The sequence below is a fragment of the Cucurbita pepo genome, chromosome 10, assembly GCF_057944985.1.
Source record: "Cucurbita pepo subsp. pepo isolate OVF chromosome 10, ASM5794498v1, whole genome shotgun sequence".
Lineage (NCBI taxonomy): Eukaryota > Viridiplantae > Streptophyta > Magnoliopsida > Cucurbitales > Cucurbitaceae > Cucurbita > Cucurbita pepo.
This window is the reverse complement of record NC_141807.1, coordinates 4,257,341-4,372,240: the sequence shown is the minus strand read 5'-3', so window position 1 is coordinate 4,372,240 and position 114,900 is coordinate 4,257,341. Positions and strand designations below refer to the sequence as shown.

The window sequence follows — 114,900 nt, the reverse complement described above, 5'->3', positions numbered from 1 at the left end:
CATATAGAATAATAATAATAATTTATCAAACAAAAGTAAAGATTAAGAGATTATTATTATTTAAAAGTATATATAGAAATATGTTAAATGAAAGATTCAAATCTGTAAAAAAGAAGTATATATGGAAATATTTTAAATGAGAGATTCAATATATCTCTTTAAAAGTAAAACTCATCAATTAGTGTGATTTTATTCCAAAGGTTAAATTCGGAATATCAATATATATATTATTTATTTATTTATTTATTTATTTATTTTACATGCTCGGAAGAACAATACGCACGTTTCCCATCTCAAGGAATCAACCGATCAGAAATTGTAGAATAATAATAATAATAATAATAATAACAATAATAATAATAAAATTTAAAAAAAAAAAAAAAAAATCAAAAAATCAAAAGAGCTTGCTGGCGAATTCATCCACGCAAATCCCTTCTGTTCTAGCGGCGGTGGATTTGGAAGCCAATTGTCTGAGCTGAGCTAAGCTTCTTCCCAATTTCAAAGCCACCTTCCTTTCAAACACTTCCCCGTTTTCCCTCTTCTCCCAATCTGTCTCCTCCAGCGTCCCTCTAACGGATTCTTCCATCAGCCACAACAACCCCGCCACGCTTCTATACATCTCAAACACCATCCCAATTTGCCCACCGTGCTCTAACGCATTCACGGCGGCAGCCAAAGAACCGGCCGCCGCCGCCACCACCATCCCCCCGGATGACCAATCACCCACAAAAGCAGAGCCCAAAGCCGCAATGCCGGTGAGAAGAGGGCCCGAGATTGCCAAACTCTTATGAACCTTCAATACTAAATTCCCAAGTCTGGCGTAGTCTTGAGCGTCTTTTGTCTTTATGACTTCAACAACCTCTCTCATTTCCGCCTCAAGTTCATCGCTCCATCCATTGGAATCTTGTCGTTGGTTTCCATCAAATTGGGCGTTTTCGTTCTCTGTCTTGGATTCGTAAGAATGAGAAGAATTGGGCCACCATGAAGCCGGCTCGAGCGTTTTGGGGAATTTTTCAAGCATGCCACCAAGTAAAGGAAGTGGGTATGCTTTATCAAGCGCCAATACCTTTTCCATGGCGGAATCGACGTCCCTTTGAGTGGGAGCTCCAACCGTAATCAAGGTCTCGATTTGGGATTGGAGCTGCTTGAACAATCTAGCTGCACTTCGCTGCTCCTCAGCCAGCTGTGAGGGTTGGATTTTGTTAACCACAACCAACATCCCTGTTGCGGCAGAGAAGAGCAGAGTCGAGGACAATTTCAAACCCAAAAGAGGAGCTCCAAGGGCTCCGACAGCGGGCGCGGCGGCGGCCATAGCGGAGGCGGTGAGAGTGATCATGTTGATGGAATTGAGGAGAAGGGAATTCCAGTTGTCTCGCTGTAGGTGGAGATCGTTGTGCATCTCTACCCTGTCTGCTACGGCGTCTAAGATGTGGTGAAGGTGTGATGTGAAGGGGGATTGGACATTAATGGGTTGGTTTAAACAAAGTTGTTCAATGACGTTAAGGGAGGGAGTGGAAGTGTTTGGGAGCGTGGGAACTGAGATACGGAGATTGGGAAGCTTGGGGTCGTGAATGGCAGCTGGGGCAATTGTTCTTCTTGAAGAACAAGAGGAAGAAGGGAGGAGAAATGAAGATTGTAAGGAAGCCATTGTTGGAACAAGCTTGAAGGGTTTAGAACTGGAGTGGGAGGACATGGAATGGTGGGTGAGTTTTATAGAGGAAATTAATAAAGAGAGGAGAGATAAATCACAAGTAACAAAGCAAAATCCAAACTTTTATGTGGGGGGAAAGAAATTAAGCTTAGTCATCGTAAATGATTAATTACCATTTATTTTCTGTTTCCTATTTCCCATTCACTATAAGACTAACTTGCTTTTTAACAACTTTCCATTTGGGGATTGGAAATGAGTTCACTTGTTACGTGTATTGTTGAAACAAAACAATGGGTCTCTCGCTCATGCCATCACTGCCTCAACACCTTCTTTATGGATGCCTTTTACACTCAATATTAAAAAAAGCCCCGGATCTTTCAACCAAAAAGTCAAATGTGAGATTCGTGGAGAGGTAAATGAATGGAACGAGTCCTCTTCAGCACTTTACTTTCACATCCACAGCTAGTAGATATTGTTTTCTTTCGACTTTTCCTATCGAGCTTCCGATCAAAGCTTTAAATTAGCAGAAAGTTTCCATCCTCTTATAAATGGTGGTTTGTTCTCTTCCCCAATTAATGTCAATGTGCGACATCACAATCCACCCTTTTAAAGCCTTCATAAGAGTGTGGAAATTTTCTCCTTGCATTTTAAAGCCTTCGAGGGAAGTGGGAAAGGGATGGGTGAAATTGAATTTTTTTTTTTAATAAAAAGAAATTAAAAAAAAAAAAAAGAAAAATTAAAAAAAAAAAAGAATAGGAATATGAAGGAGAAGTGAAGTGAGCTAGAACGTGGGAAGGCCACGCCTTTTGTGTCTTTCCTTTGTAAAATCCATAATTTATTTAATTAATGCTTCGGCTGTCGTAAGGGGTTCGTTGGTGCTCAGCGATTACGCCCACCTTCCCTCCTCCATTGCTTCCTTCCATAACGCAACACATCTCATGATATTTGGCCATCATTTTTGACACCTTCCATCCCATCACTCTTCCCTCTCACGCCAAGATCCAAAATCTGCAAATCAATCCCAATTTTATTTCTCCAAATGATTCAGCTATTGTTCACGCTGATTGCATCGGAGATGCTTCTCATACTGCTTTTCTCCTTCAAGACCCCTCTCAGGAAGCTTGTCATCTTGGCCGTCGATCGGATGAAGCGCGGACGCGGTCCCATTATGGTGAAAACCGTCGCCGGAACTGTTCTTATAGTTCTCCTTTCCAGTCTCAACAGTATGGTTACGATCCAGAAACGTTGGGTTGATGACGGTGCCGTCACCCCCACCGATCAGGTTCTCATGGTCAGGCACCTTCTCGAGGCCACGCTCATGGGTAAACCCAACCTTTTCATTTTCTTCCGTGTTTCGATTCAAGATTTCCGACCTATCCATGTCTTTTCCCCTCATTGGTTTCCCCGTCTCTGAATTTGGCCTTGCCTTTTAGAATGTGGATTAGTTCTGGGAATGATTTGTCTGAAATCGTTGAGGAATTGCGTCCAAATTTAGAATGCGCTCGATTCGATTTATTTTGATTAAGCGGATTTCAATTGCGTATTTAGTTTCAAATGAATTTGGTGCTGTGGTATTCTGAGCTCATCAATTCAATCTTGCTTCACTGTTTCATTAGAGTGACATTAGCTCGTTAAATCATACGCATTCTTAATCGATCTGCTTTGGCTATCCTTGTGCATTAATTTAGAGCGTTTTTGTACAGAAGGATTGAGCATCTTGCCTTCACTTTATTACATAATTAAATAGATAGTTGATGGCTCTCTTCTTAGGTTATGAAAGCTTGTTGTTTCTTTCAAGAACCCTTTAGTTTTGAATGGTGAAGGAGCTTGAAGTAGGTGGACAATTTGGTTGCAGGTGGGTCTCTATTCCTGGCACTTATGATTGATAGATTACATCATTACATGAGAGAGTTGCATATACGAAGAAAAGGCATGGAAGTCATAAAAAAGCAGAGCAGAGCGATGGAGGAAGGGAAAGTTAGCAAGTCAGAGGAGATGAAAGCATTGGAAGAAGAGAGAACCAGCCTGCAGACCAAACTCAAACACTTGGAATTGGAACTTGAGTCGAAGGCAAAAGATGTAAGTGCTTCAGAAGCCAATGTAGTTGCTCTAAGGAAGCAATCTGAAGGATTATTGCTGGAGTATGACCGTTTAGTTGAAGAAAACCAGAACCTTCGTAGCCAATTGCAATCCGTGGATCGCAGATTGTCTCGATCGGGCAGCAAGAAGAACTCTTAAGGAACTGAATCTCACTTCTTCAAGTACAAAGGTAAAGCACTGAAACAAGAATGGATTCTCACTCAAAACTGAAAAGAATTGTGATAAATTTCATGTTTATTATAGAGAATATCTTCGCTTCTGTCATTCCTCTGTCTGTAGCTGCTTCTTTTTTCATTATATAAATATACCATGAAGAATTTGGCCTCTCAAAAACATAAGAATACATATTCGAAGGCATACTCTAGTCTCCAGACAAGATATTCAGCTCAAATAAACAGAGATTCATCAACATCTTCACATTTTCATGATAAATCCAAATGTTTTCAATATATCTTAAGAATGTAACACGAATTGAACCCCCACTGGCTAGAAACACAAGAAACAAAGAACTGATAATACATAGTTTGTGATTATTAGAGAAACTATTAGTGTTCAATGATACAATTTGGTTGGAAACAGAGGACATAGCAGGCAAGTCCCTCTTCTTAGCCTTACTGCTTTCTCTACTAATACTAACATCAATATAATTCTGATCACCAACTCCATTTTTGGTTGCCATTTTGATGGACTGAGAGAAACAGGGCAATTCCAATACAGAGACGAACTCGTTTTGTTCTGTGTCTTCCTCTTCCATGGTAATGCTTTTCACTGTTACCCAGTCTTTGTCGCAATCCCAATTGGGTATTCTTGATGACTGAATTTTGGATATTTCGCTCAGTTGCTGTATCCTCTGCAATGGCGTTCTGTAAAGTTTTGGCATGATCGGACTTTGAACCGTTTCCGAATTGTTCATCGTGTACCATGATTCTTGTTCCAAAATACTCGTTGGTGTTCTTGAATTCTGTTTGGGTGGAGATTTCTGCTCGTGAACAAAAGGGTGCTTCAAAAGCTCACTGACAGACCACCTTTCTCCTGGGTCTCTGATCAGACACCGCCGCAAAAAGTCCTTGCCCTGCTCGGACATGAACCTTGGAACCTCCGGCAAATCATCGCCGGACCCAATTTTGTAAATGGCGGCCACCGGATCAGACACATTCACCCATGGAGCTCGGCCGGTCACCATCTGGATCACCGCGCAACCCACTGCCCAAACATCAGCTGCAAACCCCTGTTTTTCTCCACGCGCCACTTCCGGCGCCATAAACATCGGCGTTCCGACCAAGTTTCTACTGGAATCCTCCTCTACCTGCCGCGCGCAACCAAAATCCGCAATCTTAATCCCATCTTCACCAACCAAAATATTGCAACACTTAATGTCGCAATGCACCACACCATTGGAATGAACATACTCGAGCCCACTTAAAATTTCTCGAGTATAAAATTGGGCCGTCGCCTCATCTAATCGGCCACCAGCCGCCTCCATCACATCCAAAATCGACCCACCAGGCGCAAACTCCATCAAAAGATTACACATCAATTCCCCATTTTCCAACGTAACATCAAACCCCTTATAAGCTATAACACGTGGACAATTGAATCGAGAAAGAATCCTCTGTTCCCTCTTGAGAAAATCCGAGTGAGTGAACTCAACAGACTTAACCGCCAGAACTTGACCAGAGCAAAGATCGGTGGCTACGGAGACCGCAGCAGAGGAGCCACGGCCTATGGTCGGACCTCTCGTCCAGCCCATTGAGAAAACAGAGGTGCGCATGGATGGATGAGAAGAGAAAAAGAGGGAGCCTTTCATAGCTTAGACATACAGCGTTTGAAATGATTCCAAAATTGTTCGATGCGTAAAATTGAGTTGGCAAATTGGTAAGTTTCTTACTTTGGAAAAATTAATGAGAACAAATTAGAGGACCACAGCAAATAATTGAAGGCCTTTGTGTTTAAATAACACAACCTCACTAATTGGTGTTATTATTATATGAAGTTCCACTAATTACAGACATTACAGAAATAACATATACATATTCTTTCTTTCTTTCTTACTTAGTTATGAACTTCATTACATATGTATACATATTCTTCAAGCAGCCTCGGCAAATCCGACTCTCAATTTGCCAAAATCAAAGACTGTGTGATAACGTCCCATGAAAACGTCTCCGAGGATCCTGCATCGAGCGAGCGCAACGTTTTTTAAACCAAAGACAAGAATCATCAGACATCAAGAAGACAAAAAATGGAAATACCAGAGGGGTCCACGAGGTGGAGGAATGTCCAAAGGTATGAATCCACTGATGCATTGAGCTGCAGATCCCTCACCCACCTTGAGAATATACTGTTCACAACAATGAACAAAAGCAGTGGGGTTAGATGCACTAGTTTGCGTCCAAACCACGGAACTTGATTGGCATCATATGACAACAAAAAGATGCCAAAGTGACAAACAAATTCAGGAGCAGTAAAGAAGGATTTGGGGAAAATTATACATCTTCTGCGTTAAGCTCAAAAACTTTGTCCCCAATGGTGAACGACACCGTTGGCATTTGAGAGATCCGTCCACAGTCGACCAACGTTTCTCCTTGGTTCGAATCACGATCACATAGCTGCAGAAACATGAAACACAAGTCAGCTGAAGACAATCATCAGGAGATGAGTTAGATGGTAACAGAAGTGGTGTACCTTATTCACATAATCAATGACATGTTCTTGAGTTTTGTTCTGCTTCAGCTCATCGTTCATCCAGGAAACCGCCATCTCACAAGCTGAGCACATGGCATCTGAGAACCCACCAGATGATCTACCATCTTTCTCATTCGCCACACTCTCAATTTTCATACTGTTTTCCATTACCAACCGTGAGTTAATAAAAACTGATCCTTTATGCAACTCAAATCAAAAGCATGCCACTAACCTAACACCATGGGTTCCATCAAAGGCGCACACCCCAATTTTGGAACATATCTTCTCTGGTTGTACCTGTCAATAGAATGTAAAAACAACACTTGAACCTGGCTGTTAAAGCTCATTACATTGCCAACAAAGTAAATGGTATGATTTACCTTGGCTAAAAGCAAATCCATAATAGACTTCCCATGTTGTGAAACAACTGCCTTGCACTCTGGACGACCAATTCCAGCTGCCCCAATGGCTCTATTAATTAATGTCACTATAGTCTGCAAAGGACAACCATTTTTCTTTAATGAAATGCTTAACATCCTGAAGGATTGTTTGCTTTGGCCCATAACGTATCGCCGTCAGCATCACGGTTTTAAAACGCGTCTGTTAGGGAGAGGTTTCCACATCCTTATAAGGAATGTTTTAGTTCTCCTCTCCAACTGATGTGGGAACTTACAAAGAACCTCTTATAAGCTAAGTTAATAAAGGGAACCTTCAGTTACAAGTTACATGAAGTAAAGGTTGGTATTGGAGTAGAAGTTTAAAAGTCCCAAATGAACCTAGTTCTCAACTTCATGTTGGTTTTTATCGATCCGACCCTCATGTAGATAAAAGAGAGATTTAGTAGCTAAATTGATAATATATGTTACATACAGATGGGCCAGCCAACAAAGAAGTTCCAGAATCTGCAATCGCCGAGCAACCACGAGCACAATATTCTGTACATCGTGTTCCTTAAGTTAGAATCATGTTATACAAATGTGATAATCATGCTCGATATCGAGATAAGTAAATGGAACATACCAGTTGGTTCACCACCAATAAGAATATCGCCAATGTTGAACTATAAGAAAAAAAACATTTGAACAATGTGAGGGGCAAAAGATGAAATTGAAAGAAATGCTCAATGTGGGAAGGATTTCAAGAGCCAACCTGCCAATACCCTTTGGTTGTCACAGGCACGTATGTATGTTGGCCTTTGAAGTGCTTAGGATCAACCCCTCCAAACACAATTTCACCTCCTTCTTCCTCCTTGGCGTTGCGATTGAGCCAAAACGAGAAAACTGGCTCCTTCACCAATTTTTGGTTAACCATGTTATACCTAAGGGACATCCAAGAGCCTGATTAAAATTCCTTAAAGAACATCATCAGCAAGAAGCAACTAATATTATGGTTGCATTTAGCATACCATACTGGAACAGCGTCACCAGTCGAGATCTCTTGAAATCCAAGTCCCAGTATACCATCAAATTTGGCAGCAATGAATGTCATACTAGACATGCTTGTTGTCTCAATGAATTGCTGAAATTAGTCGATGTTATAATACAATTAGTCGGCCTCTTAAACTACTTTGTTAAACCCAAAAAAGAAACGGGGTAGGATTACCTGATCACGAACAACGACATCACCGACTTGAACGTTGTCATAACTAAAGAAGCCAGAAATAGCTCCTGTACCATACTGAATAGCAGCAGATGTTCCTGTGTGATGTAAGTACACAACTTTCAGGCAATGGATGTAAACAAGTGAGCTCAAAGCTATTTCAAAGGATTGTGTGATTATCAAATGATTGATCTTGCTGAAGGGCTAAGTCTTATCTATACGAAAATAAGGTGAAAGCCACACTCGACCGCAACTGACTAGCCCTTACGAGCAAGAACGAAATAGAATACGATAATCGACTTCAGGAAAGGCAATTACTCGTTCCAAACACCATCGTTCTATACTCGACTTAACCAATATACGGATAAATGAAAGAAGATAGATTCGAACTCATTATAATGAAGTGAACAAGATTTAGTTTTTGAAGACTATTGCAGGTAAAGAGAAGAAAAGCAGACCATTTCTTCTGTATGTACTCGACCGCCCTGATTGATACCTAGCATGGAAAAAGCAAGCAATCTGCATATGAAGGAAAGATAAGCATATTACTAGTCATAAACCAATCATCATTCTTCTTGTTTCCTGATTAGAGTTAAGTAATCCTCACCGAAAAAACACATTTGGAAGATGGCACCCACAAATTTGAGCTTCCAGTATCAAAAATTACAGTGAACTTTTGAGGTGGAGTGCCAATGCCAATCTCCCCATAATATTGAGCATCCATGTAGTTCTTTAATGCTACGATATCAGAATTCTTAGATTCTCCAACATCATTAACCCATTGATCATGTTTTGATCCTAAAAATTTTACTTTCTTTGACTCAACCAATGCTTTCAGCAGAATGTTTTTATTAACTTTGATCTTTTTCAGTCCAATCCTCATCAACCCTTCATTAGAAGCAGAGGACGCAGTAGAGGAATATAATATCAAAAGCAACAGGGAAACCAAGAGGGGCTTAAGGCTGTTTCTCATTGTAACCTGCAAGCACAAAAGGAAGGCTTCAAAGCTCATAAACAGAAAAGACGAAATGGGAACTCCTTAGTTTTTCCTCATTGGAAATCAAGCCAAAGTAATCAAATATACTTGAATTGCATTGGTTTCCAAACCTAAAACAGAACCACACACTCAAACAGTTCATTGATCATCCAGAAATATGATAAACAGAAAAATCATACTCAGAGAAACCAGAAACATAAGCGAAGTTGAATGCAATAGAGACCCAAAAGTAATACAGAAGAGAAGAGCAAGAATGACCCACCAAATGAAACAGATTTCTGAAAGAGAGGTAAGGAGAAAGGGTTGAAGGTAAAGTAGGAGGCGAAAGGAGCTTAAATAGAAGAGCTGTCACTTCAGTCCATTCATTCCTTAGAACAAAAGGGACCCACTTACCAAGAGGGCCCCAAACGTAGAAATTCCCGTTCTTGGTAGGTTATGCAATGGCTTCATTCCAGGGATTCCCGGTTGGAGGTATCGATCAGATTCAGAAGCATCAGTTTACTCGTTTCATAAAGTTGTATGCGGCACGGCAGTCTCGTTTCTGGACACTAAATCGGTTAAAAAGGTATACAGATAAAATGGAATCCATCATTTCTCACACTTCCACACACAAGATAAGCAAAGGCATCACGAAAAACATACCATTTTATGCTTCATTCACAAAATATATTTTAACTTTCAATTCACCTTTTTTTTATTTATTTATACACTTCAACCACTTATAAACTTGCTATTTAACCTTTGTTTGAGAGTTCAAATCATATCTACTCTGTTAACAAAATAATTAGATTGAGTTTGATTACCATGTAAGCCAAACAATCTACATATGGTTCAGAAAAAGAAATGGGTAAGTAATAGTTTGAGTAAATAACAAAAGTTAATGTCTTTTTAAAGATGCCTTTATTGAAGAAAGTAGTATTTTTGAAAGAAATTAAGGAGGGAATAAAAGATTTAAGTGTGAGATGTAATGGATTAGGAGGAATAAAATAGGAAAATGGAGAGAGTAGTAGGTTGCTTATAAGCAATTGTATGCTAAAAGATGGTTGATGGGTGCACGTTATAGGTAGCTTCTACTAAGGACCAAATAGTGCTCATAACATCTCCTTTTCATTTTATACTTCATTTAATTACACATTTAAACATGTTTACATCACTTTTTTTTTTTTTTTTTTGACATATATATCTCTATATCTATTCTCGTGAAAAATAATCAAAATTTAACCCCAATTTTTGATTTAGCATGCTTCTTGAATTTAATAAATTCCATTTATATAGTTTGGTTCGGGTATTTTTTTTTCATGTCAATTCAATTCTTAAATAAAATACAATTGAAATATATCGTATGCTTGTTGTCATAACCATATTATGAATAGAATAGGTTGTGACTCTCGTGTTGCTGCAAGCAAAGTGGTAATGCTTAAGTGATGCCTATCCAGCCACGCGAGGGCCTAGATGAGTGTCATGACGCAATCAAGGAGGATAGTGCATCATTTAACTCACTACACAAAATGGAGTATTGAAGAGAGAACGAGGCATAAGCAAGATAGGGGCAAGCGAGTAGACAAGAGTATAAAAAATGGGCTTGTTGAAGGGCTAGGTAGGGCCTTGGGCTTGAACTTCAAAAGTTGAGGTTCCGAAACGAGTTTGGACATGCGGCTCTTCTGTTAAATCCGTCCATATGAAAGATGGAAGCTCGCTAAATTTGGTGTCAATCAGACACTGAACGGGGCGCTCCACAAGATCATGTGTCCGTTCACCAAAATCATGTTTACGCGCCCCCCATATTGGAAATGCCTCAAAATGTATTGGAACGAGGCATGATGTCAGCTTTTCGTCACCCCTAGCCCCTATGGCCTAGACAAGTTACCCTATAGCACATACATGTGTCAAAATGAGGGCGAGCATGTGACTTTCTTTCAAATGGGCTTCGACAGTGTCGAACGACACGAGGGTACCAACATTGCACCTATCCCATATGTCAGAGGTTGGATCGTACACCCGTTACCCAGTACATAGTTCATAAATGCTATAACATGGACACACGAGGGTCCAATACCTCGATAGAATATGAATAGATGATGTTCGGAATGTCCCGATATTATGAAATATACGTGGGTCCGTTCAATGACATGACCGAATGAGTTGTAATGGACGATGAAATTTTGTGATGTTAGGGCATGTGAACCATGTTAATTGTGAACCAAATTTAAGATGCCACGTTGCACAGGAGAGACTTTGGCGTATACTTTTAATCGGTTCATAAAATTTAAAATATTATATGAAAATAAAATAAAAACATTAATAAATAGACAATATTTTAAACACAAAATTAATTAATAAGAATTTATATTTTATATAATATTTAATGGGTGACTATTGATAATTTTGTGATTTATTAATATAATATAAAATTACATATTGAACACGGCTGTTTGAATGAAATCGTAATTATATTCATCTAGAAAATATAATTCTATTTTCAATAAAGTTTTTATTAATTTCATATTTTTATTTTCAGATTGGAGCAAAAAAAAAAAAAAAAAGCAAGGCCCGACTGTTTATACCTAGCGATCCAGTGGGCCCGTGTATTGACAACAATTAATTAAGAGTGAATTGGGCCGAGCTGTGGAAATCCGCGGCCCAATACGAAAGGAAATATATGTGCGTGAGATACAATTATCTTTACGGAAGTACAAGCAAATATGCTGCGAATAAAAAATAAATAAAAAGACATTATGAATTTTCCAATATAGATAAAATTTTATATAAAATATTTTTAGGCAGAAATGTAATAATATTTTGATACAATTTTCATAATTTTTAGTGTAATTTATAAAGCTGTGGAGATTTAGAATTAGAAATTAATTAACAAAATCTATTAGCTTAGGTATTAATAAAAACAATAAAGTAGGTTTAGTTAGATAAATTAATTAGATTACTAAATTGAACAAAATGAAAGGAATATAGGCTTTTACCAATAAATGGGTTGGTTGTAGCTGGGTAGATTTGATCCATAAATGGACATATGTTACTAAAATCTAATTCAAAAAACTTATTACTTTATGTTATTAAGCTCAAGTGATTAATGTTACACGATCAAAGTCTCACATCGGCTAATTTAGGGAATTATCATGAATTTATAATCAAATAATACTCTCGCCATTAGTGCGAGACCTTTTGGGGAAGCCCAAAGCAAAGTCACGAGAGCTTATGCTCAAAGTGGACAATATCATATCATCAGAAAGTTTTTGATATGAACCAACAATCATATGGATGTCTCTTGGTTCATATCCGTTTTAGTTTTTTATTAGGGTGTACATGGGTCGGGTTGGTTGGATTGGCAACCCAACCCTAAGCTTTTCACAACCCAACCCCCTATTTTAGGTTGGATTTTATCCCCAATTTATAATTATTCAGATACCCAAAACATTTCACAATGGTATTTTACTATTGGGCTTTATCCCAATTTATAATTATTCGAATACCCAAACTTTTCACAACCCAACCCTCTATTTTCGGATTAGTTTTTATCAACAATTTATAATTATTATGATACAATCTTAGATAAAATGTATTAAGAGTGGTCCGGTTTTATCCACAATTTATAATTATTGGGATAGATTAGAAGTGGTTGGATTATCCCAGTTTATAATTATTCTAATACAATCTTAAATAAAATATATTAAAAGTTAATAAATATTTAGCCTTAGTATCACTCTCACAAATCCATTAATACAAAACAATTCTTAATATATTTTATATATTTTTATTTGTCTCGGGTCAATTCGAAGGTTTTGCCCATAAACCCAAACCGAACTGTTCGGGTTTAAAAAAATGAACCCAACTCTTATAGTTTGGATCAGATTGGTCTAGATTGTCGGGTTGAATGTACACCCTCCTTCTTTATGGTTTAAAATAGGGAGGATTTGAAGTATGTGGGAATATATATTACGAAAGACAAAGGACAAATCCATTGACTCTAACAAACGCCCATCCATCCATATCATTCATTTGTCTCTCACCATATACTTACACCAAACTTTTATTCATTTATTTATTTTTACTACTTTCTTTAATATTTATTTATTTATTACTCTCCACGCAAACTTCAAACACTCACATACAAAACAAAATACTAAAAACTCCAACTTCAGTTGAGTAACTCAATCGCTAACCCATTCAATCATTAATTTCCTTTTAGATATTATTTGAGAAGCTGATTCTATAATTAATTAAGTAATTATGTGGATTAAATCATTAATAATATGTGATTAAAAATGGAGAAATGATTGTACGGAAACGAAACTTGTGGTATTTTTGTTACAAAGCACACAGAAAACAGAGTAAAGACAGATTAAAAGAAAAGAGGGGAGCGGTGTCGACAACCCAAAGCGGTTTTACAGAACACTCAATAATTACGTAGAAACAGTACAATAAATTGAAGAAGACATGGAAAAAGAAAATGAATATTATTAGAAATAAAGAAATAAAAATAAAATTAGGAATTGAGATTCACATGGGTGCATGTGCATTGAAACAAGTACAAAAAGTGTGGTGGATAAGCTAATTGTATCCATTTTGACATTAATTCAGTACATGTTTTTAAGGTTGCAAATTTTGTTAGGAATTACAAATTATTTTTACGTGTGGAAATCGGGTTGGCCGATTTTCTTGACTAACAAACAAGACTTGCTTCAGCTTTCTTGTTCAAACTCTTTGAAATTCATATCAAATACTTTTTTTTTTTTTTTTTTTTTTTTTTTTTTAATATTTCGCTTTCCCTATATATAATTTTATTCATAACGAAACAATTGGAAAGAATAATAATGCCGTGTTCTAAGTTTTTCCCCCAATTTTTTTTATTTATTTTTTTTTCTCTATAAAAAAAGAAAACAGAAAAAGTATGGACATGTTTGAAGAAAAGGAAAAAAAAATTAAAGAGACAAAAAATACCGACCCCCACTAGGGAATCAGGACAAATGAAAGAAGAAACGTAACTCAATTTCCAGGGAAACTGCTAATTTTGCTATTGTTGTCTCCGTTGTTGTTGTTGTTGTTTGTTGTGGTATTGGTGGTGGTGGTGCTATTAGTATTCGAATGTGCTCCGCCGATGATGGAGGAGATAGCGGCTGCGAGAGCGGCGGTGAAATTCGGATCAGCGGTGATAGCGGCGGTGGCGGCACTCAACGTATCGGCAAAAGAAGCACCTCCAGACTGGGTTGTGGGCGCCGGTTGTGCAATTTGGGGGTGACCCAAATGAGGGGAATTGGCCCCCATCTCATGAGATAGCTGTAGCCCTGAGAATTTTGAAAGATTGTACAACGGTTGCCCCAAAACTTGGGCGGGGGGTAACGGTGGTTGTCCGCCGGGGAATGGCAGGTGGAAGGGTGCTGCCGCGGGTCTTTGGAATTGCAATGGGTTTGGGGTCTGAGTGAGGTCTAACGTGATGGTTGGAAATGGAGCCGAGGCTGAAATTGTAGCCATGCTTGAGGAACATGGAAGTATGGCTCGAGCCAATAAATTGGGGTTCATTAGATTATGGTCCGCACTTGACATGGACCCTGATAACAACATGGTAGCTGCCGCCGTCGTGGTTGACGCCATCGCCATCGCCGCGGGAGGAAGTGGATGGTTGTGGTTGCCTTCGTAAGTTGTTATCAATATAGTCCTGTCTTCCGCACAACGTTGCACCTACAAATTCCGTATGGGAAAAGAAAATTAAATAAGATAAGAACGTTCCAAACTTTAATTATTTATATGGATGAAAAATAGAAATACATACTTGTTTGCGAACAGGGCAACCCACAGCCATTGTGCATCGATAATAAGCCCGTGGACATGGGTTTCCTTTGGCCATTTTTTGCCCATATTTTCGCCATTGACACCCATCAGAAATCTGCATGGATTATCTGATTAAAACAAACTTGCAAGAAAAATTAAAAAGTTTTAAAAAAATTGTATTAGTATATACTCACCATAGGAGCTTCTGATCGAGCACGGACTGAGACGCGGGCTTTTCTCATGGTGGCTTCGGTGGATTGCTCGAGGGGTTTAGTAGAAGAGTTGAATCGAGGGGCTTTATTAGGCCCCCAACCGTGAGACTCTGATTCAGAGCTTTCTTCTCTGGGGATGGATCGTTTGGCATCTCTGGCATTAGAATTCCCCTGCTCGGAAGGGGCGGCGATTTCGAGATGATCTCTTGCACTGCTCTTTTTGGAGGCGGATTCCGAGTTGTTGTTGTTGTTGTTGTTCAACGGAGACCCAGAACGAGTTCTTTCATCCGATGATGAATTAGATAATTCATCCATTTCGGCTGTGTTCCCACTCGGTCCTAGATCCATAAATTGCCTCGGAACCACCGCCCTTCCCACTTCTTGTTTCAATTCCCTCGATTTCTTCTCCCCAATCTTCAATTTCAAAAAAGTCGTTTTGTTATTTGTTTATTCACTACAAATTTTGATTTAATTTCAATTCGGAGAGTATGATCAAAATTGGAAAATTTACCTCTGCTTCATGACCGGGTTGGGAGGCCTGATTCTGTTGCAATAAGGTAAAGAAATGCATTTGTAGGGTACTGTAGTTGTTGCTCACATGGCTTAGCATGTCCCTAAGCTTGTGATTCTCAGCTTTCATACGCTGGAGCTCCATTTGAAGCTGCGCTAACTGCACCAAATTAAAATTCTCAACAATCGGATCATGACATCAAAGAACAGATCAAAATTCTTGTTGTTGTGTTTTGGGTATTTTAATTTACCTCGTTTTTGGCTCGTTTATCATCACCATCCGATGAAACTCCATCATCCACTGTCGAGGATTGATCGCTTCCGGTGTTAGCAGTTAACAAATGCAACCCAGTCTAAATAAAAATAAATAAATCAGCTACCGGAATTGTTCTGCATATCGTTAAGGAAGTTATAATAAGCTTACATTGACAAAGGCAGTTCCGGTAGCAGTGGAAACGTTGTCGTTTTTATTGACAAGAACGGTGGCGAGAATATTAGCGGAAGGTTTTGCGTCTTGATCCTCCTGATTATCAACCACCCTTTTGTTATCGGAGAAAAAGTCGACCTCGTTAACGACGAAGCGATTGTCGTCGGGCGGCGGTGGAGGCGCATCGTTGTCGTCAGTCCGGGAAAGTTTCACCGGAAAATCTGTAGCACGAAACATTGTATGAAAGGAATTGAGAGTAAGCGGCGATGGGTTGTGTGAAAGGAACCCAATTGAGTGATCAGAATCACGAACGGTTAGACCCCATCCTTTGTCCATAAATCAAACAGAGAATGGCAGGAGGTAAAATAAAGGGGAGGGAGAAGTAAGAGATGATAGTGAAGCTGAATAGAAAATGAAGGAGAAAGGAGAAAAGAAAAGAGGGAAATGTAAAGAGTCTGTGAAGTCTTTTACCGGTGCAATGCGTTCGGCTATAAAAAGGGTTGGACGAACACCAAAATGGATTTGGGATTTTTCTACGAAATAGGTCAGATTTTTGTTTAATTACATCAGATACTGCGTCACTCTGCCAGCTGGCACTCTCTGGCCCCACTCTTTTTTTCATGTTCATACAGATCCATAACCCCAACCCGGTTTGCTAAAGCCGACCCGTGGGAAAGCGTGATTTTTTTAATTGATTTTTTTGTTTTTGCCTAAACGGACTCATTTTGACCGGTTCATTAAATCCCGAGAGAGAAGAAACCGATCCACCGCCCCGAATCCAGCGGCGCCTTCCACGTGAGAAAAAAAGGCAAATAAAAAGGTCGAAGGTCGAAGGTCGAAGGTCGAAGGTCCCGTAAAGAGCCAAGTCAACGAATTTGACGGCCCGGCTCTCTCTGAAGCCGGCCCGGTCTCTCAAGGGGCCCACGTTCCCCCCTACCCTTTACACGACACCACGTCTCAGATCTGTACCCGCGGGATCTATGTTGACTGTCCACCCGTGGGACCGAGTCATTTGCTTTGACTTTTTTTTTTTTAATTTTCTTTTCTGATTGGTTTCCATTTAAAAATAAACGATTAGTTGCCTAATTTAAATTTAATTAATTTCTTCAAATAAACATCCACAGTTTATAACCATATTAATGTAAACCGGATTAGGGTTAAAGGATGTTAATTTGGCATTTGTGACACACCAATCATTTTCTTCAACCATCAAATTATGATATTACATATATACTCCGCAAGTCTTTGTTTAATCATTCATTTAATATACATTTTTCGGTTTATAAATCACTTTCATTCTTTCTTCTTTCAAACACCCCAAAATTAATTAAGGAGAAAATAAAATAGAGTTGTACATGCAAGGTAGATATCATAATGCCTAAATTGTCCTTCCCTCCTAGCTGCACTCAATAGTAGGATAAATAATTTAAGCATCTAACATTAACACCCTCCTTTTTTTTCTTTTTTTTTTTTTTGCCCATATAAATTAATGCTCTATTAATTACACTACCAACAATCTTAAAAAACAAATTTTTTTAGAACATGTTGACACATAATATAAAATCCTACTCATTTTTCATGACTCATCATGTTCTTAAATATATTTTATTGATTTTTTTGTTTTGTTTAATTGACATGAAGAGTAAGATTGACCTTCATCTCTTTTTTCAGCGATCATATTTTAAAAAAAATAAGAATTATAATGTGACATTACAAAAAAATGGGTATATCCTAAGATGTATACAAATATTTTTTCTTGTATAATGATGGGAAATTACAGAGTAATTTCTTAAAGAAATAAGAATGGAAAAAAATGTTTTAAAGTAAAGAAAAGTCAGGATTTTCCAACTTTCTTTCTGTCTACCTTTGACTATGTTGCATTGCTGCTACAAATTTCCGACTGCAAACCATGTCCGACTTGATATTTAAAGCATTATTCAACAAAGAGAGAAGAAAAATATGGCCCAAAAATTGACCCTTACAAACTTTACCCATTAAATTTAACCACCTTTTCTCTTTATTTCAAAGCTTGGTGTAAACTTATTTCAAAATTATCATCGATATTTCATAAATAATTCAAAATTACGAGTCGAGTTGTCTAAAAGGGTGAATTTAGATTGGAATTTTCGAAACGTTTATGAAAATGGTGGAAAATTTGTGTACTTCTCTTGTTTCCCATGCATGCAATGTGGTGGCGACCGGCTGGCGGCTGGTCGTGAAGTTCGGCAAGGAAAGGGAGAAAGCATAAATAAAAAGGCGAAAAAGGGACCGATTTGGCATCAGATTCCTTTCATAATACAAAAGGTAAATTTTAGAATTGAAAACGTGTTCAAAATCTTTCATTCTTAACTATTAATGAATTCTCTTCATTATTCTTTGTATTATGGATCATGGCTTTTGCTTTCCAACCCACTTTTTAAAAGTTGCATCACTTCGATCCATAAATAATATTTAAAATATAGTTGTAAAAGCATAGTCTAAGTTTGTATTATTTACGTCAATAAGTATAATTAATTCAGATCAAAGATATTGAACTAAATCTCACTTTTTCCTCTTATTCCTACTTTCATAACAAAAATATTTATTTTTTCAACTCAATTCCAACTTAAATTAATTAACAAAAATCAAATGAATGCATCCAATATTAGAAGATGAGATTAGGGAATAATGTTTCAGAACAGGACACCCAAAAAATAAGATGTCTAAGTTTATGACTACAGGGTACACATGAAGTTCCTCGTCTAAAGTACCCTTTTAAATTAATCAACATTTTTTTTTATATAAAATTAAAAAAGAAGAGAAAAGGAAAGACCTATTAATTTATTATGAGAGGAAGAAAAATCCAAGAAGAGAATAAATAAAATTAAGAAAAGGGTGGAAATAGGTGATGTAGCATTAATTATAATTTAATCACCACGGTTGAAAAATTAGGGTTATGGAAATTAATCCCAATTAGATTAGGTTTGAGAGGGTGATGGGGCGCGTATAACAAACTTAATTTTTATTTTTTTAAAAATATTTAATTGAAAATTAAAAAAAAAAAAAATGAAAGGTTTGGATTTATCACTATCTAACGTGATCGATAACGTTGAGGATAATTATTGGATAAAAGTCCAAATCACCGTTGGATTTTAAATATTTTTTTAAAGAAAGATTAGTCAACAATAGCAGTCAGCAGAAGTTCTCATTCATAAATAAATAAATAAATAAATAAAATTTAAAAAAGATTTTTCTATTTATTCCCTCCTTTCAGTTCACATTTGTAGCTATTTTTCTCACTTTTATTATTATTCCATTTTAAATTAATATTTTCTTCTTACATTTAATTCTGAGCACGCTGGTTACAAATTATTATTTTTTTTTAAAAAAAAGGAAAAATCATCATTTTAGGTAAAGACAAAAAAATCAAATTAAATCTTAAACTTTAATAAATGCAGTAATAGAGTTTCAATTTCGCACGTTGAGAGTGAGTCCCACATTGGTTAATTTACGGAATGATCATGGATTTATAAGTAAAGAAATACATCTTCATTGGTACGAGGTATTTGAGGAAGTCCAAAACAAAGACACGAGAGCTTATGTACTTTCATTCGGAAAAATGTGATAATTTATTTATTTTATTGAAATAATGGTTGGACCCTATTTTAACATCTTAAGAAGGAAAAAAATATTAAAGAAAGGTGTAGGACGTAAGCGTAGGCAATAAAGAAGTAATTTTAATTTCAAAGCAAAGAGAAAAGGACAGAAGTTGACTGGGATTTACGTTGACCATTGGATACTTCCCACGTGGCTTACTTCATTGACGTAGAAAATTTGCCCCGGTTAGGTTTGGACAGCCAGGATTCAAACCAAAGCCGCTACGGTGAACGGCTTCGATTGCGTATTTTGGCACGTAAGTTTAGTAATTAAAATCTTGTTTTTGATTAAGATACTAAACTTGTTTAGCTTAGCGTGTAATTATTTTAAATAGGGCTGAAACAAATTTGTCTGGTAATTCAAACCCCTAAGGAGGACCGACAAAATAAATAATTTAAAAAAAAAAAAAAAAATGAAAATGAAAACCAATCATTGTCAATCAAAACAGCTAGCAAACCCCATTTGATTTGATTTGATTTGATTATTATTAATTATTTTTAGTTTACCTAGGGTTTCATTCCTTCTGCTGCCAGCTTTTTGGTCATCTTTTTCTTCCACATATACTAATTTATTAGCTTCCTTCCTTTCTCAGCTAATTCACACAATAATTCTCATTTTCACATTTTAACTCTTTTTGGGAATTATAATATAGATATATAATATGGGTGGGTTTGAATTTGATTAGATTTGACATTATGATTATGCATTTAAATTTGTTCCAAGATTTGGGCAGATATGTGTAGCGATCAGAACGTGAACTTTGAACACTCGTCTACTCCTTTTAGTCAAAAACAAGTTAAAGCCTATACTCTACTTTGATTTCAAATCCATGCCTTTTTATGCGGATACGATGGGCCCTTCCCCCTCTTATCATCAGGTCTGGGTTCTAAACCGTATGCTCAGATCGCGGTTTCAGCAAGTTTCTTTTCTGGGTTTGTTCACCAAAACTGGAGACCGGCTAGTTGTACCCTATTGATCTCAGCTCCTCTGGACGGCATGTAGCTTTTTCTCTCTCGGCTTGCCCTTTGCCTAACCTCCGACATGTAGTCCTGTGTTTTGTTTTTCTGTAGGGCATGTCCATGTCGTGCCGTCAAGCATGGGAACGGGCTCTATCACATAATGGAAATGGACCAATTTTAGTCGGATTTTGGGCTTTTGTGGGCCACCTTATATAAAATATAAGGCAAGGAATTTCGACGTCTCTTCGGTATTGAGTGTGAATGGATACACCAAAGCATTAATAACAATAATCATAATCATGGATAGAGTTTAACCAAGAGAGGAAGGAGAATCAAATCAACTATGAAATTCAAGGATAATAAGAGATTCCTTCAGTTGTTCATTGGCTTCTTTTACTTCTTTCGACCTATTTCGATTGTGGGTCATATCTAACATGGTATCAGAGTCATACTTTTTACTTAGTTATGTTAGTAGAATCTTCAAGTATCATGACAAAAAAGTTGTCAGTCTCGAAGGTGTAGTTAAAAGTGACTCAAGTGTCGAACGAATGATGTACTTTGTTCTAGGGTTTTGGAGTAAGGAGTCAAGCCTAGATTAAGCGGAGACTGTTTGAGGGCTACATACACCTCATGGGAGGCTATATGACGTACTCTATTGGAGTGGAGGGTTGTTAAGAATTGTTGGGAGAGTCTCATATTGACTAATTAAGGGAAATTGAACAAGTAAGAAAATTTATGGTTGAGTTAGCCAAAGACTTTTCAATGTTGGTAACGAAAAGTTAATTGTGCTTGGGGTTTCTTTTTTTAAAAACTGCGCATGCATCATGCTTCAACAAGTTTTGCCCTTCTTCCTTTCTGCAACTCCATTTTGCTGTGGAGTGTGTTTTGTAAGCAGCTAAACGATTGATCATGCGTTTATAAGTAAGGAATATTATATCCATTAATGTGAAAGCATTTTGAAGAAACAAAAAACAAAACTACTGGAGTTTATACTTACCATGAACAATATTATATTACTATGGAACTCCTTTGTTACAATAGTGAATATTTGAACACCGAAAACAACATAAAGTTGGTGGGAATTAAAAAAATGTGATCATATCTCATAATTGGAAGTGTATAAATCAACAAGCTTTACCAACAACACAACTCAAAGCGCCAGCGGTATCAGTCAAAAGAGGAGCCAAAGAGCCATGAGCCACAGGAAAAGCTTGATCTCGAGTGTAGATAGGCGTACAAGACCCCCACCCAGATGGGATAAAATAAGCCCCATTCACAAACACATCATTTGAAGACCTCCATTTCCACTTCTTCCATCCATTCACATAAACCTCTCTCTTTGTAACCTACAACATACATTTAACCCCCACAAATCCGATCTCGTTATCATAATCGTAATCGTAATCGTCGTCGAGAGATCAAAACTGTATTCAATCATACTAATTAATTTACCTGCTTTGAGGATGAATCATCAGGAGCATCAAAGTAGTTTCCTTGGCTGAAGATTTTTGGATCTGCACTGCCACCCACAGCGTACATTTCCCACTTATGGTACCAATTATTGGCCACGTGGGCATACCCAAATCTCACCCTTCAAATTTATCAGAGAATGGTGGTCCCACATTAACTAATTTAGAGAATAATCATAAATTTATAAATAAAAGAATACGTCTCTCCAAAGCAAAGTCATGAGAACTTATGTTGGAAGTGGACAATATCATACTATTGAGATTCTTTCTTTTGATTCTTTTGATTTAATTACCTTGGCATTCTTTGAACAAGCCCATCGCCGAAACGATTGAAGGCTACGGTCACTCTCATAATTCGATCAGCGGTAAATTCATCGTTGTGTCCGAGAAGGATCACCTAACCACAACATTAATTAATTATTTAGTTCTAAATCAAAAAAAAAATTTAGGGTATAATTAAAATAATTAATTTTGAGGAGCCTACTTTATCATGTTGAGAGAAGTAATTATTGGAGATGGTGACGGCAGTGGAAGCGTGGATGACGTCAATGAGGCCGTCAGTGCAGCTAGCCAAGGAGCAATGGTCGATCCAAATATGGGAAGAACTGAATACAGAAATGGCGTCACCATCGGACTGTTGGCGGTCTCCACAATGGGTGAGTGAGCTCCTCACGCGCCCAGGCTTGGCCGGCTTACAGTCACGGATGGTGATGCCGTGGATTATGACATGGCTCACGTTTTGGATGGTAATGCATGGCCCATTGCCAATTTCCACTTTAGCCCCTCGCCCGTCAATGGTCTTGAAGCTGTTCACCATCAGCTCTCTTTCCAGAGTAATCACCATATCTCTTGCGAATACAATCCATAATGGCTCCTCTTGGATCACCCCAAAACGCAGCGTTCCGGGCTTCGGGTATTCCGGGTCGTCCGACGGGTCTATGACCACGTAGATTGACCCGAATTTGCCTCCCAATGCGTCAGTGCCAAACCCGACGGCGCAGTCTGCCAGGGCGCGGCGGTTGGCCGCCCAGTTGGGGTTGGTCCTCCAGCATGCGTCAATGGGATTGAGGGCTAGTTTGGTGTAGCTGTTGGAGTAGGCCGTGGACGGTGAAGGGAGGCGGAGAATTGTGGCGAGGAAGAAGAGGGATAACAATGGGGAAGCCATGGATGGGAGTTTTGTTGCAGAAATGGGAGTGAATTATAGGGAAAGTTGGTGAGTTTAATTTGTGGAACACACGATATTGATGTTGATATTGATATTGAGGTATTAGCCCAGAGATTTTGGTAGCGATTTGGGTGTGTTTTATGGTGAAACGTGGTTACACTTTCACCACCTTGTTGCTTATACAATTGAAACGTGCTTGCACGAGATAATTTGATTGTTTTTTTTTTTTTTTTTAAATATTAATTCAGAGGGTTTTGATAAATAATACTCAAATGATCAAGTGGAATTATGTTTATATATTATCTATACATCATTTTTATGTTCTTGGGAGTTCTTGTGATTCACACGTCATCAAATCATATTATTAATTTATATCATAGATTCTATATTAATATTATAATTTCTTATTTTATTTTATTTTATTTTGTGTATGATAATATATTTTGAATGTGTTATTATATTTTGAACTTCAATTTAGCATGAGAATAGTTCTCCTCGAAATTATTTTCTTCGTTACCCATCTTTGCTTCCTAAAAATTTTGAGTTTATAACAAGTCTCTCAAAGTTGATATCCATGAATCTGTTAGAAATCTAGATTCTCTACGAGTATGATATTATCCACCTTGAGTATAAGTTCTGTGGCTTTGCTTTGGACTTACCTAAAAGGCCTCGTCCCAATGGAGATAATATTCCTCATTTATAAACTCACGGTCTTCCACTAAATTAACAAATGTGGGATAGACTCCCAATAATCCTCCCCTCGAACAAAGTATACTATAAGCCTCCCTTGAGGCTTATGGAGCTCTCGAATAGCCTCCTCTTAATCGAGGCTCGACTACTTTCTCTGAAGCCATCGAACAAAGTACACCATTTGTTTGACACTTTAGTTACTTTTGACTACATCTTCGAGGCCCACAATTCTTTGTTCGATATTTGAGGATTCAATTGACATGATTAAGTTTAGGGCATGACTCTGATACCATGTTAGGAATCATGACTCTCCACAATGGTATGATATTGTCCCAAATAGGACAATATCTGCTAGCGGTGGATCTAGGTCGTTACAAATAGTATCAGAGCCAGACACCAGATGATGTGTCAGCCTTCTCGCTGTTCTCCGAAGGGGGGTAGACATGAGGCGGTGTGCCAGTAAGGACGCTGGGCCCCAAAGAGGGGTGGATTTGGGGGCGGCCCCACATCAATTGGAGGAAGGAAAGAGTGTCAGCGAGGACGCTGGTCCCAAAGGGGGTGGATTGTGATGTCCCACATTGGTTGGGGAGGAGAACAAACCACCATTTATAAGGGTGTGGAAACCTTCCCCTAGTAGACGCGTTTTAAAGCCTTGAGGGGAAGCCCGAAAGGAAAAGCTCAAAGAGGATAATATCTGCTAGCGGTGGATCTGGGTCGTTACAGAATCACGATAAGTTGCAAGTTCATATATGATTTACCAACGCAACATTTCCATTTTAAACAAATTATTTAGTACTAAAATCACTTGCAAACATGTATTTAAACGATAATAGTAACTTACCTTATCATTCGATTGTTTGTGATACTCGAGCATTATAAGCAACATATAGAGTCGAAAAGTGGGTATTATGAAGTATGAGTTAGCGGATTTAAAAATGAAAAGAAATCAAATAAATGTGTGCATGTATAAAGAAAAACATCAGAAAAATTGGGTGGATGGAGACTGAAACATTGATATGGAACACCTTTTCTTTACGACCAAAATGAAAATGTGGAGTAAAGTAAAAGGCATGGAATGAAGAAAAAATAAAATAAAATAAAAAAGGGAAAAAAGCAAACCTTGTAATGTTAACATCTCTTAGGCAGCTTATGTGGAACTGCTACCAAAAAAGGAACCCTAAAAGAACAAAAATATATTATTCATATGTTCATTTCAGATCATCGATTCCCATTGTTCCCTAAAATATGAAAAACCTGCTTCTACCTCTCAAAGAAAAGCACATATTCTCTGCTGCAAAATCATGATTAAAAAAAAAAAAAAAAAAAAAAAAAAGATTTTATGAGAGCATTATTTAATCAAAAGTTATTCCAAATTTGGCGTGTAATTCTTTACCAAATTAAATCAATCACAAACTTGATTAATAAAGTATACGTTATAGGAATCACGACTCTTCACAATGGTATAATATTGTCCACTTTAAACATAAGCTGTCGTGACTTTGCTTTGTGCTTTCCAAAAGGCATCATATGAATGAAGATGTATTCATTTACTTATAAACCCATGATAGAGTAGGTAAGACTCAGCCCATAGGGGCTCCTGCCAATTTCTGTTTGAGTTTGTAGCTTTATTTAACCAACTTTGGTTTGGGTGCATATGAGAAAGAGAGAGAAAGAAGCTTGAGAATGGGTTCTCGTTTCCAGTTCTTCCTAATTCTGAGCCTAGTTTTTGCTCTCTCTGATTCCACGGCGGCGCAACAGGGAAACACCACCTCCGGCCACCACACCCCAGATACCAAAGTAACATCAGCACCAAAAATATGGAAGAGCCCTGGTTTGGGATACTCCACTCTTTTAAGACACGTAAGAATTCAACCATTTTTCTTCTTCTTTTAATTAAGGTAATAATTAAAAAAAAAAAAAAAAAAAAAAAACTAATGGTGAGAGAAGACAGGTTCACGGGGTTCTGAATATCATTGGATGGGGAACTTTGATACCCATTGGGATTGTAATTGCTAGATACTTCAGGGAGGAATTCCCATTGAAATGCGACCGATGGTATTCCGCTCATGCTGTGTGCCAAACATGCGGTTACATTATGGGCACTGTCGGATGGGGCTTCGGCGTGTCGCTCATTAACTCTTCAAACCGGTCTCACGTCCCATTCCTAGTCCTCGGCATTCTAGTCATCCTCCTCACAGCCATCCAAGTTAGTTTCCCTACAAACTCTAAATTGGATTATAAACTCATAATTGTTTATTAACACTGTCCGGAAGAGTTGGCAGATTTGTGGGATATGCGTGCAACAGAAGAAGGAGAGCGGAAGGCGGGGGAGGTGGGAAATGTGGCACCGTGGCATGGGGTATGTGATATTGGCACTCATAATAGCGGACATATTTGAAGGTATCAATGCCCAGCGCCACCCAAAGAAGTGGCGATGGACTTACGTTGGAATACTATTGGCTCTTGGCGTTGTGGCGGCTGGTTTGGAGGTTTACAGATACATCAAGCTTAAACGCTTCAAACAGGCCATGAAATTAAATGCCAATATGTATTCTCCCACTACTTGATTAAGCTCCTCCTCCTCCTCCTCCTCCTCCTCCTCCTCCTCCTCCTCCTCCTCCTCCTCCTCCTCCTCCTCCTCCTCCTCCTCCTCCTCCTCCTCCTCCTCCTCCTCCTCCTCCTCCTCCTCCTCCTCCTCCTCTCCCCCCTCCACTACAACAAATTAACTGTTTCCTTTTATTTATTTGTTTAATGGTTTTCTTTAAATCCAAGAACATGCCTTCCCTTATGGCTTAAATCAACAAATTAGTGTGTTCTACTATTTATTATAGAAGGCTTCCGCTTCTATCGGACCAACGCAACATGAGAGACTCCTTTCAAAGATAAGGGCACCGTTTGATTCAAATTCTAAAAGCTCTTATCCGGAAGAATTTCATCTAACATAGAATAGTCTGATAGAGTATAGAGTTTAGAGGGTACGGTTGCCCACTACTAACAGATATTGTTAGTTATAGTAATTCAAGTTCATGCTAACGGATATTGTCCAATTTGGCCCGTTAAGCATTGATGTTAGTCTTAGGTTTTAAAACGCGTCTGTTAAAAAGAGGTTTCCACACCCATATAAAAAATGTTTCGTTTTTTCTCTCTAACCACTGATGTAAAATCTCACTATAGATACGTTTTAAAATTGCGAGGGTAATGATGATAAGTGATGAGACCATATTTGCTAGTGATGACTTTTAAATATATTGCAGTAATTTTCAAACAAATGAAAAAATTCTAAATATATATTTTTATTTTTTTCTAATTAAGTATATTTATTTAATTTTAAATTATGAAAAATGAAAGATATGAGAATTGTGGATAGCGATGGGATTGAGGAAGGAATCTTTGCGACGACGTCGTTTGGCGGCGTTGCCTTCTAGTCTCGATTTTTCGACTGGAACGCCCGATAACTCGAAGCTTCCCCATTTGGTACTCTTCGAGTAAAGAACAATCTGGAGCAGGAAGATTCTGGTGTGGACATGGCCTCCTGTGCCGCTATGGACTGCCCCGCGTCGGCGGCGCTCAGGTCCGTGCTTGAGCGAGTACAGCAAGCCGCCGAACGGTCCGGTCGTGGGCCTCAGCATATCCGAGTCGTAGCTGTTAGCAAGACCAAGCCGGTGTCCGTCATTCGTCAGGTTTACGATGCTGGCCACCGATGCTTTGGCGAGAATTACGTTCAGGAAATCGTTGAAAAAGCTCCTCAGGTCTCTCTCTCTCTCTCTCTCTCTCTCTCTCTCTCTCTCTCTCGTCACTCTCCTCCGGATTCCATATTTGGCTATCGAGTTTCGGCTTTTAATTCTGTTAGAATTAGTGGAATTTTGGAAACATTTCAATATCGATGATTCGGACTTGAACTAATTAACTCTGACGATCATTGAAATTGCAGCTTCCGGAGGATATCGAATGGCATTTCATAGGGAATTTGCAGAGCAACAAAGTGAAGCCACTTCTGAGTACGATCAAATTTCTTTTTCTAGCAATTATTTTTCGTGCAGTCTGGAGGCAATCTTTTTAGAAACTTCTTTACATAAACTTGCTCATGATACGAATATACGATTCAACTTACTCTATAATCTCACAAGAATATTGTGTTGTGGTCATATCAGTAAATCAGTGAAGCTATCTAAATACATGTCAGCCTGACTATAAACTAAGCAGCTGAATGAAACCAATTAACCAACACAGCAAATTAATGCTGGGCTGGACAAATGATGCTGGTAGCTCCAATAAGCTTGCAAAATTGTTAATTTCGGCTACTTCATGCTAGCCATTATAGAGGCCAATAGAAAGAATATCAAGCATCAGACTTGCTTCAACAATCAAAATTGAAAATCTGAGAAAATCTGCATCAGGCCTTCAGTGGAATCCTATGCTATAGAATGAGTGGTCTTTTGGGATGGTGGGGGGAATTAGAAATGATGTCGTTGAGGAAATGAAATTTTTCATAATTATAGAAGAAGGGAGGAGAGCCTCAACCCATGCTATTGAAATTGCAAAAGGAATTTTCCAAGTACAAAGACTTGATAAGTCATAGTTACATAAAGGTTAGAACAAACTGTACCAAGTTGAGGCTTCGAAAAGATAATCACAGAAAAGATAAAACAATTTTTCTTCCTTTCCAAAATTCTCACGTCCACAAAAATCTTGGATGAAACTGAACCATACATTTTAGGTTCAGCTTCAAGAGGATGTGCTGCAAACAAAGATGGTGGTTTTTGGTGTTGTTTAGTGGTTTTGCACATAATTCATTAACTATGAAATACACAGCTAATGAGGTTTTTCTTTTATGAACTTCATAACTAGTTTGTACATCTTGAGTACTATTTCACCTTTCTTGGATAAGAGCCCCTTCTAAATCGACTAAAAAGGTCCTGGTCAAGAACATGGGAGTTATTGAAGACATCCTTCGATTTCAGTTTACAAGTAAACTACATGTGTGGTTGCCAAGCCAAAGGCGCTTATCTTGTTCAGAACTAGGGCAGATATTTGTAGCAGATACATGATGTAAATCTATTCTGGGGCTTCCATGTCACTTAGATTCCTCCTGCAGTCAAGATCCATTAGGGAAATCAACATTGCAAATTTGACTCAAGGAGAACCTTTTACTGTTGAATATAACATGAAGAAGAGGTTCTAATTTTTCACCTTGAAGAATATAGGTAAGCCCAAATCAAGACATTTAGAGAGGTGTGCTAAGATAATCCACTACTAAAGTCATAAGTACAGTTCTGAGGGCATTGTTTGTAATACTCCTTGAGGCTGTTCTTTTTCTCTTGGGTTGTCCATTCTCAATCAAATATCGAGAGGCTTCATGACATGCTCTTTTAGGAGTTAACTTCTATTGTTCTGTTATTTTTTAATTTTTTTAAAATTCTTTTACGTTCTACATCTTTGTTATTCACCACATTGAAGAAATTTGTGTTTTCATCCCCTCACTAAAGCTACTTAGACCTGCACATTTGGCCCCAAGAACTCTTATTTAAGAGTGCATCATGGAACTGATGTTCAAGGAAGCTTCCAAGTCTTCCGAGTCATCTAAAGATTGAATCTCAGCAATGACAATAGCTTACCAAAGCAATGATCAATGGCTAGCCTAAGAGGATGATTTCAAGGCATAACTTATATCCATGTGCTTCATATTCACATGGTCCGGAAATGAATGCATTTTCGTATTATTAACTATAAAAGGAGGGGTGGATCTATGAATAGGAGATGTTGTGTGAGTATCTACCGGACTCAAATGATCAAATAGGCTTTTCAAGGATGTTGAAAATTCAGCCGAGAGTCGCTCCATTGGGCCAAACTCTTGAGTCCATTTCATAAGGGAAGCTTTGGAAGATTTGTGGATAAAATTTCATTTCACTTAGATTCCAATAGCAGAATAGTTTCAACTTTCCACGGAAGGGAGGGATCCATATGAAATTAGCAGGCACTAGCCTCTGCAGCCTAGCTACCCTAGAGCTTTATACTTAGAAATCCAATCTTGAGAAGCTAAGAATGTAATTGCAGCCAGTAGATTGTTTATTGGATGCTACCACGGTGCACAGCATTGGAGAAGTGTTCACGCAGCCATGATTATTGTACTCGTGTGTAGGTCCTAAATCATTTTTGAAAACTTAAACCATGAAAATTTTGCTAAAAACAAAACTAGTAGTTGAACATAGAAATCCAAACTTTTATACAACTGATAGTGGGGCCTATTGCTATTTTCTTTATTTTGTCAAGCTCGAGCTGTTCAATTTGCTGTAGATGAAGTGCAGTTTGACTAAGTTTATTTAATTATAGCCTGTTTTGGTGTAAATAAAGCATTGACTTCTCCTATGGACTAGACCTTGAATTGGCTATTTCATAGACAACCAAATTGTACTCAGAACCTAAGCTCGATGGTGTATACACAGCCAAATTGTACTCAAAATTTATAAAATGTGACGTTGAGTTTGGTCATTTTCTTACCTCATGGAGAATTAAATTGGATAATTGGTTAACTAGAAATTTTTATATTGTGGCATTTCATCTAAGCAGCAGATGGCTTCTTTAAGACCTTTTTAATTGCTTCTTTTCATATGCTTTTGTTCCTTCGTTTCTAACCGTTACTTTTGCAATAACCAAACAGCTGGCGTCCCAAACCTCGCAGTTGTAGAAAGTGTGGATGATGAGAAGGTACTCTTCTTATAGTTATCTGGAGTTCTTTGAATAGAAGCTCATCTTCACCTCAAAGTTAAATTGGAAGTTCTTAAAATCAATTTCCAATATTTTATTTTAGTTATGCGGTGATTATTTCTCTTTCATTGGGTTCAGCAGCATTCTTTATAAGGGTGTGGAAACCTCTCCCATAGAGACGCTCTTTAAAAACCTTGAGGGAAAACCCGAAAGGGAAAGCCCAAAGAGGACAATATCTGCTAGTGGTGGGCTTGGGCTGTTACAAATGATATCAGAGCCAAACACCGGGCAATGTGCCAGCGATGAGGTTGAGCCCCGAAGGGCTGTGGACACAAGGCGGTGTGCTGGGCTCTGAAGGGGGTAGATTGGGGGGTCCCACATCGATTGGAGAAGGGAACGAGTGCCAGCGAGGACGCTGGTCCCGAAGGGGGTGGATTGTGAGATCCCATATTGGTTGGGGAGAACGAAACATTCTTTATAAGGGTGTGGAAATCTTTCCATAGCAGACGCGTTTTCAAAACTTTGAGGGGAAGCCAAGAAGAAAAAGTCCAAAGAGGACAATATATGCTAGCGGTGGACTTAGGCTTAGGCTTGGGCTGTTACATGAAGAATTTGTCATTGAGTGGTAATTGAACTCGGTGATTCTGCTTTACTAACTGAAACAACTAACATGGGGGCCATACTCCAGAAGTCTTAAATCTGTATTTTTTTTAATGATTATTTTCCATCAGTTTTGGATTCCCGTCTGCCTTCTCTTGTCTCATTGGATCATTATGCCTAACACTATGCTTTCCTTTTATTTTTTTATATATATATTCAAATGGTTAACTTTATTATTTTATGCTGCACTATAACTTTCTTTTCAATTTGCTTAAACTCTTTTCTCAGATTGCAAACCGCTTGGATCGGATGGTTGCTAGTATCGAGAGAAAGCCTCTTAAGGTGTTCATTCAAGTGAATACAAGTGGAGAAGAATGTATGTTATTATTACTTTTAACGATTGCGAGTTTCTCCATCTTAAAGTGATCGCCACCACTTAACTGCAGTTTAATGATACAATTTTAGAGATCTGATTTGCAAGATTTTGGTGCAAACTTTTTTCGCAAACAAAAGTGTCTTTGATCTACAGGATTAGGCAACAGTGTTCTAATTGTTTGCATGAAGCATGCTCTAATTTATCTTTTTAAGTACTTTATTCATTAAAAGTAATTTGTTAAAAATGCCAGCGCTTCTGGACACCTAGAGTCCAGCTGCCCTGTTCTCCTAGTCATGAAATTTTTTTTGCAGTATGATTATATTGCTTTTTGAACCCCCACTTCTCGGTATAAATTCCCTATAATCCTACCTCAAGCGTTTAAGCCGTGCAATACAGACAATTATGTTCCTCAGTTTCTTTATGCTATCTGATTTCAACATACATTTATTTAAACATAAAGATTCCTTTACAGCAGATCTTTAACCTTCTTTTTTCTAGAATTTTCAAGATCAGAATTCAAAATGGTGAAGGTTGTCCAGTTTTGTATACTGTTAATCGTATGATTGAAGTTTTTTCATCAGATATTGAGACGTTTTTTTTGAAGTTAGGTTGATTAATAGTGCGTCTTTAAGGTGACTGGTGATGTTATCGATTATGCGTTAGTTCTTTTTTTTTTTTTTTTTTTTTTTCTTTTCTGAACTAAGCATAGAATGTTGCCGTCCTTCGAATAATGTTTTTCCTGTATTGAAGTGCAGCAAAATCAGGTGTTGAGCCCTCTGGTTGTGTGGAGCTTGCTAAACACGTTAGCTTGAACTGCCCAAATCTTCAGTTTTCTGGGCTAATGACGATTGGAATGTTGGATTATACATCCACACCGGAAAATTTCAAGGTGATAAAACCCTTCACCCCAAAGTTCAATCTCTCCTTGCCCACCATTCCTCTGTTACGAGAAACTTATCAAGTTTGTTGGCACCTTATGTTCTTACCAATTGGTATATATTGGTTGCAGTTATTGGCTCACTGCAGGACTGAGGTTTGCAAAGCACTTGAAATATCAGAAGAACAATGTGAGCTATCAATGGGCATGTCAGCAGACTTCGAACAAGCTGTAAGAATGTTCATCATTATAATGCTCCTTAAGAGGATACCTATAAACTTGGCCTAAAGTAAACTTAAGAAAGTTGGTTGCTCTCTTTAAATGAACAAAATGCTTCTCAATTTTTTAAACAGAACAAGAGAACTTGTATAGGCAGGACACTTTATAGAACGATCACACAATCTAACTCTTATCCTTCATGTTTTGCAGGTTGAAATGGGGAGTACAAATGTGAGGGTCGGATCTACAATATTTGGGGCTAGGGAATATCCCAAGAAAAACTGAATTTTGCATGCCAGAGATCTCTGAGCTTGCCTCGGTAATCATTTTGATGAAATAATCTGTCTTAACATATACCGATCTTTAAATAAAATATCACTGAAGAAAGCATCCAACTCCTGTTATTAGTAGCTTCCCGAATACTGTAAAGTGATGGCTGTATGTTCAGGTTGACACACTTTTGTGCCATCAGATGACAAATGAAGGTTTGCGCTTACTGAAATTTTGGATTAACTGTAAACGGTTTTTTTATTAATGATTTTAAAATAATTTTCTGTATGCTTTTACTGGCAAATTACCACGCATTGATCGCTGTCAACTTTATTATTTATTTATTTATTTTCGAGTTTGCTGTCACTATTTTATTATACGTAAGCTTCATTCCTCCCATAATTTTTTTTAATTAAGTAATTTTTTTTTTTTTTAATAAAATATGACGAACGCTTTAAAAAGGGTATGTTCTTTTAAAATTTATTTCTACTACAGAAAAATATGTATATATTTTGTCCGTTGATGGATCAAGCTGGGCTTACCCATCCAACGTCGAGATCGTCCATCCTATCCCCTTCACTAAAATAATATTAACCCGCCCAGCCAATCATATGTTGACAAATAGAACCCAGAAAATCCAAACTTTTTAAATTGATTTGTTCTCCACATTATTCTTTTGAAGATAAAGCTTGGTGACCTACGAGGATTTGAACCACTGGATGACATTAACCTCCACATAAAGGCATGGTTTGAGGAAGTTGCTTAACAGCTGCAATATTAACAAGGGAAGAATATCAGTAGATAGGTCCAATTAATATCACATTCTTTTTGCTGATACAAACAATAATGTCCGCATAGAAGTCCTTAAAATAAATAAACAACACGTTGAGTCTATATTACATCAGCATCAAAATCATAAGTATTGGTAACCATCTTTTTGACATGTACAAGGCAGCTCTGCAGAAGCCTCTTCTCAAAGGACTGACAATGCGGACGCACCATGAACAGAGTGGCTTCCTTGAACGATCAATTTTTTCATTTGAAGACACAGTTGATGAAAACATGAACCAACAATGTTAAGTTAGATGAACAAATATAGGTGCCGTGAAATATGATTGAACTATCAAACCTGGTTTTCTTTTTACTCATTTCAGGAGAGCAAGAATATCTAACCCATGCACGCCTCCACTGATTTTACTAATTTCAGGAGACATCACAGTTAGAAACTTCCTAGAATATTTAATATCTTAACTGCTTGACTACGATGAATGATAGTTCAATTTAGTTGAACTTTTTGATCTATAATAATGCTTAGGCATCAAAGTCACTCGCAACACCCTCACTTAATAATCGCATAGCAGCTCCCTGAGAAAATTTTCTGGCAAATAGAAAACAAGGAACAAAAGTTGAATTATTTCGACACCATTCCGTCCTGAATTCGGTCTCATAGTAGACATGGTTGATTCCCTGTCAAAATAATACACGTCAACCAACATAGTACACACTAGATAATGAATAATTTCAGAAAAGGAACCCAGAGCAACAAATTTATGCCACAAATATACCAATACACTAATTACTCAAATATGGTTGATAATGACATAGAATAGACACCAATTCTCATTGAATCATTATAAGCCAAGCAGTCCAACAAACAATGTAAAAATAAAATAAAAAATAAAAAAAGCTTGATTGCATTAAATAAAAACTAGAGCATTTAATTTTGCAAGAAACCACATTTATCCGCCCGCCCTCCCACCCTCTTAAATAAACAAACACAAACACGAAGACAAAAAGAGAAATAATGCAATATAATCAAACCTTTATTTCCTCGATCTGCCTTGGTCCAGCCTTAGCATAGTTAAAGGTAATAGGATGCCACCCCTTGTTCTCCATATTATTGGTTGACTGATTCCATAGAGTGTAAGTTAATGTTCTTCGTTCAAGTTCACCTTCAAGTTCATTTAACTACAGAGTAAACACAAGAAAAGAATGTTACAATGTAAATTATCTGTAAACTAAACTATTTCAGACAACAATTTACAGTAACTGCCTGGAAAGGGTTATATAAACTCATCTCCCAAGATGGAGAGAGAGAGAGAGAGAGAGAGAGAGAGAGAGAGAGAGAGAGAGAGAGATCCATAGCGATGGATAAGATATCATGGCCTCAGAAGACAAATATGTACTCACAGCAAGCAATGTCTGGACATAGTGTTCATCTGGAATACAGTTGTGCTGCTTTTGAAGTTTCTACAATCAGAATTTAGGCCAGGTTATTGATGCATTTTTTATTAAGGAAGATTGATTTCTAGTGGGAAAGATTTGATATTGATAGCAGCACCAACAATCTTAGAAGATAACATCCAGAATAATGAATAAACTATTTCGTAATAACATTCATATTGTTGAACTGAATATCTTCATATACTCAAATGATCACTTACAATGTTCATAGCTCCTTTGCTGGCATCCACAGGTGGCCTTCGCTGTAGTTTAGAATAAATATAAACTTTATAAGCGATACCAGAAAGAGTGAATGTTGTTTCATAAAAATCTTAAGAATGTGCTGAGGGAAGTGGATTCCAGTATGCCATTCAATTTAAAGATAATACATTTGGGGAAAATGTGACCAATATATTGTGTTCATGTGTAATGTGTGTCAGTGTGTGAACGAATGATAGTGTCTCCACACAGAAGAAATAGTTAACTGCACTTGGATCATAGTTGACAAATGAAAAAGGAATTTTCTGCAAAAGACATACCTTGCAGAATAATCCAAAGACTGGGAATATAATATCATCATCCACAATTACTTCTGCGTGACTACGAATCAAACTGATCCACTGCAATTTAACCACAAAGCAATTATAATTGCACACATCACCATTGTTTAAAATTCAACTAACAAACATCTACACCCACGACAGCGAAAACAATATTGCCTAGTACCTCTAAAATAATTTATCAAGCAATAAATAAGGCATACTTCTTTCCTTTGGGTATGTGAAAGAACATAACAGCTAGGGATGAAAATACCGACTAGTGAAACACAAAACATGGACACAAATCCTATGTCTCATGGTTGAATCTGGATAACTAAGAAAAGAAACCAAAAAATAAACGAAGCAAAAGATCCAAGAAAAAACTATTGTGATGGATGACCTGGGACCCTTTCCTCCATTTGCCCTTAGTTATAGCAGGTGACATTTTTGGGTTATAGCGACCCTCCTTTGCATCAAGAAAGCTACAAGAAAAAATGAGAATATATATTTCAATACAGAGAAATTTAACTCCGGAAGCTATAAAAATTTGGCAAATATCTAAATTTTGGCAGCAAATGGCCAACAAAGAATCAGTGCTTGGCACCTCAGAATCAAAGCCCTCCATCTACCTGTCCACAAAACTCCTGGGAGAGGCCATGAGATAGCTATATATATAGCTAAAGTTGTATAGTGGAACGCAACTGCAGCATGAGAAGACAAATCTTAAGGGAAGTTGTACACCTCAACTTCATAGATTAAAATGTTCAGAGAGCAACGGAAAGTGGCAGTGGTGATCCCAAAACACCTGTCCGATAGAAGAACAAATCTCTGATTTGCAGTGTCCTCAAGAGCTGCTTCAAGTAACAACCTCTCTGCAGCAATCATACTCGACTTTCCCCAGTCCACCTGCAACATAACGTCACTTCAATGCAACCAATTACCAAAAATCAAAACTTGAAAAATTATCCAAAACATTACATGCCTCAACATGAATTCAACCCCACTATTTAAAAACAGAGAGTAAATGATAATTTCATCATGATTATAGTATCTACCTATTGAGAACAATAGTCCTAGGACATTGTCAAGTTTTGACTAGCTAGGGTGAAGTATTTACATAAGTTGTTCTCTCACCTTGATAAAGGTTAGACTTGTTGGAGCACTAAGGCTTCTACACATTGGAGAGTAGCCTACTACGCTCCTCAATTTAATACAACGGGAACATCCCACTTTGAAGACTTCATCCCTCATACTTCTAAGTAATTCCACACACACACACACACGCACAAAAGGGTAAAGAACAAGCCAAAAGGCATCTATTTTCCATTATTCTCCAGTTTGATGGTAAGCATTGGTACGGAAAAACATAAAAACTTCATTTCACAAGAACACATCATGTTACCTGAATGCTATTCTCCAATTGCCGTCCAAAAAAGAAATGCGACCTTGTCGTCGATTCATCGAACACAAATCCGGGCGCCGAGTGAATGTAAATCGAGAAGTTCGCAACGTCGCCATTCTGGAATAGAAAATTGCAAATTATTTTCCCAACTCACAGACAATGCCTAATCGAAGATAGTTTTAGCGAGAGTGGAATCTTTTAAACACCTGGAAGAAGCTTCCCCAAAGAAAATCAAGAGGGAGGTTTCGACGAGTGAGAAACAAGAAGGCAATCTTAGGGCGGCCCAAAAATGAACCAGGAGGGGGGCGCAATCTACGGGATAATGAGGCAGAGGCGAGGTTGGTCCGAGAAGACGAATGAAGCCTAATAAGAGCGAAAACGCAAAGTGCAAGAGAGAAGGTGATGACAAGCTTCCAGCTGAACCAGATAAGGTTGCGCCCTGGCGTTAGAGGACCTTTCTTCTTCATTGTTCTTCCTGCAAATGAACAAAAGAAGTTTCATGCAATGGATCGGAAAGGAATACCAGACCAAAACAAGAGAGAGAAAGGAATACATGGAACAGGTGGCGGTTTCGCCGGGGAGCTGATTAATAAACAAAAACTCATGAGAAAAGGGGAGGGGATGGCGGTGGCGAAATGTGAACGGAACTTGGAGTGTTTTGGAAGACATCTCGGGAATTTCATGAAACAACAACGGCAAAACGGCGTCGTACGGTTGAGTTTGTTCAATGGGCCATCTGGGCTACTATCTGGCCGTGCCAGCACAGGGCGGGTGGCGGGAAGCGCGTAGCTAAGCTACCAGGCCTTGTGGGCCCCTTGAAATTTTCTGTTGCAAAATATCATTTCGGTCGAGTCCATCAATTTTGAAGAATCCAATTTTAGTATCCATATTTAATAACTAGTTACTTTATTTTCAATATATGTATATATTATATATACATGACATGTATGTATACATACATGTATATATACATATGTAACATATACATGTAACATATATATATATATATATATATATATATATATATACATACATATACATATGGATGTAAGTCACAATTATAAATTAGTATTTTTTTTATCTTAGAACACAAAGGACATTCTTAACTTAGAACATCATCCCAAAAGACATTCTTAACTTAGAACACGAGAATGATAAAAGAAACAACTAACTGATGAATCTTTTCATTAATTCAAGATAGACTCGCTATAATGATATGATATTGTCTACTTTGGACATAAGTTCTCGTAACTATTACTTTTGGTTTCTCTAAAAGGTCTCATATTAATAAAAATAATATACTTTGTAAACTCATGATCTTCCTCTTAATTAGTCAACGTGGGACTACTCTCAATAATCCTCGATTCACGATGAATTTTTCATATACACAACAAAAAAAGAATGGTATTTTCGTTAAATGGCATCCCCATATAGGGTATAATTACCCTACTACATGGGTATGCCATCCTTATTTCAATGAATGACAGTCTACTGATCGCTGTATCAACAAATTTCTTCATAACAAACTGAAAAAAACTGATGGAACAGTGAGAATGTCGATACAGAACCTCAAATGCCGTTGCCACAATGTCTTGAATAGCTGCAGATTTACTGTTTTGATGATCAAGACTTCTGATGGCTGCAACTTTTCTTTTTCCATCCACTAAGCCGAATCATTCTGATTAATGCACAACATTACATTGAAAATCTGTTGTATTCGTCCGTCGCTTTGTATCTTTTGGAAAAGATTTCTGTCACTGAAACAAGTTTAAAATTATCAGCGGGACACTTTGGAGCTTTGACGATCCAATATTACATTCAAGATCTTGCCAGGAACGAAGATTCGTTTCTTGATTGACTGCCCTGTTAAATATTTGGAGAGTTTTTCATCCTGCTCTGCTATCTGGAAAGCATCCTCCTCCGTACATGTTTCCTCAACCTGGATGGTACCCCTAGTTTTACCATTGATCTGAACTGGTAGGACAATAGTGGAGTCCTTCAGGTAAATAGGGTTGGCCTGTAATGGAGAAAAAAGTTACGAGATTCAGCAAGTATACTTTGCCACGAAGACTGATATTTCTGAATCTGATTGTTCAGTGAAGCTCCAATATGGTGTTCTAAATACCCCACCACTTCATCACCCTCCGATCAACATATTTCTTAAATACAATATGGTGTTCTAAGCTCTCTCAAGTCGTCAGCCTTAAATGCAATCACATATGACACGTTCCATCTACTGTTTGTATCATTTCCTGACGTAATTATGAAGCATTATTGCTCTCCTATCTGTAGGTGAATTATAATTCTATTCTAATTTTGCTTTATTTTGAAGTGAAAGCAAAACGAACCTATGAAATCCCGATATCTTAATTTGCTCTCAAATTGAAAGGCGATTCTTCAGGAAATAGGTAGAGTCTAGATTTCTAGATTGTAAATGGTGGTGAGGTATTTCATTTTTCCTAGTGAGAATATCATCCAATACCATGTTGAGGATTCATTGACAGTCATCCACAAGCTGACAGAGACATGGAAGCTATTTGTCTTGATGACAAAACACGGGAGTTGTTTCCCTTCTACCATTTTGAACATTATTTCTTCCAGCAGAAACAATTTAACATACCAACAAGACCAAACTGAAAGTATATAGATCCTACTTGTGAATCGTCATTTAACCCAAAACCACTAAAAAAAAACATAATGTGAAGTTTAATCCAAAGATTCACCAAGACAGGGATTTACATTATAGGTCGATATTATTCGTCACAAGGACTCAAGTGGCTAATACACCCAGTGCATACCTTCTAAATGCAATAAGGTACCAGATAATCATAAAGCCACAACCATATAGACAAAATATGCAAGTATTTAAAGGAGGGAAGAAAGATAAGAAGTCCAAACCTTGGGGAAGGGCTCGTAAGCCAACGATTCTGAATGTCCTAACCGAGACCATAGTTCCTCAGCCAAGTGAGGTGCATACGGTGATAGCAACAAAGTGAATGCTTCAACGATATACCTTGGGTATCTATCCCACTGAAAATAGGAAAATGAGAAAAGACAGAAAAGACCAACATGAATTTAATTAGCTAGTAAATGGCATCGTGCTTTTCGGAAGAAGTGACGTGGCAAATAAATAATGTAAATTGACTAAGAACATATGCTAAACCATTAGCAAGATATCAAGATTTTAATCTCTAGGTATCTCATTCTCTAATTAGAGATTTAAATAGGATCAACTAGGGAGTTCATTTTCCCCACCCCATCCCCACTGAGGCACGAGAGAGAGCGAGGAGAAAGTTTTCTCCATTGACTAAACAAGGGCGGAGAACCAATTCCCGGTTCCCCACCCCGATTATTATTATTATTTTAATATATACATTTGAACTTTTTGAGACTTAATATCTAAATTTAAACTTTTAAGAATCATAGTTGAACATTTTTAAATATGGATAATGCTTACTAAATATTATTTGTTTTTTATTAAAATGTTCAAGATTTTTCTCTTTAAATGAGACTTCATCATTAGAAATTAACTATTTAAATAGAGATTTTCCACAAAAAAAAACATGTAATTTATTGATTTTTTCCCCTAACAATAGTAAATGGGGAATGGAGACAGGGAAGCCATCTCCGCCCCTGCCCTGTGAACATCCTAGGATCAAAATGGCTTTTCAAGGATTACTTAAGTTTTGTATTAGATAATAAAGTGACATTCAAGATTAAGAAATAAATGGAAAAATAAAGATCATATCTATTGGAGGGAAGGATCCTCCAAAATGTATATAGCCTGCAAGAAAAGCTTAATAGTATTGACTGGCTGGCTTTAAGTTTCATTACTTATATATATGTACGCATGTATATGTATATGTATATGTATATGTATATGTATATATGTATGTATGAATATGTATAGATGCAAATCAGAGCCTAATAGTATCGATTGGCCGATTTTAAGTTTCATTAGTATGAAACAAATACAACGCCATGCCCTTCAACCTAAACAGCATGAAAGTCAGACAAGGACCAATTGATTAAGCAAAAAAGATAATGTGACGAAAGATAATGCACATTTTCCAACCTTATATGCCACGTTAACAAACTCCATCATAGCTGAGATTCCTGTGTTGAATCGTGTCCCTTCAACTTCTTCAGTTACCTGGAAATTGAATCATCATTTAGTGAAGGGAGATACTGTATCTGCAAAACACAACTTCAGTATGACATTTATACTATCTAATATAACCCATCAAATGGGATACTTATGTGGAATCAGAATCTATCTACCCAGCAATCCGAAGGTGAACTTTAATGATCATGATATTATAGTTTTGTTGATATTTCTTTCCATTTTTCAGATGGCAGGTAAGCTAAGCAACATTTTGAATAACACGTAGCGGAAAGAGAGCAAAACAAAGCTTAAATAATATATGACCTTCATAATGCACTTATGGAGTGAACGAAGTTGTTCAAGAGTGGGTTCCTCATCAGTTACCACAGTTCCATCATTAAATGTACCATCAGCTGAAGGTGGTCCAACAATTAGTCTCCAAGTTCTTCCCAAGAACCTATGGACACCTTCAATGCCGCTGGTATTCCATTGTTTTGAGTCTCTGGAAGAAAAATGAGACGAGAAATTACGAAAAGTAATATAAGCCCTTCTCCGACTGATCAAGAAAAGATCAGTCACATAGATTGAAATGCTAGATATTTGAATTTTAAAAGTTATAAATCAGAACTACCTAAGAGGACCCATAAACATTTCATACAAGCGAAGAGAATCCGCACCATACTCAAAAACAACATCATCAGGATTAACAACATTTCCTCTACTCTTGCTCATTTTGTGAGCGCGAGCAATCAAGCGGATATCAGGACTGTCTTTCAATACAAAATAATCTCCAGATTTCATGACCTGCATAATAAGAAATTCAGTTGAGAAAAACTGGAATTCAAACCAACAACAATACTCGATTTCTAGTAATGGATATGATTAGCTACTTTAAACCAGGAGAGACATTTATTGATCATAATCTGCAATTTAAATCGGGCATAAAAATCGATGAAAGAGATACACCAGGCATAGCGATCATAAACCTTTTCCTCAGGGATTCTTTCTTGATTATATTCACTCAAGACATCAACGGAATCTGCAGACACTAGATTACCATCTGTATCTTTTAAAGCAGTATACTGAACCTGCAGTTTAGAAAAAAAAGTACTAAATTAAAAACCTGTGAAAAAGGAAAATAATCTTGTTTGGAGAAACAATACTTACCTCCCCAAGTATGATTCCTTGGTTTATGACACATTTGAACGGTTCCTTGGTGGATACAACGCCGAGATCATAGAGAACCTGAATCAGAGAGGCTCAACCAGATGAATGGTGTAGCAGAAAATATAGGAAAGAACATCCAGAACGGAAATAGGTCAAGATTCGGCAATCATCTTGTCAAAACAAACAGTTATTTCATAATCAGGCCATTGCCAGTTTCAGGTGATATTTATCCTTCCACCACCCTCTCGTGGTTTTGCAATGCTTCATAAAACATCACAAGGGGCAGTCTAAAGCATTAGTCATACTATAAATACATTTTATCAAAAGAAGATAGTACAGAATGCCTTGAGCATTTTCACGAAGCATGGACTATTAAGGGCAACCAATTTTTTTCTGAAAGTCTAAAACCAAAAATTAAAGGTTATAGTTACATTTTGTTTTTCTTATTTAATAAGAAATAGGATTATTTACCAATAATTTATTTATTTTGTAATTTACTTTTAAAAACCCTAACCTAAATTTAAAGAATTAAAATTAACTTTGTTTCATAAACATAGTGAAAAAATATTTTCCATATTTCAGTAATAACGCTTGAAGCAGAAAGCTCATTCAACATCCTAATTTCTTGAGAGTAACTAGAACAAAATATAGCAGATAACTGTACAGTATTTTTTAATCATCATGCGTTTTATTTTCTATTTTCTGATTTAACTATTCATATATTCTCATAAGTCATTTTTTCAAGCAAAATTCGATATAGAAGTGTTGCAGTTTGAAATCACAGAAAGATTAAATATAAAAGGAGAAAAAAAGAAGAGAAAACAGCAACCATTTTAAATTAAAGTACAATAGACAAAAACTTTTTTTAAAAAAAAAAAAATCAATAAAACAATTTTAAATAAATAAAACCTTAAATGGCATCATAGTCTTCAAAAAAAAAAAAAAAAAAAAAAATCCTCAAATTTACCAATATTTCCAAGTTACCTACATTATATAGAAAACAAATCATCATAAACACTTGTTTTCAAAAATAGAAAACTAAAAGCAAAATTATTATCAAATGGAGCCAGGAATCAACTCTCCAACCTTGTGCCAGAACCTAGAATAAAGTAAATGGAGCACAGCATGCTCAGCCCCACCAACGTAGACATCAACGGGGCTCCAATACCTGCATATGCACAAATTATAAAGCACTTATCAATATACGAATTGGACTCAAATCAATTAGAAAATTAGTCAAGGAAAAAGGTATACAGAAATTCCAGGCTTATCCATACAGAGCAGCTCTTACATTTCCTTCGTTTTCCCTACAAGTTCTTTGGAATTCTTCGGATCCATAAATCTTAAGTAGTACCTAAAAAAATCAATAGGATGAAAATTTCTGATTCAAAGAAAAGATTTGCAAGTAACTTGTGCATACAAATCAGACAAAACTTAATAAAATTAATCATAATTAAAAATAAAAAAGATTTGTAAACAATAAAAGAACGAATGACGACACTGATTATACCCTACATTAACATCACTCTCATGCGTCCTTAGTCAAAATCTGCAGTTCTCTTTCTTCCAGTAAGAAAAGAACGAATAGTGAGGTTAAATTCAGTCAAGAAGAAATAATACCAGCATGAACCAGCCCACTGCGGCATAGTACTTGTTTCTCGTCTGGCAGGTTTGCCTGACAGGGAATCAGTGGCTTGAACCTGAAAGTCAATAGTTGAAAGATTATCAACTTTATAGAAGAGCAAAAATAGAGTACATATATGTACGAAATTTCCCGGACAACCATCTGCCTCTACTACAATTGGTTGTCAAGGAAACGCATATGATATTACATCCTAGGTAGGTGGATGTCTCCCCTATAGTTGACTCAATAAGTAGCCCATGGACTATATACAGACCTTGTTCCAAAAACGTGTTCACAAATATAATTTGACCATTATATGCTACACTGCCTAAAAATGTGAGTAGAGCAATGACTTTGAAGTAAACAGTCCAATCCAATACACTAACAAGGATGTGGGCTGTATACCAAGCTTCCAAGCAGTGAAGCAGACTCAAGAATATGCAATTCTATGAACTGAAATTAAAAGTAATAGTAATGTGGATGATAATAATTTTAGAAAATAGTCATAATCTTTTCAAAATATTTTCTCCAAAAAGGGTAAAATAAACAAATCCTGCATTCATGTAATATTTGTGCACTTGAAAAAACCTAAAGTATAATTTAATTAGTTAAGGCATATGCTTCAAAAAGAGATCACAAGTTCAGGTCCCCACCACCCACATGTCACTGAACTCAAAAAAATTGTGTTTGAAATTTTTGTGTGTGCACATATGAGTGGTGAAAAATCCTAAATAAGTTGCTTCTCGCTTCAAAACTAGCACAGTTTATTATGCAAATCCTGAAAGCCTACGAATCCATACAACAGAAAATAAAACAATGCAACATTAAAAAGACAATAAATTAATCAGAAGGATATAAAGAATACCCAAGAGTCAGCTTTTGCGAGTGGAGGTTCCCCTGTCCCCGTGGGTGTAAAATCATCTAATTCAGGCAATGTAAGGGGCAATTCGGTTTCAGAAAGGGGAATACTCTCACCAGTATCATCCAGAAAAAGTACAGGAATGGGTTCCCCCCAATAACGTTGTCTAGCAAAAAGCCAATCCCTCAGTTTGTAGTTCACCTGTTGTAAGTTGAAGAAGGCACTGATAAGTAATGGTGGCACCTTCAGGGCAAACCATGACCTACACAATATTTAGGAAAAGACCTTTTTCTTCCCATTCCCCGTTTTCTCAGCCCACTCAATGACTTTGGAAGCTGCTTCCTTACTTGAGAGCCCATTGATGTCAAGCCCTGATGTTGGACTCGATGAATTGGCAATAATACCTTCTCCTGAAAATGCCTTATTTGAATCACAGCTTCCATCCTCTGGCACAACAACCACCACTATAGGAATATCGTATTTTGTGGAAAATTCATGATCACGTGTATCATGAGCAGGTACAGCCATAATTGCCCCAGTTCCATAACTGTAAAATACCAGATTAAGAATGATCTGATGATAGAGAAATAAATGGTTCTGAACTAAGTAGAATTATAGAACAGTAGTTTACGAAAGCTATATTGGCACAAGCAACCACTCAAAGGAGGCCTAGATGGCCATTTGAAAGACCACTCTCCAAGAGTTCCTCTCTACCTCCCTAACTACCTCTCACCTCTCCACGCCTCCCTTTTGAAATATACGAACTCTCAAAATGAAAGATAGTATATAAGGACACCAAAATTTATTTATTAAAAAAAGAAAAGCCCAACGCAGCAAAAGGAGTTTGACCTTAGCTATAGAAAATGACTTCAATCCAAAAAAAAAAAAGACCAAGCTTATAATTACAAAAAGGCCTAGTGACAGATGCAAGGAGGCGTTAAACCTAGCCACCTCCCAAACTTCCTCACCCCATCTCTCCACCTCTTAAAAAGTTCTATTGTTCCTCTCAATCTAAATGTCCCACAAAACTACACTGAAGCTAGTCTACACAAGTTTTGATGAAGCATCCTACTAGCAACCACATAGCTTCCTCTTATGTAAGTATGAACTATTACAGGCCTAGCAAAAAATTAAGATCAACCAAATTTTAATGAAGCAGTCTACTAGACAGCCACATAATGATGCATGCTCTCATTTTATCATAAATTTCTGAACATTAAAGTTCAATATTCATGCTGAGCAAATGATAAACAACGGTAAAGAACAACAGGTATGAGGCATAAACCCATACTGACCTCCCCAAGACATAATCTGCAACCCATATTGGGATAGCTTCCCCATTAACTGGATTTCTAGCATAGCAACCAGAGAAAACCCCAGTTTTTTCCTTCTGAAGCTCAGTCCTCTCAAGGTCACTCTTCCTTGAAGCAAGTTCTTTGTATTCCTCCACCTGAGTTCAAATCTAAGCCTTCTTGCTTATTTATTCTTCTTTTTTTAATACAGTGAGAAAATGAGAGAAAGTTGGCAAGTGAACAAAGAAGTTTACCTTTTTGCTTTCTTTAGGAGATGTTATGGATGTCAGGAAGGAGTACTCCGGAGCAACAACCAAATACCTACGTAAGAAAAAAAAAAGGCATCATTAAATTTTGCTGGAAGTACAAGAACATTTTGTCATTGAAATTCATTGAACTTGGATAGAGTTAAGTATGCAATCAGTACGTTGCTCCAAAGAGGGTATCTGGTCTGGTAGTATAAACTGTAATTTTGAGATCACTATCTTTTCCATTACTGTCGAGAACACAAAAGTCAATCTCTGCCCCTTCTGATCTCCCAATCCAGTTTCTTTGCATATCTTTTATACTTTCAGGCCAGTCAAGATCATCTAGATCATCAAGAAGACGATCAGCATATGCAGTAATCTTGAGCATCCATTGCCGCATTGGCTGCTTGGCAACAAATAATGACACAGTAAAATTATAAAACCATCCAAGAGTTTTGAACTGAACAAAGAGTTTAATGACTTTGAAAATGGGTTAGTTTAAACAACATTACACGAACTATAAAATAACAATATACTTACGTGTTTATCAAAACTAAACCCAAAATAAAAAAACAACTAACCTTCCTTATAACTGGATGACCCCCACGTTCACTGACACCATCAACTACCTCTTCATTAGCCAAGACCGTGCCAAGAGCAGGGCACCAATTAACTGGTACTTCAGCCTGAATATATTGGAATTGACAATAAGATCTTTGTGTTAGTTGGAATGAGGCTGGGAAACCAAGAAGACAGATATACTCCTGACCTGGTATGCTAATCCTCTCTTCAAAAGTTGAAGAAAAATCCACTGAGTCCATTTATAATAATCTGGTTCAATTGTGGAAATTTCACGATCCCAGTCATATGAAAAACCCAATGATTTAAGCTGTAATATCAGGTAAAGTCAAAAGCACATATGTTACATGAAATTTACATAATTACGCGATCAGTCATAATATCAAACTGTAAGCAGTCGCAAACACTAACAAAGGATGAATTACCAATTCCTGATTTCTGTCAGGGTCACCATACTTTAGACAACTAAATGTCTGAACTCATTCGCTATTCTTCAGAATTAAAAGACCGCTAAAATCATAGAAAATCCCATAACGACAAGCCTAGACAGTACGAAATGAACCAAAAGAAACAAACTATTCCTCCTATTTAAATTTACAACTAGAAACTTGCACGACCCATTCTAAATATGCTGTTGATAGAGCCATTCTAATGTGCTTCAGCTTGTAGTTCAGATCATAAAAGTCAAAACCAAAAGAGGAAGAAAAAAAAAAAAGAGGAAAGAAGAAAAAGAAAGGGCAGTATTCTTAGTAATCCGAATTAAACAAATATAGCTGAAATCACGCTATAGAAAGAAAGAAAAATGGTAAAAGAGACGAGAAGGAATAAAAACACATCAGGACCTGAGAGCGAAACCGATTAATATTCCTCAAAGTAGTGATTTTGGGGTGAGTTCCTGTCTGCGGGGCAAAAAGATAGTACATGTTGATATTAAGACTGACAATAATAGCAGTTAATGCGTCGTATGCTGTAAGCTAAGTGGAAGGTGGGAGACCAAACCTCAATAGCATATTGTTCCGCAGGCAATCCAAATGCATCCCAGCCCATTGGGTGCAAAACATTGTAGCCTTGCATGCGTTTGAATCTAGCAAGAATATCTGTAGCAGTATAACCTAAAGGATGACCAACATGTAACCCTGAACCACTACAAGCAAAACAGAATAAAGTAGACATCAATTCTCGATTCTTAAGCAACATGAATTTACTGAAAACCTGTGCGTATTGGATCAATCTACGGTGAGAAAATAAAGTAGCCACTAACTCAGAATCCAACAGAGAGCAAAAAGAAACCTGGGATAAGGGAACATATCAAGCACGTAGAACTTAGGCTTAGAAGTATCAATTTCATCAGGAGTTCGGAAAGTTCGATTTTCCTCCCAATAACGCTGCCATTTGGTCTCTATTTCATGGAAGGGGTAAGCCCTCCTCACCTCTTGCTGCTTCTGCTCCTCAACCTCGTTAACTTCACCCGTCAAGGAACTTCTGATTCTACCATGTGTAACACGAATGCCACAGCTCAAGCTGCTACCATATAAACAACGACCAAGAGAAGACTTTCTTCTAAAAGCTGCAGTGGACAATTTCCTGGACAACCTGACTGATGGGGTTGAAAAAGAAAGCAATCGAAATGGACTAACGGAAGAAGCTTCGAATTGGCCATGTACAGAAGAATACAATGCCTGCACGTTCATTTCGCATGTGGAGAAGCAGAAGAAGAAAATGGATACCGCAGAGAACAACGGCAGAAGATTGAGCGGGCAGGAAGATAGAGATGATAGGATTTGGTACATTTCGCGGTTAAATTGTCGTTCAATAACTTCAGTTCGCTGGATTTCGATTTTGGGCCGAATCAATTGGGCCTGATTGGTCCTTACTGGGCTAATTTCAGTAATGGCCTGATATTTTTACTGCTTTGGGTTGGGCCAACATGTTTCCACACAAATATTTGAGGCATCAATTTTATGAAATATATATAAATATAAAATAATAAAATATGTTTAAATAAATTGGTGACCGTTTTTTTTTTTTTTTTTTCGTTTTAAAATAAGTTTAAATTTTTTTTATTGAAAATGTTGTCAAATTTAAGAACATGAAAAAACATCCGATACGTACAAATTTAAAACTAAATTAGTGACAACTGAAACGGGGACAAATTCCTAGCCAATTTGATGCAGAAATGCATGATCTTGATTCAGATGCTTTTCCTGATTTCCTTTGGCTTAAGCTTATCAGCATGGGAATGAAGATCTTGTTCTAATGAGCTGCATCCCACTGTGAAAAACAGTCGTAAGTGGTAGGCAAGTCATTTGATTCAAAGTTCAAGTAAGAAAACTTGTCTATTTCTAAGCCATTTTCCTAACAGCATCATGGTCAGTTGCTTGCTGCTACCTACTAAGATTTCATTGTTTTAAGATGGTTAGTGAATCCAACACGAGACTAACAAGGGAATAGGTGATGGAGACAAGTCCATCGACACCGACACCGACACCGACATGCGATAACCTTAGTCTCAGAATAACTGTTATATAAAAGAAATCAGTAACATGATTTTCTAAAGAGGAAAAAAAGATCTGCAAGATGTGATAACCTTAGTCCCAGAAAAATCTGCCAGTAAGAATGGCTTTTTTTGTTATTTTGGAGCACCACAAACTACAGCTTCAAAACTAACTATCCGATGCCTTCAAGTGCTAATCAGCAGAAGAGAAGTTTCAAACTCAACGGAAACACCATACAGGTTTTCACCCCTTCGTGCAAAGGGGGGAAATATCAATAAAGGTTATTGCTGATCTGAGCTGAGCATATAATTCAGGTCAAATGCACTGCCGCTTCAGCGGTTGATTGGAGTGTGCATCCGGGTAACAATTCTTTCTACAGCATCACGAGACATGACAAGAGTATCATGTAGAAGAATGCTGTACACATTCAAACCCTACAGAATAAAATTAGGAAATAAGTCGGGAATCAAAACAGTAATATAGTACAAAAACAAGAAGATCATCTGGACATTCATGAAAATTAGTAATATAGTACAAAAACAAAACGGTTTCTGCTTGATAAATTTTAACACCAAGTAAAAGTTCAAAAAATCATATGGAAATGTATTGAGGCGTTTTAGAATTTTAAGGATCTCTCAAATTTTGATTTGATAAGAGAGAAGTGGCACGGAGATTTTTCAAAGCTGACTAATAAAAGGTATAGTTATGTTCTAGGACCAGGGGCTTTTATAAGCAACTAAAACGCAAATTCATTTATTATGAAGCTAACAAAAAAAGGGAAGCCATCAAGAAGACTCACTATAGAAGGCAAAACATTGACGTAATGAAGGTTTTGTGTGGCCAACTTCAGTTTCTCATCGATGGGGCCACCATCAACGAGAAGAACTTTTTTAGTATTCTCCATTTCATTGACATAGTTCACCATATACTTTGTCTTATGTGTAGCGACGTCCAGATTATCAAATATCAGAAGCTGCGAGTCACAAAATTTCCGAAGTGAGGTTTCATAAACATATGGAAAGAAAATATCGTGTGTTAGAACATGCATGTGAGCCAAAGCATGGTAGAAAATAATCCATGTGCTAAAATGATAGCAAGAGAGAAAGGCCTGCCTTTCCTTCTGCAGCACGAGCTGTAAGAGCTATCTTCAAACCCAAACGACGAACTTTCTTATTAAGCTTGAAAGCATGACTTCGCGGTTTAGGACCATGCATAACTGCACCACCTCTGAACTATAATCATCATCCAGTTCATTAGCAACTACTGTAATCTTTTGCACTGTGAACATCATAATTCATAGTAAAATCATAGCTACCTGGGGACCACGCAGTGTTCCATGCCTTGCTCTACCAGTACCTTTTTGTCGCCATGGCTTTCTCCCGGTGCCACTAACCTCACTAATTGTTTTTGTTGAATGTGTTCCCTGTCATCACTCGAGATGCTTAGCTACTAAAATCACTTCTATAAACTTACACACAACTTGCATTTTGCAGATTAACTACCTTCTAAACGTATATTGACACTTAATATAATAGATTAACTACCTTCTACACGTTAAGAATACCAATATAATTAGGCAAACTAATTAGGCAAACAATTTTTTCATGTTTCAAAATACCGCTTCTTCCAATGCAGGACCTGTATTTAATGAAGTTGCCAATGGCTGTCTCCATTGTAATTTAAATACAAATTAAAATGCAATATCAAAAGTCACTATGTCGCTAATCCTCATAATATTACACTCTGGTATAAATAATTATGGAAATGTTTATATTTATCAAATGAATTAAAAAGCACAAATACACATGTACAAGGAAAAATAAATCCCCTAATAGACACTGTTTGCATTCAATCAATCAACTAGTCTCAAGCTCTATTGCATGAAGAGGAAACAACCAATACCTGCTGTCTCTTTGCAAGCTGCCATCTAACAACCCGATGAATGATGTCCTTCCTGATAGGGACGTCAAAAACATCTCCAGCCAAGACCATGAACCCCTTGTCTTCATTTTGAAAGTTTGTCACAGGAATCATCAGGTCCTGAAGAAGCCCTAATGATTCAACATAACATATTAACCACAAAAGAGATTGATATACCAATTCTTTCGCCATAATAAAGTACATCTACAATCTTATGAAGAGTAAAAAATGAGGAAAAATATTGCTACCTATCTTGCGCTCTTCTGATACAACCGGTTTAGCGTTGCTTGATTCGGGAGTCAAAATAGAGGTGGAAAGCCCTTTGGAGACAAGAAAGGTTCCAGCCTGTTTCATATACAATGGTTAGACAAAAACAAATTTAGGGACATGTAATGAAAAAAAAGGTGTGCATAAGACATTAAGATGTGATTTCAATCCACATTCTACAAACTTCAATATCATGTCCTTGAGTAAAAGATAGTACCTTCAACAGGGTAGAACAGCCGGCAAACATAGAGCTACTCCTCCCTTTAACGTGACCATAAATTTCTACTCAAACACATGTTAACAATCATTGAATTAGACAAAAAAAAACATTAAAGCGTAGAAAAAAAAAATGCAGGCAAGTAAAAATTTTGAAATAAGGAGGAAATGAGAATGCATTACCACGGGAATTATAAAACGACTGACTCATGGTACACGAAGAATTACATTGCCCAAATGTTGATAGGGAACCCAAAGAGCGCAACAGCCTTCTCGACACTGAGATTGCCATATTAACGGCGGACCACTAAAAGAGTCGGCGTAGTGGTATTGTAATAATCAGACAGCTACCTAGACATCTACAAGATTGAAATCTTAGCAATATGCCTCAATCTAAGTCTACAAAAAAAGTCGTATCGTAAGTAACTAACATAAAGATCACAAAACCCTGAATGGAAGCCATGAAGTATTTGGATGCGCAAAAACTAAAGAGATCAGTAAAACAAAACGTTCTCATTTAGACTAGTTGAAAATCGGTTGAAGAAGAAATCAACAAAACAAAACGTATTGAATTTCTGAAAAACGACCGAGGGAGGCGAAATCTCACCAACGGCGCCGGTTAGGGGCTGAAACGAACCACTGTGTTTCTGATAGAGAAAAAAACAGAGATAACTCTGATTTCTCGGAGGCGAGAGAGCGTATGAGGGCGGCAGAGATTCCTTCAGACGATTCGGCTGCAGCACTGAGAGTGCAGCAGGCGGGCTGATACGGTGTCGGGCAGGAGCGGCGGTGCTGGGTGCAATGGAAGCGCAAATCTTTGCGAGGGAGACGAGGAACACAAACAAAAGCGGAAACCGAAGGCGGCATTAACGGGCCGAAACTTTGGGCCGCATCCATTCTCCACGAATCCAAACTTCAAGTTTGGGCTCTTCTTCGTTGTACCAAGGTAACCTTTTTTTACTTCTTTTTTATTATTAAAAAAAAAAAAACAATTGTAGTCATTTATTGATAGACCAATTGTACGTTCACATTTTTTCAATCTTTCGGTCACTTTATTTGATTATTAATCTTTTTAACTAATGTTTTTTTTAGTTGAAAAGTTATAATTATACTTTTAATTAATTACATCAATATCTTATCCAATAATTCATAACTTAATTCGCAAGTCAGTTCAACTCGAACATTTTCGAGATACCCCAAATAACCAACAAATGGCAAAGTGACATATATATATATATATATATATAATATATGTTCTGTCAAACAAATTGAAACATCCATCATACATCCATACAGGCGATCGCCATCAACACCATCATCATATACATATACATGACATTATATTAAAAGGAAATTTAATAATTAGAGAAGAGTGGGAGAGATATCAAATGGGAAAGGATTCCCCAAGACGGAGTCCATGTAATACTGTGGATGATGATGAGCAGCATCCATCACCACAAATTGCATATCTTCAGATGGCTTCCAGTGTCTTTTTCTCTGGTTGATGAACCAGTTGTTGATTTGCTTTTGATCTAACCCAGTTGATTCTGCTAAAGCTACCTTCTGTGATTCCTGTCACAAAGAACATTCCAATCCCATTGGTGAATCTATATAATCTATAATCTATAGTGTATGTTATCAAAACAAGAACATACGGATGGATAAGGCCATTTGTAATGTCTGCTCCACCAATCCAGGAGCTGTTGCCTGGCCTCCTTTGGTAGCTTCCCTTTCTTCCTTTTCTTCATGAATTCTTGCTTCAGACTGCCTAAGTATCTGCTGTATTTTCGGAGGAGTTGACCTTTCAGTTCATGGTCTTCTGCCCAGGGGTCAATTGACTGCCCATTCATATCAACTTCCTCTTCAGATGATCCGTTCCTATCAAATGCCTCACCGCAACCTAAGTGGCGTGTGCAAATATATGTGTCAGCGAACAACAAAACATTACAACATCGAGCCACACATTATAACAACTTCACAACATAAAAATGAATCAAGTAATTATAGTTCTGGCTGATTGCATGGATCAGTGAGCGGATTGTTGGAAGGGAGTCCCACATTCACTAATTAAGAGGACGATCATGGATTTATAAGTAAAAAATACATTTCCATTTGTAATGGGCCTTTTTGAGAAAGTAAAAGCAAAGGCACGAGAGTTAATGCTCAAAGTGGACAATATCATACCATTGTTCAACTATTTGGCAGAGGGAATGAGAATCTAACACACAAAAAAAATAGTAGAAGACAAAAAAAAAAGGATCATGTATTTCCAAAGCAACTTAGTGATTCATGTTCATCCATGTGAACTCAAAAACCAATGATAGGATAAATTGTTCGATGAGACCGCTACAATGTGACAAACAGTTTATCATCATCATAGTAGGTAGAAATAGAATTACTGCATGCAAATTATTGAAATCATACTCAACGATCATTAAGAGACAGATACTTAGATATTTAAATCGATACAAAAACAAGAGAGGTTAAATGTTTCATTCAAAACTCGAACATCTCGATTCGATTCTCACTTCAATAATCAAAACAATACTTAGAGCATCCCATTTGAAGGAAGAAAAAGATGAACTAAATGGAAATGTATCGAAGATATGGGGTATAAAAGACGATGAATTCATAAGTTTCATCTCAAAAGGAAAAGAAACTTCCCAATGGCATATATTAGAAGATCTCAACCAACCTTACACACATAGATTCATGCATTTCTACAAACTTCATTTCTTTTTGGTTGAAAATATTGAATTCCCTTTGAAACGTGTTCTAATTAATTTAGTTTCCAAAATCATTTGTGTGAAATTTCATATCGATTGGAGAGAAAAACGAAACATTTCTCATAAAAGTGTCGAAACCTCCCATTTTAAAACCAAGCCCAAAAAGAAAAATCCAAAACAGACAATATCCGTTAACAGTAGACTTATATCGTCAGTTTTTAGCTTGACAATAGATTTCGTGTTCTTGTCGGGATCTATTGTCGACATGCCACGTCCAGATCAAAAGGGGTAATTTGGGTTGAACTGTGTCATGAAGCCATCATGATAGACGAGGTTTAGATATAAACCCTAAGAACAATATATCTTTAAACTAGAGACTATGCAAATCAAAGGATTCATGAATGCCCTAGCCACAAAGAAAGTGCACAAAAATAATAAAAAATTATAATGAAATAAAGCACAAAAATTGGGCAAATGGAAAAAAGATAATAATAAATAAAATAAGGGGTAATTGTTAGTAAGAAATCACCAGCATCGGAGGAGGAGGAGATAGAGAGAGCTTTGAATTGGCACTCAATTCGTTGAAGAAAAAGCATGGCATCCCTAAAGGGTTTAGAAAGTTCGTGTTCATATTTGGTGAGCATCTCACAGTAAGCCTCCATGAACTGATCAAGCCCCGGATCTTGTCCAATACAAGACGTACCACTCATTGTGGCTGCAGATGCACACGCTTGTTCAAGCCTCGCCACCACTTCCGGCGGCGCCCCCACCTGCCAAAAAGCTTCAGATCTCAGCCTACTCTCCCGGGTCCTAAATAGAATAACATCTAGCATTATTATTACCTTCCGGCAATTGACATAGGCAACAAGCAGGCGGTGGTAGTGGGGATGACCCATGATTTTGGCCTTCAATTCACATGAAGAATTACCATTACTACCCTCGTTGATGTTGTTGTTGGTTTCATCCAAGAAGTAAGAAATTGAATTAGAAGTGTTATTGTTGGTGTAATTAGGCGGCGGAGGAGGAGGAGGAGGAGGAGGAGGAAGAAACGAGCTACATGCATCTCCCTGATGGTGGTGTTGTTGTTGATGAGAGGTGGACATCAAGGGCATCATCATCATCATAGAACCAAACGCATTATGACTGTTTTGATCAACAAAATTCATCATACCTCCACCTGAAGAACTCCCACTTGGACCATCCATTGATAACAACAACAACAACAACAACGAACAAAAATCCGTGCGTCTCTCTCCTAAAAAACCCACTTTTGTGTTTAGACTCCCGGGATTTTAGCTTCAAAAAGTTCAGGCTTTTGGGTTCTTTTAAGAAAGATCTGAGTTGTTGATGAATGAAACTGGAAAAGCCTGGCGTTGGAGGTATTGGTTTAAATGAATGAAACAGATTAAAGTCCCCACCTTTAGTGTTTTTTCCTCTTCTTCTTCGGTGGGTAGCGTTTAATTTCAAGTTTTTGAGAGAGCGAAGGAGATGGGTTAAGAGGATAGTGGCAAAGTTTTGATTTTTTTTTTTGTTGGGTTTTTTTTTTTTTTTACCTTCCCGATGAAAACTCTCGTCGTCCTCTTTTGTCGTTGCAGTGGCACTGATGAGGCACTGCCATTACTGCCAAAAAGAATGAGAGAGAGAGAGAGAGGGAAACGACGGAATCGAGGAGAGAGCAGTGCAGGGCAGGGCAGGGCAGGGCAGGGCGGAGAGATGGAAAGCCAAGGCAGCGATGGGGGGATGGAGAGAGTGAGAAAGGGGAGGGAAAATAAAGGTGGTAATAAAGTAAGTGGGACACTCCGAATGTCGCTTCTTATCTTTCACTCTACTTAGCCATACCTCCTAATCTCTCTCTGGAACAGTGCCCATTAAATGTTCTAACCTTTTGTTCCCTTTTTTTCTTTTTTTATTTATGGTTTCTATTTTACAAATCCAATTATCTTAATTTTAGATGAGAAAGAATTTCCCATTAAATCTTAATTTTAGATGAGAAAGAATTTCCCATTAAATGATTATAGCCTTTTTTTTTTTTTTCTTTTTTTCTTTTATACCAAGTATCAATACAATTTCGTATTTTTTTGGTTACTATATTGTACTGAGCATAATCTCTACTGGCTTTGCTTTGGGCTCCCCAAAAAGCCTCATACCAATAGAGTAAGTATTCCTCACTTATAAACCCATGATCATTCCCTAAATTAGCCGATGTGAGACTTCCATCATCCAACACTTCTCCTCGAACAAAGTGCGTCTCCCTTTAATCGTGGCTCGACTCCTTTAGGGAAGTCTCACCTCGGCTAATTTAGGAAATGATGATGGGTTTATAAGTGAGGAATACTAACTCCATGGTATGAGGCCTTTTGGGGAAGACCAAAGCAAAGCCATGAGAGCTTAGGCTCAAAATGGGACAATATCATATCATTGTGGAGAGTCGTGTTCGTCTAACAATTAGAACAAAAAAGAAATCGTGGTCGGGAAGGTTATAGTAGCAAAAACTCTTGTTATCCTTTTCCTTCTTCTTGTTGCTGTATATCTCGTTTATACACATCTTCTCTTTGTTTCTCGAGCCTATAGTGGTTATCGGCAGAATTCGAAAATGTCAAATTTTTTATGATTCCAATCATACATGATTGAGTTGCGAAAACTTCTGGATATGTATCCCACACCTGTACTGAATTCCTCCTGATTAAATACACTTTCTAGTTGCTCTAGAACAATTAAGAGATTCTGGAGAAGAAATATGGGTTCCGCTTCTTGTGGCAACATGCCCATAAACTTTATATTGGTTTACATTATAACTAATTTAATAATGGTGTAATTTTCTGTTTAATCAACCAAGACTTTTCATTCCTGATTTTGTAACATTATGTTAAACTCTTTTCTTTATTTATTAACAATTTTAAAATTAACAGATAATGAATCACCTAAATTAAATTTATTCTTCCAATTCTATTATTTCACGGTCAAATCTTACTGCTCCATGAAATGACGTAAATACAGATATTTGAAATTTCTAATAAAAATCATTTTAAGTGTATCCCTTCCAATTTCAATTTAATTAGGATATTAACACAAAATTCGAGATAAATATTATAATTAATTTTAGATAAATAATAATTTTATCAATAGATTAAAATACAATATCTCGAAGATTAGTGGGAGTGAGCCCCACATTGATTAATTTAGTAGAAGGTAATGGTTTTATAAGTGAGGAATACTATTCATTGGTGTGCTGCTTTTTGTGAAGCCCAAAACAAAGTCATAAGAGCTTATGTATGGACAATATCATACTATTGACATCTCGAACGTGAGGCTTAAAATTTTGAGATGATTGATAATTTAGCGAGACAATCCAACTACTCGTAAATTAAAAAAAAAATGATTAAAAGGGAACTCATCAAAATTGGAAAGCAATCTCAAAGGTACAAATAAATTGTCAAAATTATTACCACCTTAAAGTTAAAGGCTTGGCTTGAGATCAATCAAAGTGTGCTAGTGTTATGATTGTGAAATTTAACCCTCCGGCATTGATATATATATATAATGTGTACCAACAAGCAAACATAGGATGAATCGAATAAAACATATTCCTCCTCTCACGCACATATGTATATATTTGACACAAAACTACTCAACATCTCATGTTTGTTCGAGCTCCTAACTCCAACTATCATCATGTCTACTCATTTCCGCTTCATTGTCTCCTTTCAAATTTTCATTTTAACGAGCTTCGTGTCGATCATTCATTGCTTTATCAATAAAAAAAAAGAGATAAAAATATCTTCTTTTTAATGTGACGGGCGTTATTCTTCATTCTTAAGATAACTTCTCATCTTACAAACAACGTCGTAACTTACCTGATATAAACTATTTTAAACGCGTGATGAGCATTTAAGTTAGATAAAATGTCATAATTCACCGACGTCATTCAATTGTCACTAATGATTCTATGCATATACACGACTCATCTAACGATCCATTGACAGCTTGATTGGCATCGCGATTCCTTTCCAAGATAACTTTTCATCTCACGAACGACAATATTTCTATGGTAGTTGAAATTTTCAACTCTATGCATAGAAGCTTGTATGTTAGTCACGCTTTCGAAAGTTTCTCGAAAGCGTTGGGTGCAAAACACTCTATGTATCGACTCTTTTATATTTCATTAACTATTCATCATCCTCGACACATGTCAAATCATCGTATATTATAGTTTAGTTAACAATGTTTATAGGAGTTAATTATAATTTAGAATAATTTGGTTAGTATAAACATATAAAAAGGGTAATAATTCTTGTAAACAATGAAAGGTTTACACAAAATTAGTGAAGGAAATGAATAAAGTAAGGGAATTTGTAAGAAGAGAGGAAGAACAATCAGCTCCCAGTTTTGAAATTGGTTTCTACGAGGGAGACAGAGATAGTTGGGAGAATAATATACGTAAGCAAAAGAAGTACAATGAAAAAATGTGCCCTACAAACCTAAATAAATAAATAAATAAATAAGAAATGATTCAGCGTCAGTCCCTTTTTGTCTTTCATCGTCAATCTCCAATCTTATCTCCTACAAAGTAGACACCAAATACAAGAAATTGGAATTAGGGTTTTTTAGGGTTTAGGGATAGAATTTGGGAATTAGGGTTTTTTAGGGTTTAGGGATAGAATTTGGGAATTAGGGTTTTTTAGGGTTTTTAGGGATGGAAGTTGGGAATTAGGGTTTTTAGGGTTTAGGGTTTAGCGATGGAATTAGGGTTATTTGGGGTTTAGGGTTTTGGGAGAGAAATTATATATAGTAAGCGAATCCGTCGCAAAAAATGTGGAGCAGAGGGAAAGGGGTTTTTAGGGTTTAGGGAAAAGTGGGTTGGAACCCTACATTAGGGTTCTTTTTTATTCTTTTTTTGCTTTGGGTTGGTGATGCACTTTTAAGTCATTTCCATGTACAAGCCCATGATTCGTCTTGCAGACGGCGTGGTATGCGCTCTTAACTCTTCCAATCAATGCCACTACCGCCACCATCGCCAACCCCAAACAAAACAAGAACACAATCACTATTTACACACCAAATGCTACATGGTTCTCTCGGCTTCTCCCTCAGAAAGATGAAAGATTTGTTGTAAACAACTGATATCTCCACGACAGCTTAATCCGACTACTACGAGAGTGTACACAGGTTGGGTTTTGATTGATCGGATTTATTGGATGAAAGTCACACATCGACTAATTTAGGGAATGATCATGGGTTTATAATCAAGGAATACTTTCTCTGTTGGGGTGATGCATTACGGGAAAACCCAAAGCAAAACAATGAGTACTTATGCTCAAAGTGGACAATATCATACCATTATGGAGAGTCCTGTTCGTCTAACAGGTTCTTAAAAAATCTCGATTCATAAAATGAATCAAAATTTTTTAAGTCTTAAGAAAATTTAACCCGACTCAACTAAAAAAATATTTCATTTAATTTATTGGTTTCTTTTTTCAAGTTGGAGATATTTGATACAAAACACTTTGTGTTTTAGCACCTAGTATAACGGCCTTTAACGCACGTTTGTTTTAGATACAAAATGTTACGGGTTCAAATTCTATCATTCATTCCTACCTATTACTTGTCTTCTAAACAATAATGAGGAATCAATTAGATCACATTCGTGTGACCATTGTAAGATATAAACTTTGGATTATTTTTTTGGTCAACCATCTCAAGTAAAATAGATTTCCACATCTCTCATCCCATCATAAAAAAATAGTGACACATATATATACAAACATATGTACATAATCTTTAATATGTTTTCAAATAAAGTACAAATATATATATTTTTTGAATAAAAATAGAACAGTGAAAAGTTAAAAATTAAAGATAATAATAATAAAAAAAAGAGTTTTAGGTATATAGGGACAAATAACTAATATTCAGAAAATATGTCTTACTTTAATTTGTTTCAACTTTTGGGTACAAATGGTTTAGTGAATATTTAAAGTTAGATTTGAGTGCACACTAACCTACCCTTAAACCAGATATTATTTGTTTATTATTATTAATTTTTAAGGAAATGCAAGCCCCAATTTTTGGTCAATTATTAATTCTTTATATTCCACCCATTTCTATTAACCATACACTTTTTCTAATACAAAAATGGTGCCATTTTGCCAAATGAATTGAAAGTTAAATCTCTTGAATTATTATTTATTTTTTAGTTCAATGATAAATATTGTCTTATCTATTGATTTATGTTCGAATTATTGGCTCATAAAAGATTCTTAAAATAATTTTTCATCCGTGGATTTCTCCTTACTCTTTAGTTTTTGAGTTAATACGTCTTAGTACATTCATTAACATAATGCACCAAATAAAAGATATTTGTTTGTTGTCACGCAACTAATATCGCGATAGTACAAACTATAGTAAACTTTGATTCTCGCATTTTGGAAAACAATAGAATACCATAAGTAGAAGAAGATGATGGTTTAATAATTGAATGAAGACTTGAGAGTTGAGGCATTTGAAGGGCGACAGGTTTGGGGGGAAAAGGAACAAACCAAATGAAAAGAGTTGGGCTTCTCTGTGTGCACCACAAAAAAGGCAAAGCCCCACGTCTCATCATCTTCCATTAACACAAAAATCATCTTCATCTTATTAATGAATGTTATCACTTGAGAACTGGATGCATGTTTGGTTTTTCTCCATGATTAGACTCCCTCCCTCTGTGTTTCCATATGGTGTTGGCGTTGGTGTTTCTTACGGTGAATCAAAAGGGTGGAGGAAAAGGAAATGAATAAATCAGAAATTATTAGGGGATATTTTGGAGGGGGTATATTGATTGCTGAAGTGAGTGGCAAGCACATGGCTTCAGGCATATTAGAGGGCCCTTGTTCGACCAAACCCTCCAAACAAAGAAAAGAGAGATAAAATATGGTACCACAAATTGTTCTGTTGGCCGACAACGAAGTGACGCTACTCTAATTAGTGCCACTACCATTGAATTTTTGTGTGGTATTCGGTATTCCTTCGACCCAGTTCTTGTTTTTGCAACTCATCACAGTATGAACATCTCAAAATCTGTTCTTTTTTCAACAAAGCAGCCTTGTTCTTCCTCTTTGCGGCCACTGGAAGGAAACCAACCAATACTAACTAAGTTCTATTGAAATGGAGAGTTTAAAGTTACACAAAATAGGCGAATTTCGAAGAAAGATTGAACGTACAAGAAATCCCACAAAGTGCAGTTCATATTTTCAAGGCACCCTCTGGGCCAGACAGACACATTAATGAAAAAGCGGGTAGTGGGGATGGTGGCAAAATAAAATGTCGTATCATGGATGTCGCATCAGTCAACCTACGCTGAGCCGAGGATGGTGGTAATGTTTCATCTACAGGAGGATTGAATAATGGACTCAACTCCTCAAGCCTCTTTCCCCCACACCGTTTCCTGTTTCGTTAGTTCATGCAAGATAATCCCCACCATGAACAAGCCATGGACGCTGAAGTTCAATTCTTAAACTCTGCTAAGAATTTCTTTAGTTCAGGCAAGAAATTGAAGATGGGTAGTTGAACTTGCACCCGTGGGGAAAAGAAGAAATTCCTGACGGGAGGGGAAGTCTCTCACAAAAGCTGGAAAGAGACTGTTAATAACTGTAAATTAGGTGCGCAAATAACGGGTTCTCCGCTTGATCACACGAGTTAGTGGAAAATGTTGGAATCTGATCCAAGTACAACTGGTTGTTGGCACCTCACTTTTTAGCTTTTCAAAACTCTCCTTTCTACCCTAAAGCTGGTGGTTCTGGAAAAAAGCCGAAAATGGAAGAGCCGACAGGCGGAACCAAACCGATCAAGTGCAGTGAGGACCAGAAACGTCAAAAATATGGAAGATATGCAGCAGGGTCCTCGTCCGACGAGCTTCTGATCGGGAATTCCGATGCTCCTCCACATTCAGAGGCTGAAACTTCCCATATTTCCACAGGTGAAGATTCGGGAAGCTCCGGCGAGGAAACACGGTTGTCCGGCCTGGCAGAGAGCCTGCAGATCTTAACAAAGTCGCTGCTGACAGCGGAAATGGAGATTTTCAAGGCGAGGGAGGTCATCCGCCTTGAGGAGGAAAAGAGGAGGTTGGAATCGGAGGCCGAGATGACTCGCATGCTGCTCCAGTGTCAGATGCAGATCGCCTCGTTTCTGTCGGCCAGGCAGGGTCCGAACAACCGGAAAAGAAAGAGGGTTCAGGAAGAAGAACCATCTCCCTCGGTCTCCTTAGAAAGGTAGAATAGAATCTTCAGCCTTCGTTAAGTAATCAGCAACAACTAATAACTGATATATGAATCTGATCTTGTTGATTGATGCAGGGACGGAGCTCTGCTGCTAAGTCTAATTCAACTCAACATGATCACCTTTTGAAGCTGCTATGCTAAGGTTTGAACGGGGAGCGTAAGAGTGAGTATTATGAGGGTATAAGTGTAACTGTATCGATCAACAAAGCGTGATATTGATCGAATTACTGAATATTTTTCCATTTCTATCTCAATCCTATAAGTTATGACTGATTCATTGGCATATTAAAAGCTCAACAAAAAAGAAAAATCATTTCAAGCTTACTAGCTAGCGAGTCGATTTAGATAGTCAAGCGAATTGGGTTTTCTTCGTGCGGATGTTGGAGTCCTTGATTTTATGGTCGTCGACAGTTTGCAAAGCCTTGCGCCTGCTCATAGCGCACTCAATATATTCTTGAAGGGGTGGAAGTATTCCATGTTCTCCAGTTTTGGATACTTTCCCTCGAAGTATCTGTATAAAGAAACCCAGAAAGAGAAGTTATAGCCACCACATAGAAACTCTACGCATTAATGATAGATGAAATAAAGGACGGGTAGTTTGCCTTTGATGCCCAGGACCGCTCGGCTTGCTGACAAATATCCCTGATGTCCCTTCCAGACATTCTGAAAATACATGCGAAGTGAAGCATGGAGAATGTAGATTTAGAGATTACTACAACTACAGCTCTAGAAACAAAGCAGTCGACAAAACTAACTATTCTAGTCAGGGAGGCTTGTATTGTATGTGGTCCATCAGCAGAATAGCAGACAAATAAAAACAATAACGAGACTACCAAAAGAAATCAAATATAGTTTCGGGCCTACGATTAACTAACCCTTCTGTATTCTTTGCAAACTCGTTCAGTTCAGGTTTCGTTAGCTGCTTTGCGTACTGAGCTGCTATTTCCTGACGGTTCCGCTCATCAGGTAAGCCAAATGTGATCATCAAGTCAAACCGACTAAACGAAAATTCAGGAAAAGAAATCAGTTCAGAAACCCAGCAAGCAAGCGCTCGCTTGTGTGGTGTGTGTGTGCGCGCGCGTGTTTTTTAGTTTTATATATTAACGTTATTTGATGCACAAATCAGAGCCGATAAATTAAAAAATGTATAGATCTGCATACCTAATTAAAGCAGGATCAAGGTCCTGCTTTCTATTCGTGGCAGCAATTACAACCACTTTTCTGTCTTGTTCAAATCCATCAATCTACACAGAAAATGTAAATTAAACTAAGTTGCTCAAGAAGCAAGATATGTTGATACGTTTATCACGTAAATGACACATGCAATTCCAATTGATTGCCATCCAAACTAGCCTCTTGGCTTGCATGCAAATGTTTTTTAGTCAAACATTAATACAGTTAATTCACTGATGCGCGGCGGAAGGCACATGACCTTTGGAGTTATGGATTCATGTAAGATTCGTCTTTACCTGACGCAATAACACTGATAATACTCTTCGAGTAGCTTCATGCATTTCACTGTCACGAGCAACTGCAAAAGAATCAACCTGCAGTTGGAAAAGAAACAGGGGGAAATCATAAATTGTACAATCTAAAAAATACGTAAATTGTAAATAATAATAAAAATAAAAGATAAATTGGTTTTCATTAGAAAAAAAAAAAAAAAACAGCTGATGATCTGGCGATAACCAAGCCTTTTACCTCGTCAAGGAAAATGATCGCACCGGTACTAAGTTCATTAGCAAGTGAAAACACTTGCCCCAAGAGACGTTCGCTTTCACCGTAGTATTTTGACATGATAACCTCAAGAGGTACGTACACCAAGGGGACGCCCTGACACAAAACGTGAGGGTACAAAATCTTAGGTTCCTTCTATCCATCACATACTTAATTCACGAGATCAGCAGCTTATATGAGGTCCAAGACCATTTTGCGTGATTGGAATAGAAAACTCTACGTTGCAAAGCAAGCAGACATAATTTCCTAGGAATAACTAAAATTAGATGACATGCAGAACATATTTAAGTACCTGCTGAGCCAAAGTGCAACATGACGACAAAATTTTAAACTACGCTGTACTTTTTTGTGAATTGAAAGTATATAGAATTGCCAGTTGGTTAAGGGATCTCACCCTCAAAGCCACCAGCAAAGGTAACAAATTTATTGAGTATTCTCAATCAACCCTTTTTTTCTTTTTTTGGTCCGATTTCATTTACGATCAATCATGAGTACAAATAATGAGCATATAATGACTTACAGCTTGATTTGCAATTACACGAGCAGAAGATGTTTTTCCTGTACCTGAACCAAAGATGCTACAAGTAAGCTTCGCTAACAACTTATCCAATCTTTATAAGCTACGAAGGCAAAATACAACTACAGGAATCTCACAACTCTGCTGAATCTCCATGACAATGGCAAGCAAGGTTTAAAATATAGTGCAGAATTTGTTCAAAAACCAAGTACAAGAAAATTTTGTATAAGGAGCCTCAGGAAGAGATTCAGAAGTAGATAATTGTATTCTACTAATGTAGCACGTGTCCCCCTATTTTAAGAGCAGCAAATCCTTTTTTTACTTGGGTATCAGGAAAGATAAGTAAATTAATCCAGGGTGGACTTAGTCGGAAAAAGATAAGTGGGGTCACAGAGAGAGGGGATTCGAGATAATATCATGGAACAAAATGAAAATACTAAAGCACTTGTAATGTTCTCCCTATTAAGATTTGGAAGAACTGTATTTCGCTAGTGAAAATTGAAAATTGAAATGTCTTCTTAATTCTGATTGAAGGGAAAATAAAGAGCGGAAGAATTGAAATTATATAAATTGCTTCTTTTCCTAAGAAAACTAACATTCTGGAGAATTGAAATAACTTCAAATGGTAAAGAAAACAAAATGAAATAAGAGTAAAACATTGAAAATTTCATAAAGTTGTATAGTTCATTCTTATTCTCTCGTATGACTATGGGCAGCTGCCCTTGTATGACAGAGAAAATGAAAGTTTGAGCACACGAAAGACAGGCTAAGATAAGGAATATGATAACCTAACAAAGAAGATCTATTTCCTGAAATATTATTCATGTTCACAGGAAAGTGAGAGTTTGAGTGAATGAAAAACGGGCTAGGATAAGGAATATACATAACCTAGTAAAGAATCCTGAAATATTGTTCATATTCACAGACATTCTCAATTCAGTAACCTACCTGGAGGCCCTTCAAAGAGAACAGCCCGAGGTCTATTTGATTCAAACTTGCGCCGAGTCCCATGAGCAATCTCATCAAATAATTCTGGATTATGCAGAGTCAGCAGTATCGTGTCTTCTATTTCACTACAATAAGATTATGAGCCAACGAAACGAGGAAAACATTATTTTTGCTAACAAACGTAGAGGATCTATTTCTACAAACAATCAACATGAAGCAGAGACCATAGATTATATCATCTTTAATGAAACCTTCACGATTTCATAGACATCAGAAAATAATAAAAGGAAACGGATAAGAAACATCGCAGACTATCCTCTTGGCCAAGAGGATGGAGATTATCTTTTTTGGTTGCTCCAATTCATTGGAAGTGTTTGTTCAAGCTTCTTACTCTCTTCAATTACACTGTATTTTATCAAATGTGTTATAGGATAATGTTCTTCAGCTGGTTGTTGGTCGTTTTTTGGCTTCAAAACCGAAGTTATGATGGTTAAATATGATCAAAGCTCTATTATCAGAATCGTGGATGGAGACAAATCAAAGAATTTTTTAAGACAAGCATTTCCTTTGGTTTGATTCTGTACGCTTAAAGGCTTCCTCATGGTGTTCTCTTTCCAAGCCTTCTCTGATTTTTTATTGTCCGACATTTGTTTAAATTGAAATGCCTTTATTTTTCCTAGGTAATTGTATTATTTATTTCTTTTCTTATTCACTCCCTTGTGGAGTTAGGAACTTTTGAGCATTAGCCTTCTTTTGTCTCGTATTAAAAAAAAAAAAAAAAAAAAGAAGCATTACAGACTAATCTTAAGATATTCACGGAACTTTTAGAGAAGTAAGATCAATCATATAATCCATTTCGTGTCCAGGAAGGAACGGCTGCATTTCTTCTTTACCTTAATATAAAGTTCTAATTTAAGTAAAAAAAAAATTATTGCTACATTACAGGGTACGGGGTCATTGCCAATGTCTATCCATATATAAGTCCTATATTTAATGAGAGAAATACGAAAGTATGCAACAGAGAGCAGAGCCTACCTTTTTTGTTGATCATAACCAGCAATATTGTCCCAGGATATCTCATTTTTTGAGGAATTAACATGTGGCTCGTCAAGTCCATAAACTTTCACACCCATTGATTCGAGACTAGATATAGATTTTTCCGGATCTGGCAATTGTGTAGACCCTTCCCTCGATTTTCTTTCAAGGGATCTACTTTCTCCCAACCTTCCACCAGCTAATTGTAAAACAGAAACCAAAGAATCGAGCTCTTCGGTGCTCAGGCTTCCCCGCTTTAAGAATTCAATTTCCTGTAGCAATTTGCAATAGCCATTATGAAAAGTTTCTACTTATATTTTTGCTCCTAGAATAAGTTAATTAATATACATAAAAATAAAAATAAATTCATAATTCGTAGCTGATAATTTATTAAAATTAGCACTGACAGTTTTATCTGAGCTAACAAGTGAATGAAATATCAGGACGCTTAGATCTTCATCCCCGGCATCAATTTCTAATGAGTTTCCTTCGTTTCCTCCAGCTTCTCTCTGAGTTTTTGGTCGAGTAAGAGATAGTTGCCAAGCAACTGGACTACAATGGTCAATATATAGCACAGTACAATTAACAACTTCATAATGAGAAATGTAAGAACAACGAACAAAGAAAAACAAATGAAGGCAACAATCAATGTCTATAAGTATTACTTAGGAAAGAATAAACGAAAAAACGAATGTAAACATCCTTCCTCCTTGTAACTTCAAATTGCTTGACACCAATGTCAACAAATGTTGAATAATTGCAACCAAATGATCCGTGGAAATTCAAATACTCATGTGCATGTACCTGGCCCATGCACGCAATAACATATCTGAACCACCAGCACGCTCTTCAACTTTTAGTCCAAGATTTGATACAAGATTGGCAACCAGATGCGAGACTTCACAACTGGAAGGAACTTGGAACTTGATGCTGACCTGCTCTCATTCTAGAGAATTAAAACATAATTCCTATTACATATATCTTGCAATGCTTAATATAAAAATTTAACATTTTATCTCAATATATGATTAGGGAAACATTTTTAGCAAATAACAACTCAAACCTATAACAAATAAAGTAAAATAGCACATTCAAACACTGGTTGTTCAACCAACCTCCATTTTCAGATGGTACGTTTACTGTTTCCAAAGATAGTTATTGGGTCAAATACTCAGCATGGATCTAACACATTTGATTATAGAGCAACCATAAAGCCGGTGAGTCAAAAAGAGAACAAACAGACAGTACCTTTTGGCCCTTAACTCCAACAGTAAATCGCGGACAAGCACCATACTTCATTCCTTTGTTCCTGATTAACTGCTCATTTATTCGCTGTCTCTCTTTCTTAGCAATCTCCTCAAGATCAGCATGGGTAGATAGGTCCTTTGGTGGTGGTGGGGGAGTGACAGCAGACTGCGGATAGCTAAAGTTGTCACTAAATCAATTCAACCAATTCAGCTAAAAATCAACCAAATAAAGAAATGACCGATCTATAATTAGGATTAAGTACGATCAAGAACTGAAATTCAATTATAACCCAACAGTTATCTAAGGGAAAAATATCAGGGATTGTCTCTGACTATTCAAAGAATTAATCATCAAGGACGTACCTCTTCAGCTTCTGCATAAGCTATTTCCATTGCCCCAACTCCAAACATACTGGCAACGATAGCCGGATAGAGAAAGCAAGGTTCACGTCCATTAGACAGAAATCCTGGTTTTAGATGCTCCGGTTGATGCCGAAAATGTCCTGCATATACATATGATAAATCTCCTTCACGTGCTAAACCAATTCGTTTTAAACGAATGAAGTTTTATTTCTAATATAGAATATCAGTGGGTGAAGAACACTGTTATAATTCAAAAGAACAGCGAATCAAGCAACCCACAGCTTCCGCCCACTAACAACAAATAACCATAGACATCCAAAAGAGAACAGCACAGCACAGTTCATTATACAAACTATAATTTGGAATAAAGATTACATGTCCATGTCAAACAGAGAAGCAGCAACTTCGAAACTACATACATAAGGTAACACGAATATCAACAACAGTAATTTAGAAACGATGATCAACAGAAACTAGAAGAGAAAATTACTCAGATATAAACTTGGAGATACGCTTGAAGAATCTTTGAGTTTGAAAGACTTAATTATTCGCCACGCTTTGACGGTCCTAGCAATCCGCTCCAAAACCGACATGGAATCTTCCCTGCTATAGATTATACAGTAACTCTATGTCCCTGCTGAAAGTTAGATTATATGCTGACCGACGAAACGTCGATCAAACACAGCGACGAGCAACGAACAATAGATTGAACACTGACTTCTGCGAACGGATCGACAAGTCGGTATAGTGACAGGTGAGAACTCAGACGGAACGGGTTCGTATGAATTTTTTCTTTTTCTCTCTCTATTCTGTTTTTCCAACTCTAATATAATGGTTCACCGCTTTTCCCAAAACATCGGTTGGGCCATGGGCCGCTGTCTTGGGCTCGAGAATGAGCCTTATGTTTAGCCCACTACTTGGGCCCAACCCAGACTGCATAAATGCAAAAGTTCGCCGCCTTTGTTTCTTCTTCTCAGATTCATTATATATTTCTTTTATAAATATATGAAATCAAAATAACTTTTTAAATTAAAATCCATAGACTTTATTTTTCATTGTTGATTGACCAATGTTCACCTTCATTCATGGTGCAATTAGGGTTTAATTAAAAAAGATAATGAATAGCAATAACGAAAAGGGACCTCACAACTTGGAGTCGATGCACAAACAAACTTACAAGAAAAATGGACAAAATAAACAAATCAAACTCGACAAACAAGAACCAAAAACACGAACCCATCTCAATTCTTTTCATAATTTGTTCATTTCAATAATAAATTTATTTTAGCGTGGAGTCACATCACGTTATCTAAATTGATACCGTCTCATCCAAATTTAACAAAAGAACAAAGGTGTCATTCCATTAATTAGCGTCAACCACAAACATAAAAGATAGAAGATAGAGTTACTCAAAGTCAGAAAAAGGCATAATTAAGATTTGAAAATAAGGATAAATAGCTAATCAAATATAATCTAAAATTATCCCATTCTCATCCAATTGGATAAAACGGACAAAGTCTTAAAATTCCGTTTAAACAATAAGGTCATAATCAGCTATCCTACACGACATAAGAATTCATGAATCTTTATTTTTGAAATAAAATAAAATAAGAAGTGGAGCATTTTTTTTTTTTTTTTAACTAGTGATTCACCAATGAGTTAATCCAGCTCTCACTCTCAGTATACTAAGGACACGCCTGTGACTGGAACTGTCCTCTTGTTCTTCTGGAAAAACAAAACTTGGGGAAAGCATGAACAGGATCATGTCCCGGAAACTCATACATGGCCGGTGAAAATAATAGCCAGAATTACAGTGTTTAGAGTTCATCAGTACAGAATTGTATCATAAAAGATAAGAGATAGATTGGTGGATTCTTTTCCCCCACCAAAATCAGAAGCAGCCATGGATTAGAAGACAAAAATTTGCCTGTAAAAATATCGCCCAATTCTATCATCTTGTAAAGCAAGTCTCCAACAGGGTGACAATTGGTGGTCCTGGTAATGATGAACAAACAAGAAATGAAGAAAAAGAAAACCCCATAAAGACTTGGCAAAAAGTTTTCAGAATGATATTCATTCAGCCCAACAGAAGAAATGGATTGAAATTATAGGAACAGCCAGAAAAACTGTGTACAGAGATGATTGATTAAGAACAGTCAGAACTCAGATGCCCAATAGTTTTGGTTAATTACATAGAGATGCAAAAGTTGAGATCAGGGAGGGGAGATTCCTATACAATAATATATGTGAAACCCGGAAATTCATTTTTAATGCACTTTTTTAGTGAAAAGGCTTCTTATGCTAAAGAGATTGGTGTTTGAATTTCCAGGATTACTGACACTGCTGAGGTCTCCATTGTTGCCGTAAACATGGCTGCCGCTGCTGCTGCTGCTTCCACCGCCATCATTGCCAATAACTCCAACTGCACTGGCCTCATCGCTTCTACAGCTTAAATGGTTCCTGTACCCAATACACATGGGAACATTCAAATTCAAAACTCTAACTCTAGAAGCGGCGGCGGTGGCGGTGGCCTTGCTTCGGTTGTTGTCTGTGGGCTCCTTCCGGGCGGCTTTTTCGGCATTGCGAGAGAAAGTTTCGGAGGTTTTAGCAGCGGATCCACCGCGCCGGACCTGCCATACTGGGCTACTCCGGCCTAAATGGACGCCAGCGCGGCTCGGGCTACTCGGCCACTTCCTGGATTTGGATTCACCAGTGGAGTTGCTGCGAGAGCACGGCGCACTGTTAACCTTCCGGGAACCAGGTTGTGTACCGGCGAACATTTTAGGTCTAGTGTAAGCATTTCCAGCAGATCTACTACGCGAGAACGGCCAAATATTGATATTCAACTCCGCCGATGTGGAACCATTACCACTCTTCTTCTCTTTCTTCTTCTCCTTCACTCGATCCTCCTGATTCGCCGCGACATTCTTCTTCTCGCTCTTCTTGAAAATGCTCCATCGCTTCGACGACGTTAACGAAGAACCCGATTCCACCGAATTAGGCGTCAATTTGGGGCCGTCACAGGGGTCAGGTTCAGAAGGAGAAGGCTCCGGGTCAGATTTCTTGTTAGGGTCAGACGACAGAGACAGAGACAGAGACTGACTGGATACAAGGTGAAGAGGAAGAAGAACGCCGTCTTCAAAAAGCTCGTCAGCGGAGAGAAGATTAGGCTGAGGAAAAGAGGGGTTTCGGACCATCCAGAACTCAAACTCCGGCGAGGTGGGAAAGCTGCCACTCCTTCTTCCGCCGGCGATCGGCGAGAGAGGCTGAGATTGCGAATTCAGAAAGGGAATCTCCATAAGAGAAGAAAATGAAGAGGTTGGGAGAGATGAAGGTTCTTTAATTCGTTTGGAGTGGTGAGTTGGGTCGTTCAGGAAAGTGACCCTACAAATTCCAATAAAGAAATCAGAATTAATAACCGAGAGAGAGAGAGAGAGAGAGAGAGAGAGAGAGAGAGAGAGAGAGAGAGAGAGAGAGAGAGAGAGAGAGAGAGAGAGAGAGAGAGAGAGAGAGAGGTTGGGTACTCGATGAGGACGAAGCATGCTCAATATTTTCTTCATGTTTTTTTTTTTTTTTTTTTTTTTTAATAAAGAAAATAGTTTACAAAATAAATAATTTATTTCCCTCGAAATGTCACCCATCATGTCCCTTAAAACTAAGCCGTTTCCTTTGGTGATATATGTTCAAATAAATAAGTTAAAACTTAAACGTCCAAAAAATCAACAACCATAAGAAATAAAGTGTAAACTTAATATTATGAAATCAAATTTATAAAATAATTTAATTTTAGTCTATGCAAAATGTTTCATTCACTAAAGTATCCCAAAGTCCAACTGGATCTTTGACCTAATTTATTAATTATATCCAATTATTTAATATATATATATATATATATAATATTGTTCATAATTACATCTCAATTTTCAAGTAATCAATTAAATAAGAAATAGTGAAAAAAAAAAGTAAATAATATTATTCTAAATCGAATGTACAAAGAAATATAATTAATAATAAAAATAATAATAAAGTGTGGTATAGTTGTATCCGTATGGCGCACATGCAAAAAGTAAAACTGGATTAGTTTTAGGTTATAGTGCGTAGCCAAACACACCCGAAATTGTAGTGGCACGATTAGCAAATAGTTAGAGATTAACAAATTACAAAAGAAACCGGATCTGAATAGCATCCAAGATGCGCGTGATGTCACGTCAGGTGGGACTTTACGAAACTTTAATAATTTAATTTATATTATATATATATATCAACGTTGACATTCATCCATCACAACTATTTTCTCTGTTGGATGATGAAAGTCCATATCAGCTAATTTAGGAAATGATCATGGATTTATGAGTGAGAATATAATCTCCATGATTATGAGGCCTCTTGGAGAAGCCCAAATCAAAGCCATGAGAGAGCTTATGCTCAAAGTGGACAATATCATATCATTGTGGAGAGTCGTGTTCGTAGCCATGCCCTAAACTTAGTTGTGTCAATAGATTGGTAAATCTTCAAATGTCAAACAAAAGACTCCAAAAGAAAATGACTCGAACCTCCTCGAAGGCAATCAAAAGTGACTAAAACTCCAAAAGAGCCACCGAGCCTCGATTAAGGGGAGGCATACTTTGTTCGATGGGAGGTGTTGGATGATGAAAGTCCCACATTCTCTAATTTAGAGAATGATCATGTGTTTATAAGTGAGAAATAGGGTGTTCATCTAACAATCTCTATTCTTAGCCCGTCAAAATAACTAATGATTTTTTGATTTTTTTTTAATATTTTTATTCTAAATGTGAACGCCAAATATGACCTATGATTCAATGTTTTGGTCAATATTTATTTAAAAAATTCAATAATATATTAAATATACATATAATTATAGTAAATAAAGAGAGTTTTATATTTAGTAATGAGTTTGTTAGTGATTGAAGGAATGATAACGGATAGAATGAGTAATTATTAATTGGTTAATAATAATTATGATTTAAAAAAAAAAAATAATTGAATTGAATGGAAATTTTGAAAGAGAAATGGTAAGTTCGAGTAGAGCGGCTTAATTGGGGGAAAGGTGAAATGAATTTGATCATAATCCAAGGCTTTTGAAAAGGCAACAATAAATTAAAGCATCGATTTTACCCCCCACGGAAGGGATGAGAGAAGTTACTGTAGGTGGTAAATCGGTAAATCGGTAAAATTGTTTTGTTGTGATTAGAGGGAGGTGGGCCTAATCACATGGGCCGCAATCCCCTTTGGAGCATTAATACGGGGCAACCCGACCCGTCCAAAATCAGTAAGTGGTGGGCCAAATAGTAACGAGAGTAGAAAGAGATGGAGAATGATTTATTTATTTATTTATTTTTGAAATGGAATTTATTGAAAGGCAGAAGGATGAGCCATGTGCAGGCTATTTTCTTTTTCTTATTTATTTATTTATTTATTTATGTTTTTAAAACAAGAGTATTATCTCATAAATGAGACGACCCTACAAAGAAAGCGACCCTTTGACAACAATAGTATTAAGAAAAATATAGATTTATTAACAGTAATTCCGATATACAAAACAATTTATGAAAAAAAAGAAATAATAATAATAAATAGTGGTGATCCACTAGTCCGGCGGACCACCGTAAGGTCATCTCAAGGCACATTAATTATTAATAAATGAAATGACAATACGAGCTTTGTGTTAAAACAAAATAATAATAAAAATAAGAGAAAAAAGACGTGGCAGTTAAGATCCAACGGTGTAGAATGTGCCAGCGTGGGGGTAAGAGATGAGAAGATTTAAGGAAAAGTTGGGAGAAGGAAGTAAAAAGAAAAGTAGGTTGGGGTTATTATAAGATTTGCAAAAGATTTGTAGGCGAAAGGAATAGAGAGAGAGCATGACGTGGTTTCCTACCAAAATAGCGAAACTAATTCTTGGCAACTTCTGTAGCATCATCATACTATATATATATATATATATATATATATATATATATATAGTTTCTGATCTTATAAGTTTAAATAATGTGTTTGTTTATTGGTGAATGATTAAACCACAAATTGGTGTCGCCAATTCTTGAATTATTGTGTTCCCATTCTTTTTCTGGGTATCTCTGGAACACAAAAGAGGTATCAATTGGATCATGTGGAGCTACCCATTTGATAACCAGAACGTTGAAAATAGGAACCAACGGCGTTTGTTGTTGGCAGTGATGAATTAGATTTCTTTTTGGATTTTGTTACACAGCCTGAAAAGAGAGAAAAAAGCAAGTCGTGCAGCGACTGATGATGCAGTGTGTGTGTGTGGGGGGGGGGGGGGGGGGGGGGGGGGGGAGTGGTTTTACTTTTGGGGTTTGATTAAGTGTAAAAGAGTGTAGTTAAACCAAATACAAATCATCTGTTTAAGCGCTTCTGTTATTGTAATTTTGGGTTACTTTTTTGGGATTTATAAAAGGAGAAGAAAAGGAGGGCCCAGAAAAGGCTAAAGGAAAAATCTGTGATTTTGGATTGAAGCCCTTTTGCAGGTTGCACAGTGGCTAAGCTAATGGGCAGGATGTGAACCCAGCTTGAGCAGACTGAATCAATGAATTGGACAGACTATTTTTGAGTCTCAATTGATAGTAGGATGCTAATAAGAACAATACTAATAAATTGAAAATATTCCCTCATGTCTGTAGGGAGGGGAAGTAATTAGCGTAAGATGAACTAGACTCTTCACCATAGCTATTTTGCTTTGAGCTCCCCAAAAGGCCTCATACAAACGGGGAGATAGTATTTTTTAATTATAAACTCATGATCATTTCCTTAATTAGCCGACGCCGACTTTCATCCTCCAACAATTAGATCCATTTCAAACCATTCAAATCTCACTCAATAAATTAAAAAAAACATTTAAAATCTGGTCATCTCATACTTCTTTCATCATAAAGTGAGAAGTCGAATCATTTTATTCAAAATTGTTCCACGATTTCCATTATTTCAACTGTTGTGTAGTCATAGTCAAGTAGTCTTGGACATTTTAACTTTTGGTTCTTGGACAAACATTATCCTTCAAAATTCTTTAATGGTCGGAAAGAATTAGTTCCCATCAAACTAAACCAACTAATATTATTCCGCAAAACAGTGGCTATTTTAACATCTTACACCACTGAGAGCAATGCTAATCAAGCTGAAGTTTTTACCATCTCCATGATTGTGAGCTAATACATAATTGAAGGTGTCCTCATGTTGTTGACGAAAACTGGTTCCAGAATTTCACACAAAAAGGCCATCAAAGGCAGAAAAGCTTCCTCAAGAAATAAATTTAGAAACAAAACTACATCAAGGAGTTGACTTTAAGCTTCAGCTCCAAGTTCCAGCAGGAGAGTATGGTTAATAGCATTTGATGCAGGACCCACGAATTGAATAGGACCTGCAATTCCGATAAGGAAGAATTTCACAATTTAATCGAAGCAGTGCACGCTCCTCTGCTTTGAGGCATTATTGACAATTTTTTTTTTACAATATCCACATTTAAATATTAGCAAATTCAGAGGCAAAAACAAATTCAATGGCAGCCGGCAGAGGAAGATGACAAGAAGAAAATTATTCTGGTTTGTTAAAGGGCGGACAGGCAACCAGAAATAAATAGAATGAATGTTTCCTAACCAGGACTGATGTATCGGTTGTTGAATGCCCACTCATCCCTCAATGACGCAAACTTCTTGAAAGGGGCACCTGATAATTCATAAATCAAACATAAACTTAGTTGTAATACGCAGATAAGTTCATGAAAGTGTTCATCAGTATGACAACAGGATGCCACTATTCTAGTAAATATTACACAAAGAAAACAATGCTTTCTTTCAGTTCTTACCATCAAGCTCGACCATTGCCTTCTTAATCACAGGTTTAAACTTGCCTGTCACAAAATTACAACTTTAGTTACAATACAAGAACATGAAAATAACATCATTTTAACGTAACGGCTAAAAACATTCAAGACTAGGATTCAAGAACCCCTCTGGGAAAAGCTAAAAGCCACTTCCCCAAATAACGAAGTTATCACAAACCAAAAAGAAACCAATTACACACAAATACACCATTTTTTCATGAGCCTTTCTTCCCTGGAGCTTACGTATCATTACTGTTACTTGAAGTTGCAAGCGGCAGAACAAATTACACCACACCGATCATTTAAAGTTCAATTTATGCCTAGCAGATCACACCTAGCCAGAAGTATTTAGTTTATGTTTGGCCTGTATATATATAGCTTCCGCTATACATTTGGTAACAAATTTGGGGAGCGTGCAGAAGAGGGGGAAAAGGGCCTCAAGAAGAAGAAACTAAAATTAAGACCATGCATGAGAGGTAATCGAGTGTAATAAAGATAGCTAGTCTACCATGTCTCCTCTCCACATCCATTAATGAAGTCAATGCAGTCCCACCAACGGTCCATTCTTCAACAGGAGCAGCTAAATTCCCCACCTGGCAGATACACGGAATATGCACAAAGATTTACCAACAACTTATTGGGGAAACACAATACAAAAAAAGCATAGGAAAAAAAGGAAACTGATATTTGATTGAAATGTTTGCAGAGAGATTGATGGTAAATGAGAAGAGAACAGGACAGACAGATGAAATTAATCCAGTTTTTCCACTCTGCAGGAGAGCTCCAGCACCATAACCCAATGCATAGCAGTAAGTGGAATCGAAATTGGTTGGTAGACCACATCTCCCTTCATAGCTGCAAGTTGAAATTATATAAGGGGTTAATGCAATAATTTCATTTTCCCTCGACCCCAAAATGTTGCTGTGGAACTCCAATAAAAGAAAGAGAGAGGAATAGAGGATGAAAGAGAACTGCAGTTCTCAAATAAAGAGAAGAATTCTCACCCAAAAAAGTGAGATTGTCCTTTAAATTGAGCTTTGTATGCACCTTCACTCTTCCTTTTCTCCAACTCCGTCTCAACCATCTGAATAAGCATTTTCTCTGTTTCTATTCTAGCTACCTAAACAAGAAAAGAAGAAAAGTATCATATCTAACCAACAATAACACCTAGGGATCACCTCAAAAACAGCACAATAAAAATCTACCTGAACATTTCCATGTGGGTCTCTTTCAAGCATCAACTGTTCTTGGATCGCTTGAGGCAAAAACTCAAAAAGTTCAAGAGATTGACTAGTGAGTTTCCTTTTCCATAATCCTTCATCATCAACTATATCATGGGCCAGAATTTCATTTAGCTCTGAAATAAGTTGCTGTACCTGTAAGGCATTCAAGAACAACATTTAGTTTCATTAAGCACACAGCTAAGAATGAGGAATTGAGGATAAGAAGACAGCAACTACAGATTTTACGAGCAAGAAAAATACCTCCGGGATGAAGTCAATCAAACCTTCAGGAATAAGTATAACACCATAGTTATAACCAAGTTCTGCACGTTTGCAGACTACATCAACAATGTAATCTGTAACACTTTTCAGCGTTTGCTTTTGAGCAGAAACCTATAACAAAAGAAATCCTAGAGTTAATGTACACCGTCAAAATTTATAAATGTCTTAATAGGCATGTTAAATAAAAGATGTCAGAAGTCAAGCATTTAGAAATACTTGCATTGAGTGAGGAGAGAATGTTAAGACACCATAGATAATAAATCCTTGTTCTCTTTCCACCAAAAAAAAAAAAAAAAAAAAAGAAAAAAAGAAAAGAAAAAGAGTAGCATAACTAAAAATGCAGCTTATCAAAAGTTGAGTGTACCTCTTCCCCGATAATAGTAATGTTTGGATGAGTCTGCAAAGCACACTCTAAGGTGATGTGTGAAGCAGCACGCCCCATAAGCCGGACAACTGCAGATTCACATATCAAATAATATGCTATGAGAAACCAAACAAAGTAGTAACACATCAATGATCCACATGCATGCAACCGCATGTCAGCACCTAGAATATGTACTTGAATGGAAACTGATATCTGCCTCTTTCTTGATGCATCAAACAAACTAACAGCAGGTAAATACAAATATGCATAGATGAAAAAAAAAACATTTTAATCCAGTTGGTGAAGATAGATGACTAACTTGCTGTTTTGGGAGGACTATAAAGCTAGTATAAAATTACAGAATCAGGTGGGTGATATCATGGAATTATTATTTTAATCCATTCGGAGCTGCTTTTAGCCATGGAATAAATCACTACTCCAAATAGACAAAACTGATTTCCTTGGTGGCACAACACGGTGATATGATGAATGACAGTACCATGGTTCTTAACTTCAATACTTGTATACTTACAATGATAATATTTTCCAGTTGATCTAGCATCTATCATGACATTACCAATCATTTCCGCATATATCTGCCACATTAGAAACATGAACTTCTTTAGTAGTAGTACATGAACAAATATAATGCCAATCCAAAATAGGAAAACTATAAAACCCAGACAAACAACTATCTTCTCTCTGCAAGTGATATGAATTATAAATATCTTAACTTCACAATAAATCACATGTTTGATGAAACGTGGTAAGACTTCAGAAATAATCCAAGATACTAATATCTACTTTCACAACGAGAAAAAACTTGAAAAAAGCATTAGAACAATCATAGAAGAATGCCATTTTACATAAAAAGCATTACCCCCAGGCAAAGAATTCAGCAAAAGAAATGGTTTAGTTACCCTGCAAGCTGTATCAAATCCGAAACTTGTGGGCACCTCTTTGCATTTTAGATCTCCATCAATTGTTTTGGGGCAACCAATTACCCTGGTCTTCAAATTTTTACCCCTGAACAGAAGAAAAGAGATTATTTCACAACACATACAATAGGAATAACTAAAACAATGTACAAAAAAGGAAATTTTGTCGAATAGAGCAGTCCGCCAATGCTGTTTTTAAGGAGACAAACTCCCGATTCATTATCTTCTTTCACACCTGAAGTTTTCAGCAAGAAGGCAGGCATTTGTATTCGAATCATCTCCACCGATCACAACAATCCCATCCAAATCAAGCTTTTTTGCTGTTTCTTCAGCTTGTTTGAACTGAAAAATGAAGACCACTCAACTAAGTTCATATATCTATCCTAACAAATCCAAGTCACTTTGACATAATGTCGCACTCTTGAGAGGCAAAAGAGAGGCTCACCTGCTCAGGAGTTTCAATCTTGTCCCTCCCACTACATATCATATCAAACCCACCCTGAAAAGAACTCGAACACAAAGAAAACATTATTAATTGATTTTGACACAAATAATCCCTTTTCTCTTTACCAATAATCATCATTAATTATGCCCATGCATCAGCTAACTCATAGTTTTACATAGTAACACATGGCATATGATGACCAAGTTTAAATTTAGCAAGTACGTTAGAGTATAGAAATCCACTAGAAGTCAACGCCATTAGAAGTATTTAAAAGTTTACAGTTGTGAAGATCTGTAAAAGTTTACCTGATTTCTGTATGGATAAATATATTCGGAAGTCAGTTCCACATATTTACATTTCATAATCCCGGCAGGGCCACCCCTAAAGCCATACAATACACTGCCTTTGACGTGATCCTGCAAGTAATCTATCGCCAAAACAGATTTAAAATCACTAAAACCCAAAGAATAAATGACATATAGTTCGAAGTAGATTGACGCGTATTTATCGGAATTAATTCGTTAAATGAAAAATAATAATTACCAAAAATTCCAGAAATCACATTATGTCCTCCGGGGGCCTGGCCTCCAGACAACACGACACCAATCTTCAACTTCTTGTCCGGTTGAACTTTGTTGGAATCGCCTGGCACCAATTTTGCCGACGGCTGGCCGAAAAGATTGGGAAATAGCTTGGCTATCTCGTCTGGATAAAACAAACGTAAATAAAAGCAATGAAACACCTAAATTCAAATCCCTCTTCCAGACTCATGCACCTAATCGAATTATGGAAGAATATACAAGACTTATATCGCGAGATTTCACGTAAGATCTGTGAACTCAGAAACAATCACAAAAATATGAACGAAGTGAACTTGAACTCTAAAACCTAAGCAACTGCTTCCATGATTTTTGTTCCCCTTTCAGTGGAATAAAAACGAAAAGACAATTAGAAATGCTGAAAATGAATAAGAAAAAACTCATTTCCAGATCGAAAGGAATAAACACCATAAGATCAACCAACAGTGACATATACATAGATCCCGTGAGTATCCAATAGAAAAGAGTACCTGGATTGCCAGCAGCAGAGCTAGGGGGTCCATCGACGATAGTAAAGGAACTTCTGAGAACAGAAGGCAGAGGCAGATTGTGGTCGATACGACTGGACTGGACTTCGCTATACACTGAGGAAACTCGTCCAGTCACCGGCGCAAGATTCGATCTGACGGCGGCTTCACCGTTGGAGATGAAAGAAATCGACATTGTAACTAGAGCAAGCACGATTACTAGGGAAACTGATGGGGGCGAGAGATTGAGAGACTACGATACTCTAACACTTCGTGTTAAACGCCTAAAATATAGGAAATTGTCCGGACTGGCCATTCCAATACCGAACTGAAACACGACTGAAAAAGGGTAAAACAGTCTTTCAACATGGACTCTTTACTTTCGTGTGCTTCGGTTATAGGTTGAATTAAGAATTACATGGTACTGGTTTAGGGTAACGAATTTGATTCTGTGGGTTGCGTTCCCAGAGGTGCAGAGGCCCGGCTTTCTCGGCCCAAGTCTCAAGTAAGCCCATAATAGGCCCATTTAAAATGGTTCTAGAGCTGGGCCTGAGAGTCGACAATCTTCTAGTTCTAGCCAGGTTTCTGAATGTGTAGCTTGACCTTGACGGGCGTGGCTAGGCAACCAATTTTGAAGGGTCAAAAGAATTGAACCGCTTTACCATAGAGCTTTTTCTGAGCCCCTCCTTTATTCGGAGCTCTCAAACAGTCTTCCCTTAATCGAGGCTTGACACTCTTATCTCTTGAGCCCTCAAACAAAATACACCCTTTGTTCGATACTAATCGAAGATTCTATTGACATGACTAAATTAAAAGCATGACTTTTAATACCATGTTATAAACTACTAGTGTGATGATATTGTCCATTCTGAGCATAAGCTCCTGGCACTTTGCTTTTGTTTTTTCTAAAATGTCTCATTTCAACCGAAATAATGTTCATTACTTATAAACTCATGATCTTTCTCTCAATTAGTTAGCCGAGGTGAGAATACTTTAGTTAACGATCTATATGTTGTGGTGGTGGTTCTTTAGTGTTTAGGACAATTATAACAAAAAAACGTGATGTGTTGATTGAGCTTCACAACGGTTCACGTTGATGTGGTAAAACATGAGAGCCAAAAACACGACATTTAGGGAAAGAGATTCCCACCAGCTGTATACAATCCTGGCTCAGATTTCGCCCACATTCCTCTTTAGTTCTATGCTCTTTATTATGTGGATCGCAGCTCTCACCACTCCACACTTCATCGCACAACTTAAACGCAGTAGATCATAAACTCACTTTTATGCATACTTTTGTGTGGAAGAACCAATTCCACCTGTTCATATCTCGGGACTCGCCCTCACTTTTGTACTTCATTCTCAGAGTTCTTTTCATACAATTCATCAAGTGCTCTACTAGAAGCTTGGTAGTTAGAAGGCATGTGAAGCCAGCCAACCCATAACCTTCTTTTAAAAAGCTTAGAAATCTCCCCTCTTTTATAATAATCAAAAGATCCCTCCCATGCCACAAATGTGGATATCTCAATATCAATTCTTAAATGGACACTAAGAGACTTGGCAAAATCGACATCACCCAGACGCCATTGATGCACTGAACAGTTTGCAAAGAAAAGAAAAAAGCTTGCTTGTTTCATGATTCCCTCTAAAGCAAATTATTAGAGGTCTACTCAAGCATCATCATTGCTTCCCCCAATTCTTGTTCCCTCCCTCTTCTATCCCCTTCTCTTCAATAACCGCAACTTGAACCATTCTAAATCCAAAAAACAAGACCCACTTTGCCAATTGTGCATAAATGATTATTTTGGCCTCCAAATTCCCTTCAAAGCACCCAGAATGAAAGCAGTGGCCTCAACCCAACGGCATCAGCAAGAACAGAGAGCCTTCAGGGCTTTGTGCTGTGGATGCAGTTGTGATTGCAGGTTGAGTTTTTCGTCTTCTGAAGAAGTAGAAAGCTTCAGGTCTGAGAGATTCCCGTCGGTCTCCAGCATAGCCCACGCCATGGTTCAGGAGAGACTCGACCAAATGATAAGGGAAAATCGAGAGATGAGGCAGAGTAAAGAACGAAGGAAACAGAGATGTGAAGACACCAAATTTGTTGTAATGGTGGCGAGGGAGAAATGCTCTGATGACCCCAGAGAGGACTTTAGAGTTTCGATGATGGAAATGATTTTGGCTAACCGAATTGAGGAGCCAAAGGATCTACGTAGCCTGTTGAACTATTATATCTCCATGAACTCAGATGAGTGTCATGGGGTCATCTTAGAGGTATTCCATGAGGTTTGTAGCCATTTGTTCTTGGCTTGTAAACGCCATTTGTAGGAACATTTCAGCGTTCTTTTCACATGTTTAGTCTTGCTTCTTTAAATTCCCAGAAACAAGATAGCAAGATCTCTGAGAGAGAGTACAGAATTTTGATGGGAAAATGGAAAGTTGTGGACTGATTGTGTGTGTGCCTACCAATGGTCTTTTAATGGGTGGATTATAATGCTCCTTTGTTATAGTTCTCTCGTTAAAACAGAGAAAATCAAAGTAAATTGATGTGAATTGATTATAACAATCCAAAACCCACTTGAATGGCTTGTGTGATTCATTGAAAAAGCAGAGAGTTTTACCCAATTGGCTTCATTGATGAACTTAATCGCCAAGAATCAAAGCACCATTTTGTCCATGGCGTTGTGGGTAATGAAAGGTGTCTCTTTTCAGATCGATAAGGAACACGTCCCAAATGATCAAACTGGTAAATTGCTCCGAATGAGTATGTAGCATATTGTCCTCTTCAGGGCCCTTTTAGGCTTTGTTTCAAAGTTTTTAGAAGGTGTCTATCAAGCTGAGGTTTCTACTCCCTTATAAAAAATGCTTCATTCTTCTCTCTAATCACCCAGATGAGATCTCACAATTCACCCCCTTCAAAGCTTAGCGTCTTAGTCGGGAGAAGTTGTCCAAGTTGACAAGAAAGAGTTCCTTTGCACGAGCAAGAAGGAAAAATCAACGTGGCAGATGAAGAGAAAGCCTTTATTTAACCCAACGAGAAAATAGGAGTTTTTCTTGCTCCCTAGTCACACTCCGGTCTCTTAGCCACTTGTTAGAAGGAAGTGCAGCTTGATTGTTGGGCAGAATCAACAGGAAGGCAAAAATCAGGTAGATTACACTCGTTCCTCTCTTTAATCGATGTGAGATCTCACAATTCACCCATTTTGAGACCCAACGTCTTCACTAGCACTCGTTCCCATCTCCAATCAATGTGTAAGTTATGGTTGATTGTAGATTTTGATAATTTGTTCGTCACTCAATAACTATAGAACATAAATTTCAAGTACTTACCTCTGGGATGCAATAATGAACAAATGAGTTTCTTTGTGAAATATTTTAAGAACACTCCAGGCCTATTGGAGGTTTCTGTCTTTCTGATGCAGCAAATTTGGAAATCCATCCCAAAAGACAGTAATTAATAGGATATAAAATACTAATCCAAACAAGCTTTTCATACCATTGAATAACTTCTGTTACTCAAGTGACCACTACCAATTTAACAGAAGACATAGCGAATTGAAGCTGGCCCTTAACAAAAGGCAATACCATTTACGAATTTGACAGCAACTTTAAATAATAATTCAGTTCCCTATGAACCCTTCATAGAACTCCTCCATTTCCACCTTGGAACAGCAGAATATAGTGAGAAGATTAAGGGTTTTAGGGGGATAAGAGAGCACTGCCTTCCTTGATGAGTACAAACACGCTACCGCCATCTCCTCGTGAAATTCGAACATCTTCATCAAGATAAGTAGTTAACAACCACGACTCTGCCTTGGCGTTCGAGATTGGGAACTTGATTGGGGGTTGGCTCGAAATTGTCTTGACCACATTTGAAGCAGTGTCTTGAATGGAGGATATGATGCCGCTGAATGCTGAAAGCTCAATCTTCTGCCCAAGAAACTCCACATTTTCTGGTATCACTATTGAATCCGTCAGCTGCGGAGTCCCAATGACACCTTCTTCAAACATGATCTGGAAAGTAAAACAGTTGAGAATGCGCATACGGACAAGAAAATCCATTTTATTACTACGGTTCAGACTGCCATGTGAAAGACAGATTCTGGCTTACCTGTACGCGCTGAGGGCTTCGAACTTCAAACTTGGCATTAGTACTAATGGAAGTGGTGGCCAGAGGGCCGGAAAACAGGACGGAGTTTTGGACAGTGAAGTCCTCGGAGTCAATTGTCTGTGAAATTTCTTCCACTTTGACCAATGAAAATGTACTCCTAGACAACAGGGGAAACAGACCCGAGAACGATGTGTACCTACAGCCCCAAACATTCATATCAACAAACTCAGGGTGATCAATTTCTACTCAGAACAATACCAGTCCAAATATGAACTTCAAAATCAACATGTACAAGAACTTACCACCAACATTTAAGAAATTATGAAGGTTTGCACATAAGAAATTAGATTAAACTCGTTCCAGTTTTTCAGTCATCCCTAAAAAATTACTCGATTCCTAATAACGAAGTTCAATCATATAGTATAGAGAGAAATCTGTTCATAAATTATTGCGAGAACTTACGCGAGAATCCATTTGCCGTTGAGCAGAGACAGAGCCTCAGTAGGAGCTGGTGTTGGATTTTTCGCTTCCAGCTGCGCAATCAGCTCAAGTATCTCTGCCCTAGTTTCGCTATTCACTCGTAATCCACGATCGGTCCCGTAAAACGAATCAACCAACGCCTTCTTCAGTTTATAAATCTCCGATTGCTCCAGAGGCTTTTCCTCCTCTTCGGCGACCGCCACAGCCGGACCATCTGCGTACGGTCCCTTCTTCTCCTCCCCCCACACGTCATCGTTCTCCACCGCACGTACTTTAAACGCAGGTCTGGCTGAGATCGCTAACTTCCCCGCCGCGGCTCTGGCGCCAGCCACAATCGGACCGATGGGGAAAATCAAGGGTTTAGAAATGAGTTGAGTCTGCGGTGGATTCAGTGAGAGAGTCCTGCATGGAAGTTGACTGAATTGAGAAACAAACGCCATTGTTCCCTGAATCAGACAAACAAACACGCAGCGCAAACCGAAAGACGAGGACTCACACACCAGCTACGTCTTCAAAATCTGCCTTAAAACTCGCAAACGAGAGAGACGATTAAATAAATACGAATAATAGCCTAAAAGACGATTCTACCCCTGATTTTTCGCGACTGTTCCGAAACTTGTCATTGTTTTTTAGGCCAAATTGGACATTGCGAAGTGATCTGACTGTTTGATGGTAACGTGGACCGTTGAGATTGCGGCACGTGGCGGAGTTAGGGGGAGAGTACAGAATACAGAGAAGGCAGCCTAAAACGAGCCAACCAAGGCATGTGAGGCGCGAAATGAATGACTTAAGAATACGTTTACGTGCATTTAGTTCTGAAGAGGATAATATTTATCCAACCCTTTTTTAGTTTTACCTATTCGTTATTCAATAAATACATATAAAAAAAAATTACTAAGATAAAAAGGCTTTAGCTTTTTACTGGGAGATGAAAAAAAATAAATAAATAAGACAACAATATACTTATACATAAGTTTTAATTTATAACAAAAAAAAAAATTAAAATTAGGTTTTTTTTTCTTTTTTTCTTTTATGTAGATTTTGGATGCATGTGCTAGAGTAGACGGTGGTTGAGAACTACCGATTGTTAATTGTTATCATAATTTCAAATAATATTTTTGTGGAAACACATTTAAAATTGGAAAAGTTTGGAAGAATGCATTCCTCGGAAAATCGTACTCTCGATCACCATATCGAGTTCTTTGTTTCGTTTTTGGTTGGTGGCCATGTGATGAAAGTCTTTCGAGTTGTTTTTTCTCTTTAAAAGTTATTAAATGTTTTCTAAATTCATAAATTAAATAAACACAAACCAATTTTTTGAATTATTACCTTCTTAGAAATTTTAAAAATCTTAAAAGTCGTGTTATATTTTTGTTTACTTTTAGTGCCTACATTTTTTAAACTGAAATACTTTTGGTCCACGAAATTTAGTTATGGCTTCTAATTAGTTATTAAATTGAGTCGACTATTAATTGATTTCACGAGCAAACTCTTCATTATGGATAAGGTTTTAAATTTGTTTAATAAAAACGATTGATTAACCGTAGGGTATGAACCTATTGTATATTGTTTCAAATGTAGTGTTAAATAAAAATAAAAATATGCATGTTAAATGGATTTATAATTATATATGAAAAGTTTGTGGACATTTAAAAAAGGGAAAGGTATTTTTAAGATTTGGAATTGAATCCACAAAGATCTGTGTTTGTATTGTGGAGGTACCTTTTGAATTCATATGGAAAGCCCAAATTTGAGATTGTTATTGCAACACACATTAATGGGCCAACATAATTGAAATGGGCCCGACAATGCGTGGAACAATTTCGGGTCATCTCTACGGCCCATAAAATTTAATTTTGTGTTAGATAAAAATGTTTTATTCTTTAATTTATTTTAAGAAATTAATTCACAAAATTATAATATTTTATATAACAGAAGGTTGATCTATATTTTAAGAGTTTGAGATTTTATGGTATCATGAATTCTTGTAAAATTTTGAATGATCTAAATTTAAACTTTCAGATATCATTAACTTAATTATTTAAATTTGAGATTTTTTTGTATAATTTTTTTAAATTTAAATGTCAGAAGGTTCGTTCAACCATTTTATCAAAATGGTGTAGCTAATCGTATATGAACTATGACAACCGTGTTTTAAACGGATTGTTACAATGGGAGCTTCGGCCTCCTCTCTATGAGCTGTGAATTGTTAACCTTTATTATATGCCTCAGCATGTTGACCATGTTGTGATTGCTAGACATTTGTGCTATGTTTTAGTTTCTAAATACCACGTATTTAATTATCCAATAATGGCAGTGTCACTATATGCTAGATTCTAGTGTATCGGAATATTAGGTAAGTTTTATGAGTTTGAAATTTGAACCACCACTAAGTGGGTACACCCTGCCGCGCGCTTATTCTTCATTTTAATACACAAATTTGTTGACGAGTCACGTCCTATCCATTGCCTCACCCCTCATTTTTTTCATCCATAAATAAATCATTTTTATATTTCTTATTTTGGTCTAAACTAATTTACTGCTTAAACTACTATTTTATTTCCGTTATAAATCCACTACTAATAGATATTGTCCTTGCTGGTACATCACTCACAATTTATAATGGTTCACGCCTATTGTTAACAAATATTGCCCATTTTACCCTGTAACGTACCATTATGAATCTCATGATATTAAAATGTGTTTACTATGGAGAGAGTTTAGCCCTACTCCAACCAACCTCGCAGCTTCTAGTGTTTGGCTTCGATATTATTTGTAATAATCTAAGTCAAGCATCATTATTTATTTATTTATTTTTATTTAGTAATGATATTTCATATCACATTTCCATTTGTCATGATGCAATATTTTTATTGAATGGTCACATAATTATTGAGTTGCAAAAAATAAAGTTATGCTATCTACTTTTTTAAAGGAACTTCAATGCGGTTTATATTGTGTGTGTTTTTAATATATGAATATATATATATATATATATATATATATATATATATATATATTTAAATTATAAACCAAAATTACCTAGGTTGAATTTTCTAGAAACATATTTATATTTGTTACGACATAAGCTACACTTAGCACCCCCCTCCAATATTAATATTGCTATGTTAAAAAATTCACATCATAACAATTTTAAAATTGCAAATTTAAATTCAAATAACACATCTAATTTTTTTAAAAAAATAAAATAAAATAAAGGATTATTTAATTGGTACATTCCTGGACCAGACCTCCGACGAGGCGGCCATAATGGGAGTTGACTTAAGCAGCCGGCGAAGAGAGATGGGCGTTAGTTTTGAATATTAATTAAAAAAAAAAATGATGAAAGTATTAAAAGTATTTAGCAGTTGAATGTGAAGGTGTAAAGCGTAAACTCCCTCCACTTCCTCATTGCTTTGTCTTCTTCTTCTTCTTCGTCTTCTTTGCATTTAAGATCCTCACGACTCGCGTGTTTTAGCTTCGAATTTCGACCCCTTATGGGGCTCCGAGATTAATTAACAACAGAGAGGTGGAATTCATCTGAACCTTTCAAGAAACTCACGAGATTTCCATGGCCGAAGGTAATCCTATCCCCCCCCAACGGCTTTCAGTTGTTTTATTCTGTTCTGTTTTTAATTTTGTTCTGAGAAATTTGTTCGAATCGGAATCGGAATCGGAAAATATGAGTCTTCTCAGAGTGATTTTGCAGGAAGCAGCCAGGCGAGAGACGGAAGCTAGGACGATTTGGGGATTTTTGAGCGACCAAATGGACGGTGTCGATGGAGGAGGGAGGCGGCGGCGGCAGAGTTTAAAGCAACGTCTAGGGTTTAAGGTTATGGGCTGTTGTGGTGCTACTTGGGGTTCCCGGCCGGCGACAGGAAGCGTCAGAGGCGGCGGCGGCGGCGACGACGACGACGACGATTACGATGACCAGAGAGTACCGGAGACAGAGGTGACGAATCCGCGCCGATTTCAGGAGGAGAGGCAGTTGGATCGGAGTTTTATGAGTCCGTTATCCGTTCCGTCCCCGGCGACGTCTGGGATGAACTTAGCCACGGCTCTAGCGGCGGAGCGTCGTTTAAGAGCGTCACCGCGTGGAGCGGAGGGGGGATTTTTGGAATCTAGTAACAACGATTTTGATTCACTGGGCGGAATGATGGTAACGGAGACGCCGTTGAAGGTGTCGCTTATACGGCTGCTGAAAGAAACAGACGGTAGCGATGGCGGTCGTGGGAGTTTGGGAGTGGCGGAAAAAAAGAGAGAAGAGGCGGGAAATGATTCGATGTGTTGCGTATGCATGGGGAGGAAAAAGGGAGCGGCATTTATCCCATGTGGGCACACGTTTTGTAGGGTGTGTTCGAGGGAGCTGTGGTTAAATCGAGGATTTTGTCCGCTCTGCAACCGTCCGATCATGGAGATTCTTGATATATTTTGAAGGAGCACGATGCGTGCGATGAAGATAAGCGCAGACGATAGTTGGGTACCGGAAGGAGAAGTGGTTGCCTCAAAATTTCGAGACAGACTGTTTTGATTGGACGATACTGAACGTTGGCCGTATCTGGACGACACGTGGATGCTATGCGGGTGACAGAACTTTTTTACTGACGGGAAAAAGTTAAATCAACAAATTCGATGTAATTCATAAATTTAAACTTTTTATGTACATGGGATTTAACAACAACTACTACTTCCATGGTTGCATTTTTTTTTTTTCCTTACCAAATATTTGTTTTATTTTATTTTTTAATTCCTTGTTCCTAAGTTTTTAAAATTTTATTTTTCTTTTAATTAAAAACTTGTACATTTTCTTTTGAAATGGCTAGAGTTGAAAGAATAAAAAAAATAAAATAATTATTGGTAATAATAACACGAGTAAGTGGACATTTTCTTTAATAAAGAAAATAAGGTTGAGTAAGTTGAACCATTATCAATTAATCACTTTAATCTTTTTGAATTAATAATAATTAGCCAACCAAAATCTTTTTTTTTTTTTTTTTCATCTCTAGCTTAATTACTTAATGGGACCTCTCTCAATATCTCAACAAAATATAAATTTAATTTATATTTAAATTACAATGATAAATTTTTATAATCATTGTCCTAAACTTTATGGGCCGTAAAGATGACCCGAAATTATGCCACGACAATGTCGGGCCCGTTTCAATTATTTTGGCCCATTAATGTGTGGTTGCACTAATAATCTCAAATTTGGGCTTTCCATATGAATTCAAAAGTACCTTAGTGGATTCAATTCCAAATCTTAAAAATATATTTTTTTTATAAATATATTTAAATAATTATAAGTCATATATACTCTAGGCTAAGCTAATTAAAATTCTTATACAACCTTTTGAGCACCGCCACTTATCACACATACCTTTATTTTAATTTAACGCGTCCTTTCAAAGTGGAGAATATGAACCTGACCTTTTCATCAACGACATATACTTTACTTGTTCAGCATCTAAATCATGGATAAAATTTTGTATAGAAATAGTATCATGAGATGAAATGAAATCCACACGTAATAAATAATTCAATTTATCCTAATATAATCTATCATTGAGGTATAATAATATAATATCCGAGAATAATAATAATAATAATAATAAGTTTACAGGGTAAAAAAACATAATAGAAGAAAAACGTTTTGAGTGAGAAGAATTGGTCTATTATTAATTGAAATTGAGGTAATTCAAGTGGAAAATGGAACAAATTCTGCATAGAATTGATTAAAAAAAGACTGAGAAAAATAATTAAAAAGAGGAAGAATATGATTCTAAGGAGAGTGTGACAATGAAATTATATAATGCATTGTTTTCATGTAAAATAAACAATACTTTATTGATAAATAAATAAAAAAAATAAACCTTTTTAGTGATTTAACATTTACCTTTTCCATTTTTACCTTCCTATACACCAATTATTGCTTCTCTTTTATTTTTTTTTTCAATATAATATCCTATTCACTTTATTATTATTATTAATCAATTATAGTAATGCAATTGGCACTGAAAATAAATGGTAAGTTTTGGATTTTTATAATATTAAATACCCATTGTCTGTTAAAATATCGCATTCTCAAATTTATTTATTCTTCCTCAAATATAATACTTTTAATATATATTTTAAATTTTATGTTTCAAATATGTATAGAGAGGGGCCATGCACCATTCTCAGCTTTTGTCGGCACGTGCATACCTTACAACTACATATGGTCGAGTTAAATTATACAGCCCCTTGCTATCCAATCCTCCTCGTTCACACACGTACGATGTACACATTTATTTTATTTTTAGCCCCATTTTTTAATTAATAGATTAAGAATGAGACATAAAAATAAAATTAGAATGGAAGGTATGATCATAAAAAAGAATATTGAAATATAATATCTAAGATATGTATTATACGAGCAGGAAAAAAAAAACATATCCCACATAATCCAAGGACAAGCAATTAATTTTCCCTGGTTTTTCTGTTTTATTTCAAAATAATTATTTTAATATTTGATTTTTTCTTTGGGCGGGGAGCCATACCCAATATGCTCCATTATTTACTACTACTTGTTACGGACGAATATTTTCTTGGTATTTGAATTTTGCCTATACTTTATATTTAGCTTCCACATTAATTTTAAAACATACTAATCAAAATGGATATATACATATACATTGAAGTGCATGAATATGTTCAAAGCTTGTTTCTAACCAAAGTGGTATTTATATAATATTGATCCATCCTTTATCAACCCACGATCTTCTACTAAATTAATCAATGTGGGAATGTATGCGTGTGGTTTTTAATAACCATGAGTATAAGAATTAGAAGAATTTTAATGTTGGAATTCGTGAAAAATATTAATAAAATAGAATTAAAAATTGGCATATTATTATATTGCAATTTGCAAGGTTAGAGAAAAGAGGGTATTTTTAAGGAGCAGAACATGTCATGTGCAGCAACAATGGGTGGATTCAGATGGACAATCATTTTCTTCAAGACCAAAAACAATACCCACTTAATAACTTTTTCTTTTTCTAAATAAATAAATAATTAAATAAATAAATACAAATATATTAGATTGAAAAGGGGGCCCACTTGTTTCTCTCTCTCAAATCCGTTAAACTAATTGATTAATTAATTAATTAACCAATTAAAACTTCACTCAAATCTGCATTAATTAAAAACGATTAATCCGTAAATTATTCTTTTTTTTCCTTAATTTTTCCTTAATTTCCCCTTTGTCGCTTCCTCTCTTCCACGCCTATAAATAGCAACCATCTTCAACACTCAAAAAACCACACTGAGTAACGATGGAGATGGATTTCCCTGTTATCAACATGGAGAAGCTTAATGGCGACGAGAGAGGCGCTGTGATGGACCAAATCAACGACGCCTGTCAAAACTGGGGCTTCTTCGAGGTATATTGTTATGAGATTACATGAATAAGCTTCTGGGGTTGATTTATTATTTGTTAATTATTTCATATAGTTGTTGAATCATGGGATATCGCACGAGCTGATGGAGAAGGTGGAGAAGCTGACTAAGGAGCATTACAGGAAGCGTATGGAGCAGAGGTTCAAAGAAATGGTGGCTAGTAAGGGGCTGGATTTAGTGGAGACTGAAAATAACGACACTGATTGGGAAAGCACCTTCTTTCTACGCCATCTTCCCAGTTCCAACATGTCCCAAATCCCTGATTTGGACCAGGATTACAGGGAGGTCATGAAGGAATTCGCAGTGGAATTGGAGAAGCTAGCAGAGCAAATTCTGGACTTGCTGTGCCACAATCTTGGGCTTGAGAAAGGGTACTTGAAGAAGGCCTTTTACGGGTCCAAAGGCCCCAATTTTGGAAGTAAAATCAGCAATTACCCTCCCTGTCCAAAACCTGACCTTATTAAGGGTCTCAGAGCCCACACCGACGCTGGTGGCCTTATTCTCCTCTTTCAAGACCACAAAGTCAGTGGCCTTCAGCTCCTTAAAGACGGCAAATGGGTTGATGTCCCACCAATGCATCACTCCATTGTCATCAATTTAGGCGACCAGCTCGAAGTATGTGCACAAAAAATGTTATTTGATTATGTTTTGTATAACTTATTTGATTATTTATTTGATATATATAGGTAATTACAAATGGAAAATACAAGAGTGTAATGCACAGAGTGATAGCGCAGACAGATGGGAACAGAATGTCGATTGCATCATTCTACAATCCTGGAGACGACGCCGTAATATACCCGGCGCCGGCGCTGGTGGAAGGAGAGGAAGATAAGGGCAAGCTTTACCCAAAATTTGTGTTCGATGATTACATGAAGCTGTACGTGGGGGTGAAGTTTGAGGCAAAAGAGCCGAGGTTTGAGGCCATGAAGGCTATGGAATCGACTAACCCAATTGCGACTGTTTGAGAACTCCATTTTCCAATAACCCATTAAGACATGGCATTGAAATAGGAAGCTTTTTATTATGTTATCAGAAACAAAATTTAGTGGTACCATAGTGACGATGTTTCGGTGTTGGGGAACAGGGCTTGAAGTTTTTTCTTTTAAGATATGATAGATGTTTCAAGGTTAAATGTTTAAATAATGGATATGTGGACACTTTTCTACCATGCCTCTTGTCTTGGTTTTATATAGACTTTTTTTAAAATCTGCGTGTTAGGGAGAGGTTTCACACCCTTGTAGGGAATGCTTCATTCACCTCTTCAACTGATATGAGATCTCACCATTGATCCTCTTGAATCCAGTAACTGACTCCGTGAGATCTCGCAATTGACCCTCTTGGACCTACATCAACTAGATGAAGATAATGTTATGTGTATATAATTGAAGATAACTCTCTCGAAACGATGTTATCAATTGATTCTTCAGATGTTGAGTAAGGAAATTATGAATTTCAGAAGGTTTGTTGAATTTATGGTGATCTAAGTGAGAACAAAAACAAGGTAACAAAGCTCTCATGAACCTCGTACCTATCTCCTCCAATAATTTCTCTAACAAAATGGTATGGTAAGGTCAATAATTTGGCCTCTCTCATACTAGTTCATCGTTATCCTCTGCTCACCATCATTTCCAAATTTAGTAATCAACGAATGGTGTTTTGGAAAGGGATCAAAAAATGCTCAATTATCTTCCTCTTTCTGTCACTCAAAATGTCACAAAATGAGCTACAATAAGATATACACATCATTCAGAGCATTGAATCAACCCCACAATTGTTCTTGTTCATGATCATCTCTTTGGCCGCGATGAACAGCGAGGTATAGCCAAGGACGAGATATCAATCTCTAGATTTTGATTCCCGGATAATATCTCTCTACTTGTAGAACTTTTCAGCCGGCCCAAACACTATTCGAGAATCTTAGCAACGGATTTTGCTATTAATTCTGTGTATATTTCATTCTTTCTGATCCCTTCAAGAACACGTTACGACTTCTAAAATAATTTCTAAGTTAAATTATTTCCAGTTGGTAGATCTTGGTCGAGCTAGTTGGATTTGTCTGAGCTGAATCTGATGCTGAATTCGAGGAACGAATCTGATCATCATAAGCCAATTAGAATTTATATACATTGAACACAGAATTCAAAATATTAAGGCATTTTGGCTAAAATAAAGCTTCAAAATACCGATTCGCGTTGGATTTCCCTTAGGATCTGAGTTTTATGTACATAATATAAACAGAGTCAAAAATAAAATACATGGAAGGAAAAAGTGGCATATACGTAATTCGTGGAACTCATTATCGCATCCTTGGGATGTTGTTTTACTCAGAAACTTTAAGGTGAAACTATGGCATATCTACACGGGAACCACATCTGCATTCTGATTATCGTCACAGGTTATGATTAAACCTTCGACATAGGTTGGAAGGAGGCACCGAGCCCATTGACATCCTGTCGACACAGGCTCTGTTGATGGAACTACCATGAGCACGTTATCTTGGCGCTGAACGACCCCCATCACACTCACGGTGCTGCCTTCCTTGATGTACCTGAGAATGATGAAGAAGAAGTAATTAGGTTTGGTGAGGGGCAGCATGCTTGATCATGTTGTGTAGTGAATCGATTCGCACGGAAAATGGATGGGGATTTGGAAAAACAAGTGATGGTGTAGTACCCTTCTTTAAGGCGCATTACACGGTCGTCGCTTGAGAGTTTGCGATCAGCTAGCCAGCCTAGGAAGCTAGGAGACAAGTCTCGGTTTTCATTCGTGACATCGACAACGGTGGAGGGTTTGACAAATGGAGCAACCTTGGCCCCATAGCCTGCTTTCACCAATGCTCTTAAACCAGTTTGAAAGTCTGATATGTAAAAGTCAGCTACATATCTCTGTATGGAATGTGCAAAAAAGGCAACCCATTGCAACTCATCATATACTCTGAAGATGCAGACAAGAATATGGTGTATGCATGCCGTATGAATCTATGTATGCAATTCAGTCATATCATAAAATGTTATCTAATCACCAAACTAATAGCCATCAAGTTCTGTTATACAGCTCAAGGCCACCGCTAACAGATATTATCCTCTTTGAGTTTTTCTTTCGGGGCTTCCTCTCAAGGTTTTAATATGTGTCTACTAGGGAGAGGTTTCGTAACCTTATAAGGATTGGTTCGTTCCCCAAGTTCTGTTATACAGCTCAAGGCCACCGCTAGCATATATTATCCTCTTTGAGTTTTTCTTTCGGGGCTTCCTCTCAAGGTTTTAATATGCGTCTACTAGGGAGAGGTTTTCATAACCTTATAAGGATTGGTTCGTTCTCCACTCCAAGTATTTAGAACAAAATGGTAGGAAGAGAACTGACCTCAGAATATCTAGATCCCCAAGAAAAGCAGCGGTGTTTAGGATTTGCAGGCTTTCCACCCCATCCTTTATATTCATACAGTTCTGTAGACACATAAACGCACCTCGGTACTCTCTGGTAGGACGACTCGAGAGGAATACTGCCGCACGTGACGACCTAAAAGAGAAGGAATGCATATAATACTCAATATCTGAAGAAAAGGAATGGTATACAAAAGTGACCGAGTGAGATGAATGACACATCCAAATTCCCAAATTGGGTGAGAAGAGAACACAATTGAGAAAATTTGTGACAAAAAAACCACAATCATCAAATGATTTTCCTTCCATTTGAAGTCAAACACGACAAATTGTTCATCAATATCTAAGAAGATTTTAGCCTTTTCAGGTCATTACCTCCAAATCATTATGTAGAAATTTAACTAAAAAAAGTAAATTTGATCGACATGAGAGCCCAGAATTGTGTAGCTGTCTTTCCAATTGGTAAGCAACACGACAAAGGGAGAGAAGCCAGGAAACCACCTACCTATTATGAAATTTACATAAAGAACTCTCTATATTCTACCTTACTATAACAGGCCATTCCATAAGTAGCACAAATGTATCTATGCATTTTTACTATAACAAATGTCAAACAAGTCAAGAACGAATTAGACACAAACTTAGAAAGTTCCAGGACTAGCACACAATTGAAAGTTCGAACTCTTCAGAAACATATTAAGTTCTAAAGAAGATGAAGTTGCAGGTTCATAAGAGCATGTAAATGAATGTGTGAAGCTTATCTACTGATCTGTATTGAATTTCAAAACATCTGTGCTTGATGTGTTGTGAATGCTTTGAAGTGACTTTTCCATTACCATTTTCATCATGAAGTCCCAATAATTTGCCGTCAAAGTCACCAGACAAGGACTAAGAACACTATTTTAAACTTTCCAGAAAAAAAATTCAACAAGCTTTTCAGTACTTCCAGAAAATTCTACAAAACTTATCAAGAGTTTTGTTCAAGCATTGAAATAAGCTACCCGGTTGTTCAAACCTTCAAGAACAAAGTTTATCTGAGAAGAACTGAGAAGAACAATGATGGAGTTTAAAAAAAAACAAATACAGATTTCCAGGAGATCTAATAAAGAGGCCAAATTTGGATTCCTCGTCAAAGATTTATAATAATATTGTCAAACAGTCAGCATCGTATTGACTAATTCAATCCTATTGCGCAATATATATTGATTAGGATACAAATGCTCCATGATTAGGCATAAGACGTAGGATAGTTAAATCAATTGATGGCTCATTACTTTTAATTAAAAACTCAATTAGCTTAACATACCAAAACAAAATGCCATTAAAATAATCTGAAAGCGAGCGAGACAGAGAGAGAGAGAGAGAGAGAGAGCAAAATTACCCCTGTGACCTTCACGTACTGTCCATCAATAGCACCTCTGAGCTCAGCGTCTGGGTACCTTCTCACAAACCCTATCAACCCCCTTTTTCCCCAAGCGATGTTCCAAAGAATCGCAATCACTGCCGGAACCAAAAGCCCCCCCGCCGCCACCAAAATAATCGGCTTCTTCACCGCCACCATCAGAAACGCGCCAACCAACAAGCCGGTGACTAAAACCACAAGAAAAGCCCACACTACTACCTTCGAAACCTTGAACCCTATTTTCACATCTTCGCTTAAGCTCGTGACCGCCGCCCCGTACATCGTCTTACCAAAAGACATCGTCTGCTCCAGAGGGCCGGAGCGCCGTCCTCCGCCGCTATTGGACGATCCAAGAGGACCAGATCCCAAAGGGCCGGAGGTTATGAGGCCGGTTGGCGGGAGGGATATCGGGCCGGATGATTTCTTGGAGATCGGACCGGAATTAGAGTGCTTAGTGACGGGTCCGGAATTAGGGCCGGATCGTACCGATCCGCTGTTGTGCTGAGAAGACGACGACGGACGAGAGGATTTAGAAGGAGGAAGGCCGGAAGTTGGGGAATCGACGAGATGGAGGTCAAACATTTTACCAAGCTCCCCTGATTTCTTGACGTCTCCACCAGTATAGGGGACGGCGCGTGAGCCCATTGTAGGCGGCCGCTCCTTAAGCTGCTCAGGGCGGCCGGAGACATAGAGACCGCCACTGAGCTGGTGAGATGGAATTCTAGAGCCCATTAATGGTTGGGAAAATGGGGAAGGAGAGAGTGAAGTGGAAGTGGAGGAAGAGAGTGAATGTTGGTGAGGAAGATGGAAGAGGTGAAGAAGGAAGAACACAGTGATGGAGTTAGAGCGGACGAGAAGAGGGGAAGGTAAAATGACGAAAATGGGTCTGCTGTGTTAAATAAATGCCATTTGAGTCCTGAAGATTCGGAAATTGGCGACTGTGGAGATGAGAAGTTGGTGAATGATGAAATGAAGGCGTCGAGCTGCTTAGGTTCTGACGGTCGACTGTTCAGCCTCCGTTTTGTCTTTTTACCATTTTATCCTCTCCTCTTTTTTAGATTATATGTCCGAAAATAAAAGACAATAATCATAATAATTAATAAATATAAACTACAAATTTAATCAAAACATTAAAAAATGTACTATGTTTTTGTCAATTATAATCATTATTCCACTTTCAACCTTAGGCTTTAAGAGAAAATTAATGTTTTATTTTCATTCTTTTTTTTAACCTATTTTCGATTGCAACTTCGACGTGACATCACATTCAATAACCCCAACTTTATATTATAGAATTATTATTTTACATGTTAAAATTTTGCAAACATTAAAAATATATTCAATTTTCCTTTTTTTATGTAAAATTAAAATGGAATCTTAAAGCTTTATTTTGATTGGGCCCCCGATTTTAAAATCCCTCTCGTTGTGCTAATTCCATATTAGGCCCAGTAGAGATCTTCCACCATTGTTTTCATCACATCCTCTGGATTTGGTTCAACGGTTCAGATCGTCCCATTTTTCCAAATTTAACATATATGAAAAAAGCTTAATTTCGCTGGACTTGTGTGGACCCTTGATTTTGCTAGTTGCGGATGTGAACGCTTCCTTATTCGATCTGACGGCCAGGATTTCGCCATCTTTGATCTATGTAGTTAGGTGCATGCCACGCCAATTTATTCACTGATTGGAACGTCTAAACCGAACCCTATGCTTTGAATATCGATTTGATATAATATTTTAATCTTCCTCTCCTATGTCCCTAAATCAGTTGTTTTATCTTTTGTACGGACCACGGACATGGCTTATAATAAGCTAAATTAGGACTCTCTACAATTGTGTGATATTATCTACTTTGAGCATAAACTCTCGTGGCTGTGTTTTATGTTTCCCTAAATTAACTGATGCGAGACTTTCATCCAAATCTCAACTTACAAAATCTAGTGCTCTGAATTTGGCCTATTACAAAGTCTCCCCAAAATGTGTAAGGCTACATCCCAAAACACTCTAAATTTGGCCCTTTTAAGAAATGGGTCAAATTAGTTGGGCTAAGTCCAAGAAAATGGTTTGAAATATCCAAAACACTTGCATTTTAGGCTTAGGGTGTGACTCTCATGCTGCAGCAAGAACACTGGTAGCACAGAGTGTCACCCGTCAAGCTATAATTACATGTCGTCCATGACATTACATGATTGAAAGAGTGTCACCCGTCAAGCTATAATTACATGTCGTCCATGACATTACATGATTGAAAGAGTACAACTATGCCACCAAGTAACTGAAATTTTGAACACTATGCATAATTGTTAATAGAGTTTGGTAGTGGATAAATGACAATATTAGTAGAATCCGTTCACAAGATTAGGCGAAGTGGATAAAATCAAATCACGGCCGTGACTAAGAACCACAGGATCTAATGTCCATTACATTAAGCTACACACCACCATTGACTATGGCTTCAGCCTGGCCCCACGTGTGCCTGCCACTAGTAGACAAAATGAAAAAGGATTAGCCTCGGCATATATGCTCATCTTTTCTAAGCTAATCCATGGAGGTTTTGCCACTTCGCCCATTTCGCATTGATGATGGGAAACAAAACAGAAAGCACAGCAGCTGGATTCAGTTGAGAAAAGAACAAATAAAGTAAACCTTTTAACAACGAGACGCCAAATCACGAGACGCCCCTGACCTATCCATTGTCTTTCCACTGCCAAACGACCTAATCCTTCCCCTTTTCCCTCTTCCTTCTCCTTCGGTTCAGTTCCCAGAAGCCATGAAATCCCAAGTTCTTTCTTTTCATCAACATTTGCCTAACCATTCTCTCTGTGTTTTCTTCCATTGATTCCATAAATTCATGAAAACCCATATCCAATTTTCACTCTTCTTTAGAACCCATGTTTTTGAATCAGTTCATGCACTTCTTAAAATCAATTCATACGTTCAGAAGGAAGATTCCTTACGATTGTTTGTTTTGACGACATAAACAAGCCTACAATCCTCTGTTTCGCGTAAATAATCTTCATGGCAACCTCATGTTTTGGTTCACTTTGGATTCGAAAATCAAAGAGCAAACCCTTATCAACACCTTCCTCATTGAAATCCCAGAAGAATTCCGAAATGGAAAATATGGAAAGAAGAAGATTTGATAGCTTGGAATCATGGTCGATGATCTTAGAGTCCGACAATGTGGAAACCTGGGAGACATCGAAAGAGGATCAGGAAGAATGGACCGCTGATCTATCTCAACTCTTCATCGGTAACAAATTCGCCTCCGGTGCTCACAGTCGAATATACCGTGGAATTTACAAACAGAGAGCCGTCGCTGTTAAGATGGTTAGAATCCCAAACCAAAACGAGGAAACCAGAGCCAAACTCGAGCAACAATTCAAGTCTGAAGTCGCCTTGCTTTCTCGTCTCTTTCATCCCAACATAGTTCAGGTAAATTTTCATCTTTCCATGGTTAATTCTTTTAATCAAAGTTAAATTCATGGTGGGTTCCTCTTCAGTTCATTGCAGCCAGTAAAAAGCCGCCGGTATACTGCATAATTACAGAGTATATGTCACAAGGTACTCTGAGGATGTATTTAAACAAGAAAGAGCCATATTCACTCTCAACAGAAACAATTCTAAGGTTAGCTCTTGACATATCAAGAGGAATGGAATATCTTCATTCCCAAGGAGTAATCCACAGAGACTTGAAATCAAACAACTTGCTTTTAAACGATGAAATGAGAGTAAAAGTAGCCGATTTCGGAACCTCCTGCCTCGAAACACAGTGCCGTGAATCGAAAGGAAACATGGGAACTTACCGATGGATGGCGCCGGAGATGATCAAGGAGAAGCCATATACACGCAAAGTTGATGTTTACAGCTTTGGGATTGTGCTGTGGGAGCTCACCACGGCTCTGCTTCCGTTTCAAGGGATGACCCCTGTGCAGGCTGCCTTTGCCGTCGCCGAGAAGGTACCAAATTTCTCTTAGTTTTATCGCTGTTTAAATTTCTCTCAATGTCATATTTGAATTTGGCAGAATGAGAGGCCGCCGTTGCCGGCGAGTTGTCAGCCGGCGCTAGCCCATCTGATAAAACGATGTTGGGCGGCGAATCCGTCGAAGCGGCCGGATTTCAGTGACATTGTGGTGGCTTTGGAGAAATACGACGAGTGTGTGAAAGAGGGTCTTCCGCTTGCACATCATAGAAGATTGGTAAACCGAAACGCCATTATTGAACGCTTCAAAGCTTGTACCTCAACCGCGTCTTCAATACCTGTACATGCCTGAGCCGCCATAGCCTCTTCCTAATTTGATTGGATATGAATTAACATTTTAAATATACATTTTCATATATTAAATATATTTACTATTTTCTTATTTCGTAATTGTTGAATTAAAAGAAAATATATTATTTTTTAATTTGTAGTATAGTTTGAGAAATTAAATTGATGAAGATAAATAGGAATTTAGACATAAATGTTTATTAATTCATATTAAAGGAGTCAAAGAAGGGGAAATTAAGAGAAAAGGGGAATAAAGTTTGTAGAATATAGAGAATTTATTAAACAGAAAAAAAGGAGAAAGAATAAAGGCAAAATTGAGTTTTTGTTGTTAAAAGGGCATATAATCTTTTTAATTAAGATACAATATTAAATTTCTAAGCTTTCTTTTCTTTATTCCTTTCCTTTGGGACGTGCATTTGGTTTAATCAAGGAGTATTTTGAATATCATCCATCTTATTGTGTATATATTTATTTTGGTTTTTTCTTTTCTTTTCTTTATTTATTTATTTATTTATATATATATATATATATATGTTCCTATTATGTCCATGCCAATTGAATCAATGTTATTAGCTGTGAATTCGAACTTTTTGGTATTTTTCGTTTCTTCGGATGATATGATGGGTCAATCATTTGCTTCATTGGTCCGTCTTGATGTGATATGTGAATTGCTCAGTAGTGCTTTGCCACTACCGTAGTTGGCGGAAATAGCTTAATGGTAGAGCATAGCCTTGCCAAGGTTGAAGTTGTTGAGGGTTCAAGTCCCTCCTTCCGCTCAAGGATTTGTCGTTTAGTGGTAACAAGTAGAATGCATAAGCACCCTTAAAAATGTGTATTTTGTTGTATAATTTAATCTTATTATAATAGATTGCATCCAACAATGCAACCTATGTCTTGTAACAGCTTAAACTCACAATTAGTAGATAATGTCCTTTTTCATGAGGACATTGGGCCTCAAAGGAGAGTGGATTGTGAGACCCAAACTTACCCAAACTTTTTCGATGACATAAACTTTTTCAGCGAGGACATTGGGCCTCGAAGGGAAGTGGATTATGAGACCTAAACTTTTTCGAGGACATAAATTTTTTCACAGTGGGCCTCAAAGGGGGTGGATTGTGAGACCCATTGTCCTCTCTAAACTTTTTCAGCAATGACATAAACTTTTTGAGCGAGGACATAAACTTTTTCAGCGTCAAAGGGGAGTGGATTGTGAGACCCCACATCGGCGGGAGGAGAATGAAACATTTTTTATAAAGGTGTGGAAACCATTATTTTAAAATCTTGAGGGGAAGTCTAAAGAGGACATTATCGACTAGTAATGGGGTTGAGTTGTTACACGTGTCGTTAAACCATGTCTAGTTGATCAAGTCGACCATTACTTATATGTAACATGGATGGAGGGATTGATTCGACTACAACTTCTTTGATTGTCATATGTGTTAAGTAATGGTGAGAGTGACATAAAGTTTAAAACTTTATGGAACTCAAGTGAAGGATACACTAATCATCCACCATAATTGCAAAATTTGGACACATGGGTGTGCTATGCCTTTGGAGAAAAAGACGTATCACGGACACTTTATGACACTAATTAAAACTCATAATAGCGATGGTTAAAGTGTTAAAACTACTAATAAGCATGCCTTAAGGGCCCCCTTTTAGGCACTCAATACCAATTTTACTATGCCCATCATCCTCTTCTTTATACACTACTTTCTTCTCATCTCTCCTTTTCAATACCATTTTCTTCTTTCAAAAGAGAGTTAAAAAAAAAAATACCTTCGTTTCAAAAGAAAAGCATCACCAACTTTTTACATCGAAGAAATTTTCACCATTTTCAATTTCAATTAACATTCTCGAGGTTAACTCTTATCAAATGTGATATCCTACGTCGGTTAGAGATGGAAACAAAACATTTTTTATAAATGTATGAAAACCTCTCCCCTAATAGACGCGTTTTAAAATCGAGAGGTTAATGACGATACGTAACGAACCAAAACGGATAATATCTATTAGCGATGAGCTTGGGTAGCTACAAATGATATCATAGTTAGACACCATAGGACGTTGGGCTCTTAAGGGAGTGGATTGTGAGATCTCACATCTGTTATAGAGGGAAACGATAAGAGTGTGAAAACCTCTTCCTACGAGATGCAGGGCAATGTGTCACCAAGAACACTAGACTCTAAAGGAAGTCACAAATGGTATAAGAGTCAGACATTAGGCGCTGTGTCAACAAGAACACTGGACCCCTAAAGAGGTTACAAATAGTATAAGAGTCAAGACATTAGACACTGTGTCAACAAGAACACTCGACCCCAAGAGATTGGCTTGTGAGATCACACATATGTTACAAAGAAAGGGAACGATAAGGGGTGTATGAAAACCTCTCCCTAATAGAGGTGTGTCGAACGCTAACATCCAAAGAGAGTGACAGACGCATTTAAAAACCATGAGGTCGGCACAAACCAAAGCAAAGCATACATAGAAATATATTTGAATATTTATTGCAATATTTGGGTCTACATCATTTCCCATTACTTCGTTGTTTGGTGGTGGACAGCCACTAAGAAGCTTTACAAATCCAACAATCCAAATAACCCCAAAAACACTACCAAATGGATATCAATTTATGAGTTGCAAAGGGCATGCATGCACGATTTGCCAATCACTTGCATTCCATATTCTTTCTATATATGTACAGAGATAGAGACAGAGACAGAGACAGAGACAGAGGTGGGTCATACCTTGCATCGTTTTCCAGTTTTAAATGAAAATCATCAGAATCTCTGCAACTCCAACGCCAACAATGGTGCCCATCATCATCCCCTCTACTCTCCATCCATATTCTCAAATTTAACACAGAACAGAGCATCCACATATTATAGCATAATCATCATTCATTTTTTACATGAGGCAAGTAATTTACAGAGACCAGAGCAAACAAAAATCCACTAATTACCGATCACTCCAAATTCATTACCCCCAAGCACTCCAAATTTTCTCGCCCACAAAACTCACGAACCTACTTACCGATCCCCTTTCTTCTCCTTCTTCTTCTTGTCCATTCCCATCGCGGCTGCTCTCCTGCTGCACGGACTCCGATGCCTCCTTCATCTTCTTCCCCTTCCCCACGCTTGATTCACCAGCAACCGATTCCTTATTTTTCTTCCGTCTTTCTTTCTTGAAATTCCTCTGTGTGGTTGCTGTGCCTTTCGATTTGGCCAATCCATCTTCGTAAGCTTCGATTATTTCATGAATAAGTTGCCGATTCGGCGACGAGTCCCATCTCGCCCAGTATCGCCGATAGCACATGAAACAATCGCAGTCGAAAATTGGAGCGTGATCGACACCGACCTTTCCGGCGGTGGGTTTCCGACCGGACTTGCGAGTGCTAGATAAGTTGGAGAGAGAGGCGCTGGTGTTGGAACAGGAGATGAGATAAGCCAGGACTTCCTTGTCATCGGCGGAAAGAGCCACAGTGAGGGTGAATATGGCGGCCGGCAAAAACGAAAGGAAGTCGGAAATTATCGGCGGCGATGGATGAACGGTGTTTTTACGGCAAAGCTTCTTCATGGAGGAATAAAAAGAGGGAAAAAAAAAAAAAGGGTGGGATTTGGGTGGAAGCGGGGTTAAGAGTTTTTGAGGTTTTTATTTCAGGCCTTGGAGTTGATGACGTGTGTTGATGGTGAATAGGGAAATATTCACGTGCGACGCACAACTCGATTCCGACACTGCTTTCTGCTCCAATTCACTGATCGATTAAAACCTCTTTCTCGTTGACGGCTGTGATTGATCCGCACGGAACAGAGTGGGACCCTCCACGATCACTGCATCAGATCTCTTTCAGGACAACGCACCGAAAAAGATTTCAAGTCAATCGGATTAAACGCTGCCGTTTAAGACTGGACTCGCTTAGACCCCAGTCTTAGCCCATTGCAAAATTTTCACCTTTAATTTAATTCGTTTAAAAAAAATTGGCCTAGCTTTTCAATAACTGATAACAATAAATTTAAAAGAAAAAAAAAAAAAAAAAGAGAACAATTTAATGATATTTCTGAAAATGAAAGCCATTGACACGTATGATTTGTGTAATCCACGTATTAAAGATCCAAACACGTAATTGATGAAGAAAGCATATTATATTATTAGCTTATGTGGAATAATCATCATTCTTTGCTTCCTTATGAGTCAACTACAATGCTTCAAAATATTGGACATCATAACCCAGCTTCACGCTTTTCCAACAAAATTTCTTTTAGACTGCGTGTCAAAGTTGTTAATAACATAATGATGTGAAGACGATGAATGTCATCCAGCAAAAGGGTTCAAAGGTTTCAGGAAGAGCTTTGCAGGCGGCTCTTGATCCAGGATTCAAGGTGTTTGAGCTCCTCCGTGCTTATCGAATGACCAAGACCGGGATACGCCTTCAAAATAAGATGACCGAACCATTTTAGACTTTCAATCTCAAAAGTTCATACACATTTGTAGAAGAGGAAGTCGAGCAAATTACCTTAAATTCGCAGCTTAGTCCAGCCTTTTCCAGGAACGGTGGCCCGGCTTGTCCAGCTTCAAACAATACGGTTCTGTCGTCCATTCCATGAGACCATAAAATCGGTGTCTGTACAAACATTCAAATCTTAGAAATCGTGTGTCATTCTGTAACAATCTAAGCCCACCATTAACAGATATTTGTCCTCTTTAGGCGATTCTGTAACAATCTAAGACCACCACTAACAAATATTGTCCTCTTTAGCCGACTTCCCCTCAAAGTTTTAAAACGCGTCTGCTAGGGAGAGGTTTCCACACCCTTATAAGGAATGCTTCGTCCCTTCTCCAATCGATATGAGATCTCACAATCCACCCTCTTTGGAGACCTAGTGTCCTCGTTGGCACACCGCTTGGTGACGGGCTTTGATACCATTTGTAATAGTCCAAATTTAGTGCTAGTAGATATTGTCATCTTGGACTTTCTCTTCTGGGCTTCCCTTCAAGGTTTTAAAATATGTCTGCTAGGGAGATGTTTCCACACCCTCGTAAGAAATGCTTCGTTTCCCTCTCCAACCGACGTGGGATCTCACACATTCACCTTTCACAGCAAAAGTATCTAAAATGACAGCCACTCCATCCACCATGAATACACATTATAATTCCAACTTTTCAACAATGCTGTAACTAAGGGTCTGTTAATGAAAGAGTGAGTACCCTTTTTGCATCGGGATGTACTCGGTCAAGAATTGTTGAATTGAAAGGAACCCATCCACTAAATACCGCACCTCCTCCTAGAGTCTTTGGATATAGCAGAACGCTAGCCAATGTCAAGGCACCTGCAAGGAGTTAACAGCAATAAGAAGAAACTATCATACAAGAGTTTTATATACAAATCTAAAGCAAATATAGATGGGAGCAGAGAGAGACTAAAACCTCCTTGACTGAATCCACACACAAATATGTTATTTGGACTTATGCCACCATCTACCACCTTGTCTATCTTTGCATGTACACTCTGTACTGCTTCAAGCACCGAGCTTTCAGCCTTTGGAGAATCCTATTTCATGAAAGAATGGAAAACTTTAAGGAACAATGCTATAAAACACCCAACAAATAGTCCATTGTCGATAGAATTTAGAGTTAATATCCAGAAATTTTAAGCAGAGATGCGTCTTCTTAGAGGTATTAGCACCTTTTTAACAATTGAAGAGTTCAAATATAATAATTTATCTTTGCAGCAAGAGGAAAATTCTTCACATGGGACGACCGTTTCAGGAAGGAAAGAGTATATAAAAATGGCTTAAAGCCTTAACTTACAGCGGTTACTGGAATCTCATGAATGTCAAACCATGAAGGCATCACCGCACCATCTACAAGTGGAAAGAAATAAGCAAATTGAAGAATAAGAAGATTAAAACACTTTTTTTAAAAGAGAAGATGCTGAAGACAACAAGTGGCAGTAGGGGTTGCAATCATAGCCCCATCATATTCTTGGCTTTCCCTTTTAGTTTCCAGGTTAACATCACCCTAGGCTGTTCAAGCCATTCACTAGAGAAGAACTGACAAATCATCTATCAGGCATCGCACTTTCGTCCGATACCATTCTAGAGCATTAAAGCACAAGTTCTATCTTCCAAAGTTCAAGACCAACAGGGCAATTCAAGTTCATCATTACAAATCCAACACACAAAGTATATAATTCCCTTGATTCGAACAAGAAATTGGGTCAATTAATACAAACAAATCAAGCCCACAAAACTACACTCCCTCAACAGGGGAGAAAAGTTTCATGCAATCACCCAAAAGTATATTTATTAAATTAAACCGCCACAAGTAATTTCACCTAAATTTGAAATAATACAAGCAGACAAAGTTACAAATGAGATATAATCCATCCGTTACAAATCAATCACACAAAGTTACCACTTTGTTCTCTAACTAAATTCTCTCTAAGTCTTCTTCTTTACACGATTCAGAACCAACCCATCCATGGGTTCTCTCATTCAGGTATACACATAATTTTTTCTCTCCTGTTGAATTCCGTCAGTTTATGGCTTGGGGTTGAATTGTTTTGATCGAATCTTCATTTCTAATATTTTTTAAGCGTGGAATTGTTTTGATCGAATCTTCATTTCTAAATTTTAGAGTTTAAGGTTTGATAGTGTTTCATGAGATTGTGTAGTATGAAAAGCATAATTTCCCACACAAATTCCACATCCAGGACACGGCTATTCACAGACAGAGGAAAAAAAACCCTAAAAATTAAATAAGGAGAACTTACAATTACACGTGACGGGGTTGGAAGGAGCAGAGGGGAAAGACCAGGAAGTGCGCTTGAACGCAGGCGAAGTGAAGAGATTCTTGATTGGCTCGTTGGCAGGACCTGAATCTCCCAATCCATGAAGCCAGAGGATGAAGCTTCGAGCCGCCATTGGATCTAGGGTTATCGAAGAAGATGGATGGGTGCGATGAAATAGAACCAAGAGAATGGTTGCGCTGAAGGTGGCTGCAGAGAGTGCGATCGACTTCGTTAATTGTTGACGAACAGATGCAGTAGCCATAGCTGACCTCCCATTGCCATCGAGTCTTCTCCGCTTGAGTTAATGCGAAAGTGGGGACTGCGGAGAATGAGAATTTTTCTTGAACGACTTCTCATTCACGTCCTCATAAAAATTTTATTAGCACGATATAAGATATGTATATATATTAAATAGAAACTTTCATTTAATATATAATTTTCATTCTTATCCAATTAATGCGTAAGAATTGAAAAGCATAATCATTTACAATATAACCATTTATTTATATGATATATATATCTTAAATGAAATACATTGATGTAAACTTTTAAATTTTTACGCATCCAAATATATATTTTTTAATAATTTAAAAGCCCAAAAATATTTTTTTTAAATAAAATTTAATGTATAAAGGTAAAATTAAAATTTTAAAAATAAAAAATATAATTCAATTCCGTATAATTTAAGCAAGAAATGTATATATAATTCTCTTTTGAAATTGGTTTCACGTATTATTAAAATTTGGTAAGAAATTATGGTATGAGTTACAACCAAACGTCATCCCATAAGCAATTCAATTATACACACTTTCATTTTAGTTGTATAAGATAAAGTAATTTAGCCTTTGTTTGGTAAATTAATAATATTTTAAAAAATGTCACGTATGATATTTATGGTAATTGTGGTAATTGATCGCACATAAAATTGAACTAAGAACTCAAATTTATCGAAAAAGAATAAACTTTATTGGCACATTTGAGAGAATTTATTTAATTTTACACGAAAAATAATTATAAAATAATTTGAATGGAGATAGGTTATTATAGAGCAGAATGAGGGGAGAATCTAGTTGCCTCTGCACATCTTATCGGCCTCACATCCTCTGTTATAATTGTTGGCTGGATCTCCTTGTGTTTCGCATTTGCCATCGGGGCATTTTTCACCTGCATCCTCACCGATGGCGCCATAACCAAGAGAGTCTGCGGCTGCTGGGGTCACCACAAATGAGGAAACGAGCATCATAATGATGCAGATTGCAAACATTTTGGTGGAAGCTGCCATTTTATTTTCTACGATGGATGGAAGATTGGATGTTTGGAGGTTTGGTTTGAATGAAGCCTGCACAATGTGGCTATGAATCTGAGCTTATATTGCCTTTCGAGCCACCCTCCATGGACCATGTATTGCTTTCGCTTCTATTTTTGGCACCATCCCTTGGCTTTTGTTAGTTAGTTCGTTTGTGTTGGGTCTTTGTGGTTGCCATTAGCCACGCGATTCAAGCGAGTCAATGAGTCGATTTTTACTTGAATCTTCAAAAGTGAAAATGTATTAAAAAATATTATTATATATTTTTAATGAATTATAAATTTATAATACTTGATAAAAATATTTATTGGGTTAATTCAACATAAATTCATTATTATTATTTTAAATTCAAATGAGTCTAATTTGGTGGAAAACCCTATATCGTCGCATGGAGAGATCAACGGTCACGATCTTTCGTTCCATCCGCCTTTGCCGTTCAGTGAATTTTTCTATTAAATGGCCTTGCTAGGGTTCATATCAACTACTCCTCACCGCAGCCTCCTTAATCACGATTTCATATTATCACCTATGCGTTCGCCGCTCTGAGATTTTTTTTTTGGTTTCGCATCTGAACTTGATTATTGAGATCTGTTTTCTTGAGTCTGCATTGTACCAAGAGAAGGGCGATTCCCTTGTTCTTGACCTGCCGAAGAGGCTGCAGATAAATCAAACCAGAGAAGTTATCTGGCCGGTCGTTGTTTCAGATCTAATCGGATCTTCGTCGACGAATCTGCTTACCGAACTTCTTACATTTTCTGATCTTTTTTTTTTCTGTGTTTCTTCCTTCTTAATCTGGTTTCTTTGATCTTTTTAATCTCTGGTTTTGTTTAATTATGAGAAGGGGAGATGAGTGAGACGGCATAGGTTTTAGCCTTTTCATGAGAACCTTCTCGCATATTGATTTTTTATGTGTCACCTTCCAGGCAAACTGCTTTGATGTCCCAGTAGTTTGCGTCTATCGGTGCCTACATTTCTTCCATTTTCTCTGATTTTAAGGTTTTAAATTGGTTCCATTTCTGAAGTTCTTAAGAATAAGCTGAAGAGATACAAATTTGGATCGAGATGACACTTCTTTTTAATTTTTTTTACAAGACTCGTCAAGATAGATTCTGAAGTTGTTGGGGCTATTCCGATCGGTAGTAGCCAAGATCAAGCTAAAGCCTCCATTATAAATCTGCACAGATTGCTCTGAAATTTTGCTGCTATGGACAAAGGAAATTACAAAGGAACATTAAGAATCAATATGCGAACAATGAACATGAACTAGTTTTGTGTACAATTTATTGACCTATGAAGGCTACCAGCAACCCTGAAACATCAATAATCTTGAAACATCATGAACCCGTTTCTTCTCCATGGAGGCACACTCTGAACTATCCTTATTTTTGCGGGGGCTCAAACAGATTCTGTGACTCGATTGCCCCTGCATCTGTATGAAAGGTTCTTCTATACTGACATTTTCTATCTCCCCTACCGAAGTGACACATCATCTCCTTAAATTAACGATAAAATGAAGCTAAAGTGATCGGCGGCGGATTTTCCGGCGAATAGTCGGTGCTGCTGTGCTATAGAACGGCATTAGCAGCGTGGCAGAAGACTGCGGCTAACCTATACATTCTGTTCACCGTAGTTAGAGAATTTTGCGATGGTTCTAGAAGAAAAGGGACGTGGCGGAGAAATTGCAAGTATTTACGACTGTCAGTTCAAAAATTAAAATTTTCTTCTCCATAAAGAAAAAAAAAAGAATTAAAGCCATAATCATGATAACATATTCCTTAGTTAGGCCCGGTAGCCTGCTTGGTTTAGAGAGTTGGGCCTCTTTGGGATAAGAATACAATGGGCTTGGGTGCCGGCATTTGCCAGAAAGAGACTGAAGTTGGGCCGGTAGCCTGCTATCGGGCCTGCTTTGGATAATTATTGGTTGGGCCTGGATGCCGGATGGGCCAGAGCATGTTTTGGATAAGAATAGATTAGGCTTGGGTGCCGACTTGGGCCAGAAGTAAACTATAGAGTTGGGGCCGGATTTCAGAATGGCCCGTTTATAGAAATATGGCAAACCAGAACTACTAGCCTTCAAATCCAATAAAAGAAAGAAGCTGTTGGAAGTTGTTGGTCTTCGTCCTGTTCTTTCTTTGAAGGGGAGGACATATTATCACCCATCTTTTTCTATTGATTTTAAAGTGGGTAAGTTTTTTTTTTTTTTAAATTATTTTTTTATTTTTATTTTACAATTAAATGAAAATATAAAATGATATTTTAAAGTATGATATTTGTGGTAATTGATCGACTAAAAATTAAAATTTGTCGAAAAAAAATAAACTTTATGGGCACATTTGAGAGAAATTATTTAATTTTACACGAGAAAGAATTATAAAATAATTTGAATGGAGATGGTTATTATAGAGCAGAATGAGGGGAGAATCTAGTTGCCTCTGCACATCTTATCGACCTCACATCCTCTGTTATAATTGTTGGCTGGATCTCCTTGTGTTTCGCATTTGCCATCGGGGCATTTTTCACCTGCATCCGCACCGATGGCGCCATAACCAAGAGACTCTGCGGCTGCTGGGGTCACCACAAATGAGGAAACGAGCATCGTAATGATGCAGATTGCAAACATTTTGGTGGAAGCTGCCATTTTGTTTTCTAAGATGGATGGAAGATGGGATGTTTGGAGGTTTGGTTTGAATGAAGCCTGCACAATGTGGCTATGAATCTGAGCTTATATTGCCTTTCGAGCCACCCTCCATGGACCATGAATTGCCTTCGCTTCTATTTTTGGCACCATCCCTTGGCTTTAGTTAGTTATTTAGTTTTGTTGGGTCTTTGTGGTTGCCATTAGCCGCGCGATTCAAGCGAGTCAATGAGTCGATTTTGACTTACTCTTCGAGAGTGAAAATGCATTAAAAAATATTATTTTATATTTTTAATGGATTAAAAATATATAATATTTGACAAAAAATATTATTGCGTTAATTCAGTATAAATTTGTACAAAACGTTTGAATTAGTGAGATTACTCAATTTATTATTATTATTTTAAATTTAAATAAGTAGGTGAATGAGTCTAATTAGTAATTTGGCGGAGAAACCCTATCTCGTCGCATGGAGAGATCAACGGTCACGATCTCCCGTACTCATCCGCCTTTGCGGTTTACTGATTTTTTTTTTCTATTAAATGGCCTTGCTTGGGTTCTTAGCCACTACTCCTCACCGTAGCCTCCTTAATCACGACTTCATCTTCTTACGTCTCTGTTCATCTGAAGCATTTTATTTTTTTTGTTTCGCATATTATTTTGATTCTAGAGATCTGTTTTCTTGATTCTGCATTGTACCAAGAGAAGGGTGACTCCCTTGTTCTTGACCTGCCGAAGAGGCTGCAGATAAATCAAACCAGAGAAGTTATCTGGCCGGTCGTTGTTTCAGATCTAATCGGATCTTCGTCGACGAATCTGCTTACCGAACTTCTAACATTTTCTGATCTTTTTTATGTCTTTCTACATTCTTAATCTCTGTTCTTTGATCTTTTTAATATCTGGTTTTGTTTAATTATGAGAAGCGGAGGGCTTTTCATGAGAACCTTCTCTGATATCAATTTTTTATGTGATACCTTCCAGGCGAAGTTCCCAGTAGCGAGCGTGCGTCTATCGGTGCCTACATTTCATCTATTTTCCCTGATTTAAAGGTTTTAAATGGTGTTCCCTTTCCGAAGTTCCTATTAAGATAGATTCTGCAGTTGGTGCTATTCCGAACAATTGTAACTAAGAACAATCAAAAGCCCCATTCTAAATCTGTACAGATTTCTCTGGAATTTTGCTGTTATGGATAACAGATCACACATGAACATAAAGCATCAACCCTAATAATATGAACAATCTACAGGAACTAGTTTTGTGCAGAATTAATTTTCCTATGAAGGCTACAACCGCAACCCATCGCCACCCATAAAAAATGAAAGAGGTTAAATTTAAACTTTCATGCCTTCAGTTCGCCTGGATTCGCCCCTGCAATGGTCTGCTTACGAATCAAGCCATTGTGGCTCAAAAGTTTCAACACCTGGTTGAATACCCCCAGTTTCCGGACCTTGATCTTTTGAATGTGTTCGAGTAATGATAATCAAAATTCGTGTCTTATCAAATGCTCGCCTGCCCTAGATGACTCGAGTTTCACCATCGTCGCTTTGCCGTAGCCTGCTTGGATTCCAGTGTCGGGCCGGCTTTCAATGGGCCTCCATGCCTCTTGGGCCTTTAGGCTTGTTGGGCCATTGTATGGTTTGGATAATTATCGATTCGGCCTTGGCGTCGGCTTGGGCCAGAAATAGACTAAAGAGTTGGGCCCGGAAGTGTGCTTGGATTATAGAGTCAGCATGCTTTGGATAAGAATATGTTGGGCCTGTGTCGGCATGGACCAGAAAAATCGGCTTGGGCCAGAAAGAGTTTCGGCTCAGCATGGGCCAGTAAGAGATGAAAGAGTTCCTATCTGTTTGGGCCAGTAGGGAGTCGAAAGAGATCGCCTCGGGCCAGTAGGAGTCGAAAGAGATCGCCTCGGGCCAGTAGGAGTCGAAAGAGATCGCCTCGGGCCAGTAGGAGTCGAAAGAGATCGCCTCGGGCCAGAAGGAGTCGAAAGAGATCGCCTCGGGCCAGAAGGATGTCGAAAGAGATCGGCTCGGGCCAGAAGGATGTCGAAAGAGATCGGCTCGGGCCAGAAGGATGTCGAAAGAGATCGTCTCGGGCCAGAAGGATGTCGAAAGAGATCGGCTCGGGCCAGAAGGATGTCGAAAGAGATCGGCTCGGGCCAGAAGGATGTCGAAAGAGATCGGCTCGGGCCAGAAGGATGTCGAAAGAGATCGTCTCGGGCCAGAAG

At 37.4% G+C, this 114,900-nt stretch overlaps 23 protein-coding genes, 2 non-coding genes and 1 pseudogene across 34 annotated transcripts; 10 read left to right on the top strand and 16 right to left on the bottom strand.

The window, feature by feature from the left end:
- Window positions 1-374: 374 nt before the first annotated feature.
- Window positions 375-1,757, bottom strand: LOC111803904 (putative F-box protein At4g22030). The gene has a single exon (XM_023688515.2). It carries the CDS (start codon window positions 1,691-1,693, stop codon window positions 395-397), a length of 1,299 nt encoding a protein of 432 aa, XP_023544283.2. The 5' UTR covers window positions 1,694-1,757; the 3' UTR covers window positions 375-394.
- Window positions 1,758-2,473: 716 nt separating this feature from the next.
- Window positions 2,474-4,015, top strand: LOC111803903 (uncharacterized). Its single transcript, XM_023688514.2, has 2 exons — window positions 2,474-2,973; window positions 3,507-4,015. Exons 1-2 carry the CDS (start codon window positions 2,691-2,693, stop codon window positions 3,887-3,889), a joined length of 666 nt encoding a protein of 221 aa, XP_023544282.1. The 5' UTR covers window positions 2,474-2,690; the 3' UTR covers window positions 3,890-4,015.
- Window positions 4,016-4,112: 97 nt separating this feature from the next.
- LOC111803721 (mitogen-activated protein kinase kinase kinase 18 pseudogene) lies at window positions 4,113-5,501 on the bottom strand (annotated as a pseudogene).
- A 180-nt stretch (window positions 5,502-5,681) lies between these two features.
- Window positions 5,682-9,450, bottom strand: LOC111803902 (aspartic proteinase). Its single transcript, XM_023688513.2, has 14 exons — window positions 9,295-9,450; window positions 8,643-9,014; window positions 8,494-8,554; window positions 8,039-8,133; window positions 7,842-7,954; window positions 7,586-7,754; window positions 7,457-7,496; window positions 7,307-7,371; window positions 6,817-6,930; window positions 6,669-6,733; window positions 6,437-6,593; window positions 6,244-6,360; window positions 6,004-6,092; window positions 5,682-5,925 (listed from the first exon to the last, which is right to left on the bottom strand). Exons 2-14 carry the CDS (start codon window positions 9,006-9,008, stop codon window positions 5,841-5,843), a joined length of 1,536 nt encoding a protein of 511 aa, XP_023544281.1. The 5' UTR covers window positions 9,009-9,014; window positions 9,295-9,450; the 3' UTR covers window positions 5,682-5,840.
- A 4,393-nt stretch (window positions 9,451-13,843) lies between these two features.
- Window positions 13,844-16,359, bottom strand: LOC111803900 (putative WRKY transcription factor 31). The gene is made up of 6 exons (XM_023688512.2): window positions 15,960-16,359; window positions 15,787-15,888; window positions 15,537-15,695; window positions 15,008-15,439; window positions 14,815-14,928; window positions 13,844-14,723 (listed from the first exon to the last, which is right to left on the bottom strand). Exons 1-6 carry the CDS (start codon window positions 16,296-16,298, stop codon window positions 14,031-14,033), a joined length of 1,839 nt encoding a protein of 612 aa, XP_023544280.2. The 5' UTR covers window positions 16,299-16,359; the 3' UTR covers window positions 13,844-14,030.
- Window positions 16,360-21,585: 5,226 nt separating this feature from the next.
- LOC111803899 (putative pectate lyase 2) lies at window positions 21,586-23,386 on the bottom strand. Its single transcript, XM_023688511.2, has 4 exons — window positions 22,511-23,386; window positions 22,320-22,423; window positions 22,010-22,148; window positions 21,586-21,903 (listed from the first exon to the last, which is right to left on the bottom strand). The coding sequence occupies exons 1-4, from the start codon at window positions 23,189-23,191 to the stop codon at window positions 21,682-21,684; spliced, it is 1,146 nt and encodes a 381-aa protein (XP_023544279.2). The 5' UTR covers window positions 23,192-23,386; the 3' UTR covers window positions 21,586-21,681.
- Window positions 23,387-25,520: 2,134 nt separating this feature from the next.
- LOC111803898 (cytochrome b561 and DOMON domain-containing protein At5g47530) lies at window positions 25,521-27,507 on the top strand. Its single transcript, XM_023688510.2, has 3 exons — window positions 25,521-25,741; window positions 25,833-26,087; window positions 26,164-27,507. Exons 1-3 carry the CDS (start codon window positions 25,565-25,567, stop codon window positions 26,446-26,448), a joined length of 717 nt encoding a protein of 238 aa, XP_023544278.2. The 5' UTR covers window positions 25,521-25,564; the 3' UTR covers window positions 26,449-27,507.
- On the top strand, window positions 27,406-33,216 carry LOC111803897 (Putative pyridoxal phosphate-dependent enzyme, YBL036C type). 2 transcript variants are annotated; one of them, XM_023688508.2, is made up of 7 exons: window positions 27,406-27,630; window positions 27,813-27,879; window positions 30,540-30,586; window positions 31,475-31,562; window positions 32,318-32,451; window positions 32,572-32,670; window positions 32,869-33,216. In XM_023688508.2, exons 1-7 carry the CDS (start codon window positions 27,406-27,408, stop codon window positions 32,941-32,943), a joined length of 735 nt encoding a protein of 244 aa, XP_023544276.1. In that variant the 3' UTR covers window positions 32,944-33,216. The 2 variants fall into 2 exon arrangements, with proteins under 2 accessions (XP_023544276.1, XP_086983608.1); XM_087127482.1 differs by having other exon boundaries at window positions 32,318-32,670.
- A 489-nt stretch (window positions 33,217-33,705) lies between these two features.
- Window positions 33,706-37,797, bottom strand: LOC111803896 (glycosyltransferase BC10). Of its 2 annotated transcripts, XM_023688507.2 has the most exons (11): window positions 37,646-37,797; window positions 37,299-37,567; window positions 37,093-37,209; window positions 36,496-36,596; window positions 36,320-36,391; window positions 36,091-36,172; window positions 35,691-35,771; window positions 35,373-35,414; window positions 35,119-35,178; window positions 34,750-34,896; window positions 33,706-34,395 (listed from the first exon to the last, which is right to left on the bottom strand). In XM_023688507.2, exons 2-11 carry the CDS (start codon window positions 37,557-37,559, stop codon window positions 34,240-34,242), a joined length of 1,119 nt encoding a protein of 372 aa, XP_023544275.2. In that variant the 5' UTR covers window positions 37,560-37,567; window positions 37,646-37,797; the 3' UTR covers window positions 33,706-34,239. The 2 variants fall into 2 exon arrangements, with proteins under 2 accessions (XP_023544275.2, XP_086983607.1); XM_087127481.1 differs by lacking the exon at window positions 37,646-37,797 and having other exon boundaries at window positions 36,496-36,612; window positions 37,299-37,639.
- A 659-nt stretch (window positions 37,798-38,456) lies between these two features.
- On the bottom strand, window positions 38,457-48,753 carry EMB2369 (tRNA synthetase class I (I, L, M and V) family protein). The gene is made up of 20 exons (XM_023688506.2): window positions 48,257-48,753; window positions 47,966-48,110; window positions 47,809-47,865; window positions 47,157-47,276; window positions 46,969-47,073; window positions 46,567-46,790; window positions 46,394-46,460; window positions 46,143-46,297; window positions 45,133-45,394; window positions 44,854-45,048; window positions 43,985-44,064; window positions 43,656-43,718; window positions 43,451-43,532; window positions 42,365-42,442; window positions 42,184-42,285; window positions 41,829-42,001; window positions 41,522-41,699; window positions 41,168-41,245; window positions 39,991-40,122; window positions 38,457-39,109 (listed from the first exon to the last, which is right to left on the bottom strand). Exons 1-20 carry the CDS (start codon window positions 48,655-48,657, stop codon window positions 38,870-38,872), a joined length of 2,937 nt encoding a protein of 978 aa, XP_023544274.2. The 5' UTR covers window positions 48,658-48,753; the 3' UTR covers window positions 38,457-38,869.
- Window positions 48,754-49,459: 706 nt separating this feature from the next.
- On the bottom strand, window positions 49,460-52,694 carry LOC111804568 (Ribosomal protein L4/L1 family). 3 transcript variants are annotated; one of them, XM_023689423.2, is made up of 9 exons: window positions 52,472-52,694; window positions 52,048-52,263; window positions 51,866-51,930; window positions 51,630-51,726; window positions 51,364-51,512; window positions 50,777-50,884; window positions 50,574-50,693; window positions 50,261-50,434; window positions 49,460-49,895 (listed from the first exon to the last, which is right to left on the bottom strand). In XM_023689423.2, the coding sequence occupies exons 2-9, from the start codon at window positions 52,154-52,156 to the stop codon at window positions 49,794-49,796; spliced, it is 924 nt and encodes a 307-aa protein (XP_023545191.1). In that variant the 5' UTR covers window positions 52,157-52,263; window positions 52,472-52,694; the 3' UTR covers window positions 49,460-49,793. The 3 variants fall into 3 exon arrangements, with proteins under 3 accessions (XP_023545191.1, XP_023545190.1, XP_023545192.1); XM_023689422.2 differs by having other exon boundaries at window positions 52,048-52,223; XM_023689424.2 differs by having other exon boundaries at window positions 52,048-52,215.
- Window positions 52,695-53,090: 396 nt separating this feature from the next.
- On the bottom strand, window positions 53,091-56,259 carry LOC111804345 (homeobox protein SHOOT MERISTEMLESS). Its single transcript, XM_023689108.2, has 4 exons — window positions 55,433-56,259; window positions 55,120-55,360; window positions 53,520-53,764; window positions 53,091-53,436 (listed from the first exon to the last, which is right to left on the bottom strand). Exons 1-4 carry the CDS (start codon window positions 55,793-55,795, stop codon window positions 53,227-53,229), a joined length of 1,059 nt encoding a protein of 352 aa, XP_023544876.2. The 5' UTR covers window positions 55,796-56,259; the 3' UTR covers window positions 53,091-53,226.
- A 6,122-nt stretch (window positions 56,260-62,381) lies between these two features.
- Window positions 62,382-63,118, top strand: LOC111803775 (uncharacterized). The gene is made up of 2 exons (XM_023688313.2): window positions 62,382-62,836; window positions 62,921-63,118. Exons 1-2 carry the CDS (start codon window positions 62,382-62,384, stop codon window positions 62,970-62,972), a joined length of 507 nt encoding a protein of 168 aa, XP_023544081.1. The 3' UTR covers window positions 62,973-63,118.
- LOC111803774 (P-loop containing nucleoside triphosphate hydrolases superfamily protein) lies at window positions 63,027-69,501 on the bottom strand. 3 transcript variants are annotated; one of them, XM_087127804.1, is made up of 14 exons: window positions 69,183-69,501; window positions 68,693-68,832; window positions 68,331-68,517; window positions 67,887-68,017; window positions 67,490-67,634; window positions 67,083-67,354; window positions 66,048-66,172; window positions 65,103-65,146; window positions 64,547-64,678; window positions 64,315-64,392; window positions 64,007-64,089; window positions 63,721-63,843; window positions 63,448-63,508; window positions 63,027-63,356 (listed from the first exon to the last, which is right to left on the bottom strand). In XM_087127804.1, the coding sequence occupies exons 2-14, from the start codon at window positions 68,707-68,709 to the stop codon at window positions 63,195-63,197; spliced, it is 1,560 nt and encodes a 519-aa protein (XP_086983930.1). In that variant the 5' UTR covers window positions 68,710-68,832; window positions 69,183-69,501; the 3' UTR covers window positions 63,027-63,194. The 3 variants fall into 3 exon arrangements, with proteins under 3 accessions (XP_086983930.1, XP_023544080.2, XP_023544078.2); XM_023688312.2 differs by having other exon boundaries at window positions 68,331-68,505; XM_023688310.2 differs by having other exon boundaries at window positions 68,331-68,495.
- A 1,249-nt stretch (window positions 69,502-70,750) lies between these two features.
- On the bottom strand, window positions 70,751-72,131 carry LOC111803964 (serine/arginine repetitive matrix-like protein). The gene has a single exon (XM_023688588.2). It carries the CDS (start codon window positions 71,989-71,991, stop codon window positions 70,960-70,962), a length of 1,032 nt encoding a protein of 343 aa, XP_023544356.1. The 5' UTR covers window positions 71,992-72,131; the 3' UTR covers window positions 70,751-70,959.
- A 3,627-nt stretch (window positions 72,132-75,758) lies between these two features.
- LOC111803962 (pyrophosphate--fructose 6-phosphate 1-phosphotransferase subunit beta) lies at window positions 75,759-81,152 on the bottom strand. Its single transcript, XM_023688585.2, has 16 exons — window positions 80,872-81,152; window positions 80,346-80,507; window positions 80,108-80,229; window positions 79,803-79,856; window positions 79,593-79,699; window positions 79,340-79,445; window positions 78,952-79,015; window positions 78,420-78,508; window positions 78,035-78,166; window positions 77,756-77,926; window positions 77,555-77,670; window positions 77,294-77,405; window positions 77,059-77,143; window positions 76,533-76,577; window positions 76,325-76,393; window positions 75,759-76,088 (listed from the first exon to the last, which is right to left on the bottom strand). Exons 1-16 carry the CDS (start codon window positions 81,062-81,064, stop codon window positions 76,012-76,014), a joined length of 1,704 nt encoding a protein of 567 aa, XP_023544353.2. The 5' UTR covers window positions 81,065-81,152; the 3' UTR covers window positions 75,759-76,011.
- Window positions 81,153-81,982: 830 nt separating this feature from the next.
- Window positions 81,983-84,431, top strand: LOC111786971 (transcription repressor). The gene has a single exon (XM_023667151.2). It carries the CDS (start codon window positions 82,705-82,707, stop codon window positions 83,188-83,190), a length of 486 nt encoding a protein of 161 aa, XP_023522919.2. The 5' UTR covers window positions 81,983-82,704; the 3' UTR covers window positions 83,191-84,431.
- On the bottom strand, window positions 84,336-85,993 carry LOC111803965 (chromoplast-specific carotenoid-associated protein, chromoplastic). The gene is made up of 3 exons (XM_023688589.2): window positions 85,436-85,993; window positions 84,974-85,169; window positions 84,336-84,876 (listed from the first exon to the last, which is right to left on the bottom strand). Exons 1-3 carry the CDS (start codon window positions 85,891-85,893, stop codon window positions 84,562-84,564), a joined length of 969 nt encoding a protein of 322 aa, XP_023544357.1. The 5' UTR covers window positions 85,894-85,993; the 3' UTR covers window positions 84,336-84,561.
- A 2,688-nt stretch (window positions 85,994-88,681) lies between these two features.
- Window positions 88,682-90,200, top strand: LOC111803967 (uncharacterized). 3 transcript variants are annotated; one of them, XM_023688593.2, is made up of 2 exons: window positions 88,682-89,034; window positions 89,163-90,200. In XM_023688593.2, exon 2 carries the CDS (start codon window positions 89,220-89,222, stop codon window positions 89,886-89,888), a length of 669 nt encoding a protein of 222 aa, XP_023544361.2. In that variant the 5' UTR covers window positions 88,682-89,034; window positions 89,163-89,219; the 3' UTR covers window positions 89,889-90,200. The 3 variants fall into 3 exon arrangements, with proteins under 3 accessions (XP_023544361.2, XP_023544360.2, XP_023544359.2); XM_023688592.2 differs by having other exon boundaries at window positions 89,150-90,200; XM_023688591.2 differs by lacking the exon at window positions 88,682-89,034 and having other exon boundaries at window positions 89,041-90,200.
- Window positions 90,201-92,713: 2,513 nt separating this feature from the next.
- LOC111803966 (1-aminocyclopropane-1-carboxylate oxidase 3-like) lies at window positions 92,714-94,058 on the top strand. The gene is made up of 3 exons (XM_023688590.2): window positions 92,714-92,871; window positions 92,942-93,502; window positions 93,574-94,058. The coding sequence occupies exons 1-3, from the start codon at window positions 92,764-92,766 to the stop codon at window positions 93,853-93,855; spliced, it is 951 nt and encodes a 316-aa protein (XP_023544358.2). The 5' UTR covers window positions 92,714-92,763; the 3' UTR covers window positions 93,856-94,058.
- Window positions 94,059-95,028: 970 nt separating this feature from the next.
- LOC111803963 (protein SHOU4-like) lies at window positions 95,029-98,525 on the bottom strand. 2 transcript variants are annotated; one of them, XM_023688586.2, is made up of 4 exons: window positions 97,652-98,441; window positions 96,251-96,406; window positions 95,564-95,775; window positions 95,029-95,438 (listed from the first exon to the last, which is right to left on the bottom strand). In XM_023688586.2, the coding sequence occupies exons 1-4, from the start codon at window positions 98,402-98,404 to the stop codon at window positions 95,246-95,248; spliced, it is 1,314 nt and encodes a 437-aa protein (XP_023544354.2). In that variant the 5' UTR covers window positions 98,405-98,441; the 3' UTR covers window positions 95,029-95,245. The 2 variants fall into 2 exon arrangements, with proteins under 2 accessions (XP_023544354.2, XP_023544355.2); XM_023688587.2 differs by lacking the exon at window positions 96,251-96,406 and having other exon boundaries at window positions 97,652-98,525.
- A 1,844-nt stretch (window positions 98,526-100,369) lies between these two features.
- Window positions 100,370-102,036, top strand: LOC111803308 (serine/threonine/tyrosine-protein kinase HT1). The gene is made up of 3 exons (XM_023687649.2): window positions 100,370-101,107; window positions 101,176-101,631; window positions 101,698-102,036. The coding sequence occupies exons 1-3, from the start codon at window positions 100,691-100,693 to the stop codon at window positions 101,944-101,946; spliced, it is 1,122 nt and encodes a 373-aa protein (XP_023543417.2). The 5' UTR covers window positions 100,370-100,690; the 3' UTR covers window positions 101,947-102,036.
- Window positions 102,037-104,423: 2,387 nt separating this feature from the next.
- Window positions 104,424-105,570, bottom strand: LOC111804018 (uncharacterized). Its single transcript, XM_023688667.2, has one exon. It carries the CDS (start codon window positions 105,516-105,518, stop codon window positions 104,922-104,924), a length of 597 nt encoding a protein of 198 aa, XP_023544435.2. The 5' UTR covers window positions 105,519-105,570; the 3' UTR covers window positions 104,424-104,921.
- A 495-nt stretch (window positions 105,571-106,065) lies between these two features.
- On the bottom strand, window positions 106,066-109,083 carry LOC111804514 (putative carboxylesterase SOBER1-like). Its single transcript, XM_023689345.2, has 6 exons — window positions 108,715-109,083; window positions 107,751-107,803; window positions 107,367-107,490; window positions 107,148-107,269; window positions 106,456-106,563; window positions 106,066-106,369 (listed from the first exon to the last, which is right to left on the bottom strand). The coding sequence occupies exons 1-6, from the start codon at window positions 108,992-108,994 to the stop codon at window positions 106,280-106,282; spliced, it is 777 nt and encodes a 258-aa protein (XP_023545113.1). The 5' UTR covers window positions 108,995-109,083; the 3' UTR covers window positions 106,066-106,279.
- A 1,607-nt stretch (window positions 109,084-110,690) lies between these two features.
- LOC111804591 (small nucleolar RNA snoR109) lies at window positions 110,691-110,792 on the top strand. The gene has a single exon (XR_002816555.1). It is a non-coding gene; the product is annotated as a small nucleolar RNA snoR109 (small nucleolar RNA).
- A 2,619-nt stretch (window positions 110,793-113,411) lies between these two features.
- LOC111786527 (small nucleolar RNA snoR109) lies at window positions 113,412-113,513 on the top strand. Its single transcript, XR_002813836.2, has one exon. It is a non-coding gene; the product is annotated as a small nucleolar RNA snoR109 (small nucleolar RNA).
- Window positions 113,514-114,900: the final 1,387 nt, after the last annotated feature.

What these genes read in the sequence shown, in the direction of transcription:
- LOC111803904 (XM_023688515.2), bottom strand. Translation starts at nt 1,693, where the DNA reads ATGTCCTCCCACTCCAGTTCTAAACCCTTCAAGCTTGTTCCAACAATG.
- LOC111803903 (XM_023688514.2), top strand. Translation starts at nt 2,691, where the DNA reads ATGATTCAGCTATTGTTCACGCTGATTGCATCGGAGATGCTTCTCATA. An exon ending in TCTCGAGGCCACGCTCATGG is followed by an intron (nt 2,974 to 3,506) that starts GTAAACCCAACC and finishes ATTTGGTTGCAG; the next exon opens with GTGGGTCTCTATTCCTGGCA.
- LOC111803902 (XM_023688513.2), bottom strand. Translation starts at nt 9,008, where the DNA reads ATGAGAAACAGCCTTAAGCCCCTCTTGGTTTCCCTGTTGCTTTTGATA. An exon ending in GAGTACATACAGAAGAAATG is followed by an intron (nt 8,134 to 8,493) that starts GTCTGCTTTTCT and finishes TACATCACACAG; the next exon opens with GAACATCTGCTGCTATTCAG. An exon ending in TTGAGCTTAACGCAGAAGAT is followed by an intron (nt 6,093 to 6,243) that starts GTATAATTTTCC and finishes TGTTGTGAACAG; the next exon opens with TATATTCTCAAGGTGGGTGA.
- LOC111803900 (XM_023688512.2), bottom strand. Translation starts at nt 16,298, where the DNA reads ATGGACAAAGGATGGGGTCTAACCGTTCGTGATTCTGATCACTCAATT. An exon ending in ATAAACGAGCCAAAAACGAG is followed by an intron (nt 15,696 to 15,786) that starts GTAAATTAAAAT and finishes AATTTGGTGCAG; the next exon opens with TTAGCGCAGCTTCAAATGGA. An exon ending in CTCGATCAGAAGCTCCTATG is followed by an intron (nt 14,929 to 15,007) that starts GTGAGTATATAC and finishes TAATCCATGCAG; the next exon opens with ATTTCTGATGGGTGTCAATG.
- LOC111803899 (XM_023688511.2), bottom strand. Translation starts at nt 23,191, where the DNA reads ATGGCTTCCCCATTGTTATCCCTCTTCTTCCTCGCCACAATTCTCCGC. An exon ending in CTTGTTCAAAGAATGCCAAG is followed by an intron (nt 22,149 to 22,319) that starts GTAATTAAATCA and finishes ATAAATTTGAAG; the next exon opens with GGTGAGATTTGGGTATGCCC. An exon ending in ATGATTCATCCTCAAAGCAG is followed by an intron (nt 21,904 to 22,009) that starts GTAAATTAATTA and finishes TGTATGTTGTAG; the next exon opens with GTTACAAAGAGAGAGGTTTA.
- LOC111803898 (XM_023688510.2), top strand. Translation starts at nt 25,565, where the DNA reads ATGGGTTCTCGTTTCCAGTTCTTCCTAATTCTGAGCCTAGTTTTTGCT. An exon ending in ACTCCACTCTTTTAAGACAC is followed by an intron (nt 25,742 to 25,832) that starts GTAAGAATTCAA and finishes GAGAGAAGACAG; the next exon opens with GTTCACGGGGTTCTGAATAT. An exon ending in TCCTCCTCACAGCCATCCAA is followed by an intron (nt 26,088 to 26,163) that starts GTTAGTTTCCCT and finishes AAGAGTTGGCAG; the next exon opens with ATTTGTGGGATATGCGTGCA.
- LOC111803897 (XM_087127482.1), top strand. Translation starts at nt 27,406, where the DNA reads ATGGCCTCCTGTGCCGCTATGGACTGCCCCGCGTCGGCGGCGCTCAGG. An exon ending in TCGTTGAAAAAGCTCCTCAG is followed by an intron (nt 27,631 to 27,812) that starts GTCTCTCTCTCT and finishes TTGAAATTGCAG; the next exon opens with CTTCCGGAGGATATCGAATG. An exon ending in CAAAGTGAAGCCACTTCTGA is followed by an intron (nt 27,880 to 30,539) that starts GTACGATCAAAT and finishes ATAACCAAACAG; the next exon opens with CTGGCGTCCCAAACCTCGCA.
- LOC111803896 (XM_023688507.2), bottom strand. Translation starts at nt 37,559, where the DNA reads ATGAAGAAGAAAGGTCCTCTAACGCCAGGGCGCAACCTTATCTGGTTC. An exon ending in AATTGGAGAATAGCATTCAG is followed by an intron (nt 36,597 to 37,092) that starts GTAACATGATGT and finishes GTTATGTTGCAG; the next exon opens with GTGGACTGGGGAAAGTCGAG. An exon ending in GGCAGATCGAGGAAATAAAG is followed by an intron (nt 34,396 to 34,749) that starts GTTTGATTATAT and finishes TTATTTTGACAG; the next exon opens with GGAATCAACCATGTCTACTA.
- EMB2369 (XM_023688506.2), bottom strand. Translation starts at nt 48,657, where the DNA reads ATGAACGTGCAGGCATTGTATTCTTCTGTACATGGCCAATTCGAAGCT. An exon ending in AGAGAGGATTAGCATACCAG is followed by an intron (nt 47,074 to 47,156) that starts GTCAGGAGTATA and finishes CAATATATTCAG; the next exon opens with GCTGAAGTACCAGTTAATTG. An exon ending in TCGCAAAAGCTGACTCTTGG is followed by an intron (nt 44,065 to 44,853) that starts GTATTCTTTATA and finishes ATTGACTTTCAG; the next exon opens with GTTCAAGCCACTGATTCCCT.
- LOC111804568 (XM_023689423.2), bottom strand. Translation starts at nt 52,156, where the DNA reads ATGGCAATCTCAGTGTCGAGAAGGCTGTTGCGCTCTTTGGGTTCCCTA. An exon ending in GTCGTTTTATAATTCCCGTG is followed by an intron (nt 51,931 to 52,047) that starts GTAATGCATTCT and finishes GTGTTTGAGTAG; the next exon opens with AAATTTATGGTCACGTTAAA. An exon ending in GCTGTTCTACCCTGTTGAAG is followed by an intron (nt 51,727 to 51,865) that starts GTACTATCTTTT and finishes TATATGAAACAG; the next exon opens with GCTGGAACCTTTCTTGTCTC.
- LOC111804345 (XM_023689108.2), bottom strand. Translation starts at nt 55,795, where the DNA reads ATGGATGGTCCAAGTGGGAGTTCTTCAGGTGGAGGTATGATGAATTTT. An exon ending in CCTATGTCAATTGCCGGAAG is followed by an intron (nt 55,361 to 55,432) that starts GTAATAATAATG and finishes GCTTTTTGGCAG; the next exon opens with GTGGGGGCGCCGCCGGAAGT. An exon ending in ACAAATGGCCTTATCCATCC is followed by an intron (nt 53,437 to 53,519) that starts GTATGTTCTTGT and finishes TCTTTGTGACAG; the next exon opens with GAATCACAGAAGGTAGCTTT.
- LOC111803775 (XM_023688313.2), top strand. Translation starts at nt 62,382, where the DNA reads ATGGAAGAGCCGACAGGCGGAACCAAACCGATCAAGTGCAGTGAGGAC. An exon ending in CCCTCGGTCTCCTTAGAAAG is followed by an intron (nt 62,837 to 62,920) that starts GTAGAATAGAAT and finishes TGATTGATGCAG; the next exon opens with GGACGGAGCTCTGCTGCTAA.
- LOC111803774 (XM_023688310.2), bottom strand. Translation starts at nt 69,285, where the DNA reads ATGTCGGTTTTGGAGCGGATTGCTAGGACCGTCAAAGCGTGGCGAATA. An exon ending in TTGTTAGCTCAGATAAAACT is followed by an intron (nt 67,355 to 67,489) that starts GTCAGTGCTAAT and finishes AAATTGCTACAG; the next exon opens with GAAATTGAATTCTTAAAGCG. An exon ending in GTGTAATTGCAAATCAAGCT is followed by an intron (nt 64,679 to 65,102) that starts GTAAGTCATTAT and finishes GTTTTGTGTCAG; the next exon opens with GGCGTCCCCTTGGTGTACGT.
- LOC111803964 (XM_023688588.2), bottom strand. Translation starts at nt 71,991, where the DNA reads ATGGAGATTCCCTTTCTGAATTCGCAATCTCAGCCTCTCTCGCCGATC.
- LOC111803962 (XM_023688585.2), bottom strand. Translation starts at nt 81,064, where the DNA reads ATGTCGATTTCTTTCATCTCCAACGGTGAAGCCGCCGTCAGATCGAAT. An exon ending in TTACTATTATCGGGGAAGAG is followed by an intron (nt 78,167 to 78,419) that starts GTACACTCAACT and finishes CTTTTGTTATAG; the next exon opens with GTTTCTGCTCAAAAGCAAAC. An exon ending in GGATGTGGAGAGGAGACATG is followed by an intron (nt 76,578 to 77,058) that starts GTAGACTAGCTA and finishes ATTTTGTGACAG; the next exon opens with GCAAGTTTAAACCTGTGATT.
- LOC111786971 (XM_023667151.2), top strand. Translation starts at nt 82,705, where the DNA reads ATGAAAGCAGTGGCCTCAACCCAACGGCATCAGCAAGAACAGAGAGCC.
- LOC111803965 (XM_023688589.2), bottom strand. Translation starts at nt 85,893, where the DNA reads ATGGCGTTTGTTTCTCAATTCAGTCAACTTCCATGCAGGACTCTCTCA. An exon ending in AACGGCAAATGGATTCTCGC is followed by an intron (nt 85,170 to 85,435) that starts GTAAGTTCTCGC and finishes TTGGGGCTGTAG; the next exon opens with GTACACATCGTTCTCGGGTC. An exon ending in GAAGCCCTCAGCGCGTACAG is followed by an intron (nt 84,877 to 84,973) that starts GTAAGCCAGAAT and finishes TTTACTTTCCAG; the next exon opens with ATCATGTTTGAAGAAGGTGT.
- LOC111803967 (XM_023688591.2), top strand. Translation starts at nt 89,136, where the DNA reads ATGAGTCTTCTCAGAGTGATTTTGCAGGAAGCAGCCAGGCGAGAGACG.
- LOC111803966 (XM_023688590.2), top strand. Translation starts at nt 92,764, where the DNA reads ATGGAGATGGATTTCCCTGTTATCAACATGGAGAAGCTTAATGGCGAC. An exon ending in AAAACTGGGGCTTCTTCGAG is followed by an intron (nt 92,872 to 92,941) that starts GTATATTGTTAT and finishes TATTTCATATAG; the next exon opens with TTGTTGAATCATGGGATATC. An exon ending in ATTTAGGCGACCAGCTCGAA is followed by an intron (nt 93,503 to 93,573) that starts GTATGTGCACAA and finishes TGATATATATAG; the next exon opens with GTAATTACAAATGGAAAATA.
- LOC111803963 (XM_023688586.2), bottom strand. Translation starts at nt 98,404, where the DNA reads ATGGGCTCTAGAATTCCATCTCACCAGCTCAGTGGCGGTCTCTATGTC. An exon ending in AGTACGTGAAGGTCACAGGG is followed by an intron (nt 96,407 to 97,651) that starts GTAATTTTGCTC and finishes CTTCTCTTTTAG; the next exon opens with GTCGTCACGTGCGGCAGTAT. An exon ending in GGGGATCTAGATATTCTGAG is followed by an intron (nt 95,776 to 96,250) that starts GTCAGTTCTCTT and finishes CATTCCATACAG; the next exon opens with AGATATGTAGCTGACTTTTA.
- LOC111803308 (XM_023687649.2), top strand. Translation starts at nt 100,691, where the DNA reads ATGGCAACCTCATGTTTTGGTTCACTTTGGATTCGAAAATCAAAGAGC. An exon ending in TTCATCCCAACATAGTTCAG is followed by an intron (nt 101,108 to 101,175) that starts GTAAATTTTCAT and finishes GTTCCTCTTCAG; the next exon opens with TTCATTGCAGCCAGTAAAAA. An exon ending in CCTTTGCCGTCGCCGAGAAG is followed by an intron (nt 101,632 to 101,697) that starts GTACCAAATTTC and finishes TGAATTTGGCAG; the next exon opens with AATGAGAGGCCGCCGTTGCC.
- LOC111804018 (XM_023688667.2), bottom strand. Translation starts at nt 105,518, where the DNA reads ATGAAGAAGCTTTGCCGTAAAAACACCGTTCATCCATCGCCGCCGATA.
- LOC111804514 (XM_023689345.2), bottom strand. Translation starts at nt 108,994, where the DNA reads ATGGCTACTGCATCTGTTCGTCAACAATTAACGAAGTCGATCGCACTC. An exon ending in ATGAGATTCCAGTAACCGCT is followed by an intron (nt 107,491 to 107,750) that starts GTAAGTTAAGGC and finishes TTCATGAAATAG; the next exon opens with GATTCTCCAAAGGCTGAAAG. An exon ending in GACTAAGCTGCGAATTTAAG is followed by an intron (nt 106,370 to 106,455) that starts GTAATTTGCTCG and finishes CTTATTTTGAAG; the next exon opens with GCGTATCCCGGTCTTGGTCA.